The 144,179-nt window shown below is 32.6% G+C and overlaps 13 protein-coding genes, 1 long non-coding RNA gene and 1 pseudogene across 16 annotated transcripts; 11 read left to right on the forward strand and 4 right to left on the reverse strand.

The window, feature by feature from the left end:
- Positions 1-3,935: 3,935 nt before the first annotated feature.
- Positions 3,936-5,557, reverse strand: LOC122600755. Its single transcript, XM_043773511.1, has one exon. It carries the CDS (start codon positions 5,430-5,432, stop codon positions 4,185-4,187), a length of 1,248 nt encoding a protein of 415 aa, XP_043629446.1. The 5' UTR covers positions 5,433-5,557; the 3' UTR covers positions 3,936-4,184.
- A 12,262-nt stretch (positions 5,558-17,819) lies between these two features.
- On the forward strand, positions 17,820-18,978 carry LOC122601634 (senescence-specific cysteine protease SAG39-like). Its single transcript, XM_043774381.1, has 2 exons — positions 17,820-18,255; positions 18,386-18,978. The coding sequence occupies exons 1-2, from the start codon at positions 17,820-17,822 to the stop codon at positions 18,976-18,978; spliced, it is 1,029 nt and encodes a 342-aa protein (XP_043630316.1).
- An 818-nt stretch (positions 18,979-19,796) lies between these two features.
- Positions 19,797-22,450, forward strand: LOC122599969. The gene is made up of 2 exons (XR_006323972.1): positions 19,797-19,886; positions 22,116-22,450. It is a non-coding gene; the product is annotated as an uncharacterized LOC122599969 (long non-coding RNA).
- A 1,366-nt stretch (positions 22,451-23,816) lies between these two features.
- LOC122599981 (pentatricopeptide repeat-containing protein At1g79080, chloroplastic) lies at positions 23,817-25,881 on the reverse strand. Its single transcript, XM_043772610.1, has one exon. It carries the CDS (start codon positions 25,733-25,735, stop codon positions 24,038-24,040), a length of 1,698 nt encoding a protein of 565 aa, XP_043628545.1. The 5' UTR covers positions 25,736-25,881; the 3' UTR covers positions 23,817-24,037.
- A 3,218-nt stretch (positions 25,882-29,099) lies between these two features.
- LOC122600572 (flavonol 3-sulfotransferase-like) lies at positions 29,100-30,386 on the forward strand. The gene has a single exon (XM_043773311.1). The coding sequence runs from the start codon at positions 29,160-29,162 to the stop codon at positions 30,150-30,152; it is 993 nt and encodes a 330-aa protein (XP_043629246.1). The 5' UTR covers positions 29,100-29,159; the 3' UTR covers positions 30,153-30,386.
- A 158-nt stretch (positions 30,387-30,544) lies between these two features.
- On the reverse strand, positions 30,545-36,090 carry LOC122600570 (WD repeat-containing protein 75). The gene is made up of 17 exons (XM_043773309.1): positions 35,938-36,090; positions 34,838-34,993; positions 34,538-34,723; positions 34,182-34,334; positions 33,659-34,064; positions 33,435-33,553; positions 33,273-33,350; positions 33,038-33,178; positions 32,789-32,833; positions 32,514-32,680; positions 32,353-32,431; positions 32,203-32,288; positions 31,999-32,128; positions 31,773-31,905; positions 31,527-31,684; positions 31,227-31,422; positions 30,545-31,104 (listed from the first exon to the last, which is right to left on the reverse strand). The coding sequence occupies exons 2-17, from the start codon at positions 34,955-34,957 to the stop codon at positions 30,896-30,898; spliced, it is 2,406 nt and encodes an 801-aa protein (XP_043629244.1). The 5' UTR covers positions 34,958-34,993; positions 35,938-36,090; the 3' UTR covers positions 30,545-30,895.
- Positions 36,091-40,131: 4,041 nt separating this feature from the next.
- LOC122600571 (cytosolic sulfotransferase 17-like) lies at positions 40,132-41,405 on the forward strand. The gene has a single exon (XM_043773310.1). It carries the CDS (start codon positions 40,240-40,242, stop codon positions 41,248-41,250), a length of 1,011 nt encoding a protein of 336 aa, XP_043629245.1. The 5' UTR covers positions 40,132-40,239; the 3' UTR covers positions 41,251-41,405.
- A 1,256-nt stretch (positions 41,406-42,661) lies between these two features.
- Positions 42,662-48,475, forward strand: LOC122598899 (BTB/POZ domain-containing protein At1g04390). The gene is made up of 8 exons (XM_043771380.1): positions 42,662-42,874; positions 43,907-44,030; positions 44,115-44,616; positions 44,694-44,827; positions 44,915-45,360; positions 45,857-46,930; positions 47,443-47,595; positions 47,703-48,475. Exons 1-8 carry the CDS (start codon positions 42,759-42,761, stop codon positions 48,142-48,144), a joined length of 2,991 nt encoding a protein of 996 aa, XP_043627315.1. The 5' UTR covers positions 42,662-42,758; the 3' UTR covers positions 48,145-48,475.
- Positions 48,476-62,054: 13,579 nt separating this feature from the next.
- LOC122599481 (peptidyl-prolyl cis-trans isomerase CYP59) lies at positions 62,055-68,117 on the forward strand. The gene is made up of 14 exons (XM_043772001.1): positions 62,055-62,263; positions 62,889-62,993; positions 63,459-63,576; positions 63,811-63,861; positions 63,948-64,039; positions 64,133-64,232; positions 64,607-64,729; positions 65,168-65,245; positions 65,338-65,384; positions 65,487-65,542; positions 66,280-66,320; positions 66,478-66,583; positions 66,667-66,805; positions 67,403-68,117. Exons 1-14 carry the CDS (start codon positions 62,166-62,168, stop codon positions 67,767-67,769), a joined length of 1,521 nt encoding a protein of 506 aa, XP_043627936.1. The 5' UTR covers positions 62,055-62,165; the 3' UTR covers positions 67,770-68,117.
- Positions 68,118-68,514: 397 nt separating this feature from the next.
- On the forward strand, positions 68,515-74,546 carry LOC122599353 (ribosome-binding ATPase YchF). 3 transcript variants are annotated; one of them, XM_043771858.1, is made up of 12 exons: positions 68,515-68,856; positions 70,051-70,239; positions 70,347-70,400; positions 70,535-70,645; positions 70,789-70,851; positions 70,953-71,207; positions 71,786-71,932; positions 72,020-72,047; positions 72,233-72,303; positions 72,412-72,471; positions 74,170-74,277; positions 74,414-74,546. In XM_043771858.1, exons 1-11 carry the CDS (start codon positions 68,620-68,622, stop codon positions 74,236-74,238), a joined length of 1,284 nt encoding a protein of 427 aa, XP_043627793.1. In that variant the 5' UTR covers positions 68,515-68,619; the 3' UTR covers positions 74,239-74,277; positions 74,414-74,546. The 3 variants fall into 3 exon arrangements, with proteins under 3 accessions (XP_043627793.1, XP_043627792.1, XP_043627791.1); XM_043771857.1 differs by having other exon boundaries at positions 68,516-68,856; positions 74,417-74,546; XM_043771856.1 differs by having other exon boundaries at positions 68,518-68,856; positions 74,170-74,546.
- Positions 74,547-78,093: 3,547 nt separating this feature from the next.
- LOC122602229 (auxin-responsive protein SAUR76-like) lies at positions 78,094-78,664 on the forward strand. The gene has a single exon (XM_043774942.1). The coding sequence runs from the start codon at positions 78,197-78,199 to the stop codon at positions 78,611-78,613; it is 417 nt and encodes a 138-aa protein (XP_043630877.1). The 5' UTR covers positions 78,094-78,196; the 3' UTR covers positions 78,614-78,664.
- A 4,947-nt stretch (positions 78,665-83,611) lies between these two features.
- Positions 83,612-87,700, forward strand: LOC122599556 (protein NARROW LEAF 1-like). Its single transcript, XM_043772079.1, has 6 exons — positions 83,612-83,670; positions 83,988-84,503; positions 84,598-84,741; positions 84,973-85,213; positions 85,922-86,422; positions 87,119-87,700. Exons 2-6 carry the CDS (start codon positions 84,015-84,017, stop codon positions 87,559-87,561), a joined length of 1,818 nt encoding a protein of 605 aa, XP_043628014.1. The 5' UTR covers positions 83,612-83,670; positions 83,988-84,014; the 3' UTR covers positions 87,562-87,700.
- A 16,180-nt stretch (positions 87,701-103,880) lies between these two features.
- Positions 103,881-105,170, forward strand: LOC122600264 (probable BOI-related E3 ubiquitin-protein ligase 2). Its single transcript, XM_043772960.1, has 2 exons — positions 103,881-104,433; positions 104,619-105,170. The coding sequence occupies exons 1-2, from the start codon at positions 104,206-104,208 to the stop codon at positions 105,141-105,143; spliced, it is 753 nt and encodes a 250-aa protein (XP_043628895.1). The 5' UTR covers positions 103,881-104,205; the 3' UTR covers positions 105,144-105,170.
- A 10,699-nt stretch (positions 105,171-115,869) lies between these two features.
- LOC122599713 (probable BOI-related E3 ubiquitin-protein ligase 2) lies at positions 115,870-117,355 on the forward strand. The gene is made up of 2 exons (XM_043772266.1): positions 115,870-116,353; positions 116,711-117,355. Exons 1-2 carry the CDS (start codon positions 115,937-115,939, stop codon positions 117,269-117,271), a joined length of 978 nt encoding a protein of 325 aa, XP_043628201.1. The 5' UTR covers positions 115,870-115,936; the 3' UTR covers positions 117,272-117,355.
- A 19,396-nt stretch (positions 117,356-136,751) lies between these two features.
- Positions 136,752-138,330, reverse strand: LOC122601635 (annotated as a pseudogene).
- Positions 138,331-144,179: the final 5,849 nt, after the last annotated feature.

Below are 144,179 nucleotides of genomic sequence, written 5' to 3' on the forward strand. Positions count from 1 at the left end.
CAGTTCGCCGGACAAAACTTTGCTTCACCGGAACATTACATATGTTGGTTAGGGTTTGTGCGGACTTTAATTTCAAGTGTTTTGATACAAATTTTGTATTTTGGCTAGAAAAAACAAAAAGAAAATGTCGATTTTAAGTAACTTTTGAAGATGATTGGATGATGCATCAAAGAATGGTGACCGCTTTATTTCATGTAACTTGTTTTTCCATGCAGCGCTTTGATATGTGCTTCATCTTTCAACTAGTCTCGCTAAAAAAGTTGGTTAATTACAAAAGTTCAGTTTTATTGTCATAGTAATAAGATAAAAGAAACATTTTGTTACACCAAAATCACCACATGGTAATTTCATTGTGCGGACCATGATCTAAAAAAGCTAAGATGCCAAAATATCTAGTTTCATATTAATTAACTCAACAAAATGCTTTAAAAATGTAAATACACTGAAAGTAATCAAATAATAAAAGTTCCTGCTATAGGTTACTTTGGAGGTTTGCATGCCATTGTATATTTCTTAACCATAATATTATATATTTTTTAGGTAAAAAACAACATGTTTTTTACTGAAAATCACCATATATCATAAAATCATCATCCATCGATATATATACTTGTGCGTCGTGAATCTTCATGCATCAATTTTATCATAACCAAAAGGTTAAGATTTTGTCCTATTTAATATACTTTAGTTATTTTTTTTACAATAATAAACCTCATATAAAATTATATATCTTTTTTGTTCACCGATATAAACTAATGATATGTCAATAAGAGAAATTCTTTTCACATATTATTATAATTCGTTAAAAATTAAAGTTTTGTAACTCATTTAATTTATTGATTTTCATATTATATCGTAAAGTAAAGTGTTGTTAAAAAGATTATTAAAGAACAATTTAAAGAAGAATATTATTATCTTATCAATTATTTTTATTTTTATATATTTATATGGGAAATAATTAATTCTTCTAATTAAATAACTTAAAAATTCTCTTAACTATTAGATGACGATATATGGAAAAATCAGGGGGCAATATTAGTAATAAGAATTAGTGGATACCACATATCACCTTTTTATAGTATTAGGAAGATTTTTAAGCTAATATTTAGGAGGATTTATCATTTTCTTATTTATATATGTTAGTATATGATCACGTATGTCTGGAAATGATTTAAGCCTACTGGGTCACACGAAATGACACGTTAACTTTATATTATTAATTAATATATTAAAGTAATATATTGATTAGTTTGATCACAAAAAATAATTAATTTAAATAAGTTAAAAGGTTAATTGTATTTAATTAATTAAAAAGAGGATTAAATGTGAAATAAAGAAATTAGAGTTGGACTCTAATTCCATATATGGGGGCCGAAATTCTCAAGGCTTTTTGGCCTTGAGATTACTTGGTCACTAAGTTTAAAACCCTATGAATTAATCCTATAATTAGGGGCTTAAGTCTAAGGGTTTTAATTAATTCAATTCACACACAAAACTCCTCCTCTCTTTTCTCTTGGGTTCGGCCGAAATCCCCTCTCCAAGGGATTTTCGGTTTTTGACTTTTAGGTAGAATAAACAAAGGGTTATTTGGTTCGTGATCAAAGTACTAGCAACGATATACGGGGTGTCTAGTGTGCAAACGTAAAGGTATTTAATTCAAATCCTCATAAAGTTCTTCACTTTGTCATCTACATTAAGAGGTAATCCTAATCCTATTTCAAAATTAATTATTTAATTACATGATTTTATTTGTTTCTATTGGGCACTCGTGTTTAATGATATTTGTTATATATATATTCCAATAATGTATTCTTAATTAATGCAAGAAAATATAGGCAAGAAGGGAGGGTCACAGGCCACAAAGTGATTAGCTGGCGGAACATGACATGACTAATCCCTTCAGTTTCAGACAACGACCATAAAAACAACCCCATCCTTTCACTTTCATTCTTTTCTTTTTCTTCTTTTTGGATAACATTTCATTTCTACACTTTTTAAGTAATTAAACTCAATTATGCTGTTTAAAAACAAAAATAAAAATAAAATATTAGACTCAATTATTATATAGTATAAAAATACTTTATCTTTTCCCATATAAAAAATGATTTAAAATATTACTCGTATTTAAGTCACAAACTTTTGATTGAATGATTCCTTGTTTCATTTCAGCTATAAACTACTTAATGATGAACACGTTTACAAGTCGGTATTGATACGTGGGTGCCGTTGCTATACATTATTATCGAATTTATTGTGTTCTCAGATAAACGTTATGTCATATATATTTTTAGCAATTATTATATAAAACTGATAATGATGTTAAGTGTTGTCTATTTCCTTTGTTGACAGAAATTGCTGCCTATTTCATGGCAAATAAGTAAAAATGAATTAATGTAGTGTGTACGTACGAAAACGCTGTTATAAACTTATAATCATATCTTTGTGGTCTTGCACAAAAAATGTCAAAAAATAAAACCATTTTTCGACGATAATAATACCAGCTCAACCGATTGACTTATTGAGTCGCTCGGTTATAAACAGCAAACAGAAATTCGATTTTCGTTACATTTTAGTCGAGGGCCTTTTGGCATTCTTTTTTCTTAGACGCATACTGATCAGCGTTAAATGTAACATGACCCTGTTGAAACAAAATAATAATGTTACGAGCTTGTCTACTATTTTAGAAATTACATGAAAACTTTACACAATTCAGAATACAATACTTTAAGGAAGCTATATTATGTCTGTAAATGTACGTTTGTCCCATGAAATGTATGGCAAAACGCCACAAAGAAAGAATTATTTTGCTTTAGGTTGAAGCATTGGTTTGAATGTAAAGTATGATGATAAAATTAAAAGTTGGAAAAAATAATGCTTAAGTTATAAGTTCCAATGTCAATAATTTCTGGACACAGTGGGGGGTGGTACATGCAATAATTGTTTGAAGCAGCATTAATACAACCATGTCTCTTGTAAGATCCCAGTCAAAGAATTTTCAAATTTTGCCCATAAAATCGTACGTTTTCTATCTTTTGAGTAACAAAGAGATACTATTACTTTTTTTTTTTTACAGTTTCAAACATACTGTAAACATCTTTAATTTACGGGGATGTGCATGTTCTCATGCACGATTTGTGTTGTTGGGGTGTGCAAACTGGCATATGGACTATATATATGGTACTCTAGTTGGTGTTGTATAACTAAAATCTTTTTATTCATTCCATGTTTGTTCATTGTTTTAAGAGTAGTTGAGACAAGTGTTAATATTATTAAACAGTCATCATCTTATCTATTCCATCATAAAATCAAATCCATATCCTTTTTAGTGAGTTTTAAAAACTAATTTCCAAATTTCTATATGTATATAACCTTAGTAATTTCTATATCCTAACAATGCACCATATACAACATCCAAACGGTAACTAAATACTAATGTAAAGAGTAATACAAATACATACAAATTATATGGTAAAATATTTGGTTGTTTGTTACTGTATAAAACGTTAAAAACGGACGGTGGGGATAGAAAATGGGCAGCTAGTAGCGCAGCAAAGCAAGGCAAAGCTGTCACCAGTCACCGGCATCCTGACACTCAAATTTTAATATTATTCGTATAAACTGTCGCCATCCTTTCACATAACTCCAAACCCCACTAACTACATTAAATATTTATTGCTAACACAACAGTATCAAAAATCGGATTATCTTCGATATCTTTTCATTACTATATACTAAAATTCTAAATATAAACGGATACATATGTATATCTTACTATCTATATGAAATACTCCGTTAACATGCTACCTTTTTAATCCCATGTTCAAGTTAATAAACAAATATTGTATCAGATTCCTTTACCGACAGCATAATATTTACTTTCAGTAAACATTTCATTATTAAATTTAGAAAGATAGGGAAGAATCTCATTCTAAACATATAAGAAATCATAATCATCCGTTAAAACCAAAAATAGATACATATATAACTCATAAATAACAAAACAAAATTAAAAACAAAAAGAAAAAAAAAATATTATGCTAGACCTAGTAAGCTAGATGCCTAATGCTATCATCCTACACTAACTAACTTGCATTGACTGGAAAAAAAAAGTCCTAAAAAGAAAGCTAAATCAGATTTTCCATTTTTTTTATAAAAATAAACATCTCGGATCAATTAAATTAAAATCAATCTTTTTGAGATTTGGAATTCATGAATCGTTGACTTCTGTTTTGACCGGAGATATTAGCATTGTTATTACTAGAACCTTCTCTTTTCTGTTGAGATGAAAATATCGGAAAACCGAAAACACCGCCGGATTTTGAACCGCCACGGAGAGAACACACCGGGACGTTTAACACCGGCGTGATTCTGACGTTAGCCGAATAAGATCTCTCCATACCTCTATGCTTAAATCTCGGAGCTCCGTTTAAGCTACTCGGACTACTTGAGCTTCTTTCCAAACTATGAAAAACTATTTTGCCTGATGAATTCATTCTCGGACTATCTATCGATACGCCACGGTCAGTTGCTGTTGCTGCGGCGGTTGTATCGGCTGAACGGCGGTGAGTGGCTTTTCCGACGCGTGTGGCGGCGCGTTGATCGGTTCTGCATTTCACTAGCCTGGTTTTTGGACGGTTTGATGTGTTGATGTTGACTTTTGAAGGTTTATCGGAATCTAGAGAGAGACGAGGTAAGTCGTCTAAATCATGACCTGAAGAGGATGAAGATAATGACGGACGTGAAGATATAGATACAGATTCTGTATCTAAATCTTTTAGCAAAGGATTAAGTAATGAAGATGACGATGCATCTGATGATTTTGAACTTCGGTGAAGAAACTGTCTGATAGACCTACTTGCTGCGTTAACTCCGTTAGTTCCGTTGACTCCGGTTACAGAGTTGTTACCGTTAAGAGATGACGGTAACGAATTAGCTCGTTTATTACCGAAACCTAAAAGCTCTCTCCAACGGCTGGAACACCGTGGCGCTCTAGGAGAAAACAAGTACGGATCAGCGGCGAATGAATCGCCGGCGGCGATTGTACGGCGAGAAAACGGCGTATCTGGACAAGTAATATTAACATTTACACCTGATGATGATGAAACTGTGACCGATGATGACGTGGCAGGTTCCTGACGAATAACCGATAAATGTAACGGAACAAGTTTACCGTCGGAAAACAGCTCATCAGCCGGCAGCATTGTAGCAGGATCATGAAGGCTGAACTCAAAACCATCAAACTCTTTCAGATCTGAATCTTCCGGTAGATCGGAAATTTTCTTCGCCGGATCTACATTTTCCGGTAGGTCAGAGTGTTTTTTCGCCGGAGAAGATGATGACAGACGAGGATTGAACCAGGTGTATGAAGAATAGTTGGGTGACCGATCTAGAAGATTCTCCGGCGAGATACTATTCAGACAAGCAGAAGCCATAACTATTGTTATAGAATATAGATATAGAATGTAGTGAGAAATTGATGAAAGATTTTAGGGTTTGAGTAGTGGCAGGTGATATAAATAAGGAAGATGATTATAGTAGGAGTGTCATGTGGCTCCAAGCTTTCTGTATAATAAATCCAAATAAGTGAAAGTGTAAAATAATAATAATATATAATTTTGTTGGGCAGGAAGGTACATGGAAAGTATCTGGAGCTATTTTAACTTTTATTAATTCTCCCACATGGATATGCTGTCTCTTGAATTTATTTCCATTTTTTAGCTTTCCTTTTTTTTTTCTCGTTCAAAGTTATTTGTCCAAAATACTTTTTTCGTCCCAGTGGTTTTTCGAATAAACACTTTATATCCTCGTCGTTAATTTTTGGCTAAAATCGTTCCTGTGGTTTGCATTTCATCCTTAGGTCCGTTAACCCCCTCACGTGCCTTGCACGTGAGGGGCATATATGTCTTCTTACCCATTTGTTCCTATGGTTAAGTACAAAATTCATCTTTATGGTTTGTCATTTTTGCATTTTTCATTCTTAAATTTAACAAACTTTCAAACAAAAATTTAATCAAAAATCAAAACAAACTCAAATCAAAAACCTATATATACACCTACATATGAGGATCTAATTTAATACCGTCCGATACAACTAATTTAATTTATTTTATTTTTTTTTAAAATGTTATAAAAGTTACTACAATATAACGAAAATAGTCAAAATATAATTAGAATTCACTAAAAAAAAAACAAATAGGTACTTTATAACAAATTACAAAAAATAACATTAAAGTATTGTAAAAATAATTTTAAAAAAATTCAAAAAATAAAAAATGTGAATACCGGAAGTACCGAAACGGTAATACCGAAAATATCAGAAATAGTTGTAGCGGGGTATCTTCCGATACCGGTATTACGGGTATACTACCGGTATTTAAAATATTGTATGTACGTGGTTGCATTTGAAAGTGATTGAGTATATCATCAAATATAGGTATATAGGTTTTTGTTTTGTTTGGATTAAATTGGTACGGTAATTTTTGTTTTTATTTCTTTTTTGAAATTTTTTCCTGGAATTGTTAACGGCAAGGACGAAAAATGCAAAAACGATAAACCACATGGACGTTTTTTGCACTTAACTCTATGAAAAGACAAAAATGCCCCTCACGTGACTTGCATGTGAGGGGTTTAACGGCAAAGTTATAACGACAGGGATGAAATGCAAACCACAGGGACGATTTTAGCGAAAAGCTAATGGCGAGGATGAAAAATGCTTATTCAAAAAACCACAGGGACGAAAAAAGTACTTTGGCCAATTTATTTATTGCGAATATATCCCTCCTTGAATATTTTCCTTAACTTATTTCGTTGCTTTGGTATATGTTTACAGATTAAGATTTCATATACAGATTTCACTAAGACCTGTTATGCGGGGTCCCGGGAGAGTTTGCTATAAGGTTTCGAGTTCGAGCATTGGTAGGTTCTTCTTGATATCATTTTTCAATAAAGGAGGTTGTATGGTGAGAAAGACTATTTAAGATCTGCTTAGTGCGGGACCCTTTTGTTGTGTAATTAGCACACATCATACGCGTTTTTTCGCTAATTACGGTTTAAACATAAAGCAAGATTAGATTCACGAGCTTCAGTTTCTTTATAAGTGAAAAGTTTTTGTAGTTTTAAAAATTAACATTATATTTATCTTCATTGAATGTTTTTAAATATGAATCCGATCTGATAGATATTCATCTCAATCGATCTATAAGGGGGGAGGGAGTATATATGTAGAGAGATGAGAAGGGAGATGAAAAGGGAGATGAAAGGGAGATTAGAAGATGGAAGGGGGATCGACCTCCCAATGGGAGGGAAAGGTTTGGTAGGGAGCTTCTAACACCCAAGCTTAAGTGTCTAATAGCCTTATATTCTCATCCCATATATATATATATACACATATAAATTGTAATCTATTTATTCAGTGAACAATAACATAACAGAGTATAAGTAATAATAATAACTTTTTAAATACCAAGAATATAGTTATAGCTAGAAAAACATATGTGATGGAAACCTCTTGATCAATAATGGTAAAATATCAAGTGGTTAGGAAAACAAAGGAGTTGAAAAAAGAAGGTGTTTCTCACGTTTGAATTACGCACAAACAAATAGACTGATCAATTACTTCCGGGATAACATTTTCTACCGTCAAGTCGGTAATAGTTAAGGTGTTTTAACAAAATCCATTGTATCTGATGAGTGCCACCAAAATTATAACATAATCTAAGAATATGGAATCATAATTTCACAATTGTGGTATGATCGACTAAACAATAAAGAATACCTCAAGCATAAAATTATTGGATGCGAGGGGGAAAAAATAGAAACCTAACAGCTTTAGGAAACTTATAAAAATCCTATCGTATATATGATATCATATGTTTTTGCCTATAAATAATTAAATAGATTTATTTTAATAAATATGATTAAAAAAACATTTGTCAATTTAATATAGTTTTATGTATCGATAAAAAAGACCACAAATCCTGTTTTAGTTTATGGATAGATATAACAAAATTAATTAGGTTTCATATAGCACAACCTAATAGGTTTACTAGTAAGATCGAACACTTACTTCAACAAACGTTCACTATAGATCATAATTATTATTCGTTTCTTCTTAAAGTCACAACTCACACGTGTAAAAGATTTCCTTTTGAAACTTATATAAAAGAATAATAAAGTATCAACTTTTTTCTTTAATATGTGTATCGTTAAAAGAACATCACTTCTTTATGAGGGCATCTTTCTATTAACAAATTTGACCACCAAATCAGTTAAAATATGTCACTGCTTTTCATAAACTAACTCTTGGGACTACAAACCAACTTTACAATTTATCAAATTGGCCATAATTTTTACATAAGAAAAAATAAACCAAAAGATACTTAATTAGTGGTATACAAAACTTACTTTTAACTCAATATCCAGGGATGGAGCAAAAAATTTTCATACGAGGGGGCAAAAGAAAATAATCTTATATCATACTAATTGTAATTACTGTATTTCATTGATTCATACTAATTTTTCTACGAAGACACAAATAATATTAATTTTTCTATGTATTTAGTTATAGTTATAAAATTATTGTAAAATTGCAAATGTTCCTATAAATCAGCACATGGAGTCCAACTTTCAACACCCTTAAATTGATGGTGTCATACAACTATACATTTGATGTACATATACAGTTTTCTATTTTGAATAGACGACCTATAAAGCTATATTATATTAATTAGAAAAAAACTCTGAATACTGTATATCCACTACATACATAAACACATTAATATATATCATTTATATACATACATACATACACATTCATTTAGAAAACTGCTTCTTTTAGATCATTTCAGGTCCGATGAAAAAAACATATACTATATACAATCCTTCAACAACAATCACTTTCTATAAAAATTGAAGATTCACATCAGTAAATCAAAAGAACTTTGGTATATTAGCTCGCGATTTTAGATTCAAATCCTAAGGCAGTCATCAGTTTTAACAAAATCCGACTAAATCGGATCAGATTTCCTTTCGATCTCAACCATCATCATCTTCTTCATCTCTTTATCATTATCACCCAAATCTTCTCTTTTTTAATTTTTTTAAGGGTAAAAGTTCAAATATATCATAAATTTTTATAAAAAAATATCAAAGTTAGAGTGGGGGCAGTTGCTCCCAATGCCCCCATGCTAAATCCGTCCCTGTGAATATTAGACTTTCAGTCATATTTTGTGTAAACCCTGGATGTAATAGTGTAATACAATCTTTTTTATAATAATCACGGTTAACCCCATATCAAGTTTTTACTGAACAGTTGTCATTGTCAAAACATCAAAATTGCAATAAACACCTTACAAGTTCATAACTTAACTCACTGTGAGGGTTCGGGTCAATTTTTCCAACTACAAAGGACAAGTTACACAAAAGTTAAAAATAATGGACGGTAAATTTTTATTGTGGGTAAATAAACATATACTCACACATTACACGATTATTAAGTTGATGGACCTACTCGAATACGACAAGACTGTTGGCTATAAACCAAAATTCCATTATTGGAACTAAAAGGAATTGAACACTAAATATGTGTATAAAGTTTGTCGACTATTTCTTCTATCATCAATTGATTGATTTTAAGATGAAAATGTCATTCACCTTTTTGTAACGATTTGGGTCGGAAATGGTCTTGACAGATAATGCTATATATCATAGAAGACTCGATTAGAAGATCACATTCTCTTATAGTAATACTTGGATATCAAGTATTTGCATCAGATTATAATTAGTTGTAATCAAATTCCGTTTTTTTAAGGGAAGATAACCAAATAAGGTATCGCAGAATTATAAAATTTAAACTTACGAAATAGAGTGTCACTTGAAAATTATAAGATTCATTTTTATCCTTAAAGAAGTAAAACCCCAAAATGACATATACTTTTTATTGCTCGAGAAAGAATTGAATGGTCTCTCTCAGGAGACAAGGACATGTTGGTCTCTCTGGAGTCAGGGAATCAATACAAGCATACAACAAAGGTCCAAAATGCTGTATATATATATTTCTGCGAATATGTATTTGTGTGTTTTGATTTCCAATCTAGCATAAACAATTAACTATTAAGCACCGTATACATCTCCTTTTTCTCTTAATTTCTTCACAGTTTTTAGCATTAATAAGTTAAAATTAATTAGCCGGCCTACACGTAAATAAAATACTAAACAACTATATATAGGGGGCTGTCACTGTTATTTTAATGCATTTGTGCCAAGATTTTAGGGAACAAAAAAGAAAGAGACAAACAAATCAAGCTCTAGTACAATCAAAAAGGCTAAAAGATGATTAATTCATCCAAAGGTGTTAATCTAAAACCTTATGCGTATTAGGGTGATCATAAGTATTCTTGAGTTAATAAGTTTTTGAAGAGAAATAATGTACATGATGAACGGATTGAAGGATATGGTTGAACCACTCAGCATAAGGTGGCTCCGACCCTGCATCCACAGTATTACACTTACGTTTTCATTATCGTGGTCAAATTGACCAATATATATAAGGAGGGGATTCCTTTAAGTTCCTTCAAGTTGAGTTAACTAATGTAATTTTACAAATTTGTTGTAATTTTGAACTTTGGTTGAGTAATTTCCTAGTACCTTGTTAGCATGTGAAATAATAATTCATCTTTGCCATTAAAAAAAAAAAACTAGTCAAGTTGAGGAGATCATGACCATTGAATTTTAATCAAATATCAAGATTCAAAAATATGCGGATATAGCAATTGATAAGTCTTCTGACACAATATAAGAAAGTTTCGTATAATAGTCTAGTCTAATTCTAATAGACTACTTTGTAATACCAGATATTATAAGGCCACTCTTTATAAGGAGTTACGTTTTTCCTTATTCTTTAACTATTTCTAAAACACCCTCTCCTTATTACCCCCTATACTTCCTCTCATATCACGTTGAACGCGCGTCTAAAGTTAAAAGAAATCCCCCAGACGCCACCTTGGAAGCACCCCGTGCTAACATCGTCTTCCCCTTAATCATTTTGTCAAAACAGTTGCATGAACAGAATCATAATAGATGAAAATTAAAAACGTGTCCTGTATAATAAAACACCAGGATATTTTTAACAATTGTTAGACATTTATAAATATAAATTCCTGTATACAATAATAAAATGGGAGTAATATTTATGAATTTTGTGGGAAAGGCACAGTGGTTAGGCTTGTCAATTGTGGGAAGGGCACAGTGGTATACCCTGGATGTATAATAAGGCTGCCGCAATGGTGATTACACACATACATATACATATCCATGATTCCCTACCTACAGTTCTATTCTATCTAGTTCTTGCCAAAAGATAAAACACCGGTCCAACCCATGATCAATTGACCATGAGCCACTCCAATCTATATTCCCTCACTATTTCACTGATTAATTAATTAATTTATATATATATATATATATATATATATATATATATATATATATATATATATATATATATATATATATATATATATATATATATATGTGGGGTTCATAGTTAATTGTGGAATGCTTACACAGGGATGGTAATATAAGACTTTTAGGTACCTATGCTTAATTATGGAATGCTTATATATTGGGATAACTGTAGAAAATGAAAATAAACTTACTCGATTTCACGAAATTAACAATATTCTTTGAAAACTTTACTTTTTAGAAAACATCTTTTGTTTATTAGCAGAAAAAGTAACATTTGACCTGATAACCTGCTGATGTGTCAGTTTCATTTTTAATTCACAGAATTAGAAATAAACTTTAGATGAATTCACAAAATTAACAATGTTATTATTTTAATTAATAATAATAATAATAATAATAACAATAATAATAAAAACACTTTTATAAATAGTAATAATAATAATACAGTGAATAATTACTTTCTATTTTCAAAATAAATCTAATAGATAAATTAATATTTGATACTCTATTTAGCATTATATATTTCAGTCATTTAGTTTTCATGCATTTATCTTCACTTTATTTGTTCAACTGAAATCTGAATCGTCTCACTCAGTTATCTGATTAGTGAATATTGCGAGTCATTGACATTGATACTGAGATGTTTTCAGGTATCCATACATAATTACATTATAATTTACTTAAAACTTAATTTAAATATCATTAATATAATGAGTATATTTGTTGTTGTTGTTCTTATTATTATTACTATTATTATTATTATTATTATTATTATTATTATTATTATTATTATTATTATTATTATTATTATTATGGAGAATTACATATATCCCCAAAGGAAAATGATTAATCAACCTAACTCATATGCCTAAAAATCAACTTAAAACCTTAGAAATTTGACATATGGATTCCACTAATTCTCTTTCTTAATCTTGCCCCCTGATTTTTCCACATGTCATCATCTTATTATTAGGCATACCTTTAGGCACATCAATTAGGTTGATTAATCATTATCCATCTCGAAATATGCAAGCACTAAAACACTTTCTTGGCGTAAAAAGGCATTGCCCTATCTTTGGGGAATCGCCAATAAAACACAAACCCGAATCCCCCTTTTTATAACCTTCGAACCATATTAGGCCAACGCGGTTCGGTGCACAATCAACTTCCATTTTTTAATAACTAACATATATATATCAAGTAATAATAAAGTTCAATGATAAGCTAAATAAAATATATCACATATTAATATTCTATATAATAGATTTGATACATTTATATGAAGTTGATCATCTCATAAATAAAAAAGAATATCTTCATAATAACATAAAAATCATGCGTACACCAAAGAATGAATCTTTATTATATAAAAAGATAAGTATACAATAAATGGCGGCGGATTAGTGATTTAGAGCAGTATGTGACATTGAAAATAATATTTGTTATTATTATTATTATTAATTAATCTTTATTATATAAAAAGATAAGTATATTTGTTATTATTATTATTATTATTAATTAATTAATAACATTGCTAGTTCTGTGAATTCATCCAAGGTTCATTTCTAATTTTGTGAATTAAAAATCAAGCTGACACGTCAGCAGGTTACCAGGTCAGATGTTACTTTTTCTGCTAATAAACAAAAGATGCTTTCTAGAAAGTAAAACTTTCAAAGGATATTGCTAATTTCGTGAAATTGAGTAAAGTTCATTTATATTTTTTGCAGTTATCCTTACATATTTTGTATTAATCCATAAAATTATGGGGCCCAAGTATTTATTCATTAATCATAAAATATTAAAAAATTTGTATGTTAGGGGTTTCACACCTAAGCTTAAATGCTAGACAACCTTATATTCACTTTTCCCATAGTATATATATATATATATTCACTTGAGGAGTACCCGCGCAAATGCAATGCATTGATAGTGATGACAGCGGGATGGTAGTGATAGAGGCGTCAAATAGTGTATGTTATTGATTTAATAAGGTAAGTAGTGCTGCTAGAATCAGATAGGTACACTGCTAGAACACCGATCATAATGTAAATATTCAAGTTCTTAAAGATAAAATCGATACTAATACGAAAATGCTAATGCTAACCGAACTAATTCTAAAACCAACAGCGGTTTTAGATTTAAACAAGGACGTTCTAGAACAAAATATGCTAAGGACAATCGTCCAGCAAAAAGCGTGGCACGATTTGAAAACCCAAACAGATTCAAATTTAATTGGTTTGCTATTTTTCTTGAGCAGGCGATTTACCCGACAAGATTCACAAAACGTGAGCCCATGTCACATACACTAATAAATACAGGTAAAACTTTAATGAGATGGACGTAGCCCACCCAAAAGATTAGCCAAAGGTTTAAACAGGAATACTTGATAGTTGATAAGTGTGAAAAGTTAGAAAGACCAACGAAAACCAAGTTAAGCAAGCCCATTATAGCTGATACTACCAAAGTAACCGCTAAATGAATTCGATATGTATGTTATTTGTGCAGATAGAGGCAGTATCCTAGAAGAAAATCGTTCAACGTAGTAGCTTTCCATAGTTCTAGTTGATTGAGACTTGTGAGTTATTTCGGTCTTTCCTTTCATCTTGGTTTAAATGTTCACATTTGGTTGTGATACATTCCTTGTGCTTCAAATTGATTTGAAGGATTAATTATTGACTGATTTTACATTTCAAAGTTCCCAGTAGTATTTGATAGGTCATTTCACTTTAGGACTTGTTTTTTTTATCATCCAAATAAGATGTCATAACCAAACAACTACAATACGACTATTTTCCAATCAAGAAAAATAGTGGAAGTCAATTCAATAGCATAAATATGAACTAGTCAAGACCAAACAAAATAAGTATCATACAATACTATTCATAAACAGTTCAAACCAAATGCAATAAATTCAAAAACCAATTTAACTTTTTCCTACAAAACAAGGCATATAGAAAGTATCCTTCAAAACTAGAATTGTAACTTCAGAATTTTGAAGAAAAGCAAAAATAAGAGTGTTGTATCCAGTTTGGCAAGATAATGTTGAATTATTGAGATGTATATAGATCAATTCAATGAATTGTGGATGACTGGATGTTATCAGAAACAACTATACAGGATACAAAAATACAATAATTGTACATCATATATTACCATAAAATGTGAACAACATTTATGAAACAGTAGGCTTAGAAATTCAAACAAACTGTATCGCAGTGGCCTATATTCGTCGTTTTCTGCAGTCGAATGGGATACCTTGGTCATTTATGGGTCAAGGCGTATGATACTATGATATAATGGGGATTCACGATTATATGAGAACAGAACCAATATATGTATAGTTTATAGTAGGCCAATGTCACCTTACTCTTCTAGTTAATAACATGACTCGCATATTTGGCATTATTAGACGATTTTGTATTGATGCTTCTAGTAATGAAATTCAATAAAGATGTGTTATGCTCCTTGGATGCCTGAATTTGATCGTTTTAGGCGGTTTTGAAATCGTATCGGATAGTTCTGCTAATATAAAGTAAGTAAATGTATAAATGAAAAAAATTTGATACAAAGCTTGTGATGCTTGACAGCTAAATAGATATCGAGGCCTGGACAATATCCGTAAACACTAAGCAATCGCACACATGAATCATGCTTCTACTGCCTATGTTATGACCAATAATCCCCAGAGAACTAAATCAACCAGATCCCCCCATCTCTAACCTTTCTCATGCATCATGACTTTCTGTGTGGTGCCACTTGTTCATATTTTAATGCTCAGTGAGGCGAAAATATGAGATGGTTGGTAATTAGAAATGTTGGAATGGTGAGCGTCGGAAGTCGCCGCAATGGCAGGATGATTGGTGTTCTACTGTCCGTGATTGTGTTAGTGTCGGAGTTGTTAACATCTATGGTTGTGGACTTGTGGTGGTGGCATTGTTGGAGTAAAGTGCAATCAACTAAGCGAAGCATAACACATTTCATTGCTTGTACGCAAGAAAATATGCAAGGATAAACATGCAAATGTGGGAGGAAGGCATAATTGTTCAAAACATATGTAGAAAAAAAGAGACGGCTGAGCATTTTAATCCGTACTAAATGGTTGTATGTTATATCCGAACCCATTCTTGATGCATTGAGCAATCCAACTGAACCCCTTATTCACCCAAATGAAATCAAGAGTGGAGCTCTGAAACCAAAACATTAAAAGCAAGGTACAAGCTCTAGGTGAAGTGGCATCCCAAATGTTTGCAATTATTCCCTATGAGCAAAAAGGTGGCATTCAAAATCTTGTAAAATAGAAGTCAAGTCAAGCGACTCTAATTGTATACTTTACCTACAAATAAGAACACAATACACATCCAAGTCCAAACAAAGATCTTTCATGGGGATTACAAGTGTACCATAAGGACTTTTGAAACAGAGAACACCTGATTGCGAGTACAAGACAGAACTATTCTATTCAAAGCATAATCATGAACAATCAAACCAATATGAATCTGTCTTCTAAACCCCACCAGGTATCTAGGAAGAGGCCTTTGCAAACCAAAGCTGTGTGTCCGATCTCATCTTTCATGGAGAAACTTGTATCGTTGTGATGGGACAAATGAGTCAAACACATAACGACGACTTCCTTTGCTAATCATGTATATTGACCATAAATCATATGACATCCCCAGTCCAGATTAACCTGTAAGATAATGTTATTTAGAAGCTAGCCGACACAAACAGAACATTTGGACACAGTTATAATGTTGGGTGAATGAGCAGTGGTTTAAATGTGTTAAGTACTTTTTTTTTGAACAGATGAATGTGTTAAGTACTTATTACAGTATTTGGACAAATTTCAGAATTATTAGTCACTATGAAATTCATTTATATAAACATAACTGAACTCGGGGCAACCATGATTCTACACCAATAAGGCAATAAGCAATAACAGGTATAGCAGGGAAAACACTTGATACGTGTTGAGCCTTTGACTGTGATTAGCATTTGATTTACCAGACTTCACTCATTCAAATAGTAAGTGCCATTTAACCTCTGTGCTCTTCCTACACAAAAGTATTAAGTTTTGAATAATCCCAATACGGACATAGTTCTCAATCTAAACTTTCAGGTACATCTCAGTTCTGAATATTTAGTAATGTTCTACACATCTTACCTCATTAAATCTACTAGATTGGAACCTTTCTAATAAGCTAAGATTTGGAGGGAGAACTTTAGTACCCTAGAAATTTAAGCAAATAACTATAGACTCATGATTCGCAAAGATCTGTCATGTTCTATTAGGTAGTATGTATCTACTAGGTCATCTATGAGGAGCATGATTGAAGGTTTAAATTGAAATGATAAAAACATCGATGTGCAATCCGTGCATTTCACACAAGTATGCGATCAAAAGCAATGCCGATTACATTTCAAACTACTTAGCACATGGTATATAGAGATGATAAGGACTTGAGTATTGGTTACCTGCCTACCATTAAATCTTTAATACAAAACCCCATGTCAGTGTTCCACAGAACTTCCACTGGCTACTTCGTCTGTCAAGTGTGAAAAAATAAATGAAATACTGGTTTTATTAAGCAAATACAGCAAATTGCATATCCTTGTCAATGACAATATGAGTAGTTAAAATTTTCTTATATACCATTTGGCAAGCCAGCAGAGATTAATCGGTCTATATTGTCAACACGCCGTTGTATGGACTTCAAAACCAGATTTAGAGATAAAACTCGTTTTCTAACACCAGATATTTTTGTAGCATGTTGCATAATGAAAGGTGATGGCGCATCGGCTAGAAGCTGATCCAACTCTGCTCATAAGAAAATCAAGATAATCATTAAGAGAACATGATACGCCCATCGACTTACCATTCCACCTATGGAACTTGGTTAAAAACAAGATACTTTTCAGTATAGTTATACATATTGCCAAACGTAATGGACAAAGTGCCATATGAGAACAAAATAGAAGACAAAAGCCAGCCTTTCCATGAAGATACCAAATTACAAGGTTAGATTAAGACAAAAGATGGGTTTATTTCAAAAAACTCCACAATAATAATATATTTTCATAAACAGATAGAGGGATGAGTAACAGCATAACGTTTACGCATGAAAATTTGGTAGTTTGGTCCAAAGTACTTTTGCCATGCACTCCACGGACTTGGGTGTTTTTTGAGTTACATCATATTAGTTTTCTACTCCATACTAAAGAAAATATTTATATAATCATAATCACTTCTATATATATCTAATTGATTCTGCATTGAAAGGCATCCCCCCACTCAATTAAAAAAAAAGAAGATAGTTCCTCACTAATAATCTTGAAGGCATCAAACAATATTAACCAAAATGGATTCATATATCAAAAGAATGTTTATCATTTCCTCTCTTCTTGTTATAGTAATGTGGACTTCTCAGGTCAATTGCCGCGTATTAAGCGACTTATCCATGTCAGAAAAGCACGAGATCTGGATGGCACGTTATGGGCGTGTGTACAAAGATGATGCAGAGAAGGAAATGCGATTCAAGATATTCAAGGACAATGTTGAATTTATAGAAACATTCAATAGTAATGGAAACAAGCCTTACAAAGTGGCTGTTAACGAATTTGCAGACCAAACAAATGAAGAGTTCACAGCAGCCCGTAATGGTTACAAGTTTTCAGCAAACAAAAGATCAGCACGAACAACACCATTTAAATATGAAAATGTGACTGCAGTGCCACCTAGCATGGATTGGAGAAAGAAAGGTGCCGTTACCCCAGTTAAAGATCAAGGCCAATGTGGTAAGCTGATTATCTAATCATGGTTAATAACATAACTTAATAAATAAAACCACATAACTAAACACCATAGAAACTTATTTTTACGATCTTGGTAATATGCATACTTACACACTATAGTTAAAATTGACAGGTAGCTGTTGGGCATTTTCAACTATAGCTGCTACCGAAGGAATTACACAACTCACAACAGGGAAACTAATTTCATTATCCGAGCAAGAGCTAGTGGACTGTGACATAAGCGGTGAAGACCAAGGATGTGAAGGTGGTGAAATGGAAGACGGCTTTGAATTCATCATAAAAAACAAAGGCATCAACACCGAGGCAGCTTACCCATATACAGCAGCAGACGGAACCTGCAACACAAACAAAGAATCCGTTGACGCTGCCAAGATCACAGCATACGAAGTAGTACCAGCCAACAGCGAAACAGCATTGTTAAAGGCAGTCGCTAACCAACCCGTATCAGTTTCCATCGATGCCAGTGGCGCCGATTTTCAGTTCTATTCAAGTGGCGTATTTACTGGGGATTGCGGAACTGATCTAGACCATGGTGTTACTGCAGTTGGGTATGGAGTAACCGACGACGGGACAAAGTATTGGTTAGTTAAAAACTCGTGGGGCGTCAGTTGGGGAGATAACGGATATATCATGATGCAAAGAGATGTTAGTGCTAAAGAAGGTCTCTGCGGAATTGCTATGGATTCTTCGTACCCAACCGCCTAATAAGTCATTACAAAATTCCGCTCTCTATGTCGTAAATCGTAAATCAATTAACTTGTTCTGTAACTATTGTACATCTTCTAAAACCACTGGTTCGTATCAAATGTAACTATGTGTGTGTATATATATATGGGGAAAGGTTAGGTAAAACATTAGTACCTATCTTAGGTAAAGCAGGGGGAGTTTATGTAAAATTCAAGGGGAGTTTATGTAAAATTCAGGGGTTATGTATGTTTATTAAATTCATATATATATGAACATGTTTAGTATATATGTAACTATGTGTGTGTATATATATATGAACATGTTTAGTATTTAGCAGGAACTGCTATTGAGACTGACTGAGCGCCTAAGTTACATGTTTAGCCCTTAAACTTTGATAAAAATACAAAATCAGTCACGAAATTATAATTGAAATGAAAATAAGGAATAAAAATAACTAACCACCGGTGAGACGATCAATGGCAGAAGATAACTGATCTTGACTTTTAAAAGTCAATTGAGCTTGACTATCAAAATCTTTAATTATACTTGATACTGTATAAGACAAACCCTTGGCCAATGATGATGATGACGTGGCGGTGGAGCTGATGTCGGCGGTTGCCACCGCCGGAACCTCGTCGGCGATGATATCCCCGCTATGTTCTTCGCCGGACATTTTTATTTTTCCGCCAGTTAGTTAAGACTTAAAAGATTACAGATTGAACAGACTCTATCTCGACTCATTGACTCGGTATATTAAAATAAACAAAAAAGTGGGCTCAGGCCCATTTGTTTTATATTTGTAAGGCCCAATTAAAGTATGGTTTGACCAAACCCTAGCTATATATATAACTTTAGGTGCTCTGATTTTATTTAGGTTTCGGCAGATAAGAGATTACAAAACAAAAGATTGAACAATGCGTGCTAAGGTAACTTTTTTTTTTTTTTGATTGTTTTAATTATAATAAAATTAATATGAGTATATTTGTTATGATTTTGATTATTTAATGTAATTATTTCTATAAAATATGCGTGCTAACTGCTAAGTGATTATTTATTGTGCCAATTTGTTTATAAAACTGTGTTCCTGCATTTTGATTCTCTCGTAACAAACGTGCAATTTGTTATACTTTGCAGATTTATTTTTGTGTGTATTTTTTTTGGCTAATTAAAAAGTTTGTTTAGCGATTCAAGTTGAGCAAGCTATTTCAAACTTAGTTAAAGTGAGTTTTTTGAGATTTTTTTATTATAAGATTAGTTTTTTTATGAGCATAAATGAGATTGTTCGAGGTCGATATCGAGGAATTAGACGAGCTTAGGAGTAGGAGACCTTGAAATTTAGTTAAACAATAATGCGTAAAAACATAAACGATTAACGAGTTTGAGCGATAACTAAACATTTGAGTTCGAGGTGGAACTCATCTTTTAAAAGTTATTCTAGCTGAGCTCTGTTATTATTATTCAAGTCAAGTCCAGAGTTTTTGATATTCGAATCGGATCGTGAACAAATGTATTTGTAACCGGTTTCCCAACTGTCTTTTGCAAATGTATTTGTAACTTTTGTTACGTGCTTTTAATTATATCTATGCTCGGAGATTTTAATGACAAAAACGTTCTATTAAAGTTGCCAAAATGGATATTATGTCACTATCTCGGTGATTTTAGTAACAAACTTTCATCACTTTATATAACTATAATGGTTTCAAGTAATGGATTTTGTGTACATGAAAAGTGATGAAAGTTTGTTACTAGCAGAGTAGTAGTGAGCTTGTTTTTTAACTAGTTTCTTTTTAGCTATCCGGTATCTGAAAATCAGAGATTTGTTATGAACCGAAGTCATGAAATTTAGTAAACCATGTTTGTGTTTTTGACGTATCTTGTCGGTACTCAGTGGTGGAACTTGAACTTTTTTGTTGGAGGGGCGGATATCATATGATATTTTACGCTTAGGCTATTAAACATTTTCATATATTTAATTTATTGATATGGTCATCTTTGCTTTTAGTTTTACATTTATACACATAAACAAATTACTATAAAGTAAATTAGTCAAGTATTCTTTTAAAATTATGTATATACTTAGTTGTATGTATTTAGTGGTTTAGTGTATGAAAAATTATTAATAAACTAGCTAATAAGTCAAAAAAGAAAGATTGTAAGAAAAACTAGTGATAAAAAGATAAAAAGTAAAAAAGGAAGTAAAACTAGAAATGAAGGCAGGAGGATTTGAACCTCGGCCAAAGATAGTAGGTAGAAATATGTGATCACATGCTTTGACCAATTGAACTACCAGAAACTTTGTTTCTTAAATAGTTACGTCTAGTATATATCTCGCTAAAGGCTGTTCATTTTGGAAGGCCACCACCCCTCTCTGCCCCCATAAAGTTTCGTCCTTGTCATAGTTGTCAAAAGCGACGGCGATCTCAAAGCGCAAAGACCCTGAATGGGGCGAAGGCGAGAGGCGCAAAAAAAGCGCACGCCCGGAAAAAAAAAAGCGCAAAGTAAAAACCAAACTAAATGCCATTCAAATTACCACCTTGATTCATTGACTCTAACAGATGATATGAAAGAAAGTTTCAGTTGAAAAAATCTTTTGAGTAAGAAAAAAGAAAAAATAATTTTTAAGAAAAAAAAAAGAAAAGTTGAAAAGTTGAAGGGAGAATGTTGATGAAGGATGATTTGATGTTGATATATTCTAATTGATGATTTGATGTTAATATTTGGAACAATATATAAACGTGATTTACTCTCTGGTTAATACGCTTCTTGGATAACCAAAGGGTTTTCAGGTGCCAAAGGGTTTTATGGAAAATAGTAGCTGCCGCCTAAATTGTTGGTGGGCCTGGGCCTAGGTTTTCAGGCGACAAAGTGTTGCCTTGCCATCGCCTTGCGCCTAGGCGGCCTGGGCGCTCGCCTTTAACAACAATGGTCCTTGTCGGTGACACTGTTTGTTAGGATTAATTTTTATTCTAAATAATTTCTGTATTGGTACTGCAATAAGCATATTGCTTGACAGGTAAAGAAATCCATTTATGATCGCCCAGTCTTCTTAATGTGATTGAAATCATTTGTATATTGTATATTGTTAAGTGATAAGTGATTTTATTGTTTTATTTCAATTCAGCTTAGTAGTATCTAATTGCATGTTTTCATTGCAGTGGAAGAAGAAGAGAATGAGGAGGCTTAAGAGGAAGCGCCGAAAGATGAGACAGAGATCCAAGTAGATAAGTTTGTGCTTCAGACAGTGAGACGGCTTCTTTCAACGATCCTGCATCTTCATCACCTTCTGCAGCCATGGAGATAGCGTGTAACAGATGAAGCTTTGTGATGTAGCTGTTTGATTGTCTAGTGGCTTGGCTTGTTTCTGCTTTGCTTTAACGTCTTCATTTTGTAATGCACTTCCTGAAATGTTAGGGTTTAACTTTCGGCTTAAAATCCTTGACTAGCTGTATTTCTTTTATCCATGGATTAAGACAACTTTTTGGATTTGAAATGTTTTGTGGTTAATGTCTTTTTATTCAGTTCCTATGATCGATTTTGCTGGTGCCTGTATCGAAGATCCTTAAAAGCCTTTCTTTTTGGCTTACGGCTTACTTGCCTTTTTAAAAATAATATCATTTACGATAATTTAAGGGGGGTCATTCTGTATGTAGGTGATGTCAAGTTTAAGTTGAGCATTCAGATGTTTATGGAAATAAAATGGAATTTTTAGGCAAATACATAGTATAAATCTTTGATGAAATCCGAGAATGCCAATCTTATCTGTTTTATAATTAAAAAGATTTACCCCTGGATCCCTCTCTTTATAATATTTAACATACCAATTGATCAAACAATGCATAATGCTTCAGAGACTTGCATGCGAATAGCTCTTCCAGATAAACGGACAATCAGAGTATTAATACTAAATAGTAACGATATGCATCATATTTCATCAAAATGGACCAAATTCTTCAATTCTAAAAGGGGTGTGAGTATGTGTCTGCTACTTGACATCAAACACAGTAATTGAGCATGAATGCCCTAAAAAGAGTTTGTGTTTAAATTCTTAATCATTTCTTAACAGAAGTAATAATCTGACAATTGTGTTGCTGAAGTTGAAGAAGAACCAACGAATGCTGATATATGGAATATCAGTTCCTGAGCACGGAAGATACCGAGACTGGAAAGCTATACTGTGGAAGACAGCTGGATGAATTCAAGAATTCTCGAGACTGGGTTGCATCTACCAATACATGATTGAGCAATTGAACTTGCAGTCTTTTAGATTCGACCTTAGCATACTAGATTGGATATACAATACAGATAATGTTTCGATAGGTCTAAAACAGGTATAAAAGAAGTTAGGGGGCATTAACAGAACAACATTAGCACCTGGAAGCATGTATGGAAATAAAACCAGAATTCAACACATGGTACCAGTAGATACATGAATAGCAACACATCAATGCAGCCGAGAGCACAGCCTGCATTTCTGAAGGGATGTGACTGTTATTGGATGCATCAAACACTATACACCCTGATTCCCTAAAAAGGGCCCATACTTGAATAATATATAGTTTCTGCACAGAAGAGTCATAATCTGCCAAAAGTGAGCAAGAACCAACACTATGCTGATCAAGGAATTTCAATTTCCAAGCAAGGGATATACTATGAAACTTGAAAGGTAATAACATGAAAGAAAAATGGCCGACTTTAAGAATTCTCTCGACCGGGTAATATCTTACAAAAGATGATTGAACATTTAAACTTGCAGATCTTTTAAATATCACCTTAGCATATTAGATGGGATATACAGGTATACAACAAAGATGATGCCATTTCAATAAGACCTAAAACGGGTTATAAGAGAGGTTATGGAGCATGAACAGCTAAACAACATTAGCATGTCTCAAAGCATAAAGCAACAACTTCTAGAAAAAACTTGTTATCAATAACCTCAAAAAGTGAATCCTTGGACCCGCGAATGCAATAACATGTACTGTAGCTATCTATTGACGCGATCAACAACACTCTATTGATTTCTGCCACACCAATTTGCCTATGTATTCTGACAAATTTACATCTTTGTTGCAGCTATTTACCCTGTGAAATCCTCAAAATCATATTGCATAAGAAGTCTGTCTACTGTATTTCGACTCATGACTTGTTTTGAATGCAGCTCTCTCAGGAGTAGAGCTGCCAGTTCCTTCTCGCCTTCGTGGGCAATCCCTTCCACTACAATTGTATAAGTTGTCTCATTAGGCATATACCCTTTATCTATCATCATCTCATAAATCTCCAGAGCCAAATCTGTTCTCTGAGATTTGCACAGCCCAAGTATAAGCGCATTAAAATTGTCGATATCAGCCCTGCAACTACTTTCTTCCATGATGCTAAATACTTCCAGGGCTTCATCCAACATTCCCTCCATGCACAACCCTCTAATCAAAGACGAATAAGTATAAGAATCAGGTGTAAATCCATACCTGGTCATTTCATAAAGAAGCTGAAACGCAGGAAAAGTATTCCCTTTTCTACACAACCCTGATATCACATTCTTGTAAAAGTCATGATTTGAGGAGTTCTGTTTACTACTCAAGCTATTAATGATCGAGAAAGCTTCATGTACCATGCCCACTTTGCATAAACCAGAAATGGCATTATAAGTTCCCTCATTCGGACTGCAATCCCTATAAGCCATCAAATCAAGACACTTCATAACATCTTCAACCTTCTTTTCTTCACAAAGACGTGCAATGATTGGATTATAAGTCGCGGCAATGGGCTTAAACTCTCCTTTAGTCATCTCATTAAGCACCTTAAGCGCATTATCAGTTCTACCATGAAAAGCAAGTGAACTAATCAATATATTATAAGTAACCAAAGACGGTGACAACCCTGCTTCAACCATCTCAGCCACAAGCTCATTTGCTTCATCCCACCTCCCTTCACGACACAAACTTCTCAACAAAATATTATAAGTCACAACATTTGGGGTGTACCCTTTCGACGGCAACTCCCTAAAAAAACAAAGTGCCTCATTAGTCCTACCTTCCTTACACAAACCTGTCAACAAAACATTATAACTAACCAAATTAGGCTCACCCCCTTTCGCAATTATATCACTTAACAACCTCATTGCTTCATTAGCGCCTCTTTCCTTATACGCAGCCTCTAACAATATAGAATAAGTAAAGGCATTCGGAACAAGCCCTTTATTTATCAACTTATCGATAAACAACATCGTTTGATTCAAATTCCCTAACATACAAAGCCCACGAACCAACGAATTATAAGTAACAGTATGCGTCGGAAATCCATGATCCTCCATTTTTTCAACCAACTGCATTGCATGACCAACATTTCCTCTTTTACACAACTGACTAACTAAAAAGTTATACGACGCTGCATCGGGTACACAACCCGAATCAACTATCATTTCCATAACTCTAGTAGCTTTTCTTAACTTTTTCGACTTACATAAATCGTACAACAATTGTGTAGCATGATAAACATCAGGGGTTTGTCCTTTACCAACCATATATTCAAGATACAAAAAGGCATCATTTAGTCTATATTCTTTGTTTTTCGGGTCAGTTCGACCCGTTCTCCAGTTGGGTAACGTGAAAACAGATTCTTTAGAAGCTAATCCTACTTGGGTTGATGCTAAAAGTACTCTAGTGAATCTAAGTTTAGGTGAAAATGAATGAAATTGTGTGCTTTTCTTTAGTGTTTTAATAATGTGTTCTGTGGATAAATTTGTTATGGGTGGTACAGAATTTAGCAGTAAAGCCATTTATGAATTCTGGTTTTACTAAACAATATGTATAAGAATTATTATTATAGATATATAGATAGATATAAAGATTTATGTAAGTAAGAACATACTTGAGATGTTTGTGTGTTTTGAATGGGCTGGGTTGAGTCCACGACGATGAAACATCTTATCGTTGAGAATTCTGATTTCACATAACACTTTTTTTCATTATTTGGTATAGGGGAAAAAAGAGGAATTTTCATGTTTGGACCTTGGAGTTATAACTATAACAAGTAAGGTCTTTCTTTTTTGAATACAATCTTTGGTTTAGAGTTATAAACAAGTTAGTAAAATTTCTCCGAGTTGGCTGAGTACCCGAATCAAAATCTTAACTTCCCTTCTCGTCGATTCGATTCCGAATCACGAGTTCTACGACCTTGATACGAACAAAGTGGTGTTGAAGCATTAATCTATCAACTAATATTATGGTTAATCTTCGAGCTTTGTAGTATTCTGTTACTTTTTAAAAAAGATTATATTTAACTTTAAAGTTTTTAGTGTAATTGTAAAGTTTTATTAAAGAATATTTTAATCTTATTTAAATATATTGATAGAATATCTCAAAAATATTTTTAAAAGTTTACTTAACAATATTATGGATCTTGAAGTATTTATGCACAAGTATATTCACAATTTCACATGGATGATGGATCTATATTTAATACTATATAGTAAGCATGATACAGAAATCAATATAACTATAAAATTAATGATAGATATTACTTGTATAAATTAATCAACTTAATTATCTTCTTGATCATTTCATAATGAAACATCAACGGGGTGATGAATAAAAATAATTGATCGTTGTCGTTGGACCGATAAAAATATAAATTAAATACCATTAATTAGTTAGGGTAAGTCGAGTATCGTATCCACAGGAAATCAAGGGAAAGTGTTAAACAATTTTACAAAGTTAATTAAACTAGACATGAACTCAAAATCGATTAATTGATTGGTTTGCTTAAAAACTAAACTTGATAAAAAGCTTAACAAAATAACTTCAATTAAATAAAATGGATCATTCTCATGCTTCAAATTATGTTTTCAAAAGGAATTAGTTCCCTCGAATGTAAGAAACTTTGAACGAATGTCTATAGTAGGAAATAACTAAAGCTGTGTGTATTGTATGTAAACAACTTTGAAATAATGTTTATTGTATGTAAGAATTTCGTTTCACCCAATTACAATCTGACAAGTGGCACTTGTATATGGTTGCCACGTATGTTTTCTTACATACAATAAACATTTTTTCAAGTTGCTTACATATAATACATATAATTTTAGTTTTTTCCTACTATAGACATTCGGTCAAAGATAGTTACATTCCAGGAAACTAATCCCTTTTCAAAAGTATAACCTAACTTATGTTCGTTGGAAATCACACAGACATGATTCGTTATAAGCTTGGATTGAATGAATGCTAAGAACTAATCAATTAGGTTGTGATGATTCACGATAATGAAAACCGGGGAATTGACACAACTAAATTATCTATTCATTAACAAGATTACAAGTTCATAAGAGATTCTTCCAATAATAATTGATTAACAAGAATTTGAAATCAAAAGATAGATGGAATTCATTCAAGGTTATAAACTAGTAATCAGTCAAACAATCCAAACAACATTAGATGTTAAAAGACTAATGAGAAATTAAACATCTAATCTAACATGAACATAAGAAAAGTTGAATACAATTGTCTTACATAATTGTTCACATGAGAATGATCAAAAGAGAATTAGCCTAAAATCTTCATCATTGATATCATCATTGATTCTTCAATTAAGGCTTTAATCTCCATGGAATTGTGATTTGATGATGAAATTAGGGTCTTGGGAATGTTAGGAACTGCTCCAGGGATGAGAAAATATAAGTGGTAACTTCCCCAAGTCGTGTTTGAATTGGATATAAACTGAAAATAATTAAAACCCAAAAAATTCGAATTTTCGCACAGCAACTGGCGTAACCTACTACCCCCTGCGCGTAAGTTACGCCCCTTGTATTTTCAACTGGCGTAACCTACTACCCTCCTGGGCGTAGGTTACGCCATTTGTAAATTCAACTTTCCAGATTTTCTTCCTTGGACTTCATTCAACTTGTTTGACTTTTTTTTGACCCATATTTGATCATTTTAGCTCCAAATTGTAACTTATGACCTGAAACACTTAATCAAACATAAACAGGGCCTAATTTTCTATTAACAATCACAACAAGTGTCATTTTTATCCATTATAATCATACATTTTAGGCGTTTATCAATAATGAAAGTAACTACAATACTAAACAAGCTAGAAAAATGAAATAACATCAAGCAATCTACAATTACAGAAAGTATATTTACAAAATGAAAGAACAAAAGAAACGGGCTAGCTAAGAATTTATGTTTAACAAAGGTCTTTTAAAATAAAATAGATTTAAACGTTTTCATAACAGCTAAAGCAGTGTATACTATCGAAATTATCCTGAAACCTGAAATTATAAATTCAACAAAAGAACATAACTCTGAAACCTGAAATTATAAATTCAACAAAAGAACATAACTAAAAGAAAGAAGGATATTTGTCTAATCGTCTCCTTGATAATCCAAAGTGAAATGGAAAGGATTGGTTCTAATAGTGTTGAAAATCTGATGATAATGACATGTCAGCTTTCACTATTGATATGATATTATATTGTTGCCCAAACCATTTGGGTGAAACCTAGTGGTTAGAGGGTTTTCCCATAATGTAGTTTTTCACTATGAGTTTTAAATTTGAATTTTGTCATATATAAATGTGGTGAGAGATAATTAGTAATGTTATACTCATATAATACATAAGGAACAAACCCTTTAAGACATTATTAAAAATCGACATAAGTGCCTCCTAGTAAAGATGTTGACCATTTATTCATTGTTCCCTTAAAAACACTTTTATATTGTTGCCCAATTTTCACACAATTGATAAATAAAGTCTTGATTTTGTGAAAACTTACATCAAAACCAAGACTTCAACTTCCACAACCGATATAATTTCTTACTCAATAATATTATTGCATATTTGCATTAACACGCCCTTTATAAACACAAATATTGTTTGTTCCACTAAATATGTTAGACAAACCCACAATATTAAACATTATCCACAACACACTTTTCAACAACTTTTCAAAAATATTGGTACATCTTAATTATTTTATGTCTAATGCAACTATTTATTCCAACACAAGTAACCTTCAAACATAAATTTATCCAACATCCTAATCACGAGACAATGATAGGCATCTCTCAATTATTGAGGCAAAGATAGACCTCTCTCTATGATATATGCTCACATGTTTTACTACTATAATATGAGGGCATATTAACCACGATTCCATGATAGACATTGTATGAGTTCATACTATACTTCATCATTCCAACATGTCAATTGAAGATGATCAAGAAAAGACCTACAAACAATTTGCCCAGCTCATTAACGAGCTTCCAAAAGCAGATGGATGGTTCCAACAACATATGTATTTGTACAAAGGCCAATGGTTGTTTCCCGATGTCATATTGGGTGCCACTCTAATGCAAAACCACTTCAAGCATCGGTCTGCCGATATCTTCCTATCTTCCTTCGTGAAGAGTGGCACCACCTGGCTCAAAGCCCTCATGTTTGCCATCATTAACCGCTCCATCTTTGCTGATTTTTCTGACTTTTCTGACCACCCGTTGCTTCGTCAGGGACCCCATAGCTGCGTTCCGGCATTTGATGTTTACATATCTCAAGACCATGCTATGACTAACATGGACCTCTTGCCTTCACCCCGTCTGTTTGCCTCTCACTTCGCGTATTCTTTGTTCCCTTCCACCTTTAAAGATCCTTCATCAGGGTGCAAGTTTGTTTACGTTTGCAGGGATCCAAAAGACGTTTTCATTTCTTTGTTTTACTTCATGAAAAATACCAGATCTATAGAACTACCTCCCCTTTCGTTTGATAAAGCTTTTGAGTTGTTTTGTGACGGTGTTTTGGATTCTGGACCTTACTGGGATCATGTGTTGGGATTTTGGAAAGCTAGTCTTGAATCTCCAAACAAGATATTGTTCTTGAGGTATGAGGAGCTGAAGAGGGAGCCACAGGTTCATGTGAAGAGGTTGGCAGAGTTCATGGGGGTTCCTATTTCGATCAAGGAAGAGGAGAATGGAGTGGTGGAAAAGATTGTGACACTTTGTAGCTTTGAGCATCTGAAGAACTTGGAGGTAAACAAAACCGGCATGACGCAAATTACCAACAAATATGCAATAAGTAATCATGTTTTTTTCCGAAAAGGTGAGATCGGAGACTGGAAAAATCATTTGACAAAAGAGATGGGAGCGAAAATTGATCAAATCACTCAAGACAAGTTCACAGGTTCCGGTTTGGCACTTTGATGCCACTCCCAAATGACATTGGATGACCAATGCTAGTTGATTTCAAACTTCAAAGAGATATAAATAAGGATACCATATATATATATAAAAGATTTACTTATGTATATGATGATATAACTTATATGTAATATGCCTTTTCTAATATCAGCCAGTGTACTATTTGCATAAGTTGTTATATTAAATATGCAGAATAAACTGTAATATTTATTTTATAAAGAAGCCAATTATCTATTATATATAGTGTCTTTAGATGTATTGTTTAAAAGATTATGACTTGTAAAACAAACTTGATTCAATCACTTTACAACTGCTTATAAACACTATCTGACCCATTTCGTCAAATTAATCGACTCTTTAATCTGGCAACTAAAAGAGACCAAGCAGGGACAATATGCAACATATAAGCTATATGGTCAGCCATTCAATACATAATCCGGGTCATAACTCTTACACCCATAAAATACACAGCACAAAATTGTAATCAGAGTACCTATTGGTATGATCTAAGAGACATAAAAGCAAAACCTGATTGGATTATGATAGATCTAACCAATGGCATTACACCACCCTTCCAAAAGCTTTCCAAGCAGACAGAATGCAAAACCAGAGAGATCAAAATTGGACTTCAGTCGTCCTTTATGTGAATTATGGAGTAATAGACAAAGTTACCTCTCTTTAACTCCATACCCTTTTTATCTGGCTTGAGTCATTCTAAACAACTTATATATATCCACATCAATGGTCTACTCTACCATAGCACTAGTTCGCTTCTCCATCAGTGATTCCATAAAAGTAGAACAGAGCTTAATGAGAGGAGGTAGACTATGTGATGGTCCATCAAAAATGGTCTCCCATGGCTTTTCTGAAGGCTTTACAGGGTCGGCAGATGCTTTAAATGTTTTCAACTTGAACTCAGGTAGCTCCCCATATATAGATGCATACCCAAAATGCCCTATAGAAAACAATGCGGCTGTTATCTCAGATATATTACTATAACTTACAACTGTTAACTGTACAGAAACTATTTGACAGGGGAACACGAGTAAAATGGAGTAACATGAGTGACGAGCATACCTGTCCCTTCCAGACCAGGTACACTATCTGCGTACCTAGCTTTCCTTTCATATGTCTCAACATCTTGTGGATTGAAAAGAGCATACTCATGATCACCATTTACATATGCAAGCAAAATACGACCTGATACACTTTCATCCATGCTGTCATCCATGGATATACTTCTTTGAATAAAAGCAATCGCCCCTCCCTTTGCCTACACGTTGCACATACACATATATATATATCATCAAACAGAATACTTACTACATGGCTTTTTTAATAAGCACTCTCGATGTGCAGGAAATATGCAATTCTTACCTTCGTCACAAACCATGAAGCAATAGGAACAGGTTCTCCTGCATTAAATACAAGTATAGCCCCAGTGTCCTTGTGTAATGAGGCGACATCAGTTTTAGATGACTCGGGAAGAAGAACAAGAACAGCAAAGAGAGGTTCTTTTTCTGAACATGCAATAGCTGCATATAATGTACATTATAAAGAAGTTAAGTATATAAAATATCAGTTGGCTTATAAAAATGTCTTTATAAGAGCTGACTAACTGACCTTCTGTGTGAAGCTTATATGACCAGGCAACCGCCAGCTTGGACATACTCCAAACTGAAAGCTGTGGATTTGAACCTCGAGATGCAGATACAAGAAAATTGGACTCTCCAATAAACGATAAATTAACTATTGACTGCAAAACATCGAGTAAAATTGTAAAAATGATATATAGATAGAGCTAGAAAGTGGCGTGATTCAAGCACCAATGATAAGCTGTATGACCTACCTCACGGGAAGACCCAATCACAGCCACAAGAACATTTTTATCTGGGTCCCACACAGTGATAACATTTTCTGCAGCTACTGCCAACACAGAACCATCAGTGGAAAATGCGGCAGCTGTCATAGGTTTTTTCCTGCAAAGGAGAACGAAGTTAGTATTCCATAGGCTAACATGTACGAGCATGTGTTTTTTCAGGTAAAAATAGACCTGTATGAACCAACAGCATGACATGCCCATCTAGTCCTCTGAATCAATTTATCATTCTGTTGAACATCATGATTGCTAACCCAAACCTGCAAAATCAAAAAGTTATGAAAATGCAACTTCAAATGTAGAGAATACAAAAAGCTATCTTACCTTAAAATCACCACCATAAGAAGCACTGACGGCCATGCCACGAGTTGGATGGAAAGCAATTGCAGATACACCGGCATCCCTGTAAAGCATCATCAGTTTGTATAAGCGACTATACACAATGGAAGAAACATGAGCTTCTGAATGTATAAACGAGACACAACCTGTGGGGCTCATATATAACAGTGGACAAGCTAAAGTCATTGTTCTGTGACTCGCGTTCCCAAAACTTGAGTGTTACAAAACCGCCTATTCCTTCTTCAGCCATTCTAGTTTCAACGGTACACATCACAGAGCCTTCGAATGAAAGTGCAACTAGATTTAAAATCATCTGCAATCATGAAATTCATAAGTTCCATATACGGAAATATAGAAGCTCAAATATCAAATTTTAATGACAGAGCCGTTGAAAGCACAGCAGAGACCACAGGGAGTATACCGTGACATCATCACTTGGCTGATGATTTCTTTCACAGACCTGAACCTGCGAAATGGAAACGATTTCTCAACAATTAGATGGAGTTGTGCTAACAACTGAATTGGAGATGTTCATGAGAACAGTTATAACTTGAATCCATACAAATGAAAAACTACTTAACGTAAGTTGTAAAAAGCAGAAGTAGCAATTGTTATAAAGAAACTAATATATCTAATTTTGTTATGTTTATATCACGAAAAGCTTGTGTACCTCTGATATCTCACGGTCATCAAATAAGCTATAAAACTGAATACAGTAGTTCTCCGTACGAACAGCAATCAATCCCGCAGTATGGTCAAACACAATATCGTTACATGCGCCTTTAAACATTTCTGGGACAGGAGATGGAAGCTGAAAATACAGAGGCAAAAATTAAATTCTAAACCTTGTAGATTTCTTGTTCTCTATTCATGAAAAGAAATCTATATATCTGATTGACAGTAACCTTGATTCCAGAAATGGACTTCAAAATCTCCATTGATGGCATTTTTAGAATATGAATCCGGTTATCTGCACAAGATATCTGTGAAGGAATATCAATAAGACATAGTCCAGAGCAAAAAACAAGATGCTAGTTTGATTCATTACAACAAACAGTTTTTCTTACAGATGAAAGAGAAGGATCCGGAGAATTCATATAATTAAGAAGTGGAGTCCCTATTCTGGGTAAAAATTTCTTCTTTCCGGTATCTAGCTGCCATACCACAAGAACTCCTTCTTTTCCACCTACATACAAAAAAAAGGATTTAAGAATAACAGAAAATTTCAAGATAATCATAAAAATAAATCATATAGAAAAGGAACCAAAACTTCTTATATTTTCTTACTTACCTGAATACAAATACGCTCCATCCGAAGAAAAGAATAAGACCTTGACCTCCGCAGAATGCCAATGCCATGTAGTACAAGAATCTGCATCACCATCACCCCTGACACCCGGATTTTCATCTTCATCCTTCAATGCTTTACCATTTGTTAAATTCTTACCAGCAAATGTTCTATCACCAAAACCTCTCCAAACTAAAATTCTCCCAGTCACATCACCAGCAGCTACAATCCTATCTGTTGGATGAAAAGCAAGGCAACTCACATTCTTGGAGTGTAATAGTTTTATTTTCCGATGACTGACATTCTTGTGATCCTTTGCAGGTACTTCCCATATACGAATTTTTCGCTTTTCATAAAAGCCAAAGTACTTGCCACTTGAAGAAATTGTTAATTTAACTGGTTTTTTACTCTGTAAGATAAAGATACGCAGATGATAAATACTCATCCATAGAAAGCAAAACATAGTATATCTAATCAATTCAATGATTATAGCCCATACAAATTTAAGTTATAGTGAAGGACTCACCTCTGATACTATCACTCCACGAACCAGGCGAGACTTGGACAAATTACACTTCAGGATCTGGCCACTTGATTCATTTGCCACTGAGATATAAGCATAAAGATCAGGTGACTTTTCATTATTCTCGGACTGCTGAGCAAGCAAGGATGGAATCACCTAAAATTCGAAGTTAAATATGTTATAAACTTATAATAGAAGATCAATAACATTACATAGATTATAATTGTTCTTTATTCCTTCTTGATTCCTTTTATACATAGCAAGACGGGACTGTCCACTTTACGCATTACGTATTTTGATTTATATGTATTACTTAACCAACTACAAAGCAATAAACATAAACAGAGTTACAGAATTACCATTGAATAGACTGGAAGTTGAATATCTGTAGTCTTCAATAATTCAGGTATAGAAATATCCCAGTACTTGATCGTACCATCGAGTGAAGTCGTCCAACAATAGCATAAAATCCTGCTTGCAGGTGTGGTTGCTGGTACAACTGTTATAGATGTCACAAGTGCTGTATGACCTTCTAATTCCGCTACCTGTAATAAACATCAACAAATAATGTTGATACAAAATAACGCCTTGTAAGTTTGTACATTGTAAAAATATATGATAAAAAGTTTGAGAAAAGAATTCAAGGAAAAAAAGAGAACCTGTAAACCAGTCGCGGTGCTGAAAATGGAAACGGTGTTTCCGGTGCATACCAAGAGTTTCTTTGCATCATTTGAGAATGCAGGTTGCGAAGACACAAAGCTTTTTCCTCCTCTTATCATCTCTCTGTCTTGCACTCTCGCTCATTCACTCAAAGGCTAACATAAATCATAAAGGATCTATATAATCAGTAAAATGTTCTTAGATAGGTAATTGAATACATTTATGGAGTGTTCTATGAAGCTAGATTTATTTTCATATAATCGTAACAGATGTTGCCCAAATTACCGACCTGGTCACTATACCACAAACTTAACATTTATTACATTATCAATGTAGTTTCAAAAAAATGAAATTTTAAAATGCAACGACTAGACAACTAGGGGTGTCATCAGGTGGCTTAATTAAATTTAGGGTTATATCAACCGAATGTGGACATTTTCCCCAATCCACCCCGAGATCTGAACCACAAAGTGAGGACACCCTGTGACCCAACCAATATAACTAGAACAAAAGTCTAGGTCAAAAATGTCGGGTTTCAGATTTCCCCATCGGGTACAGGTTTGTGTGTCATCCCTACTGACGGGTCTGTGCTTCTTACTAATCGGCACAAAGGCAGACTAAGACTTTGACAAACCATAACAACACGACCAAAAAAGATAACAAAACAGACAACGTGCGAACACTTTCCAATGTTTTCAACAGCAGAGTGTTTTTCATTATAAATCCTCATTAGCTCACAAACATGTATATGTATACCTTTCAAACTCTAACTTACCTATGTCTTTCCTTAAAAAAAAAACCAAACTTAACGAGCTTAGGCGAATTACTTGGCATCTAGCAGTCGGGCCAATAAGTGGTTCACTAAAAGATAATTATGCCTTTTATTCAAACAATATGTTCACCAAAAAGTCAATTGTGTGTATCAAACTTACAAATTTACTACAAGAAACATGTCACCAGTAATTTACAAATTATAACAGGTCGAATAAATTAAACATCCAAAATTAAAAGTTAAATACTAAAACCTGGCAAGCTAAATGCATTTCGGTGTGCAGTTACTGCACATAATCAGTTAATTAGTATAAGAAAGAAACTTTACCTTGATTAATATATATGTGTATATATATATATCAAAGATCGTTGCTTGAAAGAAGAAATTGGGAGGAAATAGTATATGGGGTTTTAAGTGGGCGGCTGCAGCAGCAGCAGCTTTGGGTATGAGCAAAAGGGTTTATGGGATTTATTTCTAGTTTTTTACGAGTACTTTTTAGGGGTTTTGGTCACGGTGGTTTTATTATGGGTTTCCTTTATTTTTTCTAGTATTATTTTAGGGGTTTTGTTCTATTGGATTATTGAGATCCTTTAAAGTTAAAACTCAATTTTATAGCTAAAGTTGTCATTTAGACCATTGCATTAAAATTAAAAGTCAAGATTCAAAAATCCTATTTGAATCTGACTTTTTATTTTAATTCAAAGGTTAAGATGTTATCAACTTCACTTATGAAGTTAAAAATAACTTTAGAGGATCTCTATCCTTAGATGTAGATGTCTTTTATTACGCCCTAACTAAACACTCCTTAACCTAACTTCCCTTAAGTGTTAAGAACTTAACAATGCATTTTTGAGTTTTTATTAAAAGAAAAGAAAGGGGAAGATTAAATAGAAAAGGAAAGTATAGAAGATTATATTCAAAAAAGTCATTCTCGAGTTTGAAAAGAAATCTAAAAGAAATCCGCCTGCAACTACCCCCTTCCACCTACAACCGCCACCTGCAACAACCATCTGCAACCACCTGAAACCACCACCTGCAACCACCGCTTGCAACCGCCACCAGCAACCACCCCTTCCACCTATAATCACCCTTCCACTTTTTTTCCCCATCCAAATCAGGCCAAAATGGCCAGAAAACTTTTGGAGGAAAAAACTCTGATTTTTCCTTCCTTCCACTTTCTTTTCTTTTGAAAAAAAACTCAAGAATGCAAAAAGATAAAAATTTCTATCTTTCCCTTTACTTTCCTTAAAAAAAAAAAAAACTCAATAATGAAGCATAAAATTATTTGGCTAGATTGTCGGTAACATCTTTGATCTTAGTGTGTGTTTTTTTTTCAACGATCATTGTTCATAAGATATGACTAGACGTATCTGTGTGTAATGCAAAAGCAATAATGGTAACAGCTTTGAATGGTGATGGTGTTGTTGGTGACGGCGACGACAACAAGTAGCGGAGGTGGCAATAGCGATAATGTGATTATTAATGTAAAAGGGTGTTATTTTAAAGATTTACATATTGTAACATATTCAATAAGGGTGGTTTATGTAAATCATAAAAGTAATAAAAAGATATAACATGAGAAGAGCAGTTTAGTAAGTGGCCAGGGGTATCTTCTAAACTACTATGTGGGCCTCGGGGGTGAGTTTACCCAAGGTCTCAGGTTCGAGTCTTAGGGTTCTCATTTCAAAGGAGTTTATCATGAGAAAGAGGTTGGAGGTCCGGAAAATCTCTGGTTAAACATGCCTCCAACACGTCTGAATCGAAACTCACTTTACAAAAAAAAAGTAACCTTCTTTAGTAGATATTATAAGTATAGAGATTCTCTAAAGTTGATATAACTTTATAGGTGAAGTTAGAGTAATCTTAACCATTGGATTTAAATCAAATGTTGAGATTTAAATATTAAGCTTTAATCTTGATCTTTAATTTTAATTTTATGTTGAGAATCGTCTAACTTCATCTCTAAAGTTGTATCAACTTTAAAAGATTCTTATATATATTATAGATTCTTATCTATATTATAGATAGTAAAACTTAGGGGTTTTTTTGCCGACTTTATGACTCGTAAAGAAAATGCAAAATTCACTAACAAAAGATTTCATAAAATTAAGGTTTATTCTTTGTGAAATTAGTTTTTTTAATTAACTACTAGATTTAGTCACATCTTAAATTCACAAGAAATTAACGAAAGTTTTTAAATAAAATTAATTATTAATCAAATACAAATAAAAAACCTTATATATTCAAATTTAAAAATATAAGAAAAAACAAAGTGGTAATTTGTTATTTATCAAAAATCAATTTTTTAATATACTTTAAATATACCAATAATATATATAGTTAGAACTTTTTAGGTTGTGATAATAAAATATTTTGTGGAATAGATTGTCATGAATAATTCAAATATGGGTAAATTTAGTTTTTTTTTTTTTATTGACATATGTTTTTAATATTTGATAATTATGACAAACTTAAAATTTCTAATAATATTGGAATTAAGTATTTGTATGATTTATTCTTTAATAAAAAATTAGTTTATACCGAAATGAGATTTATTCTTTAAAATTTATACTCTATGATTACATTACAACATCAATAAGTTTCCAAACAATATAATAATGACTATAAATCCATAAGTTGAACAAACTTCATATATGTATTTGATAAAACATTCATATATAACGATTTATATCTTTCATCCTTGTTTCAATATACAACTGATTAAATCAAATCAATTTTATTGTATATTTTCATCTAAAACATATAATTGTTATTGGTTTCATTGACGGAACTTAGTAGGGGTAGTGAGGGGTTCTAGCCCCTCCAAAATGTCCATTCGTTATTGAAAGTTTCTAAAATCAAACTCAAAACTTTAGATAAAACCAAAATTGTCTCTAACTAGCTGAACTTCGTTTGTGAAAATAGTAGTTAGTTGTGTTTATAGTGACAAATTGATGTCCCGTCCCTACGCCATTAATTTGGAATTAGCACCTTCTAGTATCTCAGGGTTAGGTGTAAGTAAGAAATGGTGCTAAATTGCATCTCAAAAAAAATGTGGTGTATACGACTATCAATGGTTCCATCTAACACGCCGGATGGATAGACCAATCATTTCCCTATAATGACATCAAATGTGGTAGTTTTATTTTTATTTGTGTGGTGATCTAAAAGCCACGTCGGGTTTAAATCCAACATGCTTCAATTCGCTGCATATATCACTATCATCACTATGTATGGTGGCAGAAGGGGAAAATTTGTTTAACTTACACAACTAGATCACGTTAGTTTCAAATAGGAAAAAGTTGATATTACTATCATCACTATGTAAATTACTTTTAAAACTTTTTTAAACACAATTTTCTTGTTATCATTCTAACAAATTCGAACCATCTCATGAAATGAGTTTTGCAAGATTCTTGAAAAATTATTAGCAATCAGGCTAGCTTGACAAATTAAAGGCCATATTACATAATATGATCATTTAAGAAAAATGCCACAATTTACTTAAAATAGTTACATGCATTATTGGAAAAAATAAAGTTCAATGCATTGCAGATACTAGGGAAACATTCAAATACACCGACTAATTAAAAAAGCTTCAATGCTTTGAAGATGGGTAAGTGATCGACTAAGTGATACGTTTATCATGAAAATTATTTCGTAGACCACATTATACGTACAACTTAATTTTATTACATTTACACAACTATATTAAAGCTGTATAGTCGTGACAAGAAAAGTTCGTTGTAGTAATGTGTACGTATATATGTATATATAAAGGGGATAAGAATATAAGGTTGTCGGGTATTTAAGCTTAGGTGTGGAACACTCACACATTGTTTTTTTTATTCCATAAAAATCATGGTGGCCCATGCATTTATTCATTAAACAAGAAATAATAAAATTTTAGTATGTGAGGGGTTCCACACCTAAGCTTAGGTGCCGGACAACCTTATATTTCCTTTTTCCCATATATAAAATGCTTTTCTATACTACTTATTAATTGCTTGTTTGAGACTAGTCCAAATCAAGTAAATCATCATAATGTGTATGCTTGTCATATTAAATTAAATATTATTAATAAAAATGCACTTATGTTAAATTGTGTCTGACCATACAAATTTATCCCAAGAGATGCCCCAAGCCATGTCAAACCACATAGTTGATAGAAACCATTACCTAGCTTGGGAGTTAAAACCCGAGTATTAGTTGATCGAACCGGCTTCACTTGCATCTGACCTTACCAGTTGACCCGCGTGATTTGTTGCCTCGCCTGAGTAAGTAGAGGCAACTCGTTAGTTTTACTAGCTAGAAATAGGTTATAATATTACATGCGAGTCTCTAAATATATATTAAGAGGGTAGAAAAATGTTGTTATGATTCCTTTTCAAGTCAAATTATATCTTCTAGTGGCTCCATGCTCAAGATTCTATATGTCACTATTGGTTGCATTAATTTTAGTTGCATGGTAGACCTTTCATCATTGATGAGTAATGGCCCCATGTTCAAGATTACTTTGGATCATTGTATGAACGGGTGGGTGGTCATGTTTGATCCCCTATTTTAAAGCCTTCAATTCCCTACATATATCTTTTGCAGTAATTTGTGAGTTCATCATTATCTAGCTATATGATTCTAAAAAATAATAATCCCAACATGTCAAGTAGTGATGATGATCAAGAAAAGACCCGCAAACAACATGCTCAACTCATCAAAGAGCTTCCAAAAACAGGAGGGTGGTTCCAACCAGATATGTTCTTGTACCAAGGCCAATGGTTGATTCCTAATGTCATATTAGGTGCCACTCTAATGCAAAACCACTTCAAGCATCGGTCTGCCGATATCTTCCTATCTTCTTTTATGAAAACCGGCACAACCTGGCTCAAATCCCTCATGTTTTCCATCATTAACCGATCTCGTTTTGACTTTTCTGACCACCCTTTGCTTCATCAGGGACCCCAAAGTTGCTTTCCAGTTTTTGATGCTTATATATCTCAAGACCATGCTATTACTAACATGGACAACTTGCCTTCTCCCCGTTTGTTTGCCTCTCATCTCGCGTATTCTTTGTTTCCTTCCACCTATAAAGATCCTTCATCCGGGTGCAAGTTTGTTTACGTTTGTAGGGATCCAAAAGATGTGTTTGTCTCCAAATTTCACTTCATGAAAAATGTGAGGCCTAAAGAGCTACCCGTGCTTTCAATTAATGAGGCTTTTGAGTTGTTTTGTGAAGGTCTTTCGGAATATGGACCTTATTGGGATCACGTGTTGGGATTTTGGAAAGCGAGTCTTGAATCTCCAAACAAGATATTGTTCTTGAGGTATGAGGAGATGAAGAGGGTGCCAGAGGTTTATGTGAAGAAGTTGGCAGAGTTTATGGGAGTACCTATATCGGCCGAGGAAGAGGAGAATGGAGTGGTGGAAAAAATCGTGGAACTTTGTAGTTTTGAGCATTTGAAGAACTTACAAGTAAACAAAACTGGCGTGTTGCAGATTGGCAGCATAATTGCTGTTAATAATCATCATTTTTTCCGGCGAGGTGAGGTGGGAGATTGGCATAATCATTTGACAAAAGAAATGGGAGCGAAAATTGATCAAATCACTCAAGACAAGTTCAATGGTTCTGGTTTGACACTTTGATTATGCCAACTCCCAAATCACAATATGTATTTTGTATGACCAACGCTAGTTGATCAGTTGATGTATGATAATAATTTGTCGTTCTAAGATCAAATAAGTTATGTATTAGTTGTTTTGATGATAGTAAATAAGCATTGTCATATTTAGCTTCTAAAGAAGCCGTGCAGATATACGTACAGCTATTTAGTGTTTTTTTTATGCAAACTTACTACTTACATGTTCGTTATAATGTACATAACTAAGAGGTCAAGAATTAATAATGCATCATCGGTTAGCTTATCCAAGCTGAAAGCTGTGGATTCGAACTGCCGGATGCAAATACAAGAAGACCGGATTCTCCAATAATGGATAGATCTAGAATCAATCGACATCATACCATATCATGTAAAAATCATAAAATAGAAATATTAATTTACTTATCGAGTAAAAATCATGAATGCCAGACTTACAGTGGATAAGATCGAATATTTTCCTAGATAAGTGACTAAGTGGGTACAACAGCCCGCCTTTTTCCATAAGAGATGGAGCAATCATCATTGCTTGACAGCTCGAAAGTGTATTAGTACAAACCAACGTGATTCGTGTTCACTTACATACTAGGCGTACGTGTTTCATCGATCCCTCACTAATTCTTTTTCAGTAGCTTATGATTTGTATCCAAGTACATATATAATTATGGCACTCACCTCGGTCAATCCTCAATCGAATAGCAACTCCATCCTAGGTTGGTTCAGCAGGAAATACAAAGAGTAGTAAGTGGATTTGATCCTTATGACTTAAAATAGTGTAAGGTCATCTCTAATGCACAATAAGAAAAAAAAGCAGCTTATTAACTGACACTTAGTTAACCATTTCTACACAAAGTCTGACCAGATGAGGTTTTACCCCCAATTTAACGTTGTGCCTTCTGTAGCGGTTTAATTGGTGAGTTTTCCCTCTCCTGTGGTCCCTGACTTCGTGGACCGATCGCTAGTGAGTGTTTGCCCGTATGAATGTAACGGCCAGTCATCCCGTGACCCGATTGTTAAAAAAAAGTTACAAAACGGATAAAGCCCGTTCATTCATTTGTCATTAATCTCTTAGATTTGGAACCGTTATTTGGTTCAAGCATTTTATCAAATAGCTTGTGTGTATCAAACAAAAATCATTGAAGAAGGTAAAAGAAAATTAATAATTTCAAATCAATGAAAATTCACCAGTCGAATACCTGCTCATCGACTTCATCAAATCATAAATTTCGCTAATCATTGATAATCAAACCCATTACGTTCACATTTAATAACCAATCAAAACATTTACGGAGCATGTATAAAACAACTGGTCATAAAAACACCTAAATAAAAAAGGGGGAAAAAAAGTAGACCCTCTGTACCAAGAAAACGGCTAACCGACTCTAACCAGTCGCGGGTCTATTAAAAGTCACAAAAAGTTTTCTTAGAAATTATAATTGAGCTATACTTATAACAATAATTACTCGTATTATATATTTCTCTCGCAATCCATAAAAAATGCGATCATCATCATCAGCAGCAGCAGCAGCTAAAAGAGAAAACAACAGAGGTTTAAACGGCCGGTTTTTGACGCTTCACAGCCGCCTTTATAACGCTCTTCGTCTTGGTTTCAGGTCTACTTCACTTTTCTATATATATATATATATATTATATTGAATTTGTGTTTTTTTTGTTTATTATATGTTGCCTAAATTGTATGTATTTCATCATATTATTACTAACTTATTGTAAAATGAAATCCAAGTACTTGTAAAGGGGAGGTTCATTTGTTTGTCGAATCGTGGACAATAGGATTATACGCATTTACGTTCGTGGAATGTTCTATACTTTTTAAAAAAAAAATATATACTAGTAACTAAATAGTTATGCCTAAGTGAACAAACATTGTACGCTTTCGTTTGTTTGTTTCTATGGCTAGTTAGTCTTACTAAATGGACGAACATGAAAAATCGTATTTCGTTAACTAACAACAGAATATTTGTTTAGTGTTTGTTGTCTGGTTAAACTAAAAAAGAACACATGACAGTCTGTTGCTTTTAATGTTTGTGTTTGTTTGGTTTGTTTGCAGTCGCAAATGTAGCTCAAATCTTTAAGTATATGGTTGAAAACTCTACATAATGAATTCTTGATAGTAATTTTACACAGAAGATATGTGTGTTGTGTAAAGCGTATGTGATTCTTGCCTTTTCATTTGTTCGATGTTAGTATTCAATAAGTCATTATTGTACTTTCTTTTAAGACACTGGTGACATGGTTTTGTGATTCGGTTAGGCCATCTTATGAACGGTAAATTTTACATTTTTGTATAAAATCTAACATCATATACTGAGTGAATGCTTTTATATATAGATCTAATATTATTTTTCAATACAGGGAGTATATTGTATCATTCATGAAAGCCAGTTTTAGACATTAAAAATGGCCAAAAGTTTTTGAAGTAAGGTTGAAAATAATATTTTAGTTTTAGTGTTACATTAAAGCATAGTTTGGCCATCATTATTTATCATACTAAATGGTGTAGTGTATACTGTCAAGATTGGAACTGGGTTTTTGTTTGCAATTTCACGTTACATTGAGTGCATAAATGGTTTTCTGTGTCAATGTTGGATATGCTCTTAGCTGACATGAACTTTCATGAATCACAGAAATGAAGAGGAAGGAAGCAGATGGTATTGTACAGATGTCGAGACACAAAGACATGTTGTCCGTTCGGTTGATGCTTTTCTTGATTGTATATCTAGTGAAACATCACACCACCCTCTAGTAAAGGTAGTTACAGATTTATTCAAACTAAGTTAGGATCTAGTAATCGGTTCGTGTTTGGCTTGACCTTCTTGTTATTATTCTTATCAGGAATCCGTTGCTGATATTGTACCGGCATTGGGAACTACACTTCTTCAGAAAAATGAAGCAGTGATGAAATTGGCTTCAAAGGTGTTTGTAAAAATGGTCAGTGTTATTCCTAGTTCAGTTATTGAATCACTTGTGCTGGATATAGTACATCCTGTGTCATCTTCTTTGTCTTCACGTCATGTACAAGTTGTCATTTCATGCACAAGTGCTTTGAGTATAATCTTATCGTATCCAAGTTCTAAAAGAGAAAAAGAAGTATGGAAAATCTTGGAAGAAACGGAGACCGTTAGTAATATCATCCACCATATACAATCTGGTGGGAGTAAACCAGCGGAGTTCTTCTATGAAACAGTTTCTCTTTTGAGTAAAATAATGTGGCGATGGCCATCTTCTAGACTTTGTATTTGGAACGATAGTGGATTAATGGAAGTATTAAATTCTCTCAACCACGAACGTATTCTTTCTGTGAGAGCTGCAGTTTTGCAGTTGTATTCAACCATAGGTATTTATATTTCTTGTTTAAGTATTTGAAGTCTAGAAAAATTTCATTTCTGAACATTATCTAATTTTGGGTATCAGCTTTATGTAGAAACGGAGCTAAGAAGCTTTTAGACAGTGAAAATTCCCCTTTACAGTTGATGGTGGAATGCATGGATAGCTTGAACCCTGACTACCTACAATTGGCTGGATTTATGTTGGCTGAATCCTTTGGGGTATAATTCGTTCCCTATGTCGTAATATCATGTTGATTTCATATTATATTAAGGCATAACATCTGCAAACAATTTTGTGCTCCTTAGTTGAGTGAAGAAGGTCGGGTCAAAATGATTGAGTTGCATTGTGAGCCGTTGGTTAAAGCCATCATTAGTGGACTAAGTAACTGGAGTTTGCATTCAGGGAAGCTTACAAAAGGCCAGATTTCTCTGATTAAGGGTGCTTGTTGTGTGTCCAAGATCATTTGCTGGCCTGGGAAGCATCACAGTTACTTCTGGAAACTAGGAATCGAGAGTGTTCTCCTTAAGCTACTTTTGGATGATTTTCATATCAAGCAACTCAATGAGCAGTTCTCTTCATCAGAGGAACTAGCAGCCATGCTACGAGATCGTTCAAGTGCTAACTTTCTTTCTGTGATTAAACCTCATGTGTGGGATATTCTTGGAGGGCTTGCAGCACATTGTGCAGAAGATTTCACCACACAGATGCTTGGAAGCGAGCTTCACCTTAACATCCTAATCACATGTGCATGGTAATGTTCCTGGTCATATTGATATATAAAATCATTACAGGTTGTAATATATGGCAATTGGGATCAAAACGAGTCATGCTGACACGGGCATTTTTAGTATGGTTTGTATCGGTCTGGGTCAGATTGCCCGCAAACACTTGCATATACAGTTTAAAAAAAAAAATCTTTTTATAACCCTTAATATAACAAACAAAACGTTATTACAGTTATAATCTAAATCTTCGAAATAATCACGGTGATTAAAAATAAACTTTTGGCTACTCTTAAACTCTTCAAATCATTTGATGAGTTCCCCGTCTAGCTAAAGTTTTAGACTTGATCCATTTGAGATAAAGAACATACCATATTACCATGGGTCAAAATTGTCATCTATAATACAAAGTAATAATTATTATTAGTTTTATCATGACCCATTAAGATGTGGTGTTAATTTGAGACTCCAGATTTGCATCATGGCGCTGATATATTTGGTGTGTTTGCTTATGCCTTTTGACAGCTTAGGTTTCGTAGATTCATTGCGTTCAACCCATCAGCATTGCTCAAGTATATTAGACGAGTCGGTATCTAGAGCAGTTTTATTAATGATTTATTCCCCTTCGAAGTACATAGCAACCCAAGCCAAATCCATATTGGCTGAAATGCTAAAGCCAAATGCCAAAGAGGATGTCAAGTACCTATTGAATACCCTCAATGCTATATCATCAAGTATCAATATAGTGTCTGACAATCTTAAAATGCTAAACCTCATAAGCTTGGCATGTTATTCGGGTATACCTCAATATCGTAGGTATGTTTTGAAGAATCAAGGGATAGAGATATTGTTATCTTTCATACAAGTATTGTCAAGAAACCACATTCATGCTGGAAGGATGGATTCGTCACTTCATTATTGTGACCATAACATGAAGATGTGTTGCTATGAGTGTGAAGAAGACTGGCAAGGTGATGAAACATTATTGCTTTTTAGTTTGTTAGGGCTAGCTGAATTGGTGCACCATTGTGGTTCAGTGAAAGATCGTGCTTTTGAATCTACTGAAGCTCAAATAATAACTGACATTCAGGAGGTCTGTATTAACTCACGTGCTTCTGGATCAAGATGGTATGCTGCATATCTTCTTAGCTATTTTGGCTTTTATGGATTTCCATCAAAACTTGGCAAAAGCATTGGGAATGTCCTCAGTGGTGATGAATATACAAATTTGACACTCATTTTTGCTAACCAGGAGCATGTAAATGTTCATGATGTCATTATTAGAGTTCGTTGCCCATCTCTCTTGCCTTGTAAGGAATTACAATCTGAAGGGAAAAAATCTACATATCAATATATAAGGAAAGAAGTTCGGCTATCTGCTCAGGTGAATCACCAGGCATTATTGAAGTTGTTGGAATATGTCTACTCGGGACAACTGAGAGCAGGAGAAGACCTTCTGAAGAGATTAAGAACATTGGCTAAACATTGTAATTTGCAGCCTCTGTTACAAATGCTTGGTAGAAGTCGTCCCAAATGGAGAACACGTGCTCCAAGCTTTGACCTTACCTCTGCTCTTGGTCCAACTGGCTGCCATTTCTCGTAGGATCTCTTCCTCAACTTAATCGTACCCATCTTTGCTTTTATAATGCATCCCCCATGTTTCAGTATATGACTTTGCTTCCCAAACATTGCAAATATATGAGTCATATATTTCAAGTTCCACTTTACTTCTAATGAGACTCCTTGGACAAAAAGAAAAAACTTACGCAAAGTTGAATCTTATGGCGGAACAGGGGGAAAATTTAAGTGAAACCTTTGATGTCATCCCCGTTATCGTGCTCTAGGCAGCCCCGAACTTAGGTTTTGCATGGTCAAAGGCGCAAAAAATGTTATCCCGAAGGTTTATAAAGTTAATTCGAGAGCCTGTAGTGGTTTACATCTTGTGTTCACTAGACATGGGGCATTTGATTGTCAAGACTGCATTTTCGTGTGGTGCTGATGGATGATAGATAAATAGGAATTTAAGTGACCCTATTGTTATAGTGTCCCAATCTTTTGCACTATTGTATGTCTTGTGTCAGTGTTAAGGTCCTTTATGTTTACTATTGTAGGGACATTGTTCTTCAAGCAAAGGGTAATACATCTCTGGAATGGATGTGTGAAGCTTGCTCTCTATCACAACCACATTTACATGCTCATAAAGCCATTTTATGTGCAAGTTGTGACCATATGCGTGCTTTGCTTTGTTCTGGAATGCAGGAAAGGTACTTAGAGATCTATATTATCAAATTTACATTAGGGAGTAGATTCCTGTTAAGCTAACGCTGATTTATCATTTATGTATTATATAATATATATCATTCGTTTGCAGCCATTCGGAAACTATAACGGTGGATCTTGGCTGGAAAGCACTAGTTAGACTAGTTAACTGGTTTTATTGTGGTAAACTATTGCCAAAACCGAAGTATGGTTGCTTATGGCGTAATTTAGATGAACAAGAAAAATTAGATGAACTTATTCCATATGTGGAGCTTTACTGCCTGTCAGATAGTTGGCTTCTTGAAGATATTCACAAGGAATGCTCAAGAGTAATAGCAACCTGCTTAGATTCAGTCAACATGGCAATTAAATTAATTCAAATTGCGGCTGATTGCTTTCAGTGGGATCTGGTAGGATTGGCTGCCAACTTTATTGCACCCTCCTATCATCATCTTCGTAACTCTAGAGAGCTTCTTGAACTTGATGAAGAGCTTGTGGAGATGGTACGTGTGGCATCTGTTGCTAGACTCTCTCAACGAGGTATTCATACCTGATTCTTTAGCCATCTGGTCAGTGCTCATCTCTTGTTCTGTATATTGTTTTAGATGCAGGACAAGTATTGAGTTTACAAAATATAGAGACACGATACTTGTAAATGAACATTCTGTAGTAGTTGGTTCGCGATATAAAGGTTACATGGTGCTTGTGTGCTGTGTCTGATATCTGTGATTCAAAGTGATACTAGGTCCTGACCAGGAGTGCCATATAGTAATGATTATATCTACAAGTAAGACAACAAATTGTTTGGCCTCTAATTTTGCTCCATTAAACTCTGCTAGACTGCTACTGCTACAACAATTTCGTATATGACAAGCTTCTATGTGAGAAATTCGAGATAGATTAAAATGTTATGTCAAACCAATTGTGATATATAAGTTAACTTAGCTAGATGAATTGATGGTTTTTTTTTTTTTTAATCTAACATACCGTATATTCACTTGTCTCATATTGATATTACAAACTTTGTTAAAAAACTTGCTTTAACACACGTCTTCTCTCCCTCTGCTCTTCGTCTCATTCGACGAGGCCGCGACTGATAAGGTCTAGTTGGCAAGCCGTTCGATGACCCTATCGACAGCCTATTGGCATGGGCTATACAGTATATCCAATAATCTCTCTCATCAGCCACCTCACCAAAAATATAAAAAATTGCACCAAGGATATGCTATACTGCTATACGTACAACGAGGAACTTGCTATCTCACTCCACTTATTTGTGTAGTTATGTGGTCTTAACTGACGCATATTGGGGAAGATATCACGACGTGACAAACCACTTCTAACTTTCTTTGATTTTATATGTTAGCAATCCTATTTTGGGTTAAGTGCAAAAATCGTCCCTGTGATTTATCAGTTTTGCAGTTTTTCATCACTCCGTTTACTTTTTGACCGAAATCATCCATGTAGTTTGCACTTCGTCCCTACTTCTGTTAAGTCAATTTTCGTCATTTCACTCCGCTTCTTTAGAATCGTCCCTATGGTTTGTTCATTTTGAAATTTTCATCCCTGTTATTATTTTTTTAATTCAGACATTTTGTTCATCACGTGTCAAAACCCGACCCGACCTGGCCCAACCCAAAACCCAGCAATGTTCAGTTCGGGAGGGCCTAGGCCCTAAGTTGATGTTGTAGGACAAACAAAGTATCAGAAATGGGTGGTTGATAAAAGATGCATTTGATACTTTTCTAGACTTCGAAAAAATAAATTTGTCGACCACTCATTTCTGATACATTGTTACTTAGGTATTTTCAGCACTGATGTTTACAAGCCTCCTTTTTCGATAGAGCGAAACATTAATCTGCTTCTTTAAATGGGATTTGTGGTTTATACATATCATAACATTCGTAAATATATATGCATATAGATAAAAGATTACGCAATGTATTTCATTAAATCTGAATTTAAAAAAAATAATAACTACAGGAATGAAAGTTGTAAAAAGAACAAACCACGGGGATGATTTTAAAGAAGTGGGGGATGAAGGGGTAAGGTATAAATCCTTCACCTAAAATTATATATGGAAGAAGAGAAAAGGAAGGGAGCAAGAGAGAAGGAGGGGGGTAGAGAGAAGGAAGGGAGTAGAGAGAAGGAAGGGAGTAGACATAAGGAAGGGAGCAAAATAGAAGGAAGGGAGGAGAGAAAAGGAAGAGAGGAGATAGAAGAGAGAAGGAAGGGAGGAGAGAAAAATGAGAGGTGTTTGGAATGTAGGCCCCAGCCGAGAGTGAAGTGAAGAGAGAGATCCGAGAGTATCCTTGGTGGGTCCAGGATGGGAATAAGTCTTGGAAGGGAGTAAGCTTCCTTCATGAGATGGAAAATGTAATATGAGGTGGAGAATAAGACTCCTTTCCCCTACTCTTAGGAAGACTTCTCTCTCTTGCTAGTTGGGAGCTCCCTTGTCCTTGAAAAGACTTCTTGCCCTTGCCCTTAGGAATAAGCCTCTGGCATAACTTGTTTTCATTCCCTTGGCAAGGGAGCAAGGATTAATCAACAAGGATATGGACCGAGTATAAAAGTATATTATCATTATTCTCGAATGTTCGATTCCTCGTACTAAGCTTTTGGGCTTCAAGGCCATGGCCCATATCTGACAGGCCCAAAATACAATGTAACTTAATTGGGTGCCTATGAATACCCAATAATTGGATGTCAGAATTATTCAATCATCACAACATTCATTCACATTCATATTCAATCAATCATCAAAAACACACACATCCTTCTAGAGAGAGAAACCAATTCAGAGTTTTCTCACTCTACGTTATCCTTTTATTACCTTAGGTTCATGAAGAACTTTGTAGGTTTGCACTCTAAAGTTGAGGAGATTAAAAGGATAACACGGTTAAAACCTCATTTTGATTGAGCCTAACATCTCATGCTTAAACAGGGGAAAATGAAGTGAAATGACAAAAATGCCTCTCACTTAACTTGCACATGGGGGGAGTTAACAGAAGTAGGGGCGAAGTGAAAACCACATAGATGATTTTGGCCAAAAAATTAACGGAAGAATGAAAACTGCAAATTTGACAAACCACAAGGATGATTTTTGTACTTAACAGTTACCCTCCTATTTTTGACCAAATTTTACCATAGAGGGTATGTGTACCATACACATCCATCTCTATTTTTAATCCCGTTAAATGTGTGGGTGCAATGTGCCTGCCCTTCAAGCTACAACTACCCCTTCATAGTTTTTTTCCTATATAGGGCTTTCCCTCATTGCACTCGAAGATCAAACAATGCGTTTCATCATTTTGGGCCGATTTGAGTTTGATGACATTGATCCAAAGGGGAAGGTCAATTAACATTGGGGTCTTGGTCTTGGATTTGTAACCCATAATATCAACCTATTAAGCTTAATGGCTTCTATCTTTGGGATTTGCGAATACAATTTTTTTTAGTTGTATTTTTTATATTTTAGACAAATATGTTTATGTAATTATAGTGATGAACACTCTGTTATATAGTTTCATTTTTGAGGTAATAGTAATGAATTTGCAATATTAATGTACCTAAAGCTTATTTCTAAAATGTTGTAAAGGCAAATTCTGTAATGATTATCAAATTTGATATAAAATTTGACATGAAACTTGATAATCTACATTATTTCATGTCAAAGATTAAACTGAGTCTTTCCATTTAAAGCCAAAAACTTTGATCAAATGGGTCAATCTTGCTTGAAATTTTTGGTGAGTGAAATTTATTACTGGGAGGTTCAAATTTACATCTTTGTGGTTAAATTTTTTAGTTTAAATTACAATGGCTTGTGATGGCCGATATTTTAGAATGAAAGAAAGTGATTGGGTTGTAATTGGATGGTTAATTTGTCAAGTTTATTGAAAAGGAGGGGATGAAAAAAAATGAAATTGATGAGTCATGACTCGTGAAAATATAAAGGTTTTTTATAGGTAAGTGAAATTAATTGTTGGGAGGTTCAAATTTACAGATTGGTGGTTGAATTTTTTTAGTTTGAATTACAGTGACTCAGGCAGGAGTATGGTTGTGGTTAGCCCAATGCCATTAATGAAAATAAGTGATTTGGCTGCAAGGAGATGGTTTAATTTGTCGAGTTCATTGAAAAAGAGGGATGAAAAAGAATGAAATTGATAGGTCATGACCAGTGAGAATATAAAGGTTTTTATAGGTGGGTGAAGTTAATTGTTGGGGGGATCAAATTACATATGGGTGATTGAATTTGCTTAGTTAGAATTACAGTTGAATCAGTTAGGAGTATGGTTGTGGTGGGCCTAATGTCAAAGAAGGAAAGAAAGTGGTTTACTTGCAGGGGGATGGTTTAATTTGTCGAATTCATTGTAACATCCCAGTATTTTAAGGTAATAGAAAATTAACCTTTTTTTTGTAGTTTTGACATTAAATTAATTTCCTAGTATTTTGTTTTGAATTAAGGGATTAATTTAGTTGGAACTTTAGTGGCTAGCAGGTATTTTACCCACAAAATACAATATGGGACGTGGCTAGCAGAGAGAAAAGCCAGCCACTAAGTTGATGATTCATGTTTTCCCACTCAAGCTCTTTTCTCTTCTAACTACTCCATTTTCTCAAAATCCTTCCATGGTTCATGCAATAGAAACTCAAATTGAAGAAGTTTAATCTTAGAAGCTATAACAATAATCATCTCCTATTGTGTTAGAATTGAAATTTGGGGCTTCCTTGGAGGTGGTGGTGACCGATTCTTTAAAGAAGAAAAAGAGGAAGAATTCCAATTTGAAAACCCTAATTCTTTGTTTCCCATTCTTGAGGTATAGATTTCATAACCTTAGTTTGATTTGTCATTTAAAATTAGGGTTCTTAGCCTTAGAGTTGGGGTTTTGCTATTGGGGTATTCAAGTAAAACCCTAACTAAATTTGAATGATGTATGGATTATTGATTGAAAGAATTTGTTGTTAGTGAGAATCCCCTTTGGTAAGGATCTCATGGTGTTTGGCTAGTGTTTATAAAATAAAGCTTTATTTTGAGAAATTGAAGATTTGTTGGAAAGTGTTTAGTAGCCAAACACCATAATCTTAGAGTTGTTGAATGTAAGTAGTTGAGTCATGGAACTCATAAATGATATGTGATTACTCTTGTATAGGTGTTGAAGATTAAATTGTCGGTCTTGTAGCCTTGTTGTGTCAACTAGCCAAGTTTATGGTGAGTGTATATGCATATAATCATGTTCTTGTTACTAGAGGTCATAGGTGGGTAAATTCCTATGACCCATTAGATAATTGTTTGTTAGAACTAGTAGGTGGGTAAATTCCTACTAGTCAATTTGTTTATAAGAGCTAGTAGGTGGGTAAATTCCTACTAGCCAAATTATCCATGGCCATGTTGAAAATGAATGTATGTTGTTTGAAATGTATGAAAAGGCTAGCTTGCTAGGCTTATATGGTGCTTGATGCACAAAGTTGAAATGACATGATTATGATTATATGTGTATGCATTCACTAAGCGTTGCTTATGTTTTAGTTGTTTAACTCTTTTATAGGAGTTGGTAGTAGCAAAAGTAAAGAAGTGATCGAGTGAAGTTAGAATTTGGAAGCTCTTGCCATTTGGAAGGTTGGCATTTGGATAATTTGGGTAGATGGTCCCTTTTGATACCCATTGGCTTTTGATACATGTTCTTTGGTCAAATTATTTTTGGATGAACTCCTGAAAGGTTGTAGTTGCGTTGGAAACTTTAGTAATGGTAGAATTTGTAACTAACTTGACAATTACCCAAGTAGGGTTATTGACCCGCTTGTGAAATTTTGTAGTCAAAAGTCTTGTTAAAAGGAATGATTTCAATGTATGGGTGACTTATGCTCTAAAGGTCATGTTTTGGTATTCGGAAATGTTGAAGTTGAAATGGTGTTTTGGTTTAACATTTAGAGTTAAGTGCGGGAAAACCTGATTTTGAACAAGTGGTTTGCTGCAGGTAGCCCCCACTGCGCCGCAGTGGGAGCCTGCTTTAGCTCACTGCGCCGCAGTGGGCTTTTGGTTAATGTTAGCCGAGATATATCACTGCGCCGCAGTGAGTGTGTCCTACCTCACTGCGCCGCAGTGAGCTTTCTTTCACTTTTGGCAGAGAATTTCCACTACGCCGCAGTGGAGGTGGTCTCGCCTCACTGCGCCGCAGTGGACACCCAAAAAAAAAAAAAAAAAATTTATTCGATTTTGTTTAAAAAGGTTTGGGTCCTTACATTCATTGAAAAGAGGGGATGACAAAGAAAGATATTGATGGGTCATAACTCGTGTGAATTGAAAGGTTTTTACAGGAAATTGCTTGTCGGGAGGATCAAACTTACATATTGGTGCTTGAATTTTTTAGTTTAAATTATAGTGACTCACCCAGGAGTATGGTTGTGGTGGACCCAATGTTTAGAATTAGAGAAAGTGATTTGGTTGCAGAGGCATGGTTTAATTTGTCAAGTTCATTGGAAAAAAAGGGATGAAAAAGAATGAATTGATGGGTCATGACTCGCAAGAATACAAATGTTTTTACATGTGAGTGAAATTAACTCTTGGGAGGATCAAATTTATGGATTCGTGGTTGAATTTTTTTAGTTTGAATTACAATGACTCACTCAAGAGTATGGTTATTGTGGGCTCAATGTCAAGAATGAATGAAAATGATTTGGCTGCAGGGGGATGGTTTAATTTGCCGAGTTCATTGAAAATGATTGATGAAAATGAATGAAATTGATGGGTCATGACGCGTGAAAATAAAAAGGTTTTACAGGTGAGTGAAATTGATTGTTGGGTGGATCAAATTTACAAATTGGTGCTTGGATTTTTTAGTTTGAATTACAGTGACTCGATTAAATTTGTCGAGTTCATTGAAAAGGAGTGATGAAAAAAGAATGAAATTGATGGATCATGACTTGTGAAAATAGAAAGGGTTTTACACTTCCTTTAGGAAACTACTAAACCCAATGTTTCCTAGTATCCAACATTTATCCTTTTTTTTTGAAAGGTGAATTTCGCTTGAAACTTCATGTCGCGATTCGACAACGAGAGATCTAGCATAGGTTGTCTTAACCGAGTCCGTGCTAAAGAGCTCTCTTGAAGTAGAAATGTCTATTTTAAATACTCAATGGGGGAAACCCCCTACTAATCCGCTTGAAAGGACAACGATTAATAGGGGTAAACCCTGCCCTTCAGACTTGAACTTGAGTATACCCAAGTCAAGCTCTCATAGAAAGACTACCTATATCTCAAAGTTGGTGAAATGGGGATTCGAACATGTGACCTATAGGTAACCAGGGGAACTCCAAACCACTACACCAACTCATCATTGATATTTCTATTTGAGAGTTTTAAATCCAATCCTTGTTTCGTAGAAAAAAGGAATTTGACAGTTATTTATAAATTGTATTAAAAATAGATAAGTAGTTTAAATAAATATACGTATTATTTATTTATTTTTTGAAAGACAATAGAACTTAACACCCCTTGAAATAAACTTATGTATTCTATGGATACGGATATTTGGTGTTGGGCTATTAAAAAAATACTAGTTATTGTAACCGCGGGTTGTCGTAGGATACGTTTTTTACATGACAATGTTTTGGACCCAAATTTATGTCAAATATTCGAATTCATACTTTAGCAATAACAAGAAGAAAAATGTAAAAGAATAATAAGATGTATAAAAACATAAACAATAACTATATTAATGTTTTACATGTTACATGAACATAAGACGTAACGATGATGAAAACTATTATATTATAAAAACGTCATATATATAGACATACAGATGAAAATAATCAAAACTAAATGTTTAAAAGTAAAACTGTAACTATGTGAAAGTTGTTTGATGAAAACACGGGAACCCAATATTTAGTGTCAAGAAAATAAAAACGAAAAACTTAATGTGAGGTAAAAGTTATAAGATGGGGTTAAAATGAAAATTGGTAAAAAGTATTATGTGTATAAAAGTTAGTACATTTCATGCATAAAAACTTATAAATTCTTATAGGTTTTAAAAGTGACAAATGAAAGATATAACACGAGTAAAGTTTTTTATGCATGTCATGTGTTAATCGATGAAAAAATTAGATTTACATATTATAACACTTAAATTATTTCGATATAATTTTAATGAAGTGACCATTTACATGGTTGTAATGTTAGAAAAACATTGCAAAAAATGATAATACGTGAAAAAGTTATACACTGAAGAATTAAACTTAATTTTCATTTCAATATATATGTTAACATTGAAAAGAACAACTTTGTCTTTCAACACAAATACGATAACGATGATATGAACAACCCTTCTAGCATATATTGTCCACTTTTGTGTCCATACATATCACGACTTTGCTTCTAAACCGAGCCCATATACTAGTTTAAAACACATTTACTAATTTCAAGAAAGTTACCGAGTAAATACCCAACATCTCTTCTATTGATGGTCGGTGTGAGACACGCAACATAACAAACAAGTAACAATTACTCGATGTATTCTGCGCAATTTGGCTTAGACCGTTGAAAGCCCATTGGAATTTGCGACATTATATAAGTTTTCACGAATTCTAGATCTCTTGTACAAGCTCATTTTATGACTTCTAGACATTGTTAAACTATTCATGAAGAGATCCTTAGGGTTTTTTTATAAGACGATTCATTGATTATTATATTTGTTATTTAATTGACACGACATATCTGAATTGTCATGTTTTGTTGATTTTGACTTCCAAATAATTTTGACAAACATAAAAAATCATATAGTAAACGTAAACAATAACCTAATGTGACATTTTACATGTAGTTTGCTTAACTTTTCTTTTTTTTTTTTAAAGGCAACTTTCATTCAAACCAAAAATGTTACAACAGGTAACATATACACCAAACAATAGACTATATAATTACAAGAAGCAAAAAATTTCCATTTCTCCCATGTCAAGTTCAATCTCAGGAGCCTATTTTTGATCCACAAAAACCCGAATGTTAGTTTGCTTAACTTAGTTATTTAAAGATGTGTTACTATAATGTTAGATCCCTTTTTTCCTTTTCTAATTATTAAACTCGGTATTGTGTTATGAGCCGGTTATAATTCAAGTTCCATTCACATGCGTTTGAACGACTTTTGAATTTGAGCTCGAACAATAACTAAATATTCGAACTTAAGTTGGAACATAGTTTTTAGCAAATAGTAATTATTCGAGTTTCCCGACACACTCGACTCGAATCATTATCATCTACCTACCAGCTTTACAAATTACAAAACTAAAACGTTTATGAAATTCTGATGTGTATATATATTTGGAAGTTCAAATTATGAATCGTACAACAAGGTATATTGAATTAATTCAAATTAAATAAAACCTCTATATATTAAATAAAAAAAGATTGTTATGTTCTATATAAATAACTTATTTGTTACTTTCAAATTCATTCTAAAAAGTTTTTTTCTTTTTTAATTTATTTACTTAAGATTTCATGTATAAACACTTTTGTTATTAAATTTTTGCATTTTTATTTTTGTTACTTTATGTCTATGATGTTAATTTTTTTTTATAAAATATTTTTAATTTCTTTTAAAAACTCTAATAACTAATAAATGGACTTTTAAGTTCAATCGTCTAAATAATTTTGTCATAATAGATTTTTAATTTATCCGTATATTCTGCGGGTTAATAAACTAATTTTAAGATATAATATTTCGAGGTTATGAATACCATTGGATTGTCGCAACTTCAAGCCGCAGATACGTATTTATAAAACTTTTATTAGGGATAATGGCACCGGAGTGTAACCAACTATGACCAAAAGGTTATGTAATGTAACCAACTACTCGACTCGACAAGCTATGTAGTGTAACCACCTTTGTTTTTTGGGTTATGTCATGTAAGCTACCGACTACTTCAAGTTTCCATCCGGTTAAGCCAAAAATAAACTTAGGGATAATGACACCGGAGTGTAACCAACTATGAGCAAAAGGTTATGTAATGTAACTGATGTGTGAAATCGGGTTTACTAATTTATAACAAGATCTACCGCTTACTGACTACCACACACTTACGGGCAGTGTACCCGTTCGTATGTAATATAGTTAATTGGTAAGACCAGGATCGATCACAAGGACTGAATGTTGTACTTAAGGTTGTAAAAATGTAAATCAAGAGAAGGTTTGGTTTGTGACCGAGTTGTCACTTTGCGTTTCAGAAAGCTAATTAATCAACAAATAAAATAAATGAAATACTCAACCGGTGTCAATCAAGAGTATGCAAAAATAGTTTGAGTTGTAACAAATAATTAAAAAGCCATCTATGTCGAATCCGCTACACAAGAAGTTTAGGTTGCATATGGTTTAAGCTCAAAATTCAATAATGTTGGTGACAATAATCGTGACAAGTCAAAACCACAAACGGGTGCATAACGTTTGTAAAGTTTACTCAATCACCTAATCAACCCAATTTCTTGCAAGAAGTGGTACCACCAACCTATTACAATTCCTTGAACTAACTAGTTTGTTTGATTATCTAAATAACAATTTTATCTTTGTGAAAGAAACGTGGTACCACCAACCGTTAGATTCACTTAACAAAGTAATTTCTATTAAACTTGTATTCCTTACTATCATACCATGACCTAGCAAAAGTTGTTCATAGACAAACAACTAAAATAATACTTGCATTCAACTAGTACCACTATTGAAGAACACAAATATCACCAAGAACACAAATTTAAGTAGAAGAAATCACTTCATTAAGATCTTGACAAAATGTTAAGTTAAACCAACTTGAATTCAAAATACTATGCAACCATAACTAATTGTTTTACTTCATCTTCATAGATGTATAAAGATTTAGCTACTCATAATGTTAAAAGCTACAGATTGAAATAGAAAGGAAGACATAATGTACCCAATGTAGAGAACAAATCCAAATCGAAGTTACAATCGAGCTACAATGAGTAACAATAGCTAAAATTAATCTTCAAGTCTTCAAATGATGTTGGAGTAGTGAAAAACTCTTCAAAACCCTAGAAAATCGGCTGGAGTATAAGTGTGTGAGCTAAAGTGTCCAAGAATTAGGTTTGGGTGGAATGGTGGATGGTATTTATACCCCAGGAGAGAGAAAATGGTGATGTCAGATAGATCTCACGCCGCTAGGGACTTGGATCGCGCCGCTAGAGGTGTTCTTGAGCATTTCTGTCCGAAAAACAGCAAACTCGCGCCGCTAGTAGCTTCCCTCGCGCCGCTAGTAGCTTCCCTCGCGCCGCTACTGGGTTGAAAACCCTGGCTCGCGCCGCTAGATCACCAACTCGTGCCGCTATCTACTTCATGCTAAAGTTCTGACTTGAATTTCCTCAACTCGCGCCGCTAGAGCACCTCCTCGCGCCGCTAGAGTACCTCCTCGCGCCGCGAGGTCTTGCCTGGAGTTGCCGTTTCAGCTTCGTTCTTCTTCCGTTATTGCATATGGACCACTTCTGAGCTATTTTCTACCATTTGGGAGCAATATACCTGTTGTAGGCCTGAAACCACTAGCAAATACCATAACGCACCACAAAACAAGTATAAACGGCTATAAAACTAGTACAAAACGTCCAATTCGGTGTAGGGAAACATGTACAATTTGAGGCTTATCAGTAACCAACTACTCGACTAGCTATGTAGTGTAACCAACTTTGTAATTCCACTAACAAAAATAAAGTTATAGAATTATTCATTTTTTTTGCTTCGTTTATCTTCTTCATTTCATCACTCGGACTATGGAACACAACCCAATGAGAATTTAAAGCCAAATATATTAACCCACCCGATTTACCATATCATCATCAATCAATATATTTTCTTCTATCTATCACTATATATCTATATCTATATAAATTTCTCCTTCGCCGTTGTAGACAAATGGTTTCACCACGCCGATTCGTAGAAAAGAGAGGTCTCTTGTTATCGGAATCTTCAAAATCAAAACCGTCGCCACCATGATCAATGTGGTGTGTTTTATAGAGAAAGGAGGTATATATATACATATAAATATAATTGTTTATATATATAAATAATTAGTAAATATATATTCGTAATGTATGTGACACGTGACCCCTTTTTTAATGGGATAATGACCTCTGGGTGTAGCTAACTAAGCCAAAATGTCTATGTAATGTAACGATCTAAAAAACCGTTTATCCAATGCAACGAAAAACGTATTTGTGTCTATGTAATGTATGTAACCGGCTAAGCTACCAGTAACCGGTCACCACTTTAAAAATATTCAACTTTAATCCCATGTGGCACTTTGACTCTTCTCTTTTATTTCAGAAAACCTATTCTCCAATTTATAATCAAAATCTGAGGCAATACACACAAACTCCAAACACAAACATCTCTCACCACTCTCTTTGCTACATCAGTCACCACTTCACCACCATCTACCATGAATTACCACCGATGCCCAGTCTCTCCGATATCTCCATCTCCTCCCTATCGCTACACCACATCTAGATCTATATCTGTATTTATAGTAACCGTGGTTCCAGATCTATATCTATATCTATATTAATATTCTTTTCCGTGGGAGGTGAAAAATCAGATATGATTGATAAAAAGGTAATTTATAACCGGCATGAACAGATTTGATATATGAAGATGGATGATTAAGAAATTGAAAAAAAAAAACATAGCTTTAATCTTATTTGACAATGTTGGTGATTTTAAGATATGGGTTTTTGTTCTTTTATATGATTGTTTTGTATCAAGATCAAGTATTGTAAATACCCACCTATGATTGAGATATTGGTTGGTGCTCTTTAGAATAGTATTGTGTGGGTAGATATGTGTTTTGGTTTTTGGAAAAGATGGGTAGATGATTGTCTAGATTGATTTTTCTTTTTCTATCTTCTTTTTCGTAATTCCTCATATGATTAGGATATTGAAGTAATTGCTAGAAAAGTATACTTCGTAATTTTTAGTATTACAATCGGTTTGAATGCATTGAATCGAATCTAAAACCCACAAGCAAAAACGAGTAGGCCTTTTAGGATATGATAGAATTGCTTTATCATCACGGAAAAATTTGAGTCACCGGAAGTTGGTCGAAAGTTCACCAGGGACGATGACCAGAGATTGGCGGAGGGAAAGGTAAAAAGTATGGTGGAGGGAAATAATATAAGGGGTGGGAAATAATAAGCGGGAGATTTGCATGTGGTTAAAAATGGGAAGGAAACTGCCTACATGGCAGCTGACATGGATCAGTCTTAAGTAACCGGTCATTTTGTATAGTTTAGCCAGTTACATACATCACATAGACACAAATACGTTTTTCGTTGCATTGGATAGGCGGTTTTGTTGATCGTTACATTACATAGACATTTTGGCTTAGTTAGCTACATTCACAGGTCATTATCCCTTTTTTATTTAAAAAGAATAAAAATGAAAGTGGTAACCAACAACTTGTTTCCCATCCAGTTGCTTACATTACATAACCCAACAAATAAAGGTGGTTATACTATATAGCTAGTTGAGTAGTTGGTTACAGTACATAACCTTTTGGTCATACTTGGTTACACTCCGGTGCCATTGTCCCATAAAAATAAAGGTGGTAACCGGAAACTTGTTTTGTATCCGGTTGCTTACATTGCATAACTTAAAAAACAAAGTTGGTTACACTACATAGCTAGTCGAGTAGTTGGTTACATTACATAACCTTTTGGTCATAGTTGATTACACTCACGTGTCATTATCCCCTTTTATTAATACGTCCGGGTTGAATCCGAGTTAATTAGCTAGTATACTATATACTAGAAGAGCAGTCGCATAATGCGACAACGACGATGTTGTGGTGGTGGTAGCAGCGACGAAACAACTCTAACGAATAATGTTAATAATAATTGATATATAAAGTAAAAAGAGTTATGTAGTTAAAGTGCATTAAATTGTTGTACACTTAACATAAAATTCAAGAGTTGACTTATAAAAAATATACGAGTATAACTTTTTGTATGTATATTAAGTGCACTTATAAGGGATACATTTAAATTTACTTTGACTCTCTCTGCTCTCTCTTTCTCTATTCTCTCCTTTTCTAATGGTAACATTTCTTAGATCTGAGATCTGAATTTGTCCCGGAGATTGTGATCGAGCTTGAGATTGAGATTATCCCATCCAGTTAAGGCTTCCACTCCGGTGGATCTAACCCTATTTTTCACTTTTGGTTCCACTTCGGTGGATCTGGAAGCAACCTTTCTACCATTAAGTAGGGGTAAGGTCTGACTACATCATACCTCCCCCGTACCCTGACTTATACCAGGATTGGATACCGTTGTCGTTGTCGTCATTTAATATTTTCTAATTGATTAATTTATATTAAGGAAATAAGTGTAAAATAAAAATATTTTAAGGGATGTATCTGAAAATATTAACACTAATAAAAGGCAGAAAATCTTTATAACGGAATACATATAGATAAGCACGAGCGGGTATAAGGTTTTGGGGTGAATTCCAGTCCGAACCCCTCACCAGAAATAATCGCAGCAGCAGCAGCTTATTTTTTCAAAAAAAAAAAAAAAGAAAAAGAAAGAAAGATGTCGGTAATGTTAGTAACAAGTTTGGGGGAAATCGTCATTGATTTATACACAGATCGTTGCCCTCTCACCTGCAAAAATTTCTTAAAACTCTGCAAGTAGGCCTCTTTCCTTCCCCTTTTTATTTATTTATTTTACTTCATTATTTATTTTATGTATTTTCCCTTTTTTATTTCACCTAATAATAAAAATATTGATAGCCACCCAATTTCTAGACAGATTATGTTTTTTACAACGATCCCCTACTTTTGACTACAGTATATATATATATATATATAGAGAGAGAGAGAGAGAGAGATTTTTGGTCATTAGAATTACAAAAACTTTAAGACGGTTAAGAGTGTGAGTTAGACTTGTTTCCGAAAGACGAGGTAATATGACGTACTCAATTAGGTTAATTAGGGTTCTTTCCTTAATATGTATGCTTTTCAATATCTGTAGCTAGGTAGGTAGGTAGGTAGGTAGGTTGGTAAAGAGAAGTAACTTGTTTACGGTTCGTGTCTTTCCGCTCAGAGATATCCGCATTCATTCCTTGTGTCGTTACATGCTTTGTTTGCAAAAAAAGGCTCAGAAAAGAAAATAGTTTGATTACCAAAATGGATGGAATAAACGGTATAGTTTCCGCAGTTGGGTTAAAAGTGAAGATTTGTTGCTAGTCTTGGATATTTGCCATAATAGTTACGCTAATGTTTTTTGTTGTGGTTGATTATGATGATGATGCAGGATTAAATATTACAATGGCTGCTTATTTCACACGGTTCAGAAGGATTTCACCGCACAGACTGGAGATCCTACCGGAACTGGTACCAGTGGTGATTCTGTTTACAAGTATGACAACTATTTTGTATTTACGGTCCTTTTTTTTTTCTTTTTCAAAGTTATTGGTGGTATTGCTCCCAACTTTTGGTATATGACAGTTAACAGACATAAGAAATGGATAAACTAATCACCAAATAAAGAGTGAGTTAGCTCTTGAAATTAGTCTGCTCGCAAAGCTAGTAGGACACCCATGATCACAAATATATAAAAAAAAATCATTAAATAAAGAGCGGGCGTGGTAGAACTGCTGTTATGGGTTATTAATAATGGCTTATATGTAGTACAAAAATCTATTGGGTTGAACTTGTGTTTTATAGTTCTAATAGTGAAAGCTTGGGCCACTCAAATGTATGGAAACCATATAAGACGAAAATATTGTTTCAATTGTAGCACAAGTTAGAAGCTAATTTGTCAGAATGTCAGTGTAACAGTGACTGGTTCTGCAAATTAACATTTAATGGGGTTTCTTTTCAGAAAGTTGTATGGCGATCAAGCTCGGTTTTTCGGTGATGAGATTCATTTGGATCTAAAGCATACAAAGATGGGGACGGTTGCCATGGCCAGTGGAGGAGAGAATCTCAATGCTTCTCAGGTACCTTTACTGTTATTTTTTTTACCTTTGCTGGTGTGGAATGACAATTTGTTGGTCTATTTTTCAATATTGCGTAGAATACGTCAGTTGTGAATAAAAATGATATATTTTATACCTTATATATAAATGCTGTTATTTTTAAATTAATGCAATTGGTAATGTGTTTCTCTCATATTGTTTTACTAATTTGCTTTGTGTACTTACTATCAACTTCTGTTTTCTTGTTTATCTCAGTTTTACATTACGCTGCGTGATGATCTTGACTACCTTGATGGCAAACACACAGTGAGTTATATTTTTTATCATATGTTATTTGGTTATTGATTAACTTGTAATCTCTTACGTTGCTGTTATGTTATAAACTATGGCAGGTGTTTGGGGAGGTGGCTGAAGGGCTTGAAACGCTTAGCAGGATAAATGAAGCATATGTAGATGGGAAGAACAGACCATATAAAAACATACGGTTTGTTGACGTCATATCACCCTTTAGTTTTACACTCCTTTTTATCATGCAGGCATTCTGTTATAACTTGCACAATTAATGTTTTTATTACAGCATCAAGCACACTTATATACTAGAAGATCCCTTTGAGGATCCTCCACAACTAAGTGAGCATATTCCGGATGCTTCCCCTGAAGGAAAGCCAAAAGATGAGGTAATATGATGTACTCTTTTTTGGGTCTTGTAATCAGATGCTATAGTTCGTTTTAAGAAATGACATTATTGTATATAAAGGTGTTAATGTGCCATACCCAAATTTTCTGTTAATCGAATTGACTTGTATGTTGTAAACACCCCTATTGTGGATTAGCCAAAAGAAATTTCTCAGATTTGATTACTTGTATAAACATTAAACGAAATCTGCATCAGAATACGGCCATCTAAGTTGCAGACTAAAAAAAACAATTGTTACGTTGTAAATATATATACATGTTTTGATCATTATCAACTACACACGTACTATTGTACTTTTTTTTTTCTTCAAGTTTTCACCATAACCTTGTATGATATGTTGCAAATTCCACATAGGTTGATGATGAGGTGCGGCTTGAAGACGACTGGGTGCCCATAGATGAAAAATTAGATGCAAAGGAAGTTCAGGAGCTAATTCGTGAGAAGGAAGCACATTCCAGAGCTGTTGTGCTTGAATCTGTATGTATAAAGGACTTCAATGGTATTTGTAAATTGTAATTATGTTAGAGGTGGTAAAATCGATTCATTAACTTACAAATGGGCCAATTCATACTATGTTTTATGATTTTATTTCTAAAGGATAGAAAATAGATCATAGCTGAAAAAGATTAGGGTGAAATGGGCTGAAAGCTGTCCAAACCCCTAATTTTTTATTTAAAAAATTAGGATATTGTTAAAACAACAAAATATGTATGGCATATCAAGTATATGCAGGAAACAACATTTGTGCAGAAAGTATTTTGCTTAAGGTTTGGCTTGTGCAACCAAATACCTATTTAGATCCGTTAACCATGTTATGTAAAAATCCCGCTTGATCTGGGACGGATGTTACATTTTTTAATCCTTAAAGAGTATGGGTGAATAAGACATTCACACTTTGTTTCTTTTTGCATTCAGGTAGGGGACATTCCCTCTGCTGATATAAAGCCTCCTGATAACGTGCTCTTTGTATGCAAACTAAACCCAGTAACTGAAGTAAGTTGTTCCGTTTCCAAATATGTATATGTTGATTATGTTGTCGATTACTCTCATTTTTGACTGAAGCCCTCCTTGTTTGTTGACTATAGGATGAGGATCTGAACACTATCTTTTCAAGGTTTGGAACAGTTACATCGTAAGTTATCTATCCTGGAACCTTATTGTATCTTAAGCTGTTTTATCTCCCTATTTTAGTTGATATTGAAGCACAACTCTTGTTATTTATGGATTTCGGCAGAGCTGAAATAATTCGTGACTTCAAAACTGGAGACAGCTTATGCTATGCCTTTATTGGTGAGTTCTCATGCTTTGATTCTTATTTTATGTCATATCTCTATAAGTTACGGATCTAGGGATTTTTTGTCTGGGGCTGTTGATATATAATTATATATACAATGTTATTAGTCTCACTGTTGATATATATAAAATGGTATTAGTCTCAGTGTAATTAATATTCTAATACTTGTAGGTGTGTCCCACTAATGCTTTTGGTTGAGCTCATAGAAGTTATAGATTATCGTTAAGTTAGCATGGAACACTACTTGTACATCTTGATGTTAGTATGTTAGATCATGTTAGTTTAATTAAAATTCCCCAACATTTCTCGGTCTGAAGAACAATACCTAGAAGATATGAAACTTGCAAGATGACTCCTAACGTTTTTGACGATAATCAAGAGAATGAATTGTCAGGAGAAAGAGAAGTATTATAGACTAGAAACTGAGAACGAGAACTATTTTAATATGGTCAGAACTTCTTACACTTATAATAAATAGTATACATGTGTGTAAAGTGTCAATAGATATAATATCTCTACTCTGGCAGTAGAGACATGATATTTTCTTGTTAAAATAGGAATCTCACTAAGATTGCAACTAATAAGCTAAATGTATTGAATACTTCATGACCATATCGAGTCAGAAACAATGTGAATTTACCACAGTTGAATAAAGCTGGATTTTTGTGTGTGTGTGTGTGTTTATGACCAATATGTTTAGTGGTCTAACCTGATACTTGTATCTTTATTTCAGAGTTCGAAGACAAAGCAGCCTGTGAGCAAGCATACTACAAGGTACACATATCACATGTGGTCTGATATCTTATGTTTTCATCCCTTTTCTTGAATGCATGGCTCTTGTCATTTAGAGAAATTCAAACTCCCTGTCAAACAAGAGTTGATTAGAGTAATCTTTTGTTTCTAAATTATTTTTCTACAATCTTGATGACAGATGGATAATACTTTGATAGATGATCGAAGGATACATGTCGATTTCAGTCAAAGCGTTTCAAAATTATGGAACCAAACCATGCGTAAAGGCAATCAAGCCAGACCAGGTAAGAGGGTACTTGAGAGCACTTGAGGAATTATTTATAGTTGTCCTGTACTTCCCGATTTCTAAAACATGTCATTTTTTTAGGTGGTAAAGGTTGCTTTAAATGTGGTTCCCTTGATCATATTGCAAGGGACTGTAATGGGAGCCCTGATGCCCAGCAACCTCCAAAATACGTCTTGAAGGATGATGGTTTCAATAATATAGGTGGCAATGGTAGCTCAAGGTTGGTAAATCTGTACAAGTGTGGGGGTAGAGATGGAGAGATGGGTGGGTTGGGTAACAGGTTAAAGTAAGTTTTGGTTTCAATTGGGTTATTATCTGTCTTTTACTTTCAAAGAGAGGTTGTGACCAGTGCCCATTCTAATATTGTTGTGTATATATAAAAAATGCTATATATCTTCTACAAAATAATACTACAAATCCTCCTACACATGCATGTCACTCTTCCAAATAAGTTTGAATAAGCGAGCCTTTCCTTTAAGTATATTGGATGAATGACATGTGTATCTAGGATGATATATAGGCTGATTTGTAGGAGGAAATAACAAAACTTGTAAATACTTAATGTGTGAACTGTGATTGCAGAAACACTAGTATGCAGGAATGATTCAATCTACTGAATAGAAGAATTTAGTAGGTTGGACGACTTTCAACCCTTTTGACCTGTTTGACCCATTTGGCCTGTACCCCATTTAGCCAAAAATATAGTTTGACGAGTTTGAGATACAACCTAACCTAATTGATTCATTTATAAGTGAATGGGTTCAAAGTTACTCTGAAGGGGGGATCTGTATTCTTTAACATTGCATTTTTTGTATAGGTATGACATGGTATTTGATAAGGACACCCATGCAAGTCCACAAGGAAAGAAGCAACCGAGACACCATGAGGTGGATAACCGTCATGAACGAAAAGTGAGCCATCAGGCCACAGATGAAATGAAGCACAATGATTACAAATATAAAAATGAAAAGAAGCACGATGATAATAGATGTAAAGATCACGTGGATGAGCGAAAAAGATATGGTGAAGATGAGAATGACCGGAAAAAGGGTGATCGAAGAAATGACAGAAATCTACGTGCAGATGACCGTGGGCATAAGAGGAGTAGGGGGGAAGACCATGATCGCATGAAAAGCAGCAGAAGATATGATGATAGAGATCGTAGTAGAAGGGACAGGGACTGAGTTATACGAGTATTTGATTTCATAGGGAAGGAAGCGAGATGAAATTTTTTTGCTTTGTAGCCATTATATTACTATCCCGGATCTTTGTGGCAGGAATATACTTGCCTTTTATCAAACTTTTGACCGAGGATCGAACTGTTAGACCAATGACCTGCTTTAGTCAAGGTTGTGAAACTCGACCGATACACCCGATTTCTCAAAATCGAATCGTGTATTGGCGGGTTGACGATACGATTTTGTTAGATTCGGACTAAAAATCGGTCATGAACTCGGGTCGACTTGGTCAAGACTCGGGTGTGTCGGTTAAGACTCGGTTAACATAAAGTGAAACTTTTTGTTTTCTTTTTATTTTTGATGAATTATGTTATTGTTTCTAACTAATTATGTTATATTTAAGTTTGAAGTTTTATATATATTCTTAATTTTTTCTTACATATTATTTTCAAAAATTATTATTGTTATTTTATACATAAAAACCCAATTCAATCCGATCTGTTTTTAATTCAATTTTTAAAAATGTCATTTCGCTTTAGATTTTCAAGTTCCTTAACCTCGCTAAAAGGTTAAAAAAAATAAAATAAATAAAACCCTAGGGTTTAAATAAAATTAACATTAAAATATATATATATATATATATTTTTTGAAAATTATTTTTTTTTAAAAAATGAAAAAAAAAAAAAAAAGAAAAAAAAAAGAGGAGGGGTTTTCCTGCTCCTCCGTCTCCTATCTCATAAGACACTCAGATTAGATAAAACCTTTTATTATTACTCGTATTAGTATTATAGGCACAACAGTCTCACGGAGCATATATATCTATATATCTTTATCTATCAAAAGTGTGTGTGAAGAAATGGCGATTAGGATAGCAGCATGCCACACTATAGCTTCACTTCCATTGAAGTCTTCCTTCTTGTCAACCAAAACCTCTTCTTCTGTTATATGCCTTCCTGAAAAGTTATCTTCAACCGTTTCTGTTGGTTTCCGACGCCGTCGTTTTTCGTCTTCAATTACAAAAATAAGCATGAGCCTTAAAGCCGGAATCGTCGGTCTTCCTAATGTTGGCAAATCCACTCTCTTCAACGCTGTTGTATGTATCCGTCCCTCACTCATTCACTCACTTATACATTTATATATATATATATATATATATCGCGGGATTCTGTTTGTTAGTCTATAAATAAAAATGACAGTGTCTTTGTTAGAACTTATTGTTATTATGATGTATATAGGAATATGAATTAAACAAGCGCTGCAAAAATTAGGTTATAATTTACCAATGTTATGTCCAGGGATACCGAGTAAGTTGAGTAATTTTAGCGTAATTGACGGATTTTAGATGAACCTGCAAACACATCGAGAGGAGGTACGGAGTGTCATACTAGTGAGTGAGTTGGCAACTGGTGATCATTGGCAAACAAATTCTATAACCCCTTGTAACTTCCGGAACTGGTTTTTGGGCAGTTTCAACTGCATATAACTTCCAGAATTTCGTTGTCGTAATTTGTATATTATATATATGAAGTACAAACACGGATTTGGAATCTCTTGCTACCAAGTTTTCATTGTTACACCTAGATCGAGATTATTGTTTTTTTGAATTAATCCAAAGTGGTATTTGTGGCAAGGCATATATTACGTGTTTGGAAAATGATTACATGATTAACAGTATTGAGATCTTCACTTGGCTCACACAAATTCCAGTCAACAGTTAGTTCCTAAATTGGAGATGGACTATGAATTTTTGTTTTGTTAAGTAGACTCTGCGAGCAACGCTGTTGTATATGGAATTCATATGAGCTCAGAAGTAAAAAATTTTCTTCATGTGGGACTTTTGAGATTACGTAGTAGATTATTTCGTTGGTAAGCTATAGGTTCTCGTATTGATGCAAATTGTTTTTGATTATTAAAAATGATTCTATCATTTGGGTCTGAAACTCTACGATTGTTGCCCGTGAACTACTAATAAGTCTAGTATTACTTTTTCCCACCAATTTACAACTCCTGCTGTGTATAAATAAGTTCCATTTACATCATTAACTAAAATGCAAACTTTTTTGTATCCATCTTGTCCTAGTGGTACCATAACTCCGTAAGCATAACTAAGGTGCCCCGTAAGCAAGTGCCTAAGGGTACAAGTCCCGTTTTTGAGTTCTGACCAAAAGTGTTGAGCAGTTTGTGTTTCTTTTCCGTTAAAGAAAATTGTTTTCGACTTTTGGTAAATTTCATTATCCATGTTCTGGTTTTAATAGAAGGAGCCGGGATTTCATACTTCATTTTATAGGTTGAGAATGGAAAAGCCCAAGCTGCTAACTTCCCATTTTGTACTATTGAACCGAATGTTGGAATTGTTGCTGTTCCCGATCCACGTCTCCAAGTACTCTCTAACCTCAGCAAATCTCAACGATCAGTTCCAGCTTCTATAGAATTTGTAGATATTGCTGGCCTTGTGAAGGGAGCCAGTCAAGGAGAGGTTTGAAAGTCTTGATCTTTTCAACTTTCAAAGGAGGCTGCTAAGTTTTCTTTTGCACTTTTAGTGTTTTGTGTGTTAAACTGATACTTTATCGATTTTTTTCGCAGGGTTTGGGTAACAAATTTTTGTCACACATACGTGAAGTGGACTCTATACTTCAGGTTTGTTACTTATATCAATATCTTGTTCAATCAGTTATTTGCATACTTAACTTGCTATGTTTCTAACACATATAAATGTCACTCTGCAACTTTTATTTACAGTGATTATATGTTCTCATTTGCTCTTGTGTCAGGTTGTACGTTGTTTTGAGGATAATGACATTGTTCACGTGAGTGGGAAAGTTGATCCCAAGTCAGACATTGATGTCATCAACTTAGAGCTAGCCTTTTGTGATATGGACCAGGTATTCTATTACAACCGCTTTTCACATTTTGCACCAGATAGAGCTCCAGCCTGCACATATATTGTGATGACATGGTATGGTTGTACCATTCTATAATAAGGTGAACTGATGAAACTGAACTGACTATCGTACAAGCAATGCAGATTGAGAAAAGAATAGAGAAACTCAAAAAGAGCAAAACTAATAATTCACAAGTCAAAGTCAAGGTAAAATTGGTTTGAAAGATCCAGTTGATCACTTGATTAATCGTTTTTCTCACTAAAAACACTTGGTTAATTGGAAATCCTTGCAATCTTTTAAATTTCAGGAGGAGGCAGAAAAGACTGCATTGGAAAAAGTACAACAAGCACTTCTGGATGGGAAACCAGCAAGATCAGTGCCTCTAACAGATTTTGAAAAGGAGTCTATAAATCATCTATGTTTGCTTACAATGAAGCCTGTGATTTACGTGGCAAATGTTGCTGAGTCTGATTTAGCCACACCTGAAAATAATCCTCATGTCAAAAATGTCATGGAACTTGCTTCTGAGTTACAGTCTGGCATAGTAACGGTCTCTGCACAGGTATTGGAAGTGGCAACGTTTCACTACTTAGGAGTTAGGAGTCGAATTGCATAAATACCGTCCTTACTAAGGTGACAATTTCAACACATCTACACAAAAATATATTGACTTGGGTTGTGTTGTAATTCAGTTGGATCAATTGAAAGGTTCAGCTAAATGGAAATGGGTTGCGTTGCCCAAAGTCTATTCGTAGTGCATACAACCTCTTACTTCATTCTATTCAAATTTAGATTACTAGTTAATTACTTTAGTAAACCATATCCAAGATGGTCTAGGGATAAGGTGTCCTGATGGTCTCAAAAGAGACCTGGGTTCAAACCTCTCTGATTAAACCTTGGGATGACCAGGGAATTGGTCTACAAAACGGCCACTGGAATACCACTTAGGCTGTATACTGTATACATCAGAGCTAAAGGCTCGACTTTCTCCAGGTAGCTGGAACATGGATTCATCTCTGTTTACCTGTTTAGTTTACTACTTTAATAGATTGTGTTCTCTTGATATTAAAAACATTCTTTATAAAAACGGTTTAATTTCATAAGCACTTGGATGTAACTGAAGTAGGCATCTACTTACAGGTGGAGTCAGAACTAACAGAACTCCCTTTAGAAGAAAGAGCAGAATTTTTAACATCTCTTGGTGTAGATGAAAGTGGGTTAGGAAATCTTATCAGGGCAACATATAACCTCCTTGGCTTACGCACATACTTTACCTCTGGAGAGAAGGTATAGAAACAGACATGTTTTTCTTACAAGTGCTTTTTATACATAGTTTTTAAACATATTAAAGGATTTTTCTGATTTTTTTTATAGGAAACTAAAGCATGGACCATACATGCAGGTAATAATCTGTTGTAGTATGGTGGAAGATTGTTAGAGATACTTCAAATATAAAATTTTAGGGGATGGAAGGACGTTAGTAATATAAGCATGAGATTAATTACTATCAGTATTTGTTCACATATCACATAACTAGTGTGGGTGAACTGCTAGAGTAACTAATGTTTTTACCATTTGATGTGCTAGGAATGACTGCACCCCAAGCGGCTGGGGTTATCCATTCTGATTTTGAGAAAGGTTTTATCCGGGCAGAGACAGTGAGTGTGCTGGAGAATATGCTGATTACCTTTTCAATCTGTAAATCATATTTTCTATCAATGGCAGTTACCAGTAGATTAACATTGTTTTTCTTTTGTTATTATTAGGTGGCTTATAACGATTTTGTTGCTGCTGGTTCATTATCAGCTGCGAGGGAAAAAGGACTTGTAAGTTGATTCACTAATCTAGATCTCCAAGTTTTCATTTTGAGCAGCAAAAATTGCTTACAAGCAGTATGGATATAAGCTTTTGCACATGCTTCAAGTTTTTCCTTACATGCATCAGGATAGAGTTCATACCTACAAGTATTTCTGTCCATTCAATAAGGCCGTATTGTTCTTTTTAAAATGTGCCATGATAAATTATGGTGTCAAACACTAAATTTCAAGCAAGTCATGATTTTAGGTAACAAGGAACCGATTTAATCTACATACTCAATGTTATGCCTGGAATTCCCGCTTCCCAACTAAAGTTCTACTTTTAGTGGAAGAACCTTGTAATTAAATGTGACAATTTTAACCAATTTGTGAGCACTATTTGGGTTGTGTCGTGTCTTCAACGGTCAATGGGTTGCAAGTTTCCCGAAGTTTATTTTGTATGCATACAACTTCCTAAAATCATTTTTATTCAAAGATTCGTATTATTATTGTAATAATATTCTTTTTGCAATCATACGTAAGACATTGTTATATCGTTATTAGAGCAAATGCCATAAATCATCCTTGTTTATTATGTTTGATCCTTGTGTGTGTGTTTTTTCTATCCGTGCTTCTCCTTGTACTATCTTTGTATCACCGTCTGTCTCTCCGTTTAATATATGTTAGCTTTTTCCCCATCAAGTCTCCCACAGAGAGGACAGTGGTACAAAGACATAGTAATGCCTAGGACGGGGGGGGGGGGGGGGGGGGGGGGGGGGAGGGGGGTGATAGTTAAAGCACTAGGATTAAATATAATAAATGGACTAACCGTAGGGATGATTTGTGACATTTACTCTTGTTATTATTATCATTTTATTATTACTATTAAGGAGGAGGACAAACACTGTTTATGAAACCCCAACCCCGCGCATATCAACTATCTATAGTATTAAATGATGCATTTCACCTGTACAGTTGGTGCCGTTTTGGAACTATGTTATAATTCACAACATTTAGTAGAATGATCTAAATCAACTCAAACACGTTTTCACATGTTACCTGTTGGTGCATTTCCGGGTGACAACATCATTATAGAAGTTTGTCTTGAATCTATTAAATATGTACTTGTAATAAACATTAAGTTTTCGCATGTAATAAGTTAAACTCGAGTTGGTCAAACTTGTGTTGACTTGGTCGAGCTCGACCTACATGAGCTCGAATGAGTCAAACTCGTGTTGACCTGGTCGAGCTCGAATGAGTCGAACTCGTGTTGACCTGGTCGAGCTTGTGTGACACGAGGTCGACTGATCAACGAGTTGGCCTGGTCCGGTCCATATTTAAGCCTATATATACAGATGTCAGGTTTAGGTTTTGGAAGAGAGTTTGAGTTGCAACTCGTGAATCTCTCGGTTGTTTCGTTTTCATATTTTCGTTTACGAACTTGGTATTTTACTTGTAATTGCATTTACTGAAGTAATATACGGTTCCAGTTCCAGTTCATATTCTTGTTCGTGTTGTTGATTGCTTTTGTGTAAGAATTTCCGCACTTATACATTAGTTACTTAATCTTGTTTGATCCGGTGGCATAGGGACTTTCATTACTCAACCACCCATTTTGCCAACATTATTTGAAATATTTCCATGGCGGTGGAAATGTAATTTATATTGATGTGTAGCAGATAATTTCTTTTCCTAACTTCCTTTACATGTATACCCTGGTATATGCAGTTGAGGTCTGAAGGGAAAGAGTATATAGTACAAGAAGGTGATGTTATGTTGTTCCGGTTTAACGTGTGATGCACATTGGAGTCAATTTTGGGATACTTTTTCTTCAAGGTAAGCTTCTTATAGATGAGACAAGAAGTAATGATCATGTCTCATAGTTTTACATCTGATATCTACCTAATACAAATATTAAATACACTTATTTATTTGTCAATTAAAAAAAATGATTTGTTATCAAATTACAAAGCAGGAGAGAGTTAAGGAGGGATTCCTTTGTAGACAAGAAACACTCTGATCATGTATTAAAGTTTTGATACAAAATAGATTCAAGTTGTTGATGGTATCAATTACAAACCACTAGTAGTGGTTGGTTGGCATTATTCTAATCTTGATTGATTGGGTCTTGCTATTGCTTTTAATCAAACTTATGGTGACTTAAAAGCTAGCTGATGCAAATGTTATGTATGTTGTATTCTTGTATCCACCTGTGTCGACATCGACCATCAAGTTCGCTATCATAATCTTTGTGCATAAAAGAGACATTGTACGTTAGCTCCCACGTTCTTTTAGGAACGGTAAATAGTGATCTGATAGTATATTTGGATGATTATTATCCACCACCTTTGTGGTAGGGTATGAGTGGGGAACGGAATGATGTCTTTTTATAAACTTTCCGACAACATTTTGTACCACCGTACCTCATGGTCCAAAAGTCCTTGACCCCTGGTTCATAAGCAACCTTTACTTTTAGTTTAGAAAATGGTAAACCTTTAATCGATAAAGTTGGTTCTTACGTATACTTGAACTAGATAAAAGTATCATCGACGAGATGATAGTTGGTTTTGTGATTGTTGTTGGGAAGTATGGACCAAAAAAGGTTGGTTACTTGATGAGACAAATATATACATCGACACATTGTGCATGAGTTATTATTCATTGAAAAGGAAAGAATTTAGTTGGATGAAAGGAAACATAGTTGCTTTCGGTAAAAAAAGAAAAGGTTGAAAAGGAGAATGGTATATTTTGTCTGAATGTGGGGAGAAAAGGTAAAAAACTGGAGTGTTTGTCTGTTTCTAAATGGTGTACTAGTATATGGCGATGGTTTACGGGGCCAAATTTATGTGGTAGCCCTTGTTTCCCGGATATGGGCAGAAACCGCCATTTTAGTTTTAATTATTAATGATACAAGATTATAAGTTAGTTGTATTAATATAAAACAAATAAAACAAAACATGTTTTTATAACTAAAAATCGTCATGTATTATGAAAAATTTTGTGCATTAGTGCATGTATTTGTGTTTTTTGAATTTTTGTTCATCAGTTTTATCATGATCCAGTAGTCAAATTCTTATATTACGAGTATTTATGTAGTCTAGTTATATGTAGCAGTACATATATCATATTAGTAGCTTATACAATTATTTGGGATATGTATGTGGACTGAAAACATGATTTTGAAGTCGATTGTATGCTAGGAACATTGTGGTGTAGAAGAACGAGTGAGAATGTGAATGTTAATGTTAATATGATGTGAACGGTAGAATTCGAAGGCCAAAACCATATGTCCATATCCCCTAATGATAATAGAGGATCCCCATGTGATGATATAATTGTACAAGTTCCTAAGATAAGATTATGTTTGGCACAAGTTTTTCAAGAGCTTTTCAGGAGATTTAGCTTTTTATTTTAAACTAAAAGTTCTTAAAATATTAAAACCTTTGTTTTGATGCAACTAGTTTTAGCTTTTATTTGAAAGAAAACTCCTAAATGAAACGCTACTTAAAGTAGCATTTCATAAGCTTTAGCTTTTCGAAGGAGCTTTTAATCTTTAAAACTACACAAATACATCTTGAAGTTGCAGCTGCAACTATCATACCAAACACTTTTAGAAAATAAAAGCTACAGTTTACACCTATAACTAAAAGCTACAGCTTACAGATCAAACTAAAAGTTACAGCTACCAGCTATAGCTACTTTTGCCAAACATACCCATTATATAGATACTAAATCTTTGATACAATATATTTAGTCTCTGTGCATATTTAGTCTCTGTGCATAGTTTTGCTAAGTTTAAAAAATACAACTATATGCATGTGTGATGAATTTATTATGTATGTATTCAGATTAATTAAGCTATTGAATCTACTAATACATATGCATGTAATCAATAATCATTTCTCTTAGGGTTTAGATTTATAGATACGTTATATATTTTCTAGTTTTAAATTCTAGCTCTTAGGTACCTCTAGAAAGTACCAATGTTTATAACATACTATAGGATTTTGTCCCAATAACAGTATATGGACTATATGCATAGCAAGTTTTTTTATGATGACACGTCGGTGTAAGATTTGAACAAAGTTTGATATTGTATGCAGTTTTTATAAGCATTTTTTTTGTTGATATGGAATAGAATTTTAAAGTACATTATATATACAGCATTGGTATTTGTTGAAATACGTTGAAACAATATTGAAAGCAATAATAAATCACATTGGTATTTAGAAGTTCAACACCAGTATTTTTATTGAAAAGTATATAACCAATTTAGGCTTGAAGCCTTTCTCTTTTATTTCATTTATATAATACATATGGTTTATACATAAGTGGTTGGTTGGAATAACCCATAAAATTATCAAAGTTAGGCGTTTGTCTACAATATATGTATAGACAATGTGACAAATACGATATAAGTATTTCTTTAATATTATATATTCTTATGTCTCACAAAGGTAGTACATTATTGGTATCGTTGGTTTCCAATATGTCTAAACTTGTTTTTTGGTTATTTCCCCATTTTTTCAGTCCCAATTGTGATATAGTGATAATTAAGTTTTGAATATCTTTCATGAAGATATAGTAAACTATATAAAAAATATTCCACACCACACTTTTTTATATATACTTGTTATATTATGTGTATCACAGCGCTATTTCATAAGATTACGCGATTACTTTGTGAGATCCATCGATAAGGGCAGTCGAAAAATCGAAAATTAATATCAATAGTATTAAAAAGAAACAAACTCTTCAAATAATTAGTATAAGATAACCTAGGATATTATGATTCAAAATGGTGTAATTTGTGCAATTTTGCTACACTTTTTCTTTACCTTGTTCAAAGTTAAAATGGTTTTATTTGTGTAACACACAAAAAAGTAAAATGTTGTAAATAGACCCTAGCTTGTTTTAGAGTTGAGTTAGCGGCCAAAAGATTGTTAGGTTGACGCCTTGACAAAGTGTGCTTTAATGGTGTGCGATGGTTGTGATATTGTGTATCGTTATTGTTTACCGAATTATTTAAGTTTGAACACAAGTTTCGACCCATTCGAGTAGAGTTCTATCAAGTATATATAAATATTAATCAAACTCAAGTTCGAGCTCGAGTCAAACAATACAACTCAAAATATTTATCGATTCGAGTTTAAGCTTGTACCATATACGAGTAATTTATGTATTTGAACTCATTTTTATATGTTTATAAAGATAGTTACGAGCTTTTGATCCAAACTCCAGCATTTTTTCGAATTTGTTCAAGTGGAGTTCGAGCTCACATCATTAAACTCATTGAGATATCGAATCGAGCTACAACCCAAAATACAAGATTTGAATGAAGTTAAAAGCTTTATCTAGCTCGAACTCATTTTATTTAATTTATTTTGAATGTGTAAAAAATTTATGCAATATATACATGTCGATTAAGATTAAGATACCTTGAAATTGGAATGCACTAACAAACAAATTTAATGCTAAATTGTCACAACTAATCAGGATGGTAATGATACTTCAAATCAAATTGAAAATAAGATGAGATGTTATAATCACATATATAAAAATACAAATGGGACCCTTTATATTCTTTAACCATCCATATCACACCCACTTTCCATATTCATATATTTCCATAAACCACCCTTTACTACGCAAGAGTATATATGAAGCCATATATTCATCTATCGATATCACCATCTAAACCTAATTCGATCCCTACAACTTCAACAAACATTATTCCTTTTAACACACAACAAACATGAAGAAAAACATCAATCTCATGTTAAGAAAGTGCAAAACATTATCAAGGCAACTTGTTAGAACTTCATCTTACACGAGTTTACGTTCCAAGTCAACTAACGATCGTCAAAAAGAATCAGCCTCAATTAGCGGAGGAATAATGTGGAATACTAGCACGGTTGTAGTATACGCTTGTGGAGAAGAGCCCCAAGAGACGGTTTACGTTGGAAGTACAAGGAAACGATATGTTATTAACGCGAAACACTTGAGTCATCCACTTGTCAATGCTTTAGTTGAAAAATCGAGTGATGGGGTTTCGGCTATTAATTGTGAAGTTGTATTGTTCGATCATTTGTTGTGGATGCTTGAGAATTCTGATTTGAACCTTACTTCTACTGATTCTTTAGACGAGTTAGCCGATCTCTACTTATCTTAAAAAATCACTATGTATTATATGTTATGTATGTCATATCGATCTTATGATCTATATTAAATTTTTCTTTGAGATTTAGGTTTAATTGTGAGATTTATATCTCAAGAATTGAGATAATAATTTATAACTTCATGCAATATTAATATTAACTATGAGTTAATTACTGATTCTTATAAATTCTATCGGTTTGTCTAGTTCGTCTCTTTATAATAAGTATATTTGTTTTTTAATTTAACGGTTTACAAATAGCAAACGTCTGCCACCAATTAAGGTGATCGATTGTCTTAACCGGGTCCTGTTATGTTCTCATTGAGTATCAGTCCAAGGGTGGAAAAAACCCCACAAGTCCCCCTACCTTAAAATTAGAGAGGTTGATCAACATGGATAGAATACTCACCTTTTGGGTAAAACCTAAGTATCTCAACAAGTTAATTGATCCTTAATTATTATGGGAAAATGTTTTATGATGTTAACATCATCTAACTTAAATGATGTTCTCTCACAAACTTGCTTACATCAATTTTTACACATGTCAAAAAGCCCCCCATGATTTTCATGGTTTGTGAGAGCAACATCATCTAACTAGACAATGTCAACATCATCTAAGTTATCCCCGATTATTATTAGGTAATATTTGCTGTGTTGTTTTTCACGCGTAAAATATATTGTCAAGTTATACTTTACGATTATTGTGTTTTGGAAGTAATCAATTATTTCCATAAACGGGGAATATATGTTTAATGATTCATACATGTATAGTTGTCATACCAAAAATTAAAATACTAATATTAGTTGACATTTTCCACACTTAAAAGTTTGGAGAGTACGTACTAGCTAGCTAGCTTATGGTACGTACGTACATTAATTAATTAAGAGGAAAAAGCGAAGAAGAAGGGGATGCATGCTACACTGATTTATTTCATCGTTTATGAAAGCAACAAAGGTTTTTGTTTCTACCAAGCTGTAGCACATATAACTGTATTTGACAGAAAAAACAATTAATGCTAGTACTATATTGAAATCTTTTAAGATCATATTGGAAGATCCTACCTACATGTTATATCCTTTCTATATTTTTTAGTAATTCATATCAAATACTAATCGAGTGACAAAGTTATTAAGTGTTTATAGGTTAGACATTATGTAGCAATTAATACCAAAATATGGATTTAATTGTCATATGTTTGATGCTAAGATTTTATTATTTCAAGCATCACACGCAGAGGTGACTCAACAGTACTATGAGACTAGGCGATCGTTTTAGGCCCCAAATTTCTAAGGCTTCAGAATCTTATATATTAGACTAAGTGTTTGAATTTTGAATTGAGTATCGTTATATAATTTGTATTGCAGTAACGCCTTTTTTATTTTTGCATCAATATCTACATATTTTTTTATTACTTGTAGTTCAATAACAAAAGACGAGCTACTTTTTTTTTTTACTTTAGTTTATATGGTAATGAACTAGTCCCCAAAATTGATTTCGTTTGAGGCCTCCAAAAACCTTAAGCCGCCACTGATCACACGATCGATGATTGGATAAGATCAAGAGCCTATACAAATCTTATGTTTAAGATTGTAAAATCTTTAGATCAAGATACATCTAACAACATTGCTAATAAGATTATTCCGAGACTTAATTAAAGACTTGCGGGGTGTTTAACTAAACCTGTTATGCTGGGCCCCGGGGGAGTTTACTCCAAGGTCTTGAGTTCGAGCCTTGGTAGGTTCTCCTCGACGATATTTTTCAATAAAGGAGGTAGTATGGTGAGAAAGACTATTTAAGATCCACTTAGTGTGAGACCCTTTCGTTGTGCGATTGACACACATCAGACGCGACTGAGGTAAAATTCACTTGTAAAAAAAAAAAAATTAAAGACTTGCCACTTTAATAAGAGAATAAACAAAATTAATGACATATTTTCATTGGAAGTTTTTTTAATAGCCAACTAATATTATGTCATTTAGAAATCTTTGATCCGTCAATAAGGACGCCTCAATGGCTTATGGTACACACTATTTGGCCCAACTCGGACGGATAGGGCCCCTAACATACTTAACTCCATATTACGAGAAGAACTTACTTATTGGTCCGTCCGTAGACATAAAAACATATTAAATGATAAAACCCGTACAACATTACTTGAACCTATAGTTTATTATTAAACCAAGCTCTCATTAGTTCACTTCCATACAATCCTTTTATAAAAGGAAGTTGCATGACTTAATTTACAAATACTTACAAATTAAAAAGTAGTGGATTAATGGAGACAATGAAAATGTAAGTGTGATCGATCGCAAAAATTCATGCCTGATTCCAAATGTCTAGTGATCACGGTGTGGAAATTTTTCTTATGTGTATTGTGAAGCATGGTATATTTGTGAGTCATTCAGAGGTCTCACTTTAAAGGTAAATTAAGTTTAATGTGGATTTCTCTTTTCATTTTGGCTTGAAGGCGGATCTTGAAAGAAGTTACGGAGAAGGCCGTAAGTCACGGATAAAAAAATAATACCAAAAAAATTATATTTAAAAAAAATATATAGATAAAATAACACTATTTAACGAAAAATCAAAGGGGACCGCGGCCCCAGGGTCCTTAATACCGCCCATGACTTTACTTTTGGCTTTACTCATTCTTTTCTTGTAGATTAGAGGTTCAAATCCTCACTATGCATTCTTATAATTTTATTTTTAACTACTTATCGATGATTGATAATGAATTAGTTATTTATTTATTTATTATTTAAATAAAACTTAGTATGACTTACATGTTTTATAGCATTAAAAAAAATCATTAAAACCTTCTCCGACATTCACAAGTTCACGACTAATTCATACAATAATAATAAATCAATAAATATATCACATTATCACTACAGTTACATATTATTATATATACTAAAAAGCATGAATTGGTTTGCGTGCGTTATACATTTTCAACACTTTTAGTCTCTATTGTTAAATTTGTTGCAGCAATGGTCCTCATCAGCTAACGGCTGTTAATTTTTTCCTGCAATTATAGTCTCTGTCGTTAAATTTGTTACAACAATGGTCCCTATCAGCTAACTTTAACCTTTTAACTTTAGGTTTCTTAATATTTGCCACATAACTTTAACGTTTTAACTTTTGTCACATAACTTTAATTTCTCTTACTTTTAGCACAAGAGTTTGCTTTTATTTAGTTTTTAAACATATGTTTTTCTAACTATTGCCACGAAAGTTTCATTTTTTTTTTACTTTTTATGATGGAAACTTTTAACTTTTTGTCACATAAATTTAATTTTTTTTATTTTTGACACGAAAGCTTGTTTTATTTCGTTTTTAAACTTTTGTTTTTCTAATTTCTGCCACGAAAATTCATTCTTTTTACTTTTTATCACAGAAACTTTTAAACTTTTACTTTTTGTCTCATAACTTTTACTTCTTCTATTTCTTGCACGAAATATTTGTGTTATTTTCCCATTTACTTTTTATCCATTTTTTTTTTAACTTTTGTCACGAAAGTTTCATTCTCTTTACTTTTTATCACATAGTTTACGAATTTTTTGTCATTCTACTTTTTGCCACATCACTTTTATTTCTTCTACTTTTCACACAAAGTTTTGTTCTATTTAATTTTTATACTTTTATTTTTTCAACTTCAGCCACCAACGTTTCATTTTTCTTTACTTTTTATCACATTACTTTTCACCTTTTAATTTTTGCCACAAAAATTTCATTTTATATAATTTTCCACATGTTTACATGTTACGTAATGTCTTCCGGGACAACATCTGGGGACAAAAAACTAGTTAATAAATAAATTTAAAGACTGACAAATACAAAAGCATATGGGTATTGATAAATGGGATATCAACTTTTCATAATTTCAGTACATAGGCTGCACTTCCGCCCCACTTTGGCCCAGTACTCAATAAAGTATCTAAAATCTTGCATTAATATCCATATCTGAAAACCCGGCCCATATTCACAGTCAAAGAAATGATGAACCACACTGTAATTAATTATCATGATTTTATGTATTATATGATTGTACTGTACAACCGTATAATAAATACGAGTACAATATTGTGCATAACTAAAATGTGTAAGGATCATTACCCTTTCTCTAAAGAAGTTGTAATCGAGACGAGTTTTTGGCGAGTTATTTAAGCTTAAGTGTTTTTTTTTCTCCCTTTCTAAACGAGCTCAATGTAATAGTCTTCAAAATTCAGGTTGAATTCAGACACACAAAAAAATCATTGCTCAATTAGTTTCACGTTCGAAAAAATAATTTAGTTATTTGAGTCAAACCAACGAGTATCAAATTTAAATGAGTCCAATGAGATTTAATTGGAGAGAGTTTATGGCCTTTTACGCTATCAAATATTTTTTTTTTATCCAAGTAAACCATGGCTTGTAATTACTAGTATACTCCATATTTACCGAACTTTATTATACAAACGTCAAATTTATACGTGACACAATAATAAAATCTCGAGTTCATCATAATAACTTAATAAAATAATTAAATGAAACTCGAGCTCAACTATTATACGAGGGTGACACTCCCCTATGTAAATAAAAATGTAAGATATATAGGAAAAAGAAACGCCGGGGAATCTTTGCGTGTTTGTCACGTGTGGGAGTTAATGTCCAAAATAAACGTTGTTTGGTCACGGTGTAAAATCTAAAAAAGTTTGACAACTTTAAAGATGAAAATTTGTAATTTTTTCACTTTAAGATAATAATATCTGTAAAAATTATCGAAAGAAAAAATTTATATTTTTCTCTAATTAATGTAATTTATAAGGGAAAAGTGAGTATGAGGCTGTTATGCATTCAACTTGAGTGAAAAACTCCTCACATACTAATATTTTAATATTTTAAATAAATACATAGCCCCCCATGATTTTTACCTTTAAAAAAAGGTTATGTGAAAGATTTTTCACCCAACTTAAGTGTGACTAACATTCTCGTATTCCCTTCCTCAATCTATAATCGCATACTTTAACCTTTTTGAATTTCACAATAGAATTCCGACAACTGGACCAAGCACTCACACTATCTTCCCTAATCAGTAAGTCAAGTTTCTCCCATTTTGATCAATCGTTTTTTATAGTAAATCTCTAATTTTGCTTGCTAATTATATAATTTCAGCTTCAATTTCTTATATTCTATAGATAGATATATAGATACAATTTATGCATACATATATAGCTCTCCATATATAGCTGTAAATTATTTTATCTGATTGTTTCATAAATTGTTAAATTAGTTAGGGTTTTAGTCTCTATATAATATATCATGCACATAAGGTGTTTGTATAAATGCTTTAGTGAAATGATCATCATTTAATGTCTATCTTGTATTAGTAGCTAACCCCTAGTATTCCAGGGGTGAATTTAAGTGTGTTATAATCATATGGATCAAACACAAGTGGACACGAGAGTTCGTTCATCGGGTTCAGAGGAATCCGCATTGGATTTGGAGAAGACTTGTTATAATAGCCAGTCTAACCAGCCGTCGCTTAGTCAGCCGACGCTTCAACCTTATGCGTCGGGTGGACAGCATTCCGAGAGCAACGCTGCGTACTTTTCTTGGCCTACGTCGAGTAGGTTAAGTGATGCCGCTGAAGAGAGGACGAATTATTTTATAAATTTGCAGAAGGGGGTATTACCTGAATGTATAGGTACGTTACCTAAAGGGCATCAAGCAACGACTTTGCTTGAGTTGATGACTATCCGGGCGTCTCATAGTAAGATCTTGAGGTGTTGTAGTCTTGGTACTGCAATTGGGTTTAGGATTCGTAAAGGCGTGTTGACAGATATACCGGCAATTCTAGTGTTTGTTTCACGGAAGGTTCATAAGCAATGGCTTACCCCTATTCAGTGTCTGCCAACTATACTGGAGGTAAAGGTTGCACTATTTATTAATTTATGGATTGGTATGAGTCTTTAGTCTTTACATGCTTACTTTTTGCTTGTTAATCTTTATATTTCAACAGGGACCAGGGAGTGTGTGGTGTGATGTGGATGTTGTCGAATTTTCATACTTTGGTACACCCGAACGAACGAGCAAGGAACAGTTGTACACCGAAATTGTGGATGACCTCCGTGGAAGTGGCTCATGTATAGGTTCAGGCTCTCAGGTATTATTAGATTCTGTAAAATCTTTATTCATAGGACTTGATTGAAGTGTGACACACCACTCTTATAGTATTTTTGATGTCTTTTTCGCGAAAGAATATATATGCAATGGCTGGTTTATTGTTGATATGATAGGTAAAAAGTGTTTGTTGATATTTTCTTAGATTCTATGTCATTCATATCTTTATGTTGGACATGAATATACTGAAAGATGCCACATTTTCTATATGTAGGTAGCAAGTCAAGAGACATATGGGACATTGGGGGCTATTGTGAGAAGCCAAACAGGCAACCGGCAAGTTGGTTTTCTCACAAACCGCCATGTTGCTGTTAATCTAGATTATCCAAATCAGAAGATGTTTCATCCTTTACCACCAACACTTGGACCTGGTATATATCTTGGTGCAGTGGAGAGAGCTACTTCATTTATCCCAGACGACCTATGGTATGGCATCTTTGCGGGCGTTAACCCAGGTTAGCCCTTTATAAACGTTCTGGTGGTTATTACTTGCCAACTTTTGCAATTATTAAACTGTTTATAAGATGCATCAGCACATTTAGTTTCTAAAATTGTGTAGCACCATTTGAAATGGTACAACTCAACTGAAATGATGCTCATTGTTCAACTAGCTAGAATACTCCAATTTAAGTATTAACATATCAGTACAATATATATTTTAGTTTCTAAAAGTATAGTATTGTGTCTGTACTCTGTACACACGCTTTTGTATATGCACATGTATGTTGATACAATAGTAGAAACTGCACAACAAACCTGTGTTCTTTAAACAGTTTAGAAGATTTCTAATTGATTACTTGGTGTAGCCATTATTTTATTAATGAAGAGTTGCTTATGGTCTCTCTAGGCCACCTGTTTTTTCTCTAATCTTTACTTGTCAACTAAAATGTGACATTGTAGCTACAAACAGAATTTATTGGTTAAATGACGAACGCATTTGGATAGTCTGTTATAAACTAATAATAGAGCTTCTTTTTTTATTTGGGCTGTTAATTGATGCAAATGTAAAATTGTAGATTCTCTTTTATACTTGGATTCTATAGAAACTTTTATCGTATAATAAATCCTGTTTTTGGAATATTATTTACCAAGTTTACACATACATAGTTGAACTCACAGCTATTAGACTTTCGTATAATATATCAGATTTGGTTTACATGCAGAGACATTTGTGAGAGCCGATGGGGCATTCATCCCCTTCAGTGAAGATTTTGACTTAGATACTGTTACCACATCTGTAAAAGATGTTGGAGAGATTGGAGATGTGAAAATTATTGATTTGCAATCTCCGATCAACAGTATTATTGGTAAGAAAGTGATGAAAGTTGGAAGGAGTTCTGGGTTGACTAAAGGGACAGTCTTGGCTTATGCTCTTGAATATAATGATGAAAAAGGGATTTGCTTCTTTACTGATTTTCTTGTTGTTGGAGAGAACCAACAAACGTTTGACCTAGAAGGTGATAGTGGAAGTCTCATTGTCTTGAAAGCTGAAAACGAGGAGAAACCAAGACCCATTGGGATCATATGGGGTGGAACCGCCAATAGGGGTCGACTTAAACTTAAAGTTGGTCAACCTCCAGAGAATTGGACTAGTGGTGTTGATCTTGGACGTCTACTCAATCTTCTTGAACTTGATCTTATAACCACTTCTGATGCCCTAAATGGTTTGTGTTATCACTCAGCTTATTTCATGTTCTCTGTTGTTTTTTCATCTTTGCTTCTTATGCTGAACAAAGGCTCAATACTATGTTTGCTCATGTTACAAGAAGATGTTTTCAAACTTGTGCCCTAAGAGCACTTGTTAAAAAGTGTTTAATGAACTTAATGTTTCCTAATAGAATTTCAAAATGCAATTAATACAAGATTTTACTGTCTTAGGATATTTTTTGGTTAATAAGAAAACTTTGAGCTTATCAAACACGCTTAGCAAATGCCTTTTAAGTATAAGGTGGATTAATTAAAGATAAAATAGTATATTTTGACAAACGGAGGCCCTTTTTAGGTGGTTCCATTTTTGGCAGGTTGACCATAACAAAATCGATCATAAACTATTTGTGATACCTTCCCAAACAAGCACATGAAGATCAGGACGTTCTGATTTTGCTTGATTTTTATATGAAATAAACATTAAAAAAACCCAAAGTTTCTGGTAAAAGAAACTGGAAAGGTTAATTTGGATTTCCTGGTTAAGGTAATTTTTAGCTTAATAGTCGGGCCAAATTGCACTACCATTTTGCCTCAGTGTTCAAGGCATTTTGCCTTAGCTTTGTCATGCTCTCATGGCCTTTTTAAGTTGGGCTTATTGTTTGTTGTTTTTTTCCGTCCTATTTCGTGACACTTTTTTATGATTATGTTGGTAGATGCGGTACAAGAACAATTAGCTGCATCAGGAACAGTTGTGGGTTCGACAGGTGAGAATTTATCACCCCCAGAAATAGTTCTTCCCAAAGATAAAGCAGAGCCATTGGGACTTAACATCCAACAGCATATCCCTTCGGAAGATGGGCCAGGAACAGGTGTTGGTGGTCCGGATATCAATTTGTCCCCTACAGAAAATGCAGCCAATTTGGAAGATGGGGCTAATTTGGGCCCAAGTATTGAACATCAATTCATTCCAAGCTTCAATGGGCATTCACCACTGCACAGAAATGAGCGGCGGTGCAGGGCGGAGTCTGAGAATTTAAGTGCTTTGAAAAGTGCGACGGGTGAGGATCTTAGTTTTGGACTGCATTTGGGGGACAATGAGCCCAAGAGAAGGCGGTCTGATCCTTCATCACCAAGTATGGATGAAGAAACTAAATGAGGTTATGTCGTAAGCCAGTGTACAAACCTTTGCAGGTGCGTATGTAAATTATGGTTTATAAACCTTTCATGTGTTGGACTGGTTAAAGATGACGATGTATTTTGTTGTATGCAAAGCTTTAAGCTGTGCGTTATTACAAGTCTTTAAATCAGTGATATATGCTCGTTCTCAGTGCAGAAATAACAATGTGTTCAAAGTATAAATATACTTTTAAACCCAACTATCCCAGCCTCGTTTACGTATATACATTTCAGGTTCAACAGGTCTAAACTAGTGTTAATATAGCTGTTGTGATTTGAACCTAGCTGCAGCCGTTTTTGGCTATATAGTATGTTCAATTGATTTATGTCCGAGTTAAATGTGTAAGCTGTCTGTGTTTGGAGGCCTGGTGGTCCTTGTAACCGTTCAAAAATTCACATAAATGACAACCGATAGCAGTTCATTGACAAATCGTTAATACATAGAAACAAAAATTACTTGCAGAAGCCAGAACTCACAAAAGAACTCTATTGTTGCTATCATGTAATCTCATTTAAGCAAACACTTTTATAAGAAACATAAACACTCATCAAGAATAACAAATCATGCTGATCTTCCACAGGATGTTTTTATAACTTAGAAGCAGGCATCCAACACGCAACAACAACATAGTGCAGCGCAACTGCAAACAACGTTAAAAAAAAAAAATCAAAAATTGAATTATTGAGTTGAAACAATCAAATAGAAGTAGTAAAATGCATAAGGTATTGCTGGCAATTACCATCCTTTCCAGAAACCATCACCCCTGCTCTGAGTGCTCATGGGAACTTGATTTTCAGGGACATCGATTGTTGGGTATCCAACCGGTGGTGGTGGCATCGGTCCTTGTTTCTCCAATGGAGGAGGATAGGCAACTGCAAAAAAAAAATTCATGAATTCCCAAACCGATATAAACAAATTATAATCTTGCACAAGTTAGTGAATTATGGAGATCAAATCAAACTCACCAGGGATCTCTTGTTGATTGTGGCGGCTCATGGCTAGCTAACTCCAGTTATAGATAGAAGGATTGTCTTAGATGATAAGTGAGTATGGGTGTGTGTATATATAGAAATGGAAATAGAAGAATAAAGAGTCGTACAATATATAGCTGGGCCGGCAGAATATATAATGAATACAACACAAAAACAAGAGACTAACATGCTTTTTTATGATGCCAATTCTCAACTTTCTCTTTTCCTTGAATAAATCAAAGAATGTGACAGTTGGGTTTTGTTAACCAAAAAGATTAAAAGAAAGTTGTTTTTGATGTGATGTACTTAAATAAATCCATATTCGTTTCATAAACATAACAGGTTAATCTTGAAGATATATATGTTGTCTTTGAGCTGAGTGTCCATTTATTCTTATCACTTCATTTTCTCTTCATAACAATATCATTCAATCATTTATGTCCATTTTGAAGTTACATAATGTTTTCAATCTCGTTTATAAGTTTACTTTGCACATGCATAACTTTTTTTCACGTTTATTTTGCACATGCGTACAACTATACAAGATTATTACGTACAAAGTTGTTGAAATAAGCATCTTGATTATGTAACTTTCTATTAACTTATTTTGTTTTTATGTTTTATGCTTTATGACATGATCACAAGGAAAAGAAGGGGGACTGATATTGTCATTAAGGAATTCTGGATGTACGAGGGATGGCTTTTAACAAGACAGTAAGAGGAAGGGCTAGATGGAAAATATGTTGCTTATATAAAGGAAGCTACAGTGGAGCTAGGGTTCACACAACACACTGCCCTATTTTTACCGTTTATGGCCGTTGCATAATATTCTCCCAATCATCATCTTCATCATATATTCATCATGTTACTTCTTGTTTTTTTGGTTATGTAATCAGTTTGTTTGTCCCTTAATCCTTCACAATATATATATAGGTTATTATAGTTTGATTTACTCTTGTTATTGTGTGTTAAAACTCCTTATTAATAATGAAATCAGTCAATCTTTTGGTTACATATCTGTTATTGTCATAATTTCTTCAAAAGTAAAGGAGTTTTGATTCATATGCTAGTAATGCAGTAATGCTACCATTAATATAATGTTTGTATAGTTTATTGTAAAATTCATATAAAAGTAATATACATCACACCTAGCTATGCATTAATATTATGTACAGTTTATTGTAACAATGGTAAAGTATAACATATCTTAGAAATTGAATACACTAACAATTCATCTCACATGGATTTTGCATTGGGATAATATGTGTTTTAGTGTTATTGTTTTGACTGCAAAATCAATAACTTTCTTTAGAGGGGATTTCGAATATGTACGTGTTTTTCTGTGTGTTTCAAGCTATCCCAATGATAAGAAATATGAGACGATTTAAGACGATTTAACTTCCTTGAACTTCCTCTAGAATGTATATAAGGATGATTGTTATAGGCACGACAAATTATCACTGATGGTACCATCACAAGCGGCGCTTCTTCTAGGCCGCACAAGGGGGTGTATTTTGGTCACGGACACACATTGATTTACACGAGCGTGCACTTTGTACCTCCTAACCTGTATAAAGTATAATGACCATTAAATTAAAATAACAACATAACATATTATATTTGATGTAAGAAACACCTAAGATAATTCAATAAAAAAAAAATGTATCGTATTTAACTCTTGTAAAGAGTTATTCACTTGTCATAGTTTTGTTTTTAACTAGGTGAAACCCATGCGTTGCACCAGTCTGTTTTATTTTTTACGTAATTCATCATGAATAACATGTAATAAAAATAATGTTATAATAAAAAGTGTATAGTTATATATAATAAAATATATTATACCCCTCTGATATATGACGATATCATAAATATTACCTAATGACTAATTACTTATGATTGTTATTTTATCAAATAATAAATCAAATCATATGAAAGACCATATATATATATATATATAGGGGAAAGATAATTTGAGACCAACTAAAAAAAGTCCAAAAAAGGACCATTGATTTTCGTAAGTTACACACCACCATCATGATCTACTAAGATATACAAGATTTTTTTGTAAAAACACTAAGACTTTCCAGCGACGGACTCACAGAAAAATCATGTCACATGATTTTTCTGTGGGTCCGTCGCTGGAAAGTCTTAGTGTTTTTACAAAAAAGTCTTGTATATCATAGTAGATGATGATGGTGTACAAAAATCAATGGTCCTAGTTGGTCCTAAAATAAGAGGTGGTCTCAAAATATCTTACCCATATATATATATATATATATATATATATATAATAAAACATAACATATGATTTAACAAACATAACTGTATTATTTACTCAAATTTTACAATAAGACAATGTAAGTAGAATAGTTTATAAAGATGACTTATTCTATCAACTTTAAATTAAATTCCTATATGTAAAATCTAACAAACATGCCAATATATATATATATATATATATATATATATCTTGCATAATCAAATAAGTTGAAACTTAGATGTATACAGATTTTAAATAACCATTATTGGAAATCATTAAATCTTGAGTGTCAAATTCACCAATTAATGAACATATGCAAATTCATATATAATAATTAATAAAAAATATTTAGAAGCGCATCAAGTTAACAAAGTCTTTTTGTAACCAAAACTACTTTGATACGATTTGAATGAAATTGGTTAATGGAACTTTAGATTGAAAATCTATATATTTAACTGAAAAAACTGTAAGTTGATAACTAATAAAAACACAGCGACTTTAATTGAGTTATCTTTAGTCATATATTTAATATAAATATATGATAATAATATATATGAATTTAATAAAATTCCTATTTCTATACTACGTAATATATATATATGTGTGTGTGTGTGTGAGAGAGAGAGAGAGAGAAAAGTGAGTATTGGGATGTTATGCACCCAACTTGGGTAAAAAAACCCTTCACATACCAGTATTTTAATAATTTGAATAAATGATTGGCCCCCCATGACTTTTATGGTTTAAAAAAAGGTGTGTGGGGAGTTTTTTACCTAACTTAGGTGCCTAACAGCCTCATATTCACTTCTGATATATATAAGTCCTGATTTATTTTGAAGGTGGTATTATTTTTAATTTTTAAAAACATTTGGAGATATAAATGATAAAATTAAATTAAATAAAAGTATTAAATAAATTAAATTAAAAAGAAAGGAAAGGTCATGGATAGATTTGCATTGAAGATGAAGCTATTATCCATAAAAAGTATGATTTGAAAACCAACATCAAGTCACTATTATTCCACCTGTAATCGTGAAATTACGTTAACATGTAGCATTTTGGTTTATGATATTGAAAATGTTGTGTAAAGGGCCATAGGTCATTAAAATGATTGTTGGGGAGCTATAACCTTTTTTAATAGACTAATAAAATTTTGCTAACTATTTAATCATCAAAAATTAATTGAAGAAATATATATATATATATATATATTAACAAAACATAAGCTTTAACAACAAAGGTAAACGAATGAACATGAGAAATTTAAGCAAATAAAATACTATTTATTTCTTTAAAACTCAAAACCTTAACAACAATATTGTGTTGGTGTAATGGCCGTTGGACTATGTTATTCAACTAAAAGTAATTATAGTTATATAATATAAAATTGATTTTCATCTTACTTGACTTGAAAACAAGCAATAATTATTTAAAACTTAGGAGATTTTAAATGGGTTACTATTGCTTCATAAATGATGGTCCAATTAGATCGAGAACTGTTTAGGTTAGTAGATGTATCTTTGCTCCATGTTAATTTTGTAATGTTTCACTACTGGTGTAGTGTCTTTTTAAGATTCAAGTATCTCCATATTTGTCATTAATAGTTTTGAAGTAATATCGTCATGAAGTTGGTTATACCCATGCATTGCATGTACTAATAAAACCTATAACAGTTTTAACTAATTATAGATTAATAAGTAGTTGGAAATGAAAACCGACATATATATTACTTTATATATTAATAAAACATTGAATCCATTAATATACTAATTTAAATCTGAAATATAACTATGATAGTTGTCGTTAAAAATAAAGTATGACCATTTTTTTTTTGTAGAAATCTACTAAATACTTAGGTGTGATTGATAGTAAAGTTGGATCCTAAATTGCATAACACTTGTCAAATTTTTAGTAATGAGAAACATGAAGTTGCAATATAGGAAAAAGTTTTATATGACAAACTAAATAATAGTCAAAGTAGCACTTTAATATATCAATTTATATTAATATATAAGGATATAAATATATGCATAAGGAAGGGAAATTTTTTTTGAACTCGATGAGAAAGAAAAATATGATAACCGAATATTCTGACCGGAACCCGAACCGACCACTAAGGATTATTAAGAATTCTAATAGTACACAGAACAAACAAAGACGACTAATAAATAGCAACAAATGAAATTTTTAAAAAAAATATCACATAGACAATCCTTTAAAAATTTTTATAAATATATATCTAAACAAAATCTAGATAATTCATATTTTAAGATAGAGAAAGAAATTTTAAAACTCCAATAAAAGTCTCTTTGGCGTAAAAAAAAAAGTATAGCGCCAAAAAGATAGTATATCAATTAAAGAGTAAAAAAAACATACAAACAACCACTTTGGCCTATTGGTAAACATACTAAATACCATAGGTGAGGTCATGGGTTCAACTCTCTTTCCCCTTTGTTTTTTTAAAAATATATTAACATAAAAAGATAAAAGCATTGGCCATATTGGCTGACATGTCAAAGATGTATTGCTTACAGTGGCGAGCGGATTAATAAGGTGATGCCACGTAGGAAAATGCTGACGTGGCGGGTTCAGAGAGTATCACGTGAGTACTTTCTGTTAGCATTTTATGTATAAAGAGAGATTTAACTAATGCCTATGTATAAAGAGAGATTTAACTAATGCCTTGACAAGAGCCATACAGTGGGAAACTAGAATCAAAAGTGATCAGTAATATCAATTTTTTTAATATTAGAATTATATTTGTGTAGAGTAATGATAATGATCACATTGTTACGGTTATTAGCAGTTTTGTACGTTTGTTAAGAGTTTTTTTTACTTTTAATAGCTTCCACTATTTCTCATTTAATTCAATATGACTTTATAAGTTACATTGTTAAAAAACTAATTTCAAAACCTTAGGTTAGTTATATTGACTAGTATTTTATATTTTTAAACTTGTACAGAAAACACAACATTTTGAAAAGCATTTAGATTGCGTGCATTTCCTAAACCCATTGGTCGGACTACCCTACTTTAAATGTAGTTCCACCGCAGGAGCCCTAAGTTACACTAACCATATTAAAATTTCCGAATTTTTGCTTAATTTATATAATTATATTCTATGTCAAACATTAGCTTTTTTCTTGTAATTGACATATATTTGTCTAACAAAATAACAAGTTTTCGTCAATATTATTTGCTTAAAAGATATGTCCTTTCGAATAACTTACAGGCTTACAGCAAAAATCGATGTTTGTATCTTGTGTTCATACTAAATCATGCATTACTCAAAGAATCGATTCCAAAGCTTTTAGTGGATCAATTAATATTTAATAACCTGTAAATTCGAAAGATAATTAGTTAAAGCCACTTTATAAGATGGAAAGTATGGATATCACATGCGATAGAATATCTCAATCTGTCTTAATCCATTTCTATATGATTTTCAATTTTATAAAGCAGACGTAAATCTCTATTCCTTACATACATAAATGCTTTAACAGTCATACTAAAAATTTATTGATGATCTATATATACATTTTTCACAATTGAGTCATCAAACGGTTCTTGACTTTTGGACTATAAAGTTTCATATCTTCATCTTTTAATTAAATAGAACATACTTGCAATTTATTCTCAAATCGAAATATCTTATTGATGCTTCAGGTTCACTATTCAAGCTCATTAAAAATTAATTAGAACTGGTTAATAGCTCAACGGTAAGGAAGTCAAAGCTTGGATTTTGAGAGACCAAGTCTAAAGGGACAAAGTTTTCTCCTAATATGTTGTCGTGCTTTTGGTTAAACTATTAGGGGAATTTTCCTCCGACTACAAAACTAAGTATTGAATGAGAGAATTCTCTAACGTGGATCCAAAACATAATATAGACCTTCTGTTGTGATATTCGGTTTTAAAAGAAGATACACTATGACTTTTTTACTTAAAAGTTTTTAATTGTTACCAAGAGAGTGCATGTGTTTGTTAATGTGTGCAACAAACTTATCTAGAAGAAAAAGAAAGCAGCTTATCTTCTAATATGTATTACCATATACTTATGGATCATGAATTTATGATAACTGTCAATTTTGTTTGTGGCCTTTTTGGGAGTCGATCACATATTCACATAGATAGCCGATCTTACTTTTGGACAATCGGCTCAATAATGTATGGCTCAATATTAAACTTGAACAATGGGCCCCAAGCCTCCAACCTTGCAACGGTCCAATATTAAAAATGTTTACATAGATTTGGGCTCCAAGCCCATCAAATGTTGATTGATGTCACATGAATTAGTAAACTTTTAAAAATATAAATTTGTTTGTAAGTTCGATTTCCTAGCACTCTAAATACCGGTTTCTTTTACTTTTTTTATTATTTGATAGTTACTAATGTTCACTAATCACTACTAGACAAGTTAATAGAAGAATAAGTAATGATACATAAGATTAATAGACAGACTTACAAATATATAAAAATCTGATGTCACATGATATGATCAAAATAAGATTTATGCATAGTATTGTTTTTTAATAGTATAACCTAACTATTAATGTGATTATGTGTCAGATTTCTAAAATTATTTTTTAATTATCTCATAAGACGCATTTATTCATAACTATCTCTAGAATAATAGAATAATAGTTTTACCTAATCATTTTCTTGTACTATTTTGCAAGAATATGGTTTGTATATATTAACTTGATATCTTTACTCCCTAATAAAGCAAATTACCCCCCCCCTCCCCTCTTATTAAATATTTCTGTCTTTGATATACCTTATTTGCCCTTGGACTTTTTTGGTTTTTTTCTTTACGTAACTACCCAAAAACCCTAATAAAGCAGACCGCATTCCCCACTACTACCAACGCATTGTGCGGGTACCATGCTTGTACCATATAATTCCACTCATGATTTACATGTCATTGGGTATATGTGACGTAGAGCTTGAAAATAGATCTCATAAAAAATATTTAACCCAAAAAGGTTGAAGAGCTCTAGAAACATATTAGCTCTTAAACCAAAAGCTTTTTAAAATAACTTTTAAAACTAGATATAAGTATTTAAATTAAGTAAATTACCAAAATACTTATTATATAATTATACTTAATATTTAAATTTTTATTTACTTGACATTTTATGTTATTTTATATAACTAGGTAATCAACCCGCATATTATGCGGGTAGCTGAATAGAATTTGGTGTTAAAAATATAGTATATTTAAGAGTCATAATATATAAATCACATTTGTTATATTAAAAATCTAATGATAAATTGATTATTCAATTCTCATACTTCTAGCTCCAAAATAGTATTACAATAATAAATTTTAATCTACAAATTTATTGATTTCAATATCAACCCTTTTGATAACACTTAACATTTTACTTAAGTTACAATGAAATCAAAAGTAAAGTTATATAATTTAGAAAAGATACTCTGAAAAATTTAATTAATCATACGGGTTTTGATTTTTAGTTTCTATTTCTTCTAAATAAATAAGTAAAATAAATTTTTTTCATATATATCTACTAAAATTATGTTAAAATCATTATATCTTGAAATAAGTATGAAATTGTTTTGTTTTGTCTATTTTTTTTAGATGATGTCATAAAAAAATTAAGATAATATATTAACATGTTATGGAAATTTCTTTTAAAAGAACATGACATCATTACAAATTTCTTTTATTAATATAAAAGATTAAACTTTACTTCCAACCACTTTGTTAAGCACTTTCATAAAAACAAAACCTTCATCTACATGCTCTAAAGCAAAAGTTTCAACTCTAAGTTCCATCAGCTGCAACTAATGTCATACCCGTAATAGTTTCATGTTACTATATGTATGAATGACATTATGTCATGTAGATTAAGTAAATAGAAGTCGATCGATGTGTTTAATACTCAAAAATCAAAGATATCGTTGTCTTTATAAAACTAAATTAACTATGAAAACAAATTGAATAGATACAAAAGTAGTTGATGATGTATCAAATAAAATAAAATCAAGGAATATAATGTTGCGGTAATTTCATGTGCTTACGACATGCGTGTCTTAAGGCGGGACCGTCGAATAGAAATTTGGATAATGCGTTGCACACTCGAATCTCCAAAAAAGATAGGAATACAAATTCTTAAAATTCAACATCAACCGAAGATATATAACTATTAAGGGCGCGTTTAGATGTGTGAATTGGAAACACTATTGAGAGAATCTAAATCAAAAAAAGACTCACTTTCTCGTATCCATCGTCAATGAAAGTGTTAGAGCCAGAGGATTAAATATTGATAGTGACAAAATATGTATGGGTCGCTGATCTTATTTATCTTTGAAGTTAGGGAAGTGAATGGGCCGGGGAACAAGCATAAATGATGGGTCAATTCTAAATCCAAGTCTGACAAACATTTGAGCCACCGGTTGCTATTTGATGCACACACGATATAGATGCTTTCCCTATATTGCTGCCTAACTCTTGTCCATGTATCATGATGCCCCATTTCCATATGTCAAATTCAATCAATTTATGTGCCAAGATTTGTCAACTCAACTTTATCAAGATTTTATTGTTATATGAACTATAAAGAGAGAAAGAAAAAAAAAAAGCTAACACAATATGTTTGAACCATTAAGTTTTTAAAAAAAATAAGTATAACTTAAAGAACCAAATCACCTCAAACTAATTGGTTGATGAGACTTTGGTATATGAATTATTTTCCAGTTAATTATTGTTCTTGCCTGAAGTAATTAATTATAGAAGAAAAAACTTAAAGCTAATAGGCTATGTTTGTCACAAGCTTTTTAAGAGCTTTTTAGGAGCTTTATCTTTTCATTTTAAACTAAAAGCTCCTAAAATAGTAAAAGCTTTGTTTGGATGCAATTAGCTTTAACTTTTATTTGAAAGAAAAAGCTCCAAAATGAAACGTTAGTTGATGAAGTAACGTTTTAGGAGCTTTAGTTTTTCGCTGAAGCTTTACTCTTTAAAAGTTACACAAATTCATTTTAAAGTTGCAACAACAACTATCATGTCAAACACTTTTGAAAATTAAGAGCTACAACTTACAGCTCCAAATAAAAGTTACAGCTTATAGCTTCAGATACAAGCTACAGCTACCAGCTACAACTAATTTTGCCAAACATATCCATAATGCTACTCGGATATTTTTGGATTTTAACCGAATCACAACCTAAAACATGAGAGTTGGTCCAATAGTATAACTAAACGTGAAGGTAAAAAAGAAGCAAATAGCAATCTATATGTTGCGCAACACATGAGCAAATCACATGGTGTAAGTTGCTATATGGTTGCTTATTTAGTTTAATGAGATTTCCTAAATAATGTTAGGACATTACTTATCGTGCATTTAATGAAATCTGATTTTTTTTAAATATAAAAATATGCATTTATCATTCGTATAAAAATAGAAATTATTAAATTCAAATAATAAGCATCAAATGTATAGTGTGATTATTTATAAAATAAAAACTTCATTAAATGTTTGATAATTAGTGCTTCAGTCTTCAGAAGTATTATTTATCAAATCCCTTAATTTAAATCCGAAAAGAGCTAGTTAACAGTTGATTGAGATATTAGTTATGTTGTTTTCATCCAAGTTTTACTAAAAGATAAATTAGTTCGACTTTGATTACTAAAAGATATTAGTTAAGTCTTTTTTCTTGATATGCCAGCTATTCTATTCATGATTTGCGTTTTTAGGAGATGCTACAAAATATGAGCCGTTACAAAAGATTTCAATCGTGGTTGTGTACTCGTTATGTATCAACTTTTAGGTTTTAACTTTCATTTGTTATAACGGTTAACCTTTTGGGATTTTGTAGAAACTTTATAACAATTTCAGCTAAAGCAAGCAGGACAACTATACATACAAAAAAAAAAACATATCAATAACTTTGCATGGAAAATGAATAGTCATAAAAGACGAGTACTAGTGGATATATATATATATGATCTTAGTAACAAAGCAAAGTTATTTCTGATGATGAGCCCAAAAGGATAAGGGCACATAACTTTTTATGAATCTTTTACATATTTCCAGTAAGTTACACCTCGTTGCGAGATCTCAACCACAACTTTCCCCGTGGTCCTAAAATCGACGTGTTTTTAGATTTGCTGATGTAATAGGCCATGGTTATCGCTTTAAACTCATGATGGTAGAGCTCACAATTGACCTATAATGATGATGATATTTTGGCATATTCATCTTGTATATATTCTTCTTTAATGGTCCCGAATGAGTAGAGCTTAGTAGACTTGCAATAACTTTAATTCTTTATAAATAGGTACATTACGTGACGGCTCAAGGTTTTTGATATCCTTAAACGACTTAAGGTTTTCAATGTCCTTAAACGAGATCAACTTTTGGGGCCTAATTCATTAACATACTAATTTTAAAATTAAAAAAAAAAAAACTCAACTTATGTTGTTGACCTAATAGTAAATATATATATATATAGGTTAGATGTAAAAACTATTAAGGATGTTATAATTGCAATGAAAATTATATAATGACTTAAGTCAAAGTTCAAACACTGAGCCTATTATACAAAAAAATAAATAAATAAGGTCTTAGATTTTTGGAGGCATAACTTGATTGCTTAGCCCTAATTATAATAGAGCCGACTATGAATGGGTAGACGGATAAATTACGTTACGTTATTTGTTCAGGCTATTCAAAGATTGCGATGTTTTTGACTCATCAGACGTAAGATATTGACATGTTAATAATGAGTGTGCAACACAAGATCGAACTAAATATTTGTTACTTAATTTGTTTAAATTCAAATATCAATAATTATTAGTGAAACAAATAATGATGGAATGGTAGTGTTTTATACTTTTATTGTGACAGATTGCCGCCCAGTCCCTACGCCACTTTGGACTTAACATTATCTTACATCCTATTTGATTACTACCTTCCTTCTTTATCTTATATTAAATCAAACTTCTTGTCATCTTTTCAAGATTGGTACCATTTGAATACGTATATATGTACGTGTACGTGATCCTTGAATTTCTATAAGAAATGTAATATAATAGGTGCGTCAGTAATTATTCATAATTATTCTAACAAGAAAAGTATAAGTTACGGATAGTAATTAATTAAGTTATATGTTACGTAGAGAAGGAATTGAAGACATGTATATATTGATGTATTTGTGCATCTAGGGCCCCCTCATTAGATGTGTATTTTGGTTTAATATCTGTACTAGTCGACATTATAATAGAAAAACGTTGAAAACAACATTAAACTTAATTTACCTTCTAGAGAAGAAAAACTATATTTGTACTACAAAGTAAGCTTTCAGGGAAGGTTCATTCAATTCTACATCACAATAATTTAATAACAGAAAATTTGATTTTGATTTCGAGGAAAATTCAAGTCTAATAACTTTTCAAAAAATTGTATTTGACATTGAACACGTACAGAAAGAACATTTAATTCGATGCACATAAAGAAGAAAAAAGTGGCTCAACATGTCTTTGGTCCTCACTATTTATACCCATTTGGTCCAACTTTGGAAAGATGTAATAAAGTTCGTTTGGTTTTTAGTTATGATTCAAGATATATGAAATAATATAGGAATTTGTTAACATTGCGTATAAGTCTTTAATCTTCATATTTATATTAAGTGGTTCTCTATATATAACTGTTTCAAAAAATAAAAATTATTCTCACTAGCACAAACATTCAAATACAAACTTACAATAGATAAAATTTACACCAAATCACCAATCATTCTAATTAGTCGAACATTGATTAGATCTACTTCAAAACGTATAGACAAATAATAAACTAAATAAGTAAGTATGTCACTAAAATATTACACTGAATTAACACAACTAAAGTTTGACCAATTAGTTAACATAAATAATCCATGAATTAATTGGGAAAAAGAAAGAAAACTGAAAAGATGAAAAATATATATTGGTGGTAGCAACGAGACACTATCACTCTTTTCCCACCACCCTACGGAGATTGTGACCCATCCACCCACACCTCCTCCTTTTTATCATTAAATTTCAGCGCACCTCCCTCTACACAGTTCTCAATTAATCCCACTTTCATTATCTTTGACCAAAAGCCAGCCAATTTTTTTAATTACCATTATTATTACTGTATCTAAATGTAACATGACGATGTACACTAATTATTCATGACTGGTCTTTACTGCTTAACTAACACATAAATGAATAGCGTGACGCTAGAAAAAGAAACGTACTTCTTTTTTTTTTCAAAAAAAAAAATCAAATCAACAATTTTATTAATGATGGGAAGAATAGCGAGAAGCTAGATTACAAGCAAGAGAAAGCTGAACTTGGAGTTACATATGATAAAAGAAACGTAGTTAGTAATGGATATGATCTAAAGTAACTAATATTAATTGTATATAACAAGGTGTAACGTACATATTATATTTGCTTAAAGTAAATTATACTAGCGGTAGAAATAGTATAGACATGAAAAAAAAACTTGTAGCAATAACAATACGTACAATTGAATTCGTTTTCTATCGGGTGACTAATTGCCCTACAATAATTTCAATTTGTCGTTAAAAAAAATGATAAGTGCGCCGGAATGTAGTTAATTAATCTCAAAAAGTTATTACGTGCACGAACTCTAGCTTTGTTTTATTGTATTCAAGAAATTTATTCAAGAGTCCCATAGTAAACAAAAGTTACCGGGTAAAAATTTAGCCGGTCACCACTTTCACGTTGACTGCTTACGTGGCATGCACACAATAATTGTTTGGGATTAGTTTATGCACACAATAAAAATAGGAAACTGATGCTCATAAGTAGGAAACCGGTTCCATGCTTACTTTAACCATCTTGTCAAATTTCCTGAATACATAAAACAAATCTAAAGTTCGTGCACACAATAACTTTTTGGGATTAGTTAACTGCATTCCGGCGCACTTATCCCTTAAAAAAACATATATTGACTATTAAAGCGTAGGGAAGGTTTTTTTCTTTAGTAATTAACTAGATTTTAAACCCGTGTCCAACACTAAACTCGTGGTTTACAATATTATCAATATTAGATTTTCATACATTTAAGTCATAAAAGCTTATAATTTTGAAGATATAAAATTTTAAGTGTTACACTTTTCAAGTTGTAGTACAATAACTATATATATTCGTCACTGTCATTATTAGCTGAGACATATTGATGAAATTGTTTGTCGTATTCATTCCACAAGGCACATGTTATAAGAATTTATCTATTATATAACTTTTTGAAACCAGTTGTACTCGTAATGTAATTTTATTAGGAAAAATAATTAAGAATTAAAATATAAACATACTTTTGATCATGTATTTGACATTCAAGTATATGTAATGTGATCATGATGCAGATCCATAACACGCATAGGTTTGTTTTCAATCACATGTCCTATGATAATTATATAACAATTAAGATTGTTTTCATACTCTTTGATAACAATTAGGTTTCTTGATTTGAGTGTCAATTTTAACTTTAAACATTAATACGCAAACCTAATATACAAAAAAAGAAAAATTATGTACCTTTTTTATTTGAGAGATATAATGAATCTTCAATATAGTTCATATTAACTTTTTTAACTAATTAAATGATTGTAAATCTTTAAAAAATACCTCAAGTTGATGTTTAAAAGTAAATATAAATTAAGTATTCAGGGTTAAAAAGTGTAAATTATTGATAGAAAACAAAAAAATGTGTAAATTAATGAGATTTTTTCTACAAAATAATATAAATACTAATATAATATTATATTTGGATAATAATTATTAAGATTTTTAATTTATAGTTAATCTAAATGATGACATAAGCGAAAGTCAATTTGATGAAATTGAACGATTTGATGAAATTGAACGATTTGATTGGTTAATAAGTCATTAGTTGAACTGTCTTATAGTATATATTAAGATTAAGATTAAGATTAAGATGTTTAATTAACTTACGAATGGAAAGGATACGGGAGAAAGTTTCCTTCATAATCACCTCAAATATGAAAGGAAAAAAATTTGAAGCAAAAACAACTACAATTTTCTCTTCTTATCCTTTCCACTCATTTCTTTTTCACTTTTAAAAAATTCTTAAGAATGGATTTACTGATTTTCACACTTAAGTAAATTAAACAAAACATATCGAGTGTATTAAGTGTTTGAATGCATAAATAATGTATATATGTATTAAGTAAAATATAGTTTATTAATAATTATTTTTATTTATTAAGTCCCAAAAAATAAAAATGAAATTTGACTTAATATTAAGTTTGTTAAATATAAAAAAAACATCTAAATCTTTTTTTCTAATTCGTCCTTAAGTATTAGCTCAATGGTTGAGATACCATCCCCTTATGTATGAGGTATTGAGTTCAAGCCTTAGGGAGGACATAAGGAAGTTCCTTTATGAAGGTTTGGCTTGGGTATACCCATGTTCAGATATGAGGGGGCAGAGTTTACCCATATTGATTGTCGTGCCTTCGAGCGGATTAATAAGGGGTTTTCACCATCAGGTATTTGAAATAGATATTTCCTACTTCGAGGGAGCTCTGTAGCGCGGATACGGTTAAGACAACGTATGCTTGACCTTTCGCTGTCAAATCACGACACGAAATTTTCAGCGAAATTCACCTTTAAAACAAATAATCTTTTTCTATTCTCTATTTGAAAATCAAAGACTTATAGATTTAACCGATTAATTTACATTATTGTTCCAAATAAAACTTCAATTCACAATCAAACCGATTAAACAACCGACCCACTTCAATATTAAATCTTTCTTTTGGTCCATCATTGCCGATACGTATATAAAAGGAATTAAAAAGAAAGAAAAATGGGTGTAAACAGGTAGAAATTAACCTCGTGGAAAGAGACACATATTATGCAAATGGGGCCAGGGCTTAAAGAAATGGAGCAAAAGCCCAAATCAAAAACCTGTGCCATACGAGACAATCAACGGTCCCATCTGACTAAATTAACGTGGCAGATAGACTAGTCATGATCATCATTCCTTATAAATAGAGTCAATTCAAAAAACAAATAACACCAAAAAAGCCTCTACTATGGACCAACTTTCACTATTGCTTTAAATCTGTGTGTTTGTGTTTGTGTTTGTACTAGTACTAGTATTGGTATAACAGTCATATCACACAATCAGCAGGCAGGCCCCTTTTTCATTACCCAACCACCCACTCACCTATACATTCACCCACACCTATATCTAACACATTCATGTGCTTGCTTTTACTTTCATTTCCATTTTATGCTCCATATATATGTATATTTGGTTTCATCATTTAGCTAGTTACCTTTATTCACATTCTAGTGTATAGAGATATTATTTCAAAAGTTTGTGCTTCATTCTAGCTTTATTTACTATAAAAAAAATGATGATTGACAAATATGATTCCGGAATTATGACGCCCGCTATCAAGACTGATAGCGGACTTACATCTGTAATTCCGGTTTCAAGGAAACTTCCATCATCGTCTCTCAATCAACCGATAATTAATTTGAACCAACATCTTCTTGGTTCTTTCATGTTTCTCAATCAAGATATCTCATCACAAATGTATCAACAACAATTGGAGATTGATCAATTCATCACTCATCATGTAAGATCACATTTATTTATCATTCATCTTATAATAAATACTCTTCTGTCACAAAATAAATGTCCACTTCATAATCAGCATATCTAGAAACGTGGCAATACCATGATTTTATTTTATTTTTTCCCCAAGAAACCAAAATAGTAACTTTTTTTTGGATAATGATTTGTGGTTTCTGAAAATTGCAGACGGAAAATGCGAGGAGACAAATTGAAGAAATGCGAAAAAGAAACTCAAAAAGATTGATAGAAGCAGCACAACAAGGAATAATGAAGAGACTAAAAACAAAAGAAGAAGAAATAACAAAAATGGGACAATTGAATCATTCACTACAAGAAAAAGTCAAAACGTTAACACTAGAAAATCAAATATGGATGGAATTAGCTCAAACAAACGAGGCAACAGCAAACACGTTACGAAATAATCTACAACAAGTCCTAAACCAACTTCAACTACAACAAGATCAACAACACGACACAACAAATATAAATAATGTTGATGACACGCAATCATCATGCTACGGAAGCAATTACGAAAATAATAAAAGGTGGTTGTGTTGGAAATGTAGAAAGAAAGAGGCATGTGTATTGTTACTGCCTTGCAGGCATTTATGTGTATGTAACGTATGTGATGATTCTGGGGGTATCAGTATTTGCCCAGTCTGTAAGTCTACAAAATCTGCCGGGGTTCATGTTAACATGACCACGACTTAATTTATTTATTGACACATCATTTATTTATTTTTTACTTTTAATAACATAGAGAATTATGATTTCTGTTTATTTTTATTTTATTCTTTTCTCGGAAAAGCATTTGTTTATTTGATTGTCAGTTTGTGCAGTGGAGTGTTGTTTGGTTTCAGGTCAGGTTAAAAAACAAATAAAGTATGATTTTATAGGAGGAAAAAAGAGGATCGAGATGGCGTTGGGTAAACGCCTAAAAACTGAGCAAAGAAAATGACAGCCACTAATATAAACGTTGATATAACTTGATATAATTTATGCAAAACGTTGATACTAATTATAATTTTATATGTTGCATGGTATATATTATACTAGTACGTTAATCGCGCAATGCGTCGATTGTCGTAGCGGCGATGATGTTGTGGTGGGGTGACTGTTGGTGGTAGATTAGGCATCGAGTAGTGCAGATAATTGATGTAAAAAGTTAATAAAAATATTTTAAAAGATACGATTGAAAGTGTAATCTAATCATTACTGTTAAAGTGGGTAGTGTAGTTAAAAATATTTTAAAAGATGCTAAGTGAAAAATATTACTTATTTTTCAATACTTTCAAAAATAAAGTGTTATTCTTTTTATAATAAAGTATAAATTATTCTTATTTTTTGACCGATTATAAAATTTTGATAAAATAACTTGCTAGTATAAAAAGTTAACCGGTACAAAGTGAATACATATTTCGATTCAAAGTAGAAAAAAAGAATTCAAACATGGCTAATTGGCTATAACAAAAAAAAACATTAACACGTAAATTGACGACTACTACTATAGATAAAAAGGAGATCATAATGAAACGCAACCAAAATGACCTTCCATGGGCTAACGTGAACATATGTTGCATCATGCCATAAGTACAGAGGGACGTAGCTGACATTCAAATTCTTCAAAATTAATTGTTGCTCGTCTCTTTAAAGCATTGTGTAGATGAGTATTTTCTTTCTCGGTAGCAGATGTTCTCCAAATTTTAAGATCGATGAGGAGATATTCGTTCTAGTTATGTAATATTTTAAATATCCGATGGAAGAAAGTCCTCTATTAGTCTGTCCGAAGACATGGGAATTAATAGAATTAAAACCTGTCCCCTCATATTCAAACTTGGGTAAACTCAGACGAAACTCTCATCGAGGAACTCCCTATATCTCATATGATGAGAGGTAAATCACGAAATACTTGTACTTCATTAACATTTACTTATATGAATTATGATACGTGATCAACTGATTATCACCACTAGGATATATCATTAGAACGTGTTACATGTAGGTTATAATTACATTTCTAGTTTCAAAACATATAAACAACTCTCATCGGCTAATTATAACTTACACATCCAAAAGAGTGATTGGACGTACACCAGTACTATAAGTCATACATATATAAAGTACATAACTTTATAAAAAAAAAAAATATAGGTCACGAGGGATGTCTTCATGACTTTATACTAAAGGGAATTAAAGAGGGGGCCTTCGAAATTGCAAAGTGTCGAGATATGGCAGCGTATTTTGCGCCATCATTGCGTATCCAACACGAAGTCTAAACTGTCGGTCTCTCTTTTTAATGACCATTTTCATAGGAGCAAATAATATATAGGGGGGAACAGAGTGCACGTTAATTAAGTGGGGTTCATTATATTATTATTTGTATAATTGTATTACTATATGACTATATATCTTTATTTGATTGGATGTATTATGTATCTATATGTGTAAACAAAGATTAAGAAGATAGTGTTAAACAAGTAGTAATAATAGATTGAGGGCCCTAAAAAGCATTTACTTCTATGTTTTGGAAAGATGAAATCTTTATATGAGTTGGCAATGGAAAAGAAAGCTTTATTAGCCAAATTTACATTGGTTCAATGCATGTGCTATATGGATTATCTTTGGTTTTATGTGGTCAGAGGCACGCATGCTTCACAATGCAAAGATGAAGTAAAAATAATAGTAGATGGTTTGGGTTGTTGTTACGTCTTGATATCAACTTTCTTGGAAATTGCCACTTAGTACTATGGCATTTTATTTAATTTTGTTTTTTTGTTATTTACACTTATTATATTGATAATGCTATTACCAATAAGTTGGTAACAATATGGTTAAATATTTGTTATTGCATCCCGCCAGAATCCTAGCTGAATTTCTGAGCCATTCCATTGTTGGGTCAAAGGTTAATTTTGAGAGATATTTTTTTTAAAAAAATTGGTGTTAAATTATTTTTGTGTGTTATTCTTTCATGTTATGTTTCTCTGTATCATTCCACTTTCATCGGATGTCCCGAAAGAACTATGGTAGACTATTATACTGATTTTGACAATTCACTTATGTATGTAAAACTTCTTTTATAAGATAATCATTAAAAGGGTTTTAATTTTGAACTTTTTTAAATAAACATTTTGGAAGTGAAAACCCGATTAAACAACATGGATATCTCAATTTAAAACTTGAATTTGCTAAATAAATATATGACCGTAGCTGAAAAAGTACGTTTGAGGTCTTTAAGATTTGGGCTGGTATAAACTTTGACCTCTTAGCATTTACGATCACTAAACCAATTATCATCATAAAGTTAGATACTAGATAAGAAAAATGTGATATTGAGCTAACAAATTAGACGACTAAGAATTTGCACTGATTGGTTATTAAGCTATATATGGATATAATGATTTGAGCTAATTATGATATAGATAAGAATTGCTAATCTTTTTTCCCTTTTTAAAAATGAAATTTTTTAAACCAAATATGTAATCTTTGACTACTGAATTACAAAGCGAAACTTTCAGATTATTAATCATGGTACTTGTGCAATGCGACGTTGGTGGCCGTGAGGGCGGTCTAATGGTACTGTAGATGGGTGATAATGACAGCGACTATTGATGCCTTGGCGGTGGCGATGTCGAGTAGTTATATAGGTTGATGTAAATGTGACTAATGTAACTAAAAATGTTTTACATAAGAACTCATTGTGTAAATTAATTTATTAAGGATAAAATAGTTATTTTACAAACTGTTTTTCTATAATAGTATAGAATGTATAATTTGTATATATAGTATTATAGAAGAATTACTTTATTACTGTGAACATTTAATTGAAATGGTGCTTCTGATCTTCGTTTGAATATATTAATGAAAAGCGGATATTGTAACTACAATTCACAATAAATATATATAGTTTAGCATGTTAAAAGCAGTTGTAATAGAAGTATCAAAGTAATAAAACTATATTGCAGAGGTGATGAAAGTGAGAAAATGATGGACACGCATTCAGTACATTATTGTATAGTCACGAGACGAGCACTTGGAAATATCAGATGTTGTCTTTTAAATTGTGACGAAAATGATAATGCGATCTGATTTATTATTATCACCATATGGATTATCTTTTGATTGTATAACCTAGCTAGAAAAAAAAAACATAACGTCTGAATGTAAAGATAACATTGGATACGTGCATACCAGATGTAATTATTATTACATTTAATCATCGATATCTATTAGTTAACTATTTTTTTTTTTACACATACTCCATAATACAACATTACTAAAATTTAAACCCTGGTCATTTTTAGCCTCTATCAGAGGGGAGGGAAGGAGGGAGGTAGATGGGAGGGAGCTCGGGAGATGAGAGGAGGTTCGGCCGCCACTCAAGGGAGATGAGAGGAGAAGGTTGAGAGCTCTCCAGTGGATGAGAGGAAGATGGGAGAGAAAGGTCGAGGAAGATGAAAATTTCAAAGGGGAGAGTTAAGTGAGATGGAGAAAAACTTGAGGGGGATGAAAGAAAAAAGGTTAAAAGTGATGGCTGCTATTAAAAAGATTTTGAAAAAAAAATAAGTTAAAAGGTTGAAATGAGATAAAATATTTTGATTCGATAAACTAAGAGAAATAAAGAGATGAAGATAGATCACTCTTTTCCCTTCACCATGCCTAAATGATGATCATAACAATTAGTCAATTGCTTAGTGTATTTGATATTGGTTGTCCCAAATATTATTTAATTCTTACCACATTTCTTTCTTTCTATTTCTCATTAGCGTTTATAATTTAGGGTTTTGCTAAACAAAGCCTTAGGGACTCTCGTTAAGATGCATTAATTAGTTGTACACTTACATAAAAATCTAGGGCCCGACGTTTAATATAAAGTTGTATAACCTTTTTATGTGCGTTGAGTGAATCCCTAGGGGCTTTTTTTAGCATTTTCCTAAAATTTATTTGTATAAAATTCAAAATTTGGACACTTAAGTTTTAGCAATGTGATTGATGACAATGGTTGGTTTGGTTGGACAATGCGAAGATTGGTAGATTGTGTATTCTCCCATTAACCACAATTGTTAGGTGAGAGGGGACGAGATGCATTCCAAAATAGTACTCAAAATTTGGATGATCCACCTAACAATATAACCACTGGCCAATATCAAAAACAAAGCAACATCTACCCAACAATTCAATATCGTGTGATTCAATGTTAGCAAGTATTTTAGACGAACACTATTTATCATACTTAACGTGATAAACTTTACATGGTGAAGGATGTAGCTCATAAACACGTTTTTAATTACATTTCAAATCGGTGTATCCATCTTAAGATTATAAAACGATATATGACCCTTGTTTTAATGGACAAAACTGTGAGTCTCTAAATCTTGAGCAACTACTCTGAAAAAATTCGTTGAGTTACAATATAGTCTCAAACACACAGCCCCTGAGGATGGACGAAGCTACTATGGGGGCAGTGGGGTCAACTGCCCTCACTCCAAATTTGATACAATGCAAATTTTCAAAATTTAAATGGTATATTTGTAACTCTTTTTTAAAAATAAGAAAAAATAAATAAGAAGTACATACAAATGTTATCTCCGTTGTTATAAGTTTATACTTTGAGATAGATCTCTCAATTAGTAAAATATTTAACTTGAGTTGTTTTGATATTTAATAGATAGAATGAAAAAGTTAAAGAAAAAGATTCATTTGTTTAGTTATGTAAATGTGTAGTACACTAATAATGTAGTTGTTTGTGGAAGAATTATTTTCTTTCAAAATATTACATATGTTTATCACAAACAAGTAATTATAATAGTCATAATATTTATGTAGGAAAGATATACATACAAGCTAATTATTAAATAATAAATACTCGTATATTTTACAGGTTTGCATTATTTACATTTTCATTTATTAAAACCTTGTCTGACACGTGTGGTCTTTATTTTTTCAAAATAAACTCGTATTTTTGAATATGAGTGTTACAATCGTTGTGTGATAAAATTCTTTTGAGGGTTCATTTTATATTCTCGAGCTAGGGTCTTTTTTTTTATATTTTCGGAAACGACTCTTATAAGTATAACAAACAATTTTTAAAATTGTTCCCTCGCAAAAAAGTTTCTGGCTCCCTATCTGTCCCTAAGTGAAGTGGTAACAAAAAAACCTCTCTTAATCAACAAAGCAATGACCCATTAAAATATAATTAGTGTAAAAAGTAGTAAAGAAGTCAGGATTCGACCCTAATAACTATTCGCCGATTGAGAAAAGATATAAAGAAAAAATCAACACAAGTTGTAAATAACTTGATAGGTCGAGTTGAAAGAATTTAAACTCTTAAATTAAAAATGAACGATTAGGATATATGTTTTTTGAGTATTTACTCTTGATTTTAATCCACGGGTTAAAATTATTTCGAGATAATTTTTATTGAATAACATCTCAAAACCAAAATTAATTAGTTATTTTAAGTGAGATGAGAAGGTAAAAAGAAAAACATTCTTTGAAAAAGCCTTACTACTGCATGTTAGATGATGTAAGAATAACATATAATGACATTATCTTGATATGTTACTGCGTTATTGCTAAGCTCATCATAGAATAATATATATAAAGGCGTGCATAGTGAATTTCGAAGATAATTAATTTTAGTCTCGGGAAAAAACTAGGGATGAAATTCAAAATGAGGAGATAACACATATATAAAGAAGTATATATATATATATATATATATTAAGTAATTGGTTCAATCGAGTTCAGAAACAATGTAGTAGTGGTAAGATTGAGAAACATAATCGTAAGCATCCACTTTACTAAAGTTTAATTAACATATGAAACTTAGTCGTGAGTAGATGACATGATCATTTTTCACCATCCACACCAATCCCATTGACATCACAAAATTCCAATGTGACTCGCACGTTTTTCTCTAGCTACACAAATTAACTCTTCATATTTATCTACATATGTATGTGAAATCAATGTTTTAAAAACCGGTATTTTAGTTATATCGGCGTGGAAAAATTTTCCGGTATTAACAGTATTATCGGTAATACCGGAAATACCGACCGGTACGACTATTTTTAATTTATTATATTTTTTGTGTAAAAATCTTACAAAACTTATTACAATTTAACAAAAATAGTCAAAATGCAATTATAATTATTCAAAAATAATACCAAATATGTATTTCATAACAAAATATAGGTTTTAAAGTTCACAAGTAACAAAAAAAATAACATTAAAGTATCATAAAAATAATTTTTTTTAAAAATCAAAATTTATTTTTTGAAAATACCGGAAATACCGGTATGGTAATAACGGAAAATACCGGGAATACCGGAAATACCAGCCGGTATTAAATAGTGAAAATACCGGAAAAATACCGGACTTAAAATACCGGCGTGGTCTCCGATACCGGTAATACCGGCCGGTATTTACCGTATTTGTGAAAAAATTGTTATTCTTTCTACCGAAATTATGTATGCTAGCTTTGTTCACTATGATACCTATGCTATAACGATGACATATCAACCATTTACAAATAAATTCAAAACTTCTTACCAGTATGAATTGTTTTGCAAGCCTAAAGGCATGTATGCAATGGCCTTTCAAATCAATGTAGTAATCTGTCACCATATAACGTTACCTCGATCCATTTCCTTCAAGCCAAGCAAAACTTTCGTTTTCATAACTGACTTCTCACTTCCCGTTGTTTATTAAGCAAATATATACATACATCGTTTCTAGCTACCTAAACATACGGCCGGATAACCGGATAAGCTTTAAACCTACTAAGCGTGATGGAACGCTTTCACCTCGTAAGTCTTTCAACACGAAAATGACGGTTTTTTAATATTAATACATGCATCTCCTATCTATTCACATTATCAATTTTGATATCTTTCATCAACACACAGGCTTGTAATCCACTTTAATTAACTTGGTAGGTATGTTTATTAAAACTATATTTTCTTCATGAACGTTTTATATATAATCTAGGTAAACATGGACAAACCGGACCGGAACTTTTTGCCATAATCTTCCATCAACATCCTTAAGCTCTAAAAGAGTATAAATATTCTTAATCAGTATAATAAAACTTCTTCAAAGAGTAATAGTCCACTACACTAGCTAGTTTGGTGATGTTCAACTTTCGACTTATTAAGCTTAGTGGTGATATGACTTATTTGATTGCTTTTGTCACAAATGTGAGTGTTTCTTTACTATATAATCATTTAGCCCGCACCTTATTGGCTTAGCATGCATCAAAACATGTGTCTTCCACATTCTTAAATTTTCCACCCCAAAAAAAAAGACTATTATGATACACAAATGCTGTGCCACGACCAACAGTATTGGCAAATTGATTCACGATATTTTTACAATAGTGTCACAAAAAAGGTGATAATTAATTTAGGGAATTAACTTTAGGGAAGATACGAAAATAGTGTATTTTGATATGAAAGAGATGGATGCATATATTTGATGGACCAAGTTCATCATCAATTCAATAGCAAATCACTTTTATGGCAGGCTAGCTATGTTGTCAAGTCGTCCATCCATTTTATATAATCCCCCACTGTCCCATTCCTATTCTTATTCCTATTCCAATAATCCAACTCTCATATATAATTTGGAATTGGAATAAAAGAATGCTCCTCTTTTCTAGTCAAACGGCATTATGACATTGAATCCCTTCCCTCACTTATTAATCTTCTCATTATGTGTGAATAAAACTTTTTTTAGTGTTTTCCATACTATCTCGCATAAACCATGCTCTTGGTATCAAAATATACTTTTTCTAAAAATTATTTGATTTAATTGACAATTCTTAATCAGTCAACATGAGCACCTTTGTGAATACACATATATTCTATCAAATCTTGACAATTATTTATCGTTGCAATTTCAATCTTTCCTTCAATAGTATAATAAGATTCCTCAAAAATCTCGGTAAACCCTAGTGTAAGGAATAAATTTGGCTTTATGTGAGTGGTGGGTCTAAGAGTGATTATTATTGAGATTAAAAAACGAAAGATTGGTTTTTAATGTTTCAAAAGACTCCAACTTGCAAATTGGGCAGTCAGGGCCCAGGAGACACGCGTTATAAATTATTTGTAATCCTGAACATAAATAAACAAAAGAAATAATTCAATCCCATGTCCATGTGCTCATTATTCTATCTTTCGTACTCCAATCTTGTTGATTCCTCTACATACCTTTCATCTACCCAACGATTCTATAAGACGCAAGACAATGTGACACGTCAGTTTGGCCGTCGGTCAAGCATCTAAAACAATGTCATCAACACCGAGATTAAAATCCTTTAAATAGAACACAACTTGGCTAATAAAACTGGATAATTTTGACTCGTTAATTAAAATCGAGGTTCAAAATTTAATATTGATTATTAAATCTTAACTTGTGATTTTAAACCAAATGTTAAGATCTTTCTAATTCTACTGACAAAGTTGTTTCCGACTTTGGGGGATATATAATCTCTTCTTTTATTTTATTTTGGAACAACAGGATTATATTAATAAAATTTCTTACGACAAAGAGCTGAAAGGAAAAATTAAAGTTACATCAAGTATGACGGGCTAATTTGTCATAAGGACCAATCTAATGTTTCCTTATTGTTACGACAATTAATCCATAAAAAAGGCGGAGAAACTATAAAGTTAAAAACATCGACACTTGAGGTAGAGCTCCCGTTAAAAGACAACATTATTATTATTATTTATATATATATCATCTAAAAAAACCCTCACATATTCTCAACCCTAAGAAAAACCTTACAGAAGCAACGATCGACTACCAAAAAGGTTTTTTAATTTATTTACTTTGTTTATATTTAATCATTATTATTTTGATAATGTCGTCCAATTTAATAATATATAAGAGGAGGTTGGAGGCACACTTGACATCTCTTAAAGCTCTTTTTAAGCTTAAAGATCTTTTCTAATAATTACTCTAAAGCTCTTTTTTTTCTACATTTTATATATTTTTTATTTGTTAATTAAATAAATAATTATATTTAAAACTCTATTATAAATCTTTTTTTCTAATCAAAACAAATCCTTTTAGATTTTAAAAATGTATAATATTCTTAAAGCTTCCCAATAAATTATTATATATACAAATTAAATTTTTATTAATTATTCTCATTTATATTATTTTTTTTCTTCCTATCTTTAATAAACAAATTAATTTAAATAAATTTCTCAACAAAAGAATCATACGGTATTTTTTATATCATTTTAATTTTATTTTTGGTATTTTGTTTGTGTTTTTTATTATTTTATATTTGTTATGTTATTGTTATTTTTTATTTTTTTAATTTAGTTTGTTGTCAATTATAAGTTGATTATGACTTGTTCTTCTATTGCAAAATGGTTTATTATTTTAAATTTGTATTGTTCATGTTTGTTATTTTTTTACCTGTTTTGTTATTTATTATTTACCTTTGATTTATATATTTTGAGACTATCTGTCCATCGCATCGAACGAGCTTGAGGACTAGTATATCTATAATATAACTAAATGAGGGGTTGGGGATACACTTGGCATCCTAATCCCAAGCCTTTAGCATAATACTCTCTCCTTATTAATCTTTTATTTTTTTAATATTTATTTAAAATAAAAAATGGCTGACCTTTAATAAAAAAATCTTATACAAAAATCTTTATTATATATATATATACCACCTAGAAAAAACTCTCACATATTCTCAACCCTAAGAAAAACCTTACGGGAGCTACGATCGACTACTAAAAAGGTTTTTTAATTTATTTACTTTGTTCATATTTAATCGTTGTTATTATTACTCCGTATTATTTAACATTGAATTCTTATGTTATTGTTATTATTATTTCTTTTAATTTAATTTGTTGTCCAATATAGGTTCATTGTGACTTCTTATTCAACAACAAAAAATAAGATCACATTAAGTCATCTTGAAAATCTTAAGCCAACACATGTTAAACATGATCTACGACTTTGTGTTGTGCATGTATGAACTGTTTCGGAGTAGAACAACTCGAATAAAATCAAAACGTTTTAGATGGTCTTTGTTGATGAATTGAGATGTATTTTTCAAATTATATACTCTACACTTTTTGTTTCTCTTTTTATTTAATTAAAGTTATAAAAAAAGAGTAAAAACTGGAATTAATATTTATATGAAATTAATTTTATATGTTTTATTTTTTAGTTTTTGTATTCATTAAGTTGTGATATCGATAATATACTTTTTGTTTCATAAATATTATAAAATTTATATATTTTAAAAATACCCGGCATGAGCTAATATAAGTATATATAACTAAAATATCATAAATGCTAAATCCACTAGCAAACAAAATCTCGTGTCCCCGGCTCCTTTATACCATCACACACTATCTCTATATTTCCATTCCATATATATATATCACTCTTCTTTACGACTAGTATATATCTACCTCTCTCCAAACAAACACACACAATCTCTAATCTCCAAATATCTTAAAAGAAAAATGGCTGTTGAAGCTGCTAATCATCTCACACTTTTCTCTCCCCAATTCCTTCTCAACAAACACTCACCAATGGCAATCAACACCGTCAACAACCAACCATCAACCACCGTAGTCAACAATCTCTACAACTGTAATTATATAAATCCTATTTCCGCCGCCGCCGATACTCTACTTCCGATGTATTCCGCCGGTTTCACTGAAAATGATAGCGGACTTACTTACAGTACTCTTCCGGTTTCTAGAAAACGTTCTCGTGATTCTGATTCTTATTCTTCTATGTATCCGTTTTCCAACGGTCCGATCGCCGGTAACCGGAATCTAAATAACTGCCGATCTCATTTCACGTTTCTCGGCGAAGATATTTCTTCTCAGATTCAGCAACAGCAGCTGGAAATCGATCAATTCGTGGCTATTCATGTAAGCATCTCATCTTATTAATCTCCATCTCTACATATACATATATATAAAATCAATAAAATCAGTAATACATACAGTATATATTTAAATAAAATTGGTTTTTATTTGCTAGATGTTACTTATTAAACAGATGCATTTGTATTAATTTCACCTCATTATTATTTTTTAATATAAATTTGATGATTCAATTTATTATGTTAAAAATTAATACGAGTAATAAAAAAATATATGCGGCTATTATTCGTAAAAATAATTTGTTTATGTAATTGCTAAAATTTGTGTAAATTCGTTATTAATCGTAAAAGTTTGATATAATTTGCTAATCTTTGTTTTATGAATATTCTAAAAAAAATTCAGACGGAGAAAGTGCGAGCTGAAATAGAGGACAGAAGAAAGCGAAATTCACGGACAATAATCGCAGCATTAGAAGAAAACATAACACAAAAATTAAGAGCAAAAGAAGACGAGATCACAAAAATGAGGAAACTAAACTACGCATTAGAAGAGAAAGTGAAATCCCTATCAATAGAAAACCAAATCTGGCGTGAAGTAGCACAAACAAACGAAGCAACGGCCAATTCATTACGTTTCAATTTAAAACAAGTTCTTGAACAAGTGGTTTACAACGAATATAACAAGTCGTCGGGATGTGATGCTGACGTGACAGTATTATCAGACGACGCTCAGTCGTGCTGCGAAAGTAATAATTATGAAAATGCGTGCATGTTACCCGAGCAAGATAGTGGGAACAGTAATGAGAGGAGGCTGATGTGCAAAAGTTGTGGAAAACAAGAGTCATGTGTGTTGTTGCTGCCTTGTAGGCATCTTTGCCTTTGTACAGTTTGTGCTTCATCTGTTGATACTTGCCTTATTTGTAAATCACCTAAAAATATCAGTGTTCATGTTCATATGTCCTGATATATTAATTCATTTGTAATTTCTTTTAGAAAAATTCTTTCAATATTAGAATTAATATGAAATTTGTTATTTTTTGTTGGTTAATTAATTACTGTTATCGTTCATGATTTTTTTTCATTGCAAGTACTAACAAGCTATGAAGATGTACATAAATTTATCTCCAACTCAAAATAGAAAAACTTCTTACAAAATAATTTCCGACAATATATATTTACTTCTTTTCGAGAAGTCATAACTATAAGAGATTAATATGTGCATGTATAATTAGGTATCTTCCGTACAAAGAACCCATGTTACTAAATCGACTAATTTTATTATATCAAAAGTTATTACAATAGAAGTGATTATTAAATATTGCAAGTTTGGTACTATACTATTAAAGCTTGTCATTAGGGATCTTTAGGACCCAGTTGTATTATTTTTAAGTTTAATACCATCATGTCGTATAATTTGGGTTGTTGCTATAATTTATTCGGGAACCATGTGGAAGTACAAATATGGTAATGTCATATTTATATTTTCAAGACTTATTGGTAATGAAAATAAAAAGAAAAGAAAATCGGGATAAAAAGTTAACTTGGGGTTACCGAAATCAGATGCTAATGTAACATATAGTAATAAGAAAGAAAAGAAATTGATTCGCCTTCCACGGGTTTTAAGTCCTAATAAATTGACAGTATGTGAAAGAAGATCAGGATATTTACCATTGATTCAACCATGTGGCTCTAACATATAATAATAAGTTGCATAATAAATATGTTAAATTTTAATGAATATTTTCGGATATCAACTACGAGTAAAATATAACAATCATTTTTATAATTCTTTTTAACAAAAGTATAGATATAAATTGTTAAAATTTGACAACGGGTATAACTTTTAGAGTAATTGCAAGAAAAGAAAAAAGAGAAAAAAGAAAAGAAGACAAAGTAGATATGGGTCAAAGAGGGAACCGTTGAGTGTGGCGATTTTAATGTATTTGTCAACAGGGAAACAGAAAATGACACGTGCTGAGAGCAAAGAAACACGTAGATTGGGTTGGGAATATGGGCCTATTTAGACGAACCTCTTGGGTCCACGGTCTATTTTATTTATTTCTTTGAAAAGCATAGTCCACTGTGTATGATTTGGGGCAATTCATGCCGTAATTTTGTAAACAAACTAGCTTATAAGAGCATCAGGTTGAGAATCAGGTATGGTTGCTGCATCCAGAACCATCTAAAATGCTAACTCAATGCCACATCAGCTTATATCATTTTAACACTTTTTAGCCATTATAAATGCAGAACGCAAAATCTTCATTATTTATTTATTTTTTATAGATTACATAATTTAGTTTTTAAACTCTTTTTATTCAATATAATATACAAATACAAAATACTATCTAAAACGATTCACTAGTAAAGAAAACTAATCTAACTATTTTGTAATATGATAATAATTCAAGGTTCAAATAGAAAATTTATGTTAAAAAGAAGTTTGCTGTATTCTTTGACTTTCTTTTCCTATTCTTGCAACACTTGTTTTAATTTATTTCTTGGATAGTTGAATCACTTCCCAGCAATACTATCCGTCTTCTCTACTTTCTTTTCTCTCTGCAACTCTATTACAATTTACACACATACATATATAAACAAAGTGGATACAAATAATAGTCAAATAAGATCCTGGCCCACTATATTCACTAAACGTCAAGAAAAAAGCTTATGCCGGACATCGGCATCTACACAAAGAACCCCGAATTCTTGATCGGTGTCGGATGGGGAGTTATGGATAGGTGGTCGGTACCGGTTGCCAACTCACTGTCCGGGGTCGGCATTATCCTACCATACCCCATGCTCTAACCCGCGTAAAATGCGGAGAATCATATATATAACTAGTTAACTTGTATATATATAAAAAGTTGGCAAAAATATTTAAAATTAAAAGGTATAAAAAATTAAGAGAAGAAAAAATTTATCGTAATAAAAAAATATATTTTCTTTAATTACCTTATTTATCTTGTATTTTAATCATCATGTAAATAAAAATCTAATTAGAATATAAAGAATTGATCATAATCATCGTATTAAAAAAAAATTAAGAATCTATAAACTTGTAAAAAATAATACTCATTAAAACATGGATCGGAGTTTAAAAAAAATTCGTTTAAAAGAGCGTTTATCAGATTGCTTTGTCATTAAATTATTAGACACGATTTTTTTGTAATAATTCGTTTGATCGCACTTAAAAAGTGTTTCTCATGTTACTTACAAACTATATTGCTTGCAATTTATATTACGAAAAAAATAATGGAAACTTGCAAAAGGTCGAAATGTATGGATGTTTGAAAAAAGTAATGGAAGTTGGAGGACTAAAATCGTGTTTGACTAAAAGTCCAGTCAAAAATGATGTAATCATTTTGATCCTAGGGTTGAAAATAAAAGATGAACTTCAATGTAAGGTCCGGATTTTTCATTTTTTTAATTTAGGTTTATCTTTTAATATATATAAAACATCTTAACAAAATATATTTACTTACAAGAGGCAGAAAGCAAGTACTAGAAATATTTTGTCTTAAAGAGACAAAAGTCGAGAATTAAATCATTATTTTAATTAAATTGGTGAAAAGGATTTTGTAAATAATCTCTTCAGATAAATATAAGTAAACTTACATCTTAGTTTTTCCATACTTCAATAAAACGAGATTTAACATCATTAATTTTTGGAAAACGATATATTTTTTTAAACTTTAGCCTAATAATCATCACTTCAAGAATTGACATATGTAACAAACTTTTTTCATCATCTCATCTTTTGATCTTTTCTTTTCATATGTCCTTATCTTATTATTAAAAAAATTCATATATAGGATGATAAATTGAAACATCTCTTTCAGAACGGGTAGATGTTAAAATAAAAACAAGTCATAAGTCAGTTCAATGAACTTAAAATCACTTAATCCATCATAGTTTGTACGTAATTGATCACTTTTATAATAAGTATAATAATAATATATATAAAAAAAAAGACAAAATAGGTGTATTGATGACATCGCGGTTACTTAACATCTCTTCCGATTAATATATATTTCCTTCCAATTAATATAAATGAACAGTTGATCTATAATTTGTTTTCAATCGGCTGGTTCTAAGATTGATATAGAAAGTATAGTGAAATGGAATACGGAGTACATCGATTGATATACAAAAATATAGTGAATTGAAAATTTTTTTTGAATCGTGACCTTGAATTCAATGTTTTAATTATTAGGTTAGTATCTCAAACTACTCTTAGTCGTTAGCTACGGAGAATCTTAGGGTGCGTTTAGTTCAAGAAAACTCCCTTGTTTTCCATTTTCATTTTTCAAGAAAACATGAAAAACAGGAAACGCGTTCAAATTGTAATTTTTTAGAAAAGTTTTCCTAGAAAATGAAAATTCTCTTTTCCAACTTTCGCACTAAAATTAGAAAACTGTTTTTTTCAGTTTTTGTTTTCACTTTTCTATTTTCTAAACCTAAAATTAGAAAACAAGTGAATTTGAACATGTTTTCTAATTTTTCTAAAATGGAAAAATGAAAACTCCATCTTTATTTTTGAACGCGTTTTTAAAATTTTCAAGGGTATTTTAGAAATGAAAAACCTTTTCATTTTCTTGAAAACTAGAAATGGAAAACTTAAAAATATTTTCTCCAACTAAACACGCCTTTAGGATTTATGGGTTTGGACGAATTGAGAAAAAAAAAAAACCTTAGCGGCTTAGCCTAAACACAACAATTCGGCCCGGCTACATAGAGACCAATAAAAAGACGCATCCAAAAGTATTAAATATATATTAATCATCAGACTAAAATGTACATAGTTGATTATCTATCTATACTCCTCTATAAAGCATATTGCTTTTTTTATTTTTGGAAATTAAACATTTTTTTCAGTATTCCTACAATACCCCTTACACCCCTACTTAAACATAAAACCCTTATATACCATTTTTCCCCATTCTTTCTAATCATTATACGCTCTCCTCAACCTTCTATCACCCTCCAACGCCGCCCTTTTTCTCCACCACCGCCCTCGATCTCCACCACCGCCTCCTTTTATATTAACCTCGCCTTCTAGCCGCTGCAACGCGTGGACACTATGCTCGTTAAAGATAAAAGTCCTTTCATAAATTTTGAGTCCTAAAAATAAAAATTCGTGGAGAGTTCACCCTGTCTATGCCGGCTTAGATGGTGGCCGCGACCGGCCAAGACCCGATATTTAAGGGGGGACTTTTTTTTTTCTATTTTTAATGTTATGTATATTAAAGGTTATATATTCGTATATGTAATTAACCAAGTCCATTATAATTTCTAACAATAATCTAATTTAAAACATATAATTTAACCCGCATACAAAAGCTACTTAAATACTTTTGTAGATAGAAAAAAGTTTATTCGGTACGTTATCTCAGAATTGGGCAATCAAGCCGTCATGGCATTGTCACTTGATTGTCTACTTTTTTGGTACAACATAAGTAATCATTTTCCTCATTTATTGTAAACTATACATGTATATATTAGGAGGAATGAGGAATATATAGTTGTCATGTACATAAGCTTATGTATAAAACTCATACATTTTAATTCATAAAAACATTGAGCCCAATCATTTATTCATTATACAAAAAATATTTAAAATATTAATATGTGATGTGTTTAATACCTAAGTTTAGGTACATGACAATCACATATTCACTTTTTTCACATATTATTTAAGAAAAAAAATAACATAGCAATTTGTTGCTTATCATTTTTTAAAGATTTTTTATATTATTTTGAGCATATTGAAAATTTATTTATGCTTTAAATTTAAATTTAATTATTAAATTATTAATCGTCTCACAAATTAATTTTTAATTGTCAGTTTATTTAATATAATTTATTACACTTAGTTTAGGAGCTTTTTTTTTGCTCGGACTAGGTCCATAAGTCCTTAGGGTGGAGGGAGTATTCACTCCTTACCCAATCCTACCCAATTCATCCTCCAATCAAAACCCTCCAACTCACAACTATCAAATTCTTACCCAAATCACTGACAATACATACCCAATTTTTACCCAATCCTACCCAATTTCCTGTTCTTTTTCATTTTTTTAATTACAAAAATATGTTAACTTCTAAAATTATAAAAAAACAATACATAACACTTTAAATATATAATACATAATAACTACAGGGACTAAAAATGTTCAAATTAAAAGTATTTAATATTACATATATGTATTTACAAAGTTCTGAAACTACAGGGACTAGTCTTGGTATATTTGGAAATTCCCTATCTTCTCCAAATACTACCTGCAAACCAAGTATATATGTATGCGCGCGCACACACACACATACACACACATATTTTGATGCATGAAAAGTCCATAAAACTAACATAGTGCTTAACTAATTATCATTAGTTAAGTGTTTAACAACACATTGATCCGTAAAAATCAAAAAAATCACATTTTTTGTTTTGTGCATCCATCTTGGATGCAGATTCATCAAAATGATGCATCCAACAAAAAACGTGATTTTTTCGATTTTTACGGATCAATGTGTTGTTAAACACTTAAATAATGATAATTAGTTAAACACTATGTCAGTTTTATGGACTTTTAATGCATCAAAATGTAGTTTTTAAGTGTTCTCATTTTAATTCCATTCTCATTTGATAGTCACCATATATATATATAAACGGGAAGGTTCAGGAAAAAAAAAAAGAAAAACAGGAACAAGGGGCGGCGGCGGCTGCTTTTCAAAGGTCAAAAATCCAACCCAAAGCTCGGCAAGTTAACCCGATTCCCTCTACCCGATTGATACCCGAGAGGTTGCGGCGGTGTACCCGATCGTGGTCGGGGTACCCGACCCCTTACCCGGCCTGTATTCCCTCCAGCCTTAGAGACGACACTGTATGACCACCATTATCAATAATATTCGAGAAATCGCATTATTAAGTAAATGGTTGTTTGATCAAAGAACCGCACGGTCCTCCGATCAAAACAAGGGGAGGGTTTTGACTGGTTCGTTGGCGATTCTCTATCGGTGTAAAGCTTTGTGAAGCTTAATGCCACAAGATCGGGTGTGTTTGTGTTGGCGATGGACGACTCCGTAGAGAAGACGACCACCTTTGGTGTTCGGGTGAATGGCTTAGTATCTCGTAGAAAGGACTTATGCCTATTCGTGAGGGGATGACCTCTATTTATAGGGAAAACTTATCTTGGAGGATAAGTTAGGGTTTCAGGGGGATACCCTAATTATTTGGGTACAAGATATAGTAGACATGTTTATGGGATTTACATGCCATATAATAGATATATTATAATAATAAAAGATAAGGAATCTTACCTTTTCTTTAAGAGAAAGAAAATAAGAGATTTCCTCCATATTTGGCGGAGCTCCGTTCTGACGGATGAGCTCCGTTCCAAACGGAGGTGAGCTCCGTTTTCCTGAGGTGACCTCCGTTCTGATGGAGGTGAGCTTCGTTCTGACGGAAGTGAGCTCCGTAATTCTGGCAGATTTACCTTCGGAGATAGAGCTCCGGAGGGGTATATCATCGATGGCTATGTACAAATACACTCTAACGTAGTGGTGTAGGTGCATGGGGACAATGAAGGGAGGCCCTGGTTTTGATCCCGAAGCTAGCAAACAAGTTTTCCCATTATTTTATTGTCGTGTTTTTTATTTTAACCATAAATCCTAGCTTCATATATCTCTCTCTCTCACAGAAGAAAGGTAAAAAAAAAAAAACATTGCTGTGTTTTTCGGCGGAAGGGTTAGTGATTTATCCTAAAACGTGGAGCTACTTCTGTGTACTTCTAAGTTTTGATTAACTTAACTTGTGATGCTTTTGTTGCTATTAATTAAGTCATCAGGATAGAGTTATGGGTTTTGGCTTGCTTTTTGGCTCAACGTTCAAGTCCATCTACTAGCTAGAGAATCGGGATAATATATTAAGATCAATGAAAAGAGCAAAAGAAAAATTACAAAGTATAAGCTATTTATCAAGCAAATAGTGAATTAACATATCTGTATATTTATATATTGTAATTATTTTAAAAAAATATGATACTATATGAACTTAACAAAAGTTTGACATTTGTGCCAGTATATTAACTTTAGTTGAATTGAGAGTCCTATAAAGTATGCAATGAAAGCAGGAAGGCTATAATATATTACATGCAACATTATGTCAACATTATGTCACTTAATTAAGGGCTATATATCCATCTAATCTATTTTACGAACGGCCATATTTCAAGTATTCGTCTAATCTAATAAATAATGGTTGCTAGCTACACTACTAGAGTAGCAAATAAGTGTGCATTATATATGTTTGATAATAAAAACATGTTCTGATAGAAGATATATGTAATTTATTTAGTTGATTTAAAATCATGCTTAAAAATCTGATATTGATATACGAATTACACTTCATTTTTTATTTTAACTTAACCTTTGATCTGTCATCAATATTTAGGTGAGTCTTTCAAATTAATCATACTTTTCATTTTTGATATGTTAGATGAAAAATAAAATACTTTTCGTTAGAATGTAACTTACTCTACAAGTATAAATGAAGTTTTGTACATGTTTGTCTATTTAACTCAACAAATGATTTACATATAAACTAACAAACATAAAATTGTGTTTATGTTCGTTAGAATGGTAGCGAAGCATCAACCATGGGTATAGTAGTTACTAGTTAGGCTAATTTCCAAAAACCAAAAATACAGTAATTAGCAGGCAAATAAAAGTAATAGTATACCAATGGGTGAAACCCCAATGATACCGTTATTATGTGATCACATGAGTTCATAGATGAAGGCTAGAGGTCAAAGTTTAAAATTTGCTAAAGGTAAGTGCAAAAATTATATTTTGTGATTTCATGTGTGAGAATAATGACTTACCGAACATGAATTCTATGTGCTGTACGCTCTAAGTACCAAAATGATACATAGGACCAGAGGGTTTCTACCCATATACCTTTAAAAGTAACAATGTAGTAGTACTGTGGTTAAAGTAGCTCGGTTTGTCCTGGAGTGGGACCATGTATGAAGTGGACCATCTGTCGCTTTATAAGACTCTCATAGATGTCAGAAATGTGATCTACTGACCCAACTATTATTTTATTTTTAAGATACCGCCTCATCCTAGGCCCTCCTGTGTGTGTCGTCTATGTCTATTTATTACCAATTACTCTTATTTTGCCGTGGTCAACATTATTGGTCCGAAATACAAGTTAACGGGTAATAATTTAATAATAATTTTATAATTCATATTAAGCTAAAGTCTCTCCTAAGATAAACTTACTTCTTCCTCTATTCTTTTACTATTCATTACATTTTATTCCTTCTAAAACATCCTAAGAATACCCTCGCTTTATAACCCCATATTCTTCCTTTCACAGACGCTTCAGGCGCGTGTCTAAAGTTAGAAGAAACCCGTAGACGCCACCGAAGACACACCCGTGTTACTAGTGTCTTCGGCGATGTTGGCGTCAGACGCACGTCGAATGGAGGCTAGAAGCCTTATAAGGAAGGGCTTAAGATAAGAATATTTATATTATGGAAACTTTGAAGATATTTTAAAATCAAATTTTTTCATGAGTGATTTCTTTAGATTTTTAATTACTAAAACAATTAATTTTGTACAAAATCAACTTTTATTTATATTAAATATATTCAAAATGTTTTTTTTCAATTTATTTTTATAATCATATAGTCGGATGGTATATTTCAATTATTACTTATTTTCACATGTAAAGATGGAAGGTCTTATTTAAGATATATGACTCTCTGCGTCTCAACCTCCTTAATAAATCGTCCAGTTCTTTGAACCCAACATACTTAAAATACAATATTGAGTGCTTATTTACTTATTTTCAAGTGATTACATATTATTTTTCTGTGCACGCTTAATAACGGTAAATTGATAGGTAACGTTTGATCTCATGTAACGAATTGGTATCTACATAACTCTCAGTATGTATAATGTCAAGGTAAGTCAACCACTTAAATTCAATTCTGTCTTTGACAAGATTCGAATCCAAATTGCGCCTAGAAAGTGACACCTGGTGACTAACTCTTCGAGTCTTTCACGAAGAGTTTGGTTTTTTCTGTGCACGCTTTATCAAATAGATATAATTAACTATATTTTTAAATTTAGATTTTTATATTGTTTGTTTGGTCTATGACAACTTGCTAGACGGTCTTTAATGATGAACATATATGGATAGTAGAAAATAACTCTATATGTACATACGTACTGCTTTTAAAGCAAAACATAACAACTCATTATATTAGATATACATTAATGCATAGGTTTTTTTACTACTAAACGACACATGCGACTCATTATAACAAATATTTGTTGGTCTAAAAAATATGTATTTATTGGCTTTGGATTTACTGTATATATATCAGTAGGGTAAAGAATCCAAAGAGAAATTTGTTTTTGCAAACTAATTTTGGTTAAAATATTCTCACAATCTACGTACATATGTTGAGTGATTGTTTATTACTTAATTAAACTTTTTTAATACTGTTATTTTGGCTCAACTAATCATATATAAGTATGTAAGATGCAAGACAAAATGATGTTATTATTTTGATGTTAAAGTTTTAAAGATATGATTATTAATGAAAGGGAGCTAGATAATGTTGACCCACACGTATTAACAAAAGGGATTAGTTGAGCTTAATCTTGTTCTTGATATGACCACTCTAATCCACGTTACAAATATAATTAAGATATTGAGATCTTGAATGAAAAATGATGAAAGCTTATTTAAGATAAGTTAGTGATAGATCCACCCTCCAACAAATCAATTGAATTTATATGCATGGCCACCATGTAAATATAAATATGTATAATAATATATGCAAATGATGCCCATCATAAATCAAATCGATCTATATATATCATCACGCGATAATGACAAAACATTGATGGTGAAAAGTCGACGAGAGATAACTACAACCTGTTTTGTTTCAATCAATTTATTACGAGTATATATTACTTATGGCTTATAATTCAAAACTAGTGGTTTGAAATGTTGTCTCCAAGCCAAAATTATTCATCTATATAAAAGTAATGGTCCAAAACATGTTTTGCTATAAATAATCGAAAATGAAACAACTAAGTTTTGTCATAATTGTTATGATGGCATACCATGGCGCATGATAAGGACTATATAGTTGATGTGTTTTTCTTTCTTGGTCCTCCTTAATTAATTGGGCCTTCTATATATCTTGATAAGAGAGATCATGAGTAAATAAGTAATTTTGATTACTTGCTTTAAGACGTACTCGTAATTCTATTCTTATGGCATCCTAAAAATACAAATTGTCATGATCATGTGTTACATATACGAGTATTTGAGAATTTTCAAACTTGTGTTAAAGTTTTCATCGTATCATAAAAGTCTTCTAACTATATTTTTTTTACAATATGAAGTGCATTTGGAAACAAGTCAACAATGCGTGATGATAAGTATCTATACTATCAATAAAGCAAATTCACCCTTTATTAAATATTTCTGTCTTTAAAATAACTTATCTGCCCTTAGACTTTTTTGTTTTTATTTATTTACGTAACTACCCAAAATTCCTGATACAGCAGATACCGTCTTCTCCACTACTGTCGCCGTATTGCGCAGGTATCATGCTCGTATTAATAAACAAACTACCATCATTTCTTTCAATTCTCTACTTTTAAAATAACCAAATTATCCTTAATTTTCAACTCATTCTTAACTCACACACTAAATTTACCCAATATATTCCTAAAATATTTTACACCCATATTTATCCATCCAAACTATCTATCTCCTTTATTAATTAATTTAAATATTTTCACTTAATATCTCTATAATATACCTTAACCATAAAATAACTACACTACCATTTACGTCAATTACTTTTAGATTAATAGCCACATCGTTACCACCATAGCCACTAGCACCACCCGTAGCCGCCACTATCGCCGTATTGTGCGGGTACCCATCTCGTATTTCGTAAGATATTGGGCACCATATGTCATATATTTATGTCTACGAATTTATGGGTGTGGGGAGCGCTTAACATAGCCCTTTTCATGCAACAAGTTGTATTATTATTGTATATTAGTATACACAATCAATCTTCAAGATTAATATTGGTGTCCATTATTTAATATATTTTCACAATCTTGACTTCTCTCAAGTTGTAAAATTATTTATATATATACTTTAGCAATCTTGTCTTCTCGAGTTCTCTCTAGTCGTAAAAGGCCGGGTCTCATGCTTTTCATTTCCTTATTTTTTTTTTCTTTTCAAAAAATGTGCATGAAATATATCAGATTGTGATGTAATACAATAAGAGCAAATTTAAAATATATGAATCAGAGCTAGAAAAGTAGTTGGGATGGAATAAAATAAGAGTGATGATATAATGTACGTATAGTATAGCTCTAAAATTCACGAGACTGTATTTAACTCATTTTTTTTTTATCCTCTTTCAATCTAGATGTGTGCCTTAATATACAATTTAGGCATATGGTTTAATCATATGTATTATATTCATAAAATACTTTTAAAAGTTTGGTATGGATGTCTTAGTTATTTATTTAACACAAGTAAAGAGTTTCAAACTTTCAATCAAGCGGATGTTATTTTGATAGATATTTGTAAAATGATTGTTTAAGTAACAAAGATAGATGATTTTCGGAATATTGTTTAGCTTGTTTGTTGGTTTTAAATGTAATTGGTACAATGGTACTCCGTATATTTGAATGACTTTGTGGTTGACATGCATGACAATGATTTTTCTTTTAGAAAATCAATCCGGCCTATCATTGAATAAACACTAAAAAGATGTTTAGATTACAATATTATTTAATACTAATATGATCAACCTGATCAAACAACGCATGTTAGAAAACTCAATTGGGTTTAAACAAACCAAAACCTTGCCAATTTAGACAAAACCCGTTGAAACTTCACGCCTGACTGTTCAGCTATATATTAAATCGAATAGTGACATGATAAGATGTAGAGAAAGTTTTTGGCAAAAGTACCAAACAATTTATGAATGTCACAAGTATACATCTTTGCCAATTTGTGTGTTGTAGTTGGGGCATTGAACAAGTAATAATGTTGTGGTCTTTTCATCCTAATGTTCATTGCATCTTATGTTGAATAGTTACATGTAACAAAAAATAAAAATGGTCCCTTCCATTCCAATAATGTGAAAGGTTTGATGATGACCGTTTTATATTGAGAAATTGAAAGAGGGTAAAAAGGAAAAGTAGCGTGTAGTGAGGAATGATGTTGATATAGGACAAAACATTAATGAAGTCCTAATTGGAATGATCAAGTGGTCCTTGTACTTTTTATATACAAATCTTAACTATCTTTCTTTCTTTCTTGTGTGTGTGAAATGATTAAATGCATATAGATGAAAAAGTAGTTGGCAGTCCCACAATATGCCGAGGAAGAGGAGTGTGACCCAATGACACATAATTGTGTGACCACCTTAATTGCCTTCCCATCTTTCTGTCTGTTTTCGGATGTGTCATTCGCATCCATGGTGTGTCACAACATGCATGGTGTATATCTTTTATTTATTTTATCTTTTGCATTCCCAACCTTTCATTTTGGACACACAAATATTTGTTGGATCAAAAGATGAATATGTCAACTAATCAATATGATTATTATGGTTTTGAGAAGGATAATGTATACATGGAACCTCCTTTTAAGAATAGGAAAAGTAACAAAGCATCATTTTTGCTTTGGATTTAAGCTACATGTGATGAATTATAAGGTGATCTATGAGTAACTTGCATTACTTACGAGTTAGCATAAATGGATATCAAAATAATAGATTAGTCAATTGAGCCTAGCTTAATTAACAAGAATGTCAATGATGCATTAGTGCATTAGGTAATGTCACCTTAGATCTAATAAAACATTGTTTATCAGATAATGCAACACTTTTATTATATAATGCAACATTTTGGTAGATAATGCAACACTTTTTGAAGGATGTTGCTTTTAATAAGGTCGTAACTAGATACATTTTGTAGTAGTGCCTTTCGCTAATTAATGGGACATTACGTATGGACTGTCTGGGCAATCATGCTAATTGATTCAAAAAACCTGAATACATTAAGCAAGAAGAGCTTAAGGGAGCAGCAATGCGAGAGTTGAGACCATCGTGGTCTAAGGATCAAATGTTTTATTGACTGGCGAGTTAAATGACGGGCTCAAAATTATTTATTAGCTAGGCTTTGGATTAGGAGATAAAATTTAAATGACTTAAAACTAGAAAAAGAAAAGTTTTTTAATTTTTTTTTTTTTTTTAAGACGGAAGATTTTGACTAACAAAAAATACAAAAAAAAAGAGCTATAACGGAGCCCATCAAGAACATAAAAACAGGACTAATTAAGAGTTCAGTGAGCTATTTAACGACAAGGATATCCGTTCAAAATTATGAAACAATCCTAAAGCAATGTATCTTTTAAATGGATTAGGCATAATAAAGCAAAAGGTTTAAGGATTTGGCTTGTAGATATTGGTGTTACTTCTCTTTTCAAAAGATTAGACGATGTCAAAAAACTGACTAGGCAAAAACTTTTAATTGTACATTTGTACGTATATATTAGGCCCCCTCTCGATAAAGATTATAAAATGTGAAAAATCTAGTCGGCCTCCTATATATATAGTTGATTGAGCCCCCACCATGCGAAAATCCTCCTCCAAATTTGGCTGACCTTTCGACGTATTTTAATCAAACAGTGGTCCTTTTGAATTACACATAGTTCACATATACATGACCGAATCAAGTGGCACAAACATTGACTTTGATAAGTTTGATATGGGATCCTAACAAAAGTTCAATATATTCACATTTAGAAAGATGATTAAAATCTTAATGGTTCGTTATGTACCACTTAAGGCCTATGTAAATTTTACAATTATGCTAATTAATCCGTTATACGGTTAAATAAATAGTTATGCTAGGATGCAATATGATTATTGTGTTTAATTTGGTGTTGTATATAATGTATATACATAGACTAGACATTAGCTAACGACTTTTATTGTATGGTTGGGCCATATATTGTATATATTTATAGGTTTAACTCATGGATCATGCATGGGCCAAATATCCAATAAGACTATAAGAGTCACGGGACAAATCACAAATGTTTTGTCTATCCAACAAGACTAGTACAATCATATACTTATATAACATCTTATATATACCAATTATTTATGGTTATATAATTCATTTTGTGACATGAACTTAGGTACAATATAATTCCGGCCAATTCAAATTACGAAAATGCATAAAAGCTAAATGCTTTTTTATTTTCATACATAATAGACAAGCACATCAATATCCATCATTGTGTTTGCATCCCACTAACCTCAAACCACTATATATGGAACTTTTGTATCTTGTTTTTAAAATCATCTGTACTTGTGCACAAGCAATACTTTTTACACCACCCACATAAGATGGAACAAAGCCTTCAAACGCCTTTGTATATTTGCATCAAAAAGTTAATGCTTTCACCAAATCTTCATTAATTATGATATAATTTGGAGGGGGCTAGCTAGAGAATTGATGGATGGTGACATTACGACTATAATTTAAAAATAGGAGTACGTATCTGTTTGGAATTGTTAATGGGGTTTTGTCAACAAAATGGTGACAATGGGTCCATGTGATAAATTTGGATATAAATCTCAAGTTGCATCACTTTGTATTATACAATTAAATATATAAAAATTATCATTAGTCATTTGATGTTGATGCATTGTCCCACACACCCAATTTAGGCACAGTACAACCCAACCATGTGGAATTGGTATGGTAGGTGATTCTTACTATTTAGTATTTAATAACAACTTTTTTCTGTTCAATCAACTACTAAAAAACAAAAGAAAACAAAAAGAAACAATTCATATTTTCTCAATTGTACTTTTGAATTAATATGGAAAATTGTTTCTTACATTACATATATAATTGCATAAGTCTTAATCTATAACTTTATAATATATTATCGTATAGTTGTGATCTACAAGTGTTGTAAAAGTTTCATTAATGAAGGGAAAGGATATATTCACTAATAATGTGCCTAAAATACCAAACCAACCTTAAAGGACTAGTTGTGAAGTGGATTCACTCAACCACTGCGTATCACTTAAGACATGTGGACACCAGTTCAGATTTTAGAATCTCTTATTATAGATCCACGTCATTCAACTTCCAAGGGAATAATTAAACTCGAAACTCTCATTTTCAAGAATCGATATTTGTACCATTAGTTTTGATTTATTTACCACACAGTACATCAACTGATACAACAAACCGTACAAATGAATGATACATGAGTGTGACAACTTTATTGAATTATATGGTATTCGTATCATCTCCTTTCATCTATGCAATCACTCCCAGGAAAATCATTGTCTTTGTACTAAGAGAACAAGAGCTTCAGGATCAGGAGTCTGAATATGATGATATCATTCTACGAAAGCCCATAATAAAGTAATGGACCAAGAGCAATAGGCCCATAAAAAGATAAAAGACTTCCGGCCCTTTATAAAGCTCAGCAAACTAGCAATCCAATTTAGTTTTAGTAATCAAGGGAGACTGGGAGAGGATCTAATTATCTAAACACATCTAGAAATTATAAGAACTTGCAACGTTAATGATGTTTCGCACTCATTAATCCTAGTTTTCAATAAAGAATTATTACATAAAAGTGAATAACAATATCTAACGCATGCACTATTTGAAGTAGTTTAACTTACATAAATTAAAGCTTTTGGTAGCATGCATTATGTAAAGTTTAATTTACTAACGACACCAAGTAAGACCCCTGCCAAGGGTTTTCATTATTTGCTCGTCCGTCTCCTCACTTTGTTGACACGGTTAACACGGGATGCTCAGTTTGGGTCGTTGATTGGAATGGCTCGGCTAAGCGACGAAGTAAAGTGATGAAAAACGGGATCCATTAATTTCACATTTTCACGGATATATGTAGTGTGTGTGTGTACTAAAGTGAAAATTTGTTGTTGTCAAGGATGTACGTTTAAAAGTGATTATGTGACTTTGATCTAGCTTGTTATTATTATTATTATTATTATTATATTATTATTATTATTATTATTATTATTCTGTTATTCATCCATCGGAGTGGCTTCAACATATTGACGGATAGTGGATTGTCTAGCTAAAAAGACCATTATTGAGCTAGTTGTATTTTTGCGATTGGTGGGCTTGAAGCATCGGTTTTCTCACTTAGGAAGCAAAAGAAAGATTATCTTTTTGATTCAATTGTTTGTTATACCTTTTTTATGGTATTCTAGAGAATAGATAAGAAATATAATATTTTGTGAATCGTGTGGCTTAAAAATCTATTCTTAGTTATGTAACTGTACTATCTGTTGTCAAGGGTTGAACTCTTTTCAACCGGTAAGTTAGTTTTTATTTACTAATATCGTTCAAAAAGAAGAAATACAAAACTAATGTAGTGTTGTTTGGTGGGGTCTAAGAGTTACCCTATTATTACTTACAAGACATCAACAGAAGGTTTTAATCGGATTAAAGGGTGCTTTTTAGCTAATTTTAAAGGTTATTAGCATCTCGATAATACAACATGTTATTTTTTGCGTTTAACTAACTCAACTTATCATTTTAGGCTAAATCATCAATTTATTCTTTTTCATAAGCCATTTGCCACTAGCTCATTAAGCTTATGACCATAAAAACAAAGAAAACTATGAAAGGATATGAGTTTTAGCTACACCAAACGCTAATTACTAACTTATATGCTTATGAAACGTAAGTTATGGGATGTTTCTTTTTTTGCCAATCAGCTTAAGCCAGAAAAATATAACCTAAGCCTAACACCATCTAAAGAGATCTTCAATATGTGCACCATACACCAATAAAGTATAATTCGAAGCAAACATTCTCCAATAAAGTCATTAAAATAATACAAAGTTCTGATATAGTTCGATTCAAACTATCATTTTGTTTCGAATTTAATGCTAAAGTAAGCAAAAGTAGAACCACCGAACGCAAAACAGGGGACAGAACAACTCACAAGTCACAACTCCATGCATCATTCACCATTCATCCCACTTTTGCGGCTCTATCGAATAAATGTCACAAGCCCAATGTTAGAATATAAAGAAAGGCTACCCAAAGAAAAAATTAGAGTAGCCAAAAGAGGCCCAAAACCTCGATTGTGTACCCCTAAGGCCCTAACTTATATAATCTTTATGAAAGAGTTAATTCCGACATAGAAAAATATGAACATTTGGATAAGAAAAATGATTAATCCTCTTAACCTATAAATTATAAAACCTTCTAATACCGTATGAATATGACAAGTGGAATTTAGTTAATCTTTTTCCAAATCTTTCCTCTTGAACATCTACATTGAAGGATTTTGGATTAAGGAATTAAAATGATTACTCATTTCCTTTTGGATAAAACTCAACTTTAATTAGAATCATTAGATTTAAATACCAATGTCATACACTTTTTAAAAATTTTATAGTTTAGTTCTAATTTAATTAGTCATTAATTAGGGAAGCTAATTCCTACATTTTATAAATATAAAACGTAAGTATATTTAATGATATAAGTATGAAAAATAATTTCAAAATTTCAAAGATTTTATTAAACCACAATTTTTATTTTCATTTCTGTATAACATTTTTTCAGTTTTATGTCGTACGTTGTTATCAAATTATGAATTTCAATAAGATTTTTATCATATAACGTAATAAATAAATAAAAAGGTAAATGGGTGAGAATTGGTTATAAGTATTTAGTTTTATATTGTTAATATCTTATGATTGTCAAATAAAAGATATTATTATGTATATTCTTTAAATAAATGTTTTGAGCCTCATGATTTTAATAAGTTAAAAATAAAATGTGAGAGATTTTTAATTTAAGCTAGAAGAGGAACAACCAATGAAGGATTCACATCTAGTGTTAGACAATGTTAAGAGAAATGATATTCGTACCATTTTACTAAATCTGCCACACATGTCAACCAACTGAACACAGTGTATAAGTTATTAAAACAAGTGTGTGATAGCTTTATGAAAACCTATGATACGAATATCACTTCCCAATGTTGATACTCAACTTTATGTACAATATTGGCCATGTGTCGGGCCACTATTAATTCTGGCCCTACAAATAAAAAAATGTTTTGGGCTATTTTTCATCATACTTTTTCTCCCCAATATTTTAGTTATGTTTTTGTTTATTTTGGATTTGATACATCCTTATATTTTTTATTGCGTTTTTTTTCATTTAAATAAATATACTAGTGATCAGGTCCGTTCAATGGACGGGTAGTCTCAAAATATATTAATCAAAGCTAAAAAATTGAAATTCAAATATATTAAATAGATATACCGAAATTAACTTGAAAATTTGCTAGCTGAATAGCCATTCCATCGGTCAAAATACTCCAAAAATTATCCGCCCAACGAAGAAACATACGAAAATTAACTCCATATAAATATTGATTTCAGTTTACCCTTTTTTTTTCAACTTTAGTTAAATAAAAAATTTACAGTTTCTTATATTATAAAAGTGTAAACTATATATATAAAAGTATAATTAAATATAAATTAGGTTAAAATGTAAATTGGTGATGAAAAATCAAAAAGTGTAAGTTAATTATTTTAAATTGGGTTAAAGTGTAAATTGGTGATGATGGGAAACTAAAAAGTGTAAATTAATTGTTTTAGATTGGGGTTAAAGTGTAAATTGATGATGGAAAACCAAAAAGTGTAAATTAATTTAGATTAATATAAAAAAAATTAAAGGATTAATAAGGAGGGAGGATTAAACTCAAGGAGGTGGATTAGGGGTGTCAAGTTTACCCCCAACCCCCTCTTTTAGTTATATTATAGATTAGTTTTAGACCCGTCTAATAACATATAGTTTCGAAGGACATGTCTTTGTAGATTCAATTTCAATATATTTTAATAAGGACATAAGGTTAATAACAGTACATTCATACAGTATAATTTCTAAAACTTTTTGCCTTGTCAAATGTCAATAGCTCATTATCTTATTCTATAATAACATAATCAAATGCAATCCTGCTTTTAATATAGTTTTAAGCAACGAATATTTCCTTCTAGAATGTACTTATGTTAATCTTCCGAAAACCATATCATGAATCATGATTGACTCTTTTGAGTATTTGTGTCTAAATAAATGCATAACCCCAACTTGATACATATATAAGTAAATGGGTGAAAGTGTTGATTTTAAGAGTAAGTCGCACTTCGATATGGGCAAAAGTGATTCAACCAAGCCGTAAAAGTTGAGTGTGTATTCACGTATTGGATATGTGTTTTGAAAGAAGAGAGCAACCTGCTTAGGAGCATCACAAGCAAATCGTTATATAGCCTTAGAGCATTCACAGTCGTAGACACTCATCCTCCAAGAACTAGTCCCTGTCAGCACCACATCAGCCCAAGGACTAACCAAGGACTAATTCCCCCAAACACCCACAATGCAAGGACTAGTCTAGGACCCACCATTTATTTAACTTTACATTTTCAACCCAATATTCTACCATCTATTTAATTATACACTTTTAACCCTCTAACTTATACAACTTCAATAATTTAATAAAAACACACTTAAAAAGTTCATTAAATAAAAAACCATACAATGCAATACTAAAAAAACAACACACAAGTAATTAAAAACAAGAACACAGTTTCATAATTTATTATTATTAAGACAAACAACAACAGATCACGAGAGACGCCAAGTATGCTCGACAAGATCATGACGAAGACCGTGGTGAACCCCTCGGTCTCGAAGCTCTTTATTGGTCCGTGCGTGGACCACCATCCTCTCTCGGAAGGTACGAACAGGTACACGGGGGTGGGTGGGTGGTGGGGGGGGGGGGGGGGCTCAGCTAGGATTTCTAGATCATATGAGGTTATTGCATGACCCGAATCCTCAACGATCATGTTATGTAATATGACACAAGCATACATGGTTCGACGAATCTTGTTGACACTAAACGACCTTGAGGGGTGTGTAAGGATTGCCCAACGACCTTGGAGAACTCCAAATGCTCGTTCCACATCTTTTCGCGCACTTTCTTGATACTTCTTGAAGTTTTTTCTTCTTCAGGTCTTGTGGGCATGAAAAAGCCTTGACAAATGTCGCCCCCTCAGGATAAATACCGTCGGCTAGATAGTACCCCTTCTTATAATCGGTTCCGTTAACTGTAAATGAAGTATCCGGAGCCGTATCCTCAACGATTTCCCTAAACAAATGTGATTGATTGAGTACGTTTATGTCATTGTTCGAACCTGCCATTCCAAAAAATGCATGCCAAATCCATAAATCGTACGATGCTACCGCTTCAAGCATGATGGTTGGTACCCCTTTATCACCTTGAGTGAACTGGCCTTGTCATGCTTTTGGACACCTTTTCCAGGGCCAATGCATACAGTCGATGCTCCCAAGCATCCCTGGAAAACTATGGAGTTCTGCGTGTTTCTGGTAGATATGTTGTATATCATCTGTTGTTGGTCTTTGTAAGTACTCTTCCCTGTAAAGATCAAACACACACTTACAAAAAGCATCAAGCGCGTCTCTGGAAATTCGTTCACCCATTTGTAGATACTCATCAAGTGAATCGGCCACGTTGCCATACGCTAGCTGACGTATCGCAGATGTACACTTTTGAATTGTAGAAAAACCGAGTTTACCCCGTGCATCTACACGTTGGTTTCGAAACTCAACAAAATGACGAGACACAGGCTCGTCACCAACTGGGGAGAAAGAAGCGATATCGTTAGCTATACGCATGAACAGCTCTTTTCGCATGCGAAAACACCGCCTAAAGAAGTGTGGCGGGTACTTTGAGTTTTCGACAAAGTAATCATTCATCAACTGATTCCCTGCACCAAGTCGATCTCTTGGGATATAAACACGAGTGAGAGGGGTTGAAGAGTCCCCATTTTTGAACAAAACGATAAAGTCACCCATTATAGTGATAAGTTCTTCATCGTCGGAGTTGTTCCCAAATAACTCCTGTCGTGTTTATGTGTTAGCACTCGACGGAAGTGAAAAAGACATGTTGATTTTAGATATATGAATTTGTGTTTTATGTTTATAAAAGTGTGTTTTTTTGTATAAAAACTATAGATGTATAGAGACATATATATATATATATATATATATATATATATGTGATAAAAAAGGACCAATACTGAAAATGTGTATAAAATTCCGAAATGGCCGTTATAGGGACTGATTGTGTAACTTTTTTGAAAATTTTGGAAAACTTAACCGTTGGCTAACAAAAAAAAAAAAACAAACGAACGCTCTCACTCGTTTCTGGGGGGACGAACGCGCGCAAACGCGCCTAGGGACGAGCCACACCTAACCGTGTGCGCTCATCTCTCAGTCTAGAATGAGCCCTGAACGAGCGTGAACGAACCCATTGTGAACTCTCTTAGGGGCACGTTTCCGCACGTGAATCAATAATTCAATAAACCTCTTTGTAAAAATCAACTCCTCAAATAAAATATCGTATGTGCATGTGAGGTCTCTAAACCTAACTACCTATGCCCTTAAGAAAACCCCATATACTTTTAATCTGTAAGCGGCGATCAATTGTTGGAGTCTTTGTCTCTGGTGATAGATAGAGGTTATGAGTTTGAACCTCATGCTCAGTAAGGCTGGAGGTCCTTTTCTACCTTTAGTAGAACATGGAAGTAGCCTCTCTACCTTTGGTAAGGGTAAGGGTGTCTAAATCTCAACTTCCCCCATACGCCGTCAAAGACGGTATTGGCACCCAAAACCCGTGGAAAACGACATTAGGAGTTACTTTACTTTTGTAATTGAGTAACTATTATTATGTGTGTTTTGCTAAATACAACCTTTTGTTGTTAGAGGGAAGTGAATGCGTGCTATTATGCACCTAGGTTAGGTGAATCCTTCTCACATGTTAATTTTTTAATCCATAAAAAACTTGGGGGGCCAATTATTTATTCATTATACATTGAAATATCTCTCACATGCTAATTTTTTAATCCATAAAAGACATGAGGGGCCAATTATTTATTCATTATACATTGAAATCTCTTTCACATGCTAATTTTTTAATCCATATAAGACATGAGGGACCAATTATTTATTCATTATACATTAAAAATAAAAAAATTAATATGTGAGAGAGATTTCAACCAACTTGGGTGCATAACAACACAACCTTCACTTTTCCCTTGTTATTATAATTAAGGTGTATAAAATAGTTGTATACTTCTACACTAGTAATAAAATTTATGCGGTAAATTTTTAATATAAAAGGTATAAATTTTTTAGACATGTTAACTATAACAATTAGGGTTGTATTTAACATTTTTCTATTATTATTGGGATTTGGTGCAATAAATGAGCTTCAAGTTTTCTAAAATAATACTCATTCCGTCTCATATTAAGTGTCTTATTTTAATTTTTTTTAGTCTTTTTCTTCAACTTTGACCGTAAATATTTTATTTTGTGTTATATATATCACTTGATATAACATATATGAATTGATTAAATTTTGAATATAGTTTTCATTGATATAATTTTCATAAACTAATATATAACATATATAAAGATATTTACGGTTAAAGTCAGAAAAAAAGACTTGAACTGTCAAAATTGAACAATTAAAATAGGACGAGGTGTAATTAAAAAGGTATATATTTAACACTCATTAATTTAATATAACAGTTATCATCCCTACATAATATAAATGTCACTTCAAAAAAAGGTAGTTACTGCTGATGTGGCATGCCTTATAATTCAAGAAAGCCCAAAAATTTCTCCATGATTAATAGATAGGTACTCTACGGATTGGTTATTTTCTAATATACCCCACAAAGCAGTTATCTCCGAATTACCGATCCAAAAATATAAACAGCTATCCCTTCCCTTTAATTGCTCAATTCATTCTTTCTCTCTATATTCTTCATCCAACACTTCCCTCTCGCTATTTCTAATGGCAGTTTTTTTTTATAGAATCGGTTATTTACAACTTTCAAGCAGTTACAAGGTAGGCCATGGATTCCGAATTCTCTCTTGCTATTTCTAACTTAATGAATCTGGTATGTTTTGTGTGATTATTGATCGTGTGTGTGTATATGTGTATATATAGTTTGATTAGAATTAAGATATGTGTTGATTTTTTTTATTAGTTGTTGAAAATTAGGGTTTGATTGAGATAATGGCAATAAATTTTTAATTTGGGTGCCTACCAACTTTGAGAAAATGCTGAAAGCAGAGTCGGAGGCTTTGATAGATTGTGTAATACTTGTGTCTATCAATTTACATATTGAAACTGACTCTAGGTTGCTACTTGATATTTGCAGCCTCACCAAAAGCTACCTGCACAATTCCCATGCCTTTAGTATTCAAGGTTACTTTACCCATCTATATTTCAGTATGAGCATTTAAATAAAATGAACACTATAATAAAAGAAAGGGTTGTCTCCGGTCACAATACATATGTTTTTCACCATTATTTTCGTGATGTTTAATGTAAGTAGTTCTTACTATCAGTTTTTTTTTATTGTTCTGTGAATACATGACCATAAGGGATTTGGAGAAAACATAACATGCCCAACTGGTGGGTTAGTAAGGCCGTTGTTCATTGGTCACTTTACAAATGAGGGTAGAAGTATAATTCCCTTTTAAAATGCCATGTCAATATGGTGTGCGAAAAAGTTCATGAAGCAAATGCCACCATATGTTTAGATTACTTGCATAAGGAGGTAAGAGTTAATAGTTTCCTTGGCTGTGAGTTTCTTCTTTTCTGGGCAGAAAAGTGGCAAAATGAGTGTGTTAAAACAGGTCAAGATGGGCCTCGCCTGGCCTGCAAGTTTTTTTCTTTTGTCAATTATATAAAACTCAATAAATAGAAAGCGTTGTAAATAATTATCTGGGTTGTTTTTGTATTAGTGTTGCGAGTATGGGTTGAAGGATATATACAATGGAAACTGAAGGCTTGGCGACACTAAGACTAAGAGTTGTCGAGCCGGTGTTAACAGGTAACCTGAAGCATTTTTATCGTCTTTTCGAGTTTTAATGTCCGTTTGAAAGTTCAATTCGTTGAATTTAATTTTTTAATGTCCTTTTAAAGGTTAGTATGAATCTAAAATTCAGGTTACATGATGTATTTTAATTATCGTAATGCCTTCTACACTTAATTTCATGTTGTATGATATAGGGAGTTCTAGATCAAGGTGGACAAATGGGCATCATTTAGGTTGGATTGGGTAATATGTAAGAAGTTGAATTTGGTTAACTTGGAAATAATTTATTATTATTTTATAACTTAATGGTGTAATACGTGAAATTACAAAAACTTTATTGCTACAACACCCGTGTAACCTTTTTTAATAAAAAAAATCTAGAAGATTGTATGTATTTTGAACACACTTTGGGTGAATTTTGACCCGTTACATACCCCTTTCTTCTTAGTTATTTGTTTTGCCAACGTGACCCATCGAGGCAGTCATTAATAAGTATCTGGGTTGAAATTGCCAACTTTTTACTAAATGTATCAACTTCAGCAAATATGTAACATAGGTTCCAAACTTCGGACAATCATTACATGGGATGCTGAAACTTATTTTTTAGTTACATAAGTTTCTGGAGCCTTTATGCTTTTTATTTTATTTCTTTGGGTTGTGGCTAATTAGCGTCTCTGATACAGTATGAGGCCTACTGGAAACAAAGTCGTTGATATTGATTCGGGTGCCACAACCTCCTTTCTTTCGCTATACAACTTAAACACCAAGCATAACGAAAAATTAATTTTCCTTGCGATTATTTAGAAATGGCTTTTTTTTGGAACAAAGGAATGGTACTTTTGTACACCAAGAAACAAGATATATCCTAATGGGTCAAGACCAAATCGAGAAACAAGAAAGGTTTATAGGAAGGAAACAGGACTGGATAAGCCCATTAAGTCCAAATCTGACATGAATTCAATTACTGGGATCAACAAAGCCTTTTGGAAAAGGGACCAAGACGAATTGGATTGTGCATGAATATAGACTCACTATTGTTGTCAATACTTCTTCCATCAAGGTCAGTTTCCACATTTTTCTGTTTCTATCTTATATCATATTTGTTGGGTTCAAAAAGTTTTCATATCAGACACGTATCACATCAGAACTGTTTGAATTTATGGCAACAAACCTATTGTTTGTACATTGAGATGTTTATTTTGTCATTTCAGACCAGTATAGGGATTACTGCTATGACAGTCGCTCTAGGAGACATAGGAGCACAAGCCTGCTCCATTGGACAGGTGAACAAGTTATCTTTATGCACATTCATATTTAATTTCTCATGATGGAAATTTCTATAAAAATATTTTGCAGGTTAGGATCCAGTGATAAACTGATACCAGATGGCAGAGGTATATGCCCAAAATACACTTCTTGAAGAAACAACTTGCGGATTTTTACTGCATTGGTTGTAATTGCAATGCATTTCCATTTAACACTATTTATCTGCTATATTATTGAACTCTTCTCTTTCACTGTGTAACTATCATAGTTCTAATGATGTTATCGATAGCTTCACATCAATAGTTATGAGGAAATAGACAAGAAGCATTGAACCCAAGGTTGCATTGAACGACTGAGTTAACAATGGCTTAGCTAATGCTTTGAACAGCAGCAACCCAAGCACCTGCCAAAATCAATAAAACCATATTTCCATGATTATTTGCAAAAACATTAACAAGAAAAAGTGAAGCTCGGAAGGTAAAAGTCTGGTATTTATTCATTTTGCTGGTTTAGGATTGACCCGGCTAATGCCACTTAGATGTGGTGTTGATCTGTTATTATGCAACCTACCAATAAAAATCCAGTGCGTTATTGAATACTCTTATTGTCGTGTGGCAAACGCATTGTTGATTTCAAGGTGATGAGTTGATGACAAACGAAAAAGGAAATTGCATTTAAGCGATGGTTATTTAAAAAAGATATTATTGCAGAAAAGGATATATATTAACTTTGTCATGTTTATTAATTGAGCTTTTAACTCCAAGTGAGCCATGTGTGATAAGCTCTCATGGAATAGGGTTAGTTATATACATGTTTTTTGTGGAACATAACAATTTATTTATATCATTCAAGAGTTTGTTAGTCTACATCAGTTTGCAGCAGCTACTGTTTCTAGAGAAAAAAGTTAAAATGGTTAAATGACAACTACATATACATTTAGGGATTATAGACTATAGTATATTATTGTTTTTCGATTGGAGAAGCAACCCATTTCATCTTCTTTTAAGTACTTATTGTATTATAAGTACTTATCTTTTCATACGGTAGAAGTTATTTGATCAACGATTGATTAATGCTAATATTTTTTTTACGTGTGATACCTTACAGGTGATGTTATCGTGGTGACCCGAGGTCACTGCTGATTCACAACAAAGGCAACCATTGCAGAAGTTGCTCTTGCTTCAACAATCCTTATAATAAATAACGAAAGAGGTAACAAATGGTTGGTTGCATTATAAAACTGATTTAGACAGTAAAGAAAAGAGGAAGCAAACATTTGTTTAATTTCTATGCTTTGATAGCCCAGTCTTACATCTCTTTATGCTTTTGTTTAGCAACAAAGGTAATCTGACCATTTTTTAGAGACTGATCAATTTTGTTTTTCAGTTTGATTTCCGTGCTTGATAAAAGAGAATTGTGCATTTGCCATGTATTCTGTTTTTTAGTCTTAGTATCTATACAATATTGATTATGTCCATAGTCTCATTAGTCACTTTTACAAAATGAGCTCGATTATGGAGTATAGACTCTCATTAGTCACTGCTA

The sequence above is a fragment of the Erigeron canadensis genome, chromosome 5 (assembly GCF_010389155.1).
Source record: "Erigeron canadensis isolate Cc75 chromosome 5, C_canadensis_v1, whole genome shotgun sequence".
NCBI classification, from domain to species: Eukaryota; Viridiplantae; Streptophyta; class Magnoliopsida; order Asterales; family Asteraceae; genus Erigeron; species Erigeron canadensis.

Bases quoted from the DNA above. Each gene is read 5' to 3' on its own strand.
- LOC122600755 (XM_043773511.1), bottom strand. From the start codon at position 5,432: ATGGCTTCTGCTTGTCTGAATAGTATCTCGCCGGAGAATCTTCTAGAT.
- LOC122601634 (XM_043774381.1), top strand. From the start codon at position 17,820: ATGGATTCATATATCAAAAGAATGTTTATCATTTCCTCTCTTCTTGTT. The intron at 18,256-18,385 runs GTAAGCTGATTA...TAAAATTGACAG, and splicing joins TAAAGATCAAGGCCAATGTG to GTAGCTGTTGGGCATTTTCA.
- LOC122599981 (XM_043772610.1), bottom strand. From the start codon at position 25,735: ATGGCTTTACTGCTAAATTCTGTACCACCCATAACAAATTTATCCACA.
- LOC122600572 (XM_043773311.1), top strand. From the start codon at position 29,160: ATGTCAATTGAAGATGATCAAGAAAAGACCTACAAACAATTTGCCCAG.
- LOC122600570 (XM_043773309.1), bottom strand. From the start codon at position 34,957: ATGATAAGAGGAGGAAAAAGCTTTGTGTCTTCGCAACCTGCATTCTCA. The intron at 34,065-34,181 runs GTGAGTCCTTCA...TTTATCTTACAG, and splicing joins GTGGAGTGATAGTATCAGAG to AGTAAAAAACCAGTTAAATT. The intron at 32,432-32,513 runs GTTGTGTCTCGT...GATGCTTTACAG, and splicing joins GTTATATATGAGCCCCACAG to GGATGCCGGTGTATCTGCAA.
- LOC122600571 (XM_043773310.1), top strand. From the start codon at position 40,240: ATGATTCTAAAAAATAATAATCCCAACATGTCAAGTAGTGATGATGAT.
- LOC122598899 (XM_043771380.1), top strand. From the start codon at position 42,759: ATGCGATCATCATCATCAGCAGCAGCAGCAGCTAAAAGAGAAAACAAC. The intron at 45,361-45,856 runs GTAATGTTCCTG...GCCTTTTGACAG, and splicing joins ATCCTAATCACATGTGCATG to CTTAGGTTTCGTAGATTCAT. The intron at 47,596-47,702 runs GTACTTAGAGAT...ATTCGTTTGCAG, and splicing joins TGTTCTGGAATGCAGGAAAG to CCATTCGGAAACTATAACGG.
- LOC122599481 (XM_043772001.1), top strand. From the start codon at position 62,166: ATGTCGGTAATGTTAGTAACAAGTTTGGGGGAAATCGTCATTGATTTA. The intron at 65,246-65,337 runs GTAAGTTGTTCC...TGTTGACTATAG, and splicing joins AACTAAACCCAGTAACTGAA to GATGAGGATCTGAACACTAT. The intron at 66,584-66,666 runs GTAAGAGGGTAC...TCATTTTTTTAG, and splicing joins AGGCAATCAAGCCAGACCAG to GTGGTAAAGGTTGCTTTAAA.
- LOC122599353 (XM_043771858.1), top strand. From the start codon at position 68,620: ATGGCGATTAGGATAGCAGCATGCCACACTATAGCTTCACTTCCATTG. The intron at 70,646-70,788 runs GTATTCTATTAC...CAAGCAATGCAG, and splicing joins CCTTTTGTGATATGGACCAG to ATTGAGAAAAGAATAGAGAA. The intron at 72,472-74,169 runs GTAAGTTGATTC...TGGTATATGCAG, and splicing joins CTGCGAGGGAAAAAGGACTT to TTGAGGTCTGAAGGGAAAGA.
- LOC122602229 (XM_043774942.1), top strand. From the start codon at position 78,197: ATGAAGAAAAACATCAATCTCATGTTAAGAAAGTGCAAAACATTATCA.
- LOC122599556 (XM_043772079.1), top strand. From the start codon at position 84,015: ATGGATCAAACACAAGTGGACACGAGAGTTCGTTCATCGGGTTCAGAG. The intron at 84,742-84,972 runs GTATTATTAGAT...TTCTATATGTAG, and splicing joins GTATAGGTTCAGGCTCTCAG to GTAGCAAGTCAAGAGACATA. The intron at 85,214-85,921 runs GTTAGCCCTTTA...GTTTACATGCAG, and splicing joins CTTTGCGGGCGTTAACCCAG to AGACATTTGTGAGAGCCGAT.
- LOC122600264 (XM_043772960.1), top strand. From the start codon at position 104,206: ATGATGATTGACAAATATGATTCCGGAATTATGACGCCCGCTATCAAG. The intron at 104,434-104,618 runs GTAAGATCACAT...TGAAAATTGCAG, and splicing joins ATCAATTCATCACTCATCAT to ACGGAAAATGCGAGGAGACA.
- LOC122599713 (XM_043772266.1), top strand. From the start codon at position 115,937: ATGGCTGTTGAAGCTGCTAATCATCTCACACTTTTCTCTCCCCAATTC. The intron at 116,354-116,710 runs GTAAGCATCTCA...AAAAAAATTCAG, and splicing joins ATCAATTCGTGGCTATTCAT to ACGGAGAAAGTGCGAGCTGA.